Source organism: Canis lupus, chromosome 34, assembly GCF_048164855.1.
Source record: "Canis lupus baileyi chromosome 34, mCanLup2.hap1, whole genome shotgun sequence".
NCBI lineage: Eukaryota > Metazoa > Chordata > Mammalia > Carnivora > Canidae > Canis > Canis lupus.
In genome coordinates, this window is record NC_132871.1 from 19,856,340 (window position 1) to 19,978,220 (window position 121,881).

General features: G+C 38.6%; 1 protein-coding gene and 1 pseudogene across 4 annotated transcripts; one reads left to right on the plus strand and one right to left on the minus strand.

Moving 5' to 3' along the window:
- Positions 1-11,860: 11,860 nt before the first annotated feature.
- GALNT3 (polypeptide N-acetylgalactosaminyltransferase 3) lies at positions 11,861-105,820 on the plus strand. 4 transcript variants are annotated; one of them, XM_072811507.1, is made up of 11 exons: positions 11,861-11,880; positions 82,818-83,439; positions 87,647-87,819; positions 92,284-92,433; positions 94,130-94,364; positions 94,852-94,969; positions 96,645-96,845; positions 99,213-99,344; positions 99,544-99,645; positions 103,695-103,847; positions 104,724-105,820. In XM_072811507.1, the coding sequence occupies exons 2-11, from the start codon at positions 82,928-82,930 to the stop codon at positions 104,844-104,846; spliced, it is 1,899 nt and encodes a 632-aa protein (XP_072667608.1). In that variant the 5' UTR covers positions 11,861-11,880; positions 82,818-82,927; the 3' UTR covers positions 104,847-105,820. The 4 variants fall into 4 exon arrangements, with proteins under 4 accessions (XP_072667608.1, XP_072667607.1, XP_072667606.1 ...); XM_072811506.1 differs by lacking the exon at positions 11,861-11,880 and adding an exon at positions 62,487-62,586; XM_072811505.1 differs by lacking the exon at positions 11,861-11,880 and adding an exon at positions 62,894-62,967.
- On the minus strand, positions 14,637-14,714 carry LOC140624639 (U6 spliceosomal RNA; annotated as a pseudogene).
- Positions 105,821-121,881: the final 16,061 nt, after the last annotated feature.

The window sequence follows — 121,881 nt, forward strand, 5'->3', positions numbered from 1 at the left end:
TTCAAAAATATCCCCTAGATTAGCATGATTCTTGCCCGATTGCCTCTTTACCGTGATGGTTATAAAAGACTGTCTCGTCTATCATCAGCACTTCCTCCACATGTACCAACCAGCCAGCCCTCAGCATTTTACTGCAAGCAAGAGCCCCTCCCTTTCTTATTTATTATTATCTTTTACTTTATATGAATTAATCTATTATTTATGGACTATTATTTATGAATTCTTTTTTCCCCCCAATGACTCATAAGTCATTAATGTCCCTATTTTGGTGCTCAAATTGTTTCAGATTTTGCCAGCAGGAGCTGCTTTACGCTGGCTCCTGTGGCCTTTTGACATGTCCCTGTCTTTTTTTTTTTTTTTTTTTTTTTTTTAGTGCTTCCCTACTTTCTAGCATAACAAAATGTCCTAGGTTAAACTTCTAATTATCCTGCCCCAGGCCTGCAATCAGCAGTTTCTCTGAGGAGCCATGGTTCACTTTAGTGAAGGAATGGTATTAGAGATCAAGATCTTACTGCTAAGTGCTCACTGCTACTAGGGTAAATTGCTTCTAAACACTTGGAGCAGGGGCGCCTGGGCGGGGGGCACAGTTGGTTAAGCATCTGGCTCTTTGGGCTCAGGTCACAATCTCAGGGGTGTGAGATAGAGCCCCATGTTAGGCTCTGTTAGGCCGGGAGTCTGTTTGAGATTCTCTCCCTCTCCCTCTGCCCCTCTCCCTGCCCACTCTCTCTCTTTCTCCAGTAAACAGAACTTTTAAAAAGAAATTTAAGGGCACCTGATGGCTCAGTCAGCTAAGCATTTGCCTTCAGCTCAGGTCATGATCCTGGGATCCAGCCCCACGTCCAGGTCCCTGCTCCACAGGGAGTCTACTTCTCCCTCTGCACCTCCCCATGCTTGTGCTCTCTCTCTCCTCCTCCCCTCCCCTTGCTCATTCTCCCAAATAAAATCTTTAAAAAAATTTTTTTTAAATAAAAAGAAATTGGGCATTCCCGGTGGCTCACCAGTTTAGCGCCACCTTCAGCCCCGGGGTGTGATCCTGGAGACCCGGGATCGAGTCCCGCGTCAGGCTCCCTGCATGGAGCCTGCTTCTCCTTCTGCCTGTGTTCTGCCTCTCTCTCTGTGTCTCTCATGAATAAATAAATAAAATCTTTAAGAAAATAAAAAGAAATTTAAACACTGAACAAATAAAAAACATGCATGTATATGTACACGTACATATGTATATACATACACATAGGGTACACATGTGCACACCTGTACTCCCATATTTCAGAAATCACAAAATGACGTCCATTTGTCTGTTTCTGGTTTATTTTGGATTCTTTCTTGCTTTCCCCTAGTCTTCATTTGTACATCCCTCCTTCAACAGTGATACCCTGAGTCCCAACAACCTCAACATATTTGTTCATTTCTTCAATCCTATAATCCATCTAAAATAGTTTCAGAATTGGTTCACCCAAAACTCATGACAAAAAAAAAAAAAAACTACTGAAAGACCTGAAGATGGATTTGCAGTCCCCTGCCTTCCTGAGCACCACCAATTTTGATTGATTTTAATGTTGATAAATTTAACAACCTATCATAACGTGTCGCCATGAGCATTTTGCAGTGGTACGAGGTATTTTTAAAATCAAACTAAATAATTTATTGCTGACAAGAGTACGTTTTGCTCCATAAACCAGCTTTGCAATTTCCCTCCAAATATTCATCTACTTGCAAAATAAATGCCATCCCTTCTCCCACCAGCCAGTGTCACATTAATGATGGAGTGGCAGGAAAGAGAATGGGAGACTCTGGAGCTTAAAAACATCAGGTGCTGAGAACTGAGACTTGAGCTTTTCATGAAAAAAAGAGAAAAAAAAAAAATGTAGCAGGTCTCATTATCGTAAACTGGTTTCTCTTTTGTTTGCCCTTACGTTATTTAAACATAACATATTTGCAGACCCTTTGCTGTGATAGTTCCCGTGGCGGTTATCAACGTCTCCAAAAACACGGGGGAAGGGTTGCTTCCTAGATTATTCAAAATGCAAGTTTCTGGATTTACAGCCACTAACACCGTTTTCCCCCTCAACCTACTATTTTTTGCATACTGTTGCCATTTTTCATTAAGAGAATCCCGGTCTTGGCTAGAATAAGTTAGATGCACGGCCCGGAGTCTTTATTTCTGTGTTTACGTTTTGTAGCTATTTCCCGCGTGCAGGGCCGGGGCCGGGGCCGGGGCCGGGGCCGGGGCCGCGCTGCCCCCAGGTCAGCCGCGCGCATTCCCGGGCGCCCGGGGCCTGCGCGCCGTTGCCTAGCAACGCATCTCCCAGGCCGCCTCTGCGGATGCGGGAGGGGCGCGGTGCTTCTCTGCCCTCTCAAGCCGAGACGGTTTTATAAAGTGAAAAACCTTTCGCAGAGGCTCCGACACAACCCGTCCCTGCTTTTCTGCCCGCTTTGCACACTTCACACGCGACGAGAGAAATGCCCCCCCCTTTGATGCCTCGCATCCCCTAACAGAGCTGCACCCGCTCTGCTGCAACCGCGGAAGGGACCGGTATCCCTATGTTGAGCTGAGACACGTTAATTAAGCCGCTCGCCTTTCCCTTGCTCTCACATGAAAGCGTACTTTCCCCGCAAGTTCTAAAAGCCAGTCCTGTTCCAGGCCCGCGCCGGCCCGCTGAGCCTCGGTTGCCATAGCGACGCGGGCAGGCGCCGCTGCGGGCTCCTCCTCGGGCGCAGGAGGGCGGGCTGGCGTGTGCGGGCTAGAAATCAGGCGTCTGGGAGGAACCTGTCCCAGTCCCTTTTCCCCCACACTGACTTGAAAAAAAAAACAAAAAAAAAAACACCCAACCCCTCTGCTGTTTTGCCAAAGCTATTAGCTTTCCAGCGGTGAGCTTCGGTGGGTGGCAGGATTGCCCTAACTTCAGGCCTATGGGAGAAGGGGAGACAGTAACGTGTGCCAGTGGCACCCACAGGGACCCCGAGACACGTACACGGGAGCATTAGAGCAGATGCGCTGCCCCTAAACCCCCTAAAGGCATTCTGAAAATACAAAGTCAAAAACAACAGCTAGAAATGCATGTAGCTTCTTCGCACGGTGAAAATGTTTTTATGCACAATGTTTTGGACCATTTATTTACGATCCTCTCACTTTGTTTTCTAGGCACACAGTGCTCCTCGGGAGAACGTTGCAGCTCAGATCAATATTAGGTGATGGAGGGTCTTTACAACCGCTAGGTCAAATCCGGCAGAGGGCCAGAGGCCTGTGCCCTTCTCACTTGCCTCCAATTGTGGCTGAGAAGGGGGAGGCAGGAGAGCATGGGGGGCTCTGGAGTCAGGCAACCTGACACATCCTCTGCCACTTTCTAGCAGTGGGGTTCGGGACAAGTTGCTTAAGTTCTTGAAGTCCCTCTTTCCTAATGTTTGAAATGGGAGTTAAAAGAAGATTGTCAACAGTGTGAAGTAAGAAAATACATGCCAAGCACCTGACACTAATAAAAGTTCAAACACCCATGGCTGTCACTAGGAATTTGGCTTAGTTACCCAGTGCCTATTGACCACATGGTACAGGCCCAGCCCTGTGCTTTAATGTGAGAGGGATACCGAGGTCCCATCCAAAAGGAGGGCAGCCACGTGTGAGCGACTGCGCAGGTTATCCCCCCTCCAGACCTTCCAATCTGGCATCGCATTGTCACGGATGATTCCTTCTGTCTCAACGTGGCACTCCCCAGGGTCTGCCTCCAGGGCCGGTTCAGGGGGAACCTCACTGCTATTTTACAGCCAAATTTTGCCTTCTGCCCAAACTGGTGTTACCAACACCCTCAATCACCTTTTCATCAGACTGGAGGGCTGCCTCGGTGGAGGGAGTTAAAATAATGTGCGACCACCTCGGAATGCACTTCCAAAAGAGCCACCCGACTGTATTCAGCAATGACACAACACGGAAAATATAAGAATTTCCAAAGTGCCTGTCTTGGGCACTGTTTTCTGGCAACGTTATACCTTCTATACAAATCATTGGCATAATTCCTAGAAAGCATTACCTCTTAAAAATTCAAATCATTTAATCTAATCCCTTCATTTTACATATAAGGAAGAGAGCTCAGGGATGCTGATTTATCTGGTTCCTTTGGAGAGACATGTATGTACATGATACTGTACACACACCCACATGCACACGTGTACATTCATATAAATATACACATTTATAAAGAGGGAGAATAAGTCCTATAGATTTTTTTCATGTTCGTCACAAAGTAGACTCTAAACTCCATTATGAATGATTACAAGTTTCTTAAAGATTTTATTTATTAATGAAATGACACAGAGAGGCAGAGACACAGGCAGAGGGAGAAGCAGGCTCCCTGTGGGGAAGTCTCATGCGGGACTCGATCCCTGGACTCTGGGATCACGACCTGAGCCAAAGGCAGACGCTCAACCACTGAGCCACCCAGGTGTCCCTAGTGGTTACAATTTACAAGTAACAGAAACCAACACAGAATGGCCCAAGGTAGACGGGGGGTTCCTAGGGCCTCATGGAGGGCTACCAAGGTCAGCCCTGGAGCTGGAGGCAGGAAAAACCTGGAAGCAGGGCCTGGAATGTGGGCAGGACTCTGCCCTTTGCCTCTGCTGTGTTCTGCATGTCTGTATTCATTCATCCTTCTAGCCTCCATTTGCTAATTCATGTCATTCAACAATGTTCACTGGAGACATCTGTGCCAGACAAAAGAAGCAGCTCAAACAGGGAGGACATGCTCTTCTCCATTTCTCACAGACATTTCACTGCTTCCGTGTTAGGGGTTTAGCCACCTGCAGGGACGGATGTGCGGCCCGTTGGTCCCACCTCTCTCCCACTCTGGCCACGAGAGAGGCCGCCCAGTGAAACAGATAACCCATGCCTACCTCTTTGGAACAGAAAGTTCTGGGCAAGCAGCCCAGAGGCTCCACTATAAGCATGCCCTCTGACCTTTTTTGCACATCTTCCTCCACAGTATTCAATACAATATATATTTTTTCAAGGCACTCAAGCAGGGGCACCTGGGTGCCTCAGCGGTTGAGCATCTGCCTTCAGCTCAGGTCATAATCCTGAGGTCCTGGGATCGAGTCCCACATGGGGCTCCCTGCAGGGAGCCTGCTTCTCCCTCTGCCTGTGTCTCTGCCTCTCTCTGTGTGTCTCTCATGAACAAATAAATAAAATCGTTTTAAAAAGAAAAAGGAAAAGAAATAAAAATAAAAAAGGCACGCAGGCACTAGTATCACTGACCAACTACATGAAAAAGCACAAACTTCAGTTAAATAATGGGAAAAATTACTCAAGTTTCACTGATTCCATAATTTTTAACGTGGTAAATTATTTGTTCAAAGTCATAATTCTCCCATCTGTTTTCTTTCACCCAGATGTCTAAAAAACCCCAACTGGGACATACCGGGGTGCTGTACCACTTCAGTGCTAGCTGGGAGTTCAGAGGGGCCTGCCTTGCTGACAGTCTCCTGGCTTCACAACTATCTGGGCCTATCCTTTTCCAAATCTGGGGAAAGGCAGCCATAATGATCAGGGCTCCTCCATATTGATTAATAAGCTATTTTAAAGAAGATGTTGAGCTGTAACAAGACCTTTGACCTGTATACCCCCTCTGTGCAGGAGAGCCCTTATATTTACATGTTATTATCATGTACAAGGAGGCCATTAAACATTATCCCAGCTCAGGTGAAAGACAGATCCTGGGAGGGTAACCACGTTAGGCTGGTTGCGTTCAACTCCCAAGGATTGGTTGATGCCATCCCGTCAAGTTTCCAGGACTCCAACCCACTTTTCTTGGGCTCCCGTCGATGTCAGGAGATGCTTATTTATTTATTTATTTATTTGGCCTTTGGGGATGCTAGCAAAGTTTTCTTTCTTCTTGGAGTTCAATTTGCCAACATATAGCATAACACCCAGGGCTCATCCCGCCAAGTGCCCCCCTCAGTGCCCATCACCCAGTCACCCAACCCCCCGCCCACCTCCCTTTCCACCACCCCTTGTTCATTTCCCAGAGTTAGGAGTCTCATATGTTTTGTCACCCTCACTGATATTTTTTTTTAATTTTTATTTATTTATGATAGTCACAGAGAGAGAGAGAGAGGCAGAGGGAGAAGCAGGCTCCATGCACCGGGAGCCCGACGTGGGATTCGATCCGGGGTCTCCAGGATCACGCCCTGGGCCAAAGGCAGGCGCCAAACCGCTGCACCACCCAGAGATCCCCTCACTGATATTTTCACTCATCTTCTCTCCTTTCCCTTTATTCCCTTTCACTAATTTTTATATTCCCCCAAATGAATGAGACCATATAATGTTTGTCCTTTTCCGATTGACTTATTTCACTCAGCATCATACCCTCCAGGTCCCTCCACGTCGAAGCAAATAGTGGGTATTTGTCGTTTCTAATGGCTGAGGAATATTCCACTGTGTATACAGACCACATCTTCTTCTTTTTTTTTTTAATTTTTTTTTATTTAATTTATTTATTTATGATAGTCATCAGAGAGCGAGAGAGAGAGAGAGAGGCAGAGACACAGGCAGAGAGAAGCAGGCTCCATGCACCGGGAGCCCGACGTGGGATTCGATCCCGGGTCTCCAGGATCGCGCCCTGGGCCAAAGGCAGGCGCTAAACCGCTGCGCCACCCAGGGATCCCCAGACCACATCTTCTTTATCCACTCATCTGTTGATGGATGTTGAAGCTTCTTCCACAGTTTGCCTATTGTGGCCATTGCTGCTATAAATATTGGGGTGCAGGTGTCCCAGCGTTTCACTGCATCTGTATCTTTGGGGTAAATCCCCAGCAGTGCAATGGCTGGGTCATAGGGAAGGTCTGTTTTTAACTCTTTGAGGAACCCCCACACAGTTTTCCAAGTGGCTGCACCAGTTCACATTCCCACCAACAGTGCAGGAGGGTCCCCCTTTCTCCACATCCTCTCCAACATTTATTGTTTCCTGTCTTGTTAATTTTCCCCATTCTCACTGGTGTGATGCTTATTTAGATAAAAGCTAATACTTGCCAGTGAGGACTGCTCCTACGAGGCTGCTGGCGGCAGTTCCACATCGTGCTGGGACACACCTGAGGTGAGAACATCATGGCAAGCCTGCTCGAGGTCCCATCTACTCCGATATCACCACCTCCCCTGACCCCTTCTCCTCCCTGTCCCAGCCCTGGTTTACAGACACACAGTACTTTCCTCTCCCTTTTTCTTGTCCATTCCAATGACAGCACCCCTTTCTTCCCTGTAGTGAAGCCCTACTGTTTTCTGTTTCCATTTAAGATATGTTCTTGGGCCCCACCTTCTCTTGTTTTGGCTTCTAGCAGAAGTATTTTGTCCTCTTTCTTATATGGAGTTTTAACAAACAAACAAACAAACAAAAGCCTCCTTAATATATTCAGCTTTTTTATAATAAAACGGGTGGCACACCAGACCCAAAATCTAATCGACAGGAACAACAAAAAATGTCTATCTTCATGTAAGTACAAGAGAAGCTAAAACTCTAAACTCTTTAGTTGTAGCAAGAAGAGAGAGGAAAAACGGAGTAGTTGGTCCTATGATAAAATATTGGGAACATAACAATATTCACAGTTCAAAGAGAATTAGTGAAGAATCTGAAAAGCAAAAAAAGCGTGCTTCAAAGAGATCTTGGATCTTGCTGGCCTCCTCGTATTAATCATTTCTCTCCTCCTCCCATGTAGATGAGCCCGCCTGTCCTAGACTTCCATCTGTCATTAGGAGAACATGACCATCTGGAGCCAGAACAAGATCATCAATCCTTCCACATATCCATGTTCTTTAAAAAAAAAATTTTTTTTTTCATATAACACAACAGAGAAGTTACTGTTAAATTCCTCTGCTGGTTCTGTCGGATTTCTGTTAGGGATTCATTCCAACTCTGCGTGATGTGACCAGTGCCGTGATGTGGGGTCAAAGATGCTGCCTTTGGGATCGTTTTCCTTTTCTAGTGCTGCCGTAACAGGTTACCACAAACCGAGCGGCTTAAAACAGCACAAACTTATATTCTCAAACTTCTGGAGGTCAGAAGTCCAAATGGGTCTTATGGAGCTAAAATCAAGGTGGAAGGAGAACCTTGTTTCTTTTGGAGGCTCTAGGGGAGAATCGGTTCCTTGACTTTTCCAGATTCTAGAGGATGCCTGCATTCTTCTTTGGCTCATGGTCACACCCCTCTGTCCTCTGCTTCTATCATCACATCTCTTTCCCTAAAAAGGACCCTTATAATTATTATATTGGACCCACCTGGAAATGCAGTATAATCTGCCCATCTCAAGATCCTTGATGTAATCACATCTGAAAAATCCATTTTCCCAAGTCAATTAACATATACATTGGTTCTGGGGATTGGGATGTAGCTATCTTTGTTGGAGGGTGGGCCAGGTGGGGCGGGTATTATTCTATCCGCTGCAGGGTCTGACATAATCAGAGGATTGCTTTCACTGTTAGGTAAATGCATGGGGATTGTTGGTGTCTGGGCTTGACCTTTGGCTATTTGACAATAGTCCCAAATTCTGATCCTAGTCTATAGGATGTTACAAAGAGGAACACTGGCTTCCAGTTAGAGACATTTCTGGGTTCTCATCCCCACCTCTTAGGAACTGTGAGAACCTGGGCAAGTCCACAGCTTCTCTGAGTTTTGATTTTCACCTCTCTTCTATGGGGATGTTTTAGGAGAAACACACGCAGAGACAGACTCGCCTATAGGGGTGTTCTTTGGAATAACCCTGGGAAGGTAATGAGGGAAGAAAGATTGGACCTCAATGAAGTCACAAGAAAGGCTTCAGCCAGTCCTACAGGGACTCTGTCGATGGGATGGCCCTCCAACATTGTCCCTCTCTCTGTAGGGCAAATGAGCCAAGCAATGGTACCACCTGCCAGGACTGGGACTAGGGTGAGGTACAGGAGTCACTCTGCTCAAGGACAAAATTTAGAGGTGCCAAAAAACTCAGTAACCAAGATAAATATTTTAATGCACTATTTTTCAAAATCTAAATTAATACAATGTCCACAATGAACAAAATATCGAACATATTGAGGATGGGATCAGTAAGAGTGCTGTGTGGAGCCATATTGGAGCCTCAGGCAAAAGGAGAAATTGGTTATTACCCATGCTGTCTTTATTTAAAATTGTGATAGTTGATCATCGTGGATGCTTTGTATTTTTTATTTTTAAAAATAGTGCATTAAGATATTACTTGACTACTGAGTTTTGTGGCTCCCCCTTAAATTGAGCGCCAAGGCCAGTTGCTCACTTGCTCCACCCTCCTCTTGGCCCTGCATTGTGTGCAGGCTATCCCTCCCCCGACTCCAGTAAGAGATATATCTTAGGCCAAGGATAATTCCCAAAAAAAGGGCTTGGCTGTGAGCCAGCAGCAGCCAGGGTCCTGGCAGCTGGGGGAAGGAATGCTTTGATCCTAAAGAAGAAGATGCCTACTACAGGATCCACTGGTGGGATGCAATGCCTATCTATAAGGAGATTACTTTTTTGTACAGTTTTTCGATCATTGGGATAGAAAAATAGTCATTAAGCACTTAAAGACTTAAGTGGCTACCAAAGCTAGTTGTTTCAGGTGCTAGTGATGCTAAGGAATGTCGTCACAGCCAAGGCTCGCCTGACTGCTTCCTTCATCTTCCTAAGATCCAAACATCTGAATGAAAGGCCCAGATAATTTACTTAGAACGGAGGTTGTCATTAATATCACTGTAAACATATGACTTTGATCTGTGGTATATTAGCTTTGGTTAGAATTGCTGAACGGATAGGCCAAAGTGAAACTATATTCTATCCCATGGCCTGTCTATACCCTTAGTCCCAGACAACTTTCTTCTGCTGGTGATCACAACGAAGTGATGGATAGGTATAAGTCTTTCATTGCTATAAGAAAAAAAAAAAAAATATATATATATATCTCAAAGTTCAAGCCCTACCAAATGTGGGTTAGTGAAGGCCATTGGTGAATCCATGTTTTGGAAGCTTGTTAACCTGGCATGGAGAAAAAAAAAAAGTGAATTCTTTATCTTCAAAGATCAGCTATTCTTAAGAGGGAAAGGAGTTTATAACCTTTGAGAAGATTGGTGATTCTCAAAAGGGGAAAGGCTTACAACACCTGGGTGTCCTATCAGAAGCTCCTGAGCAACATGTTTAAAGCTGCAGCCCCTTCTCAATTTCCCACTAAAAAGTTCTAATGCTTAACATCAACTTCTCTGAAAGGATTCATGATTACTGTAGTGGTGCCTGTTACTGCTAGGAGAATAATACTTGCATCAGGTGTAATGGGACATAAAAGGACAAGAACCCCTGTTGCAGATTTTGACTCAGGTGTGCCTGAAACAAAACAGTGGCAAGATATTGCACAACTAACTGGGGAGCCTCATGTCCTTTGCCTCATGAAATGTGTAACTGCAGCTTTTTTGACTTTTTTTTTTTTTTTTTTTTTGTACTGAAGAATAGTTGAGACACAGTGTTGTATTAGCTTCAGATATAGGACATAGTGATTGGACAAGTCTAGACTATGTTCACCACAAGTGTAGCTACAATCTGTCACCACACAGGACTGGTCAATGCCGCGGACTATGTTCCCTGTGCTGTAACTTTCATCCTCGTGACTTTTTCATTGCAGAACTGGAAGCCTGTATCTTCTGCTCCCTTCGCCCGTTTTGCCCCTCCCCTCTGGCAAGGTTTTCATGAGCCAGATTTCAAAAATAGCTTTTTAAAAAAAAAAAAAAAAGATTTTATTTATTCATGAGAGACACAGAGAGGGAGAGGGGCAGAGACACAGGCAGAGGGAGAGGCAGGCTCCCTGCAGGGAGCCCAACGTGGGGACTCGATCCCCAGACCCTGGGTCACAACCTGAGGGAAGGCAGATGCTCAACCACTGAGCCACCCAGGTGTCCCTCAACAATGGCTATTGAATGGTATTTAAAATGTGCATCGTTTGCAGAAACAATCTCTTTCTGGAGACCTGGAGATTTTTAACTTTTATATCTTAGTTGAAGGAAAAAGAACACACTTCATTATATTTCAACAAGCGTTCGGAAATAAACATTGTTGACCCTCTCTTTTGCTTCTTGGCTTGATACTCCTTCTCTAGCTTTCTTTTCTTCCCTTCCTCCTCTCCTCTGCCCCCCTCCTCCCTCTCCTCCTCCTTCTCTTCCTTCTTATAAAATAACTTCACCATCCTTACTAATGCAAACCTCACATTGATTCTGATGAAAGAAGCAACAGAATTTCTGGACACTGTGTACTCTCTCAGATAATGCACCTCGACAATGAATCAGTTTCTTTTTCTAATTTTGCAGACCATTTAGCAGAGTGCACATGCTAAAATGGATTGTGTGAATGCTTTTTCATCTGTGAGCTTCTTAGATTTCCTTTGGAAAATTTTCTTTGTGATTTTAACATCCTCTGGGGTAGGGTGCTGATGTTTTATATTTATTTTTGTTTTTATTTTTCTCTGGTTGCCTTTTAAATCCAACAGTGACTTCCCTTTCCTCGTGATGATCATTTTCTTTTACAATCTGAAAGCACTTTGTTTTTCTTCACTGTAATCCTAGTTGATTGTACAATATCTTCATTGTTGCTCAGTGCATAAGTCTTGAGGTTTCAGCTGCAGTGTCCAAACCATGATGAGCCTCAGTCATGGCCACTGACGGAAGCTCTGGCTTTCAGAGCCTTAGGAACAACCTTATTTACTGCCTTTAATATAATGTTGGTGGACAGTCGTTCTAGATGATCTGATGGAGGTTCCACTTCAGAATCACTTCCTTGGAACGCCAAAGATTTATTTTCCTCTCATTCATTAAGGAGGGAAAAAGAAAGAAAATATAAAATGAAAGAATTGAAGAGTCTGCATGACAAATATCTTTTTGTGAGTATTTCCCACCACCATCCCCTCTCATTTTAAACTAAAATAGTGTGTAATTGGATGCCCACTCATGTTTCACATGTGGGATTTTTTTTTAAAGCAACTCCCCACCTCCAAAAAAGTAACTCCTCTATACAAGGGGAAGAAAATATCAATATTTTCAGAAACCTAGAAAGAACTTTGAATCACAGAAAGATAAGTTGCAGATATGTTAATTCTGCAAGTATTAAATTGAGGTAAATTACAAATAAATTATAATAACATGAATTAATTATTGACCTTCAAGGTGGAAAGTAAAAGAATATTCTTAAATTTAATCAACTGTAGATGTTTTAATTATTGTCATATGATGCTTTAAAAGTGGCTTTCCACTGAACATTCCTAAATCAAGTTTAAAAATTTCATACAACTTTTGATTGCCATGAGAGTTCTTGTACTTACATGCATATCAGAAGACAAGTATTAGATACACACACATTTATTTTTTGCATTTTCCATGATTGGGAAGTTATTAAAGTATCACAGAATACATCAGGTATGGATTATTTTATTTCTGCTACAAATGGTAAACTGATTCAATTGTTTTCTGTGGTTTTCTTCATTGGAAATGGTCACTTATCACTTGTTGGTAATCTTTATTTGAATGTTACTGCTCAGAAATATGCCTAAATGCTTTGTCATTTTTTTTAAGGAATGGAATTCTTTCTTTAGGGACTATGCATTGCATGTAAATTTGTGATATAATCGTATTTGTGACTTGAAAGTGTAATAAATGTTAGATTTACACAGAAACATTGTCTCAGTATGGCACCAGAGTTTACATTATTTTTTAATAATATTAAAGAACTAAGATAGGAATTGTTCCTTTGTTCCTTTCAGGAAAATAACACGTGAAGCCCTGAAAAGACCTTTCATTAATACTGATCGAAAACCTTATTGAATTGGAGTGTGACTGTGGGAGTCCAGCATATTGCAGTTTAGGCTTTTTAGACCTTTTAAGCGTTGCTCTCCTGTGTACACTCTGACTGTGCTTACAAACTCAGAATCACTCATGTGGGCATTCAGTTGTCCTCACGCTGTTCTGATGGCCATCTGGTTGACTTGGCAGCGCATGACATGGGGCACAGCCCAGACTTCCCAACACTTCCTCAACTCTAGCAGTTACAGTTCTGCAAAGAGGGATGGTGGCCAATACTTAAGGAAGCCTCTAAGTTGGAAGAATGCAGACCAGTTCAGAAATTGTTTTACCACTGAGCTGCTGTAACCAGCGTGGGTAGTCGGATGTACCTTCTTTCATTCTGACCAAGTTGGGCTGAGTGGTTATTGTTATTTTTAATTTCCATTCTGAAAAATGAGGTTGAAATGTTTACTGACTGAGGTTATTTTAAGGAGTAAAGAAAGGGAAGTGGAGCTCTACTATTTATAAAGTACCTACTATGAACAGGGCGTTGTATTTAGTGTTTGAAAGGTTTATGTTTGTGGGTCATAGTTTATGTAGGCCATGCTAAAAGATCAACTTTAGAGGGCCTCCAATGAAAAGTTGCTCACTGAAATTTTGTTACAGTTAAGCATGTAGATATAGAGAGAGAGCTTCATTCATGAGGCTTACTCTATGTCTCTGGAGAGTAGCATTCTAATGAGAAAAAAGCCTGGGAAGTTTTATTCATATCTCTTCAGCTATGCTAAGTTTTGCTGTTGCTATAGCTAGGACCTTATTAAGATTCAGATTTTATTAGCCTCTGGAAAATTTTGGAGTTAGCAGAAGAGAGCAAAGAAAATAAAACTTATTTGGAACTCACTAGTAACATGCAGGAGTAGCACGATAAAGTAGATACCGATAAAATTTTGTCTGGTGTCCTGGTTGATCACCTTGTAGAATGAAATGAACTATACAGTCCAAATGGAGCACATTTATCTATCAGCAGACAGGAAATCCTAATAAAAGTCATCACAGTTTGATTTAAAGTAATTTCAATCAGAAAGGATTTTCCAATCTGGATACCACTATGCTTTTAGAATTTCCCCTGGGTGTTTGAGGTGGATACACAGCAGGAAGTAAGAAGAAATAACTACTCTACATGGTTGTCACAAAGTCCATGGATTCTTTTCTTTTTTTTTTTTTAAGATTTTATTTATTTATTAGAGACACAGAGAGAGAGAGAGAGAGAGAGGCAAAGACACAGGCAGAGGGAGAAGTAGGCTCCATGCAGGGAGCCTGACTCGATCCCAGGTCTCCAGGATCACACCCTGGGCTGAAGGGGGCGCTACCGGCTGAGCCACCGGGGCTGCCCCATGGATTCTTTTCTGATGGGAGAGCATGTCAATGTGGTTAGCATGGGGATGGCCAAGAAAGGGTAGAACAGCTAAAACAATCATAGAGGAGGAAACGACAGAAGACTGAGAAGGGAGATACCAATAAAAGGCAAACGAACTTTGTAAACATGTGGAGTTTAATGGGATTTGTATGATGCTAAGCCTTTACTCCCCAAAGACCCTGACGGACATTACTATGTTACATCACAGTAAAATAGTTGATGGATACTTGGAGATCCTATGCTTAAAGGTATATCATTAATTTCTATTCACTGTACAAACTAGAAAGTTCTACAGAAAGTGTTTATATTAAAAAAAAAAGAGGTGAGTGAACTAAAAAGAAGTAGTCATCAGGTTAAGTGATGAATCTCTTATATAAAACATCTCATCATTCCCCAAAGATATAGAAAAATGGAGTAATTTCCTTTTTTTTTTTTTTTTTTTTTTGTAATATGGAATGCTTCATGAATTTGAGTGTCATCCTTGTGCAGGGTCCATGCTAGTGTTCTCTGTGTCACTAAATTCCTTATTCACCTTTTCTTTTTCCCCCATCTATCTACTACTTGTCAAATAGGCAAAAATTCTTTTCAGCCAAATGATAGCATTTATTATGGAACATAGTCCCTCAAATTCATAGCCAAGCGTGATAATTGTATTTATAGCAAAGACATGTACCTTGTATTTTCTATTTTGTTTTCCTTGCTTTTATTAGTTTATTTGTTCATCATTCATTCATTCGTTCGTTCATTTATAATTTGTCACTTCCTAAGTGAGTTCTAAAATACTAGATTGAAAGTGTATTCTGAACCACATGTCTAAACAATGTCAAATATGTGTAATGGTTTGGAAAAGGCAAACATCAACTATTCCTTGTAATTTCTTCCTTGTGAACTCAGACTGACTAGGATAAAAAAAAAAACAATCCATTGATGTGCCCTGCCTTGTTGAGCTGGAAATTCATATAGACGTATGATCCCACAGTTAGAGAGTATCTAAATTAGAGAGTATATAAGTGGGATGCACCATGACCAGGCTGAAAGTCTCTTCTGGCTGTTTATATAGAGAAAGAACATTTCTTTAAGACTGCTCTGCTCAGATATAATGATTCCATCAGATTCTCTTCCATTAAGATAAGACTAACGCACAAGTTCTAACACCTTGCCAAAACATTTGTCAGTGTGTTTTCTCCAAGTACAAATCTAAGAAATTACCCACTTTATTTTTTAGAAAAAAAAAATCTCTATTCCCCTCAGCATTTGAGAGTGCATTATCCTGATGTGATTCTTCTTCCCAGTAAAAAGTCGAGTACCCATATTTTTAATTTCAAATATCCCAAATCAGTATAAGGTCTTTAGCCAATAACAATAAAGCTTTATTCCACAGCATTTTTAGTTATCTTTTGAGGGATCTCAAATGCTGAGAGATGTGCTAATCAGACCCTTCAGTTCATAATTAACAATTATTAGTCTGGTCAATATCCTACCTTTATTTTCTTTCATATGTTTTTTCCTTTCAATTTATTCTCTCTTCCCCCCACCCACCTCCACCATCTTTCCCTCTCCTATAGCCAGCCATTTTTAATGAGTTCAATATAGATTACTGTAAATGTCTTTTAAAAATATATAAACTGGTTATATGTATGCATGTCTTAATATATATGTGGTACTGTAGATCTCTTGCATACTTTTTATTCATTCAGTGATGTATTTTTAAGATGATCCTGTGTACTAACTCATTGCTTCTAAACACCGCATTTTATTTCATAGGAGGCATCCAACACATTTTAATTAGCCATTCCTCCAACGACAGATCTAGGTTGACACCAGGTCCCAGCTTCTATAACCTAAGTAGCTGGGCCTAGTGTTAGGTCTCGGATATACACAGGGTGAATCTTTCCAAATACTTCAAATTTATCTCATCAGTTCTAGGTAGCCACTAGCCTTGCACAAGGGTTCCCAAGACTCACCAACACTTGGTATTATGGAAAGTTTTAATTTTTACCAACCCAATGAATATAAACGTTTCTCTGCCTGCTAGTGAGGGTGATCGTTTGCATACTTATGAGCCACTTGCAGTTCTCTTCTGTGAGTTGCCTTTTTCACATCAGCAGCAACGTTTGGCTTAAATATGGCATGAAAGTTGGAAATCAGATTGTTTGGGGAAATTTCCAGGTAGGGAAGACTGTTAATTACTTACCTGAATCACAGTTTCACAACTTCATTGCTGGTTGACTTGGAGCAAAGCACTATCTCTGTGTGTCTCTTTTTGCATGCAGGCTAAGCATGTGAGCACACATGTCTGTGCATAAAATGGGGGGAATAATACTCATGGCTTATTATGAGAGGCTTGTTATTTACTATAGGATTATTTATATAAAGTTCACAGTACATTACATGGACAATTACTTGCAAGTGCTCCATAAGAGTCAGTTGTTTCCTATTCTGTGTGACATTTATGAGGCACACACTAAATGGAAGCTCATGGTATTCATGTCATCTTCGTCACTGTATGTTTGGGAAGGTTTAGGGAGAACTTTGCCTGAACACAAACATAAATCCCCTGTCTTCTTAAGATCTTATTCTCAGAATTCATCCATAAAAATTTGCCTAAACCCCCCAGGTCGGATAAATATTTGATGTTTGCTATATTCTTAAAGTTTTTAAAAATAAGTTCTCTGGGTGTTTTCTATACTTGTTTTAAAAATGACCAAATAAATCTTTTTTTAAAAATCTAGAAACTTGGGATCCCTGGGTGGCGCAGCGGTTTGGCGCCTGCCTTTGGCCCAGGGCGCAATCCTGGAGACCCGGGATCGAATCCCACGTCGGGCTCCCGGTGCATGGAGCCTGCTTCTCCCTCTGCCTGTGTCTCTGCCTCTCTCTCTCTCTCTCTCTCTCTCTCTGTGACTATCATGAATAAATAAAATCTTTAAAAAAAAAATCTAGAAACTTTAACTCAAGTTATATGTCTTTCTCCCTTCCATCCTTCCTTTCTTCCTTCCAATGGGGGGCTAGTTATTTATGTAACATCTTTATAAACTAACACCTTATATTAGTCATCTCTTGCTGTGTGATGAATTACCACAAATTTCAGAGCTTAAAACACCACATATTTATTATTTCACAATTTCTGTGAGTCTGGAGTCTAGGCATGACCTTGTTGGGTCTTTTGCTTAAGGTCTTACAAAGCTGCAAGCAAGGTGTCAGCTGGGCTTTGTTCTTACCTGGAGGCTTAAATTGGGAAGAATCTTCTTCCGAGTTTATTCAGGTTGTCAGCAGAACTCATTTCCTTGTCGTTGTAGGACTGAAGATCCTGGCTTGTTGTGTGTCAGCTGGATGTTGCCCTGAGTTCCTAGCAGCCACCCCCATTTCCTAGAGGCCACCTGCAGCTCCTTGCCACATGGGCTTTCCTGTGGCTTCCGTCTCTAAGCCTCTAGAATAGTCTGTTGCCAGACAGTCTTCTATAAGGTAACATAATCTCAAGAGTGACACCTCATTCATTGGTTAGAAGAAGGTCAAAGATCCTAGCTACGGGCTAGGGGAGAGAGAGAAAGGTGTGAACCTCAAGAGGCAGGAAACATGGGGGCTCCCCTGGATGATGGCTGCCACACATCTCCAACACCCCCACATGTAAATAGACACATAAAGGCAAAGCCAGGGAACTCCAATAACGAGTTTTATGTTCTGTCCTACTTAGTTAGAAATCTCAGGACTTTGTAAATTAATTTTTGTAATTATGAATTGTAATGGTAAATTTTTATATACTTTGTAACTATTTAATTCTTTACATTTATTTGTACCGCTCTTAATCAGCTCTTTCATTTGATAGAGGTTACAGGTTATAGGGAATCAAAATCTAAATGACAGCTACAATATGGTGTCACAAATGTTATCAGAGAGAAAGTCAAGGTGTCTTGATTGGGTTATTTGTTCTTTGGGTGTTGACTTTGATAAGTTCTTCATGGATTTTGGCTACTAGCCTTTTATTTGATGAATCATTTGCAAATACTTTCTCCCATTCTGTCGATTGTCTTTTGGCTTTGTCAACTGTTTCTTTTGCTACGCTAAAGCTTTTTGTGCTTTTGTGCAAAAGTCCGAATAGTTCATTTCTGCCTTTATTTCCCTTGCCTTTGGAGACGTGTCTAGCAAGAAGTTGCTGCAGCTGAGATCACAGCCAGAGGTTGCTGTCTGTGTTATCCTCTAGGATTTTGCTGGATTCCTGTCTCACATTTAGATCTTTCATCCATTTTGAGTCTATTTTTGTGTATGGTGTAAGGAAATGGTCCAGTTTCATTCTTCTGCATGTGGTTGATCACAACATTTTATATTATTCTATTTTAAAGATTTTATTTATTTATTCATGAGAAACACACACACACACAGAGGCAGAGACACAGGCAGAGGGAGAGGGAGAAGCAGGCTCCATGCAGGGAGCCTGATGTGGGACTCAGTCCTGGGACTCCAGGATCATGCCCTGGGCCGAAGGCAGGCACTAAACCCCTGATCCATCCAGTGATCCCTGATCACAACATTTTAACTGAAAATCTTGAATAGTAGTAAAATAGCAGAATATGAAAGTCTGTACTAGGAACCAACATTTTTTATGACCTAAACAGTAAGCAGAATTGCCTTTATTTTCACCTGTCTACTTGAAATTACAGCTTAAACCTTAATAAATACACAGTAAAGTGTTAGTGATACATTAGTAAAAATGGGACTGTGAACAAACTCATAAAAGATTATATTATAATGTCATTAAATAAAATTATTAGCCATCTAAACTTGGGCAAAACTCTTCTCTATGGCTCAGTTATCTCATCTATAAAATTAGCTCAAATTGGCAATTTCTAAGATATTTGCCAAGTTCTAAATTCCATGATACCATGACTTTAAAGGCTTGAGAATGGCTTCATATAAACAAGTATGATGGTGGAGGCGGCAAGCACTTGTGCTGAGATCCAAACCTAGCTCTCTCAGCTAGTTGAGGACCTCCACCAGCCAAGACTTTCTGGGGTTTATCAAAAGGCTCCTGGTGGATCCATTATAGAAAGGCATCCCTTCTTTAAGACCCAGAGTTTTTCAAGAGCAGTGAGGGATGGATTTCAGGGCCTGGAATGCTACAAGAGTGAAAAAGTATGTGATGCAGCTGAAACAGTGTTATTTCTGATTCTGGTATGACCATTCAAGGCTCCAGCTTCACAAGAAATCAGAAATGTTCTGAAAAAAGATACTACCAACCTCAAATACATATAAATTCCTGAATACTCCAGTTTTAGAAAATGAGGTGCTCTTGGATTTATTTCTAATATTATTTACCTGAGCACCTAACATTTTTGAAGGCAGAATGTGTATTTGTACAAAGTAATCTGATTTCATTTTTTTCCTTTATTCAGTCTTTTGTTCAGGCTCTGGTATAATTATATTTAAGACATTTGGAGAGTGGCATAATTAACAGATTTACAAGGTGAAGGCTACCATCTATCAAGGTGGATATCTCATTTGCCCCTTCCGAGTGATCTAGCTTCTGCTACGGAGCCATCAATCCATATCAGCTAGTCCCCTTCCTGGAAGCTGACACCCCCAGCTGGTTCCTCCCTGGGACTTGCTATCCACTGCACCCTGTGACTCATCTCCCCAGAGCATGCTGTGTCACCAGTTGCCTGGTAGCTATTCAGGAGCCATTAGGCCCATTTAATCCCCACTGATCCTGAAGGTCCAACCCAGCAGGCGTCTCTCCTTTTGACAAGGGATCATTTAGGTTCCCAAATGCCCTAGAAGCTAAATGCCTTCTTTGCTGCCTCAGCAGCTGGCAGATGGGAAGTCTATATTTTTTTGTTCAGTTTTGGCACTCTGCTGGATAATCAAAGGCTGAGCAGATCCTGGAGAGAATCAGCTGGAGTCTGACAGTCCTCCAGAACATGACACCCACCTCCACCATACAACAGAGCCCAAGCAGGGTCTAAACTGAGAGTATGAGGAATATTAATATATATTAAGTAATGTTTTATAGATATAGGGGATAAGAAACCACTTCTTTGACAATAGCAACTTATTGAGGTGGAGCTCAGAGAAATGACCAACTTTAATTATTATTATTATCAATACCATAATGGTTTATATACTTAGTAATCATTTACTATGAGCAGACTTTTTGCTAAGCACTCTCCTGAATCATCTAATGAAACCCTCACAGGGCTTAGAGTTGCTGCCTACTATTATTTTATTTCAAGGGCAATCTCCTTTGTTTCAAATAACTTTACAATAACTAATAAGTAAAAAGTTTAAATGACTCACTAGAAGATGTTTCAAAATGAGCTAGACGGATATGTACTGACATGGGATGATGTTCAAGGGCTATTTTATTTTTTTATTTTTATTTTATTTTTATTTTTTTAAGATTTTTATTTATTTATTCACGAGAATACACAGAGAGGAGAGAGAGAGAGAGGCAGACACACAGACAGAGGGAGAAGCAGGCTCCATGCAGGAAGCCCGACGTGGGACTCAATCCCGGGTATCCAGGATCAGGCCCTGGGCTGAAGGCAGGTGCTAAACCGCTGAGCCACCCGGGCTGCCCTCAAGGGCTATTTTAAATTGGAAAACAAAATGAAAACAAAACCCAAAAGCTATTGGAAAAGTTTCTTTTCTGCAATTTTGAAGTTCCCGCAAAAATGATTACATTTATTTTGTAAAGAGAAAGTGTATATCTATGTCACATGACAAAAAAATATTTACTCACAAGGAATTCTGAATTAAACTGTTAATATAGTTCATTCTAAAGGAAGGAGATAGATTCCTCTTTTACTTTACTCAAGTTTTTGTAATTGTACTTGATTTTAACCACAAACACTACATTGAGTTTTGTAATGGAAAACTTTTTAAAGGTAAAAGTAAAGGAATAAAAGATGTCATAGTTTCATTGGAGTCTATATATTTCCTTTATATTACTCAAATGAGTATTTCATCAAAGTTTTAAAGCATTAATATAATGACAAGCCTCTAAACATTCACAATCGACTAAAACTAAGTAAACCTAACAAGTCTGTGTCTATTTTTTTATTGACCTAGATAGATTGATCCAAGTAGAGTGTGCTAGCAGTTAGCTAATTCCTTATAATGATTTAATAATGATGGTGACAATTATGACCAACATTTAGACAGTAACTTTAAGATTTAGAGATAAAAGAGCATATTCACTTGTATTTTTCATTTGACCCTTAGAGTGACTATAATGAAGCTATTTTATCCTAGTAATAATAGCAGTGATCAGATATTGACACTGACATTCCCCTATGCCAGGAACTTGCATACAAAGTGCTTGACATATACTATCCCATTTAATCTTTAAAATGGCCCAACGGATTAGGCACACATTAGGTTCAGCAGCAAGTAACAGAAAATAAATAACATCTCAAACAAAATAGAAATATGCATTTTTTTCTTCTCTAAAACCGTGGTCAAATGATCTAGGGTGTTTGTGGTGATGTCATAATCATAAGTGACCCAAGCTCCTGCTCTTGCTGTGCTATGCTCCCCACTCTGCTTGCTTCTCATTTTTCAAGATGACTGATTCAGCTCCACTTGCTGTGTCTGAATCCCAACCTGCAGAAAGGGAGTAAAGGGAAGCCAAAAGGCAATCTCCCTCTTTCTTTAGGGAAACTTCTGGAAGTTTCAGGCACCACCTCTATTTTCACCTCTTTGGGGAGAAATTAATCACATAAACACATCTAACTGCAAGGGAGACTGAAAATGTAGACTTCACTTTGGGCATCCTGGTGTCTAGCTAATGTTTGGGGAATTTTAGCTCATAAAGGAAGAATGGATATTGGGATAAAACTAATGGTCTCTGTCATGGTATGTTATCATTCTCATTCTACAAGTGAAGAAATTGAGATGAAGAGAAGTTAACAAATACTCCCAATGTCACACAGCTTGTGAGCAATAGAGCCAAGTGGCTTGACTGATGATCATGCTCTTTTCACTGTGATACAATGTCTCTTGGACACTCAGTTCATCTATTTCTCAAAATAGAATACAATTAATCAGATAAAAATACTTTTTAATCCAAAGGCCAACAAAGTTTGCTTTTGGTTTGAGTACCTGTTTGCTGCATTGGCTATTACCATGAGTAAACAGACACTTTGCACATACTTACTTTTGGTCAATATATAGTTTAAAAGAAGAGTGCCTAGGATGAATTATGATGTTTCCATCTAATGGCTGTAAAGCTAACATCCAGTCACTTTTAAAAATAAAGAATACATTTTCTCTGTACACACACACACACACACACACACACACATATGGCTTGTTCACTTAATATTAGAAACTATGACACACGGGGTGCTAACTGCCTCAGTCAGTTGAACATTTGGCTCTTGATCTCAGAGTCAACATGCATTCAAGCCTCATGGTGGACATGGAGCCTACTTAAAAATAAAGCAAAACCAAAAAAAAAAACCTATGACACACATAAGATGACATTAAATAAGATGAAAAGATGAAATGACATTAGTTTGATGATGATTGCAATAACATGGTAATGCAGTTACCTAATCGAATGTTATGCATCTATCTTAGGCTGTAACAAATAAAAATTTGATTTCAGCTACAGTTGTGCTGCTAGGCACTTGAAAAGTCCTAGCAGTCCAAATTGAGTGCTAGAAATGTAAAATAGCACAGATTTTCGAAGACAGTACAAAAAATAAGAATGTAAAATAACATTAAAAATTTTATGCTGAAGAAATAATTTTATATTGACGGCATGTTGAAGGGAATTTTAGATATAATGGATTTAAAAATATATCATTTAATCTCAGCAGCTTCTCTTTACTTTTTAAAATATGACTACTAGAAAACTTCCCTGCTCACATTTGAGGCTCATGTTATATTTCTTTTCAACCCTGATGATTTATATAAACAGCAAAAAAGAAGATGAAGACAGGGGGTCTCTACCATTGGTCCAAGAGGAAATAAAAGTCTTGCCCTGGAGTGCAAGAATTTCCCAGTCACTAGAGAGGTGCTCTCTGTTTCTGAATTTCTGAATAATTCGATGGCAATTCTAAAGACTGAGTTAACATCTTCCAGAAACTATCGCATAACTCTCCCATTCCCTTTTAAAAGACTCCACTCTCAGAAAGGAAAAAATGAGAAAGAGAAACAAAAAGAGAAAGGAAAAGGGAAAGGGAAAGGGGAATAGAAAGAGAAAGAGAGAGAAAGAGAAAAGGAGAGGAAGAAATAGAGAAACAGAGGTAGATATAGAGATGGGGGGTTCAGTGGGGGTAAAGGAGAACCATCTGATGACTAATCTGGCTCCCTAGGTCTTTCAACATAAAAAAGGGGTGTCTAGAATAGGAGATAAATGCATTTCTGGTTGTAAAAGGAATTTGCTTCAGGGAAGTAAATGCATTGATGTTGAACCAGTTATGTTTTTAACCACAAGTAATAGAAAAACTGATTTGAGCAATGAGGAAACACATTGTCTTAACACCAAGGCCAGAGACAAGGCCAACTCGGTAATAAGGCTACATCCTGTTCCATGTCTCTGCAGATTTCTCTGGCTCTGCCTTCTTGGCATAGTCACTTTATCTTCAAATTATGTCGAATCACAGAATAAATGAATGACTTCATTTCTTCTTACTATTCTGTTTCATTCTCGCCACATTCCGCATCATTACAATTCTAAAACTTTAACTACATAAATCTTTTCACAGGTTTTTGCTGGCATTTATTTATTTACTTGCTTACTTACTTATTTAGAACCTGCAGTATGCCAGGGAAGCACAATCCTTGCTCTTCTGGGGCTTTTGCTGTCTCTTTCATATTAGATAAAATAGATAAATGCAAACAAACAATACCCTCAATTTTGTCAACACGGTAGGGTTCATTAGTATGTTTAAAGCTACCCAGGACCTAAATACACCTCTAGAAGTTCACATCTTTGAAAACCGGTAGCCAAATTGAGTGGAAAAGCCAGATTGGTCAGTCCAAATTATTCTTGACAAGAAACTGGTATCAACAGGTTTTTCTGTTCTTCAGTGATGTGGATCTCTCCATGACTAATGCTTGTGGAATTACATGGTGGTTCCTGCCAAATGTCTTTATCAAAGGAGGAGAGTGAGGCTTTAATTCTCCATGAAGTTCCCTTTCTCTTTCTACCCAGGAAAAAACAAAAGGAAAAAGGCCAGGTTGGGCCACCTGATTTTACTGCCATGGCATCATTTCTCAAAACACACCGAGTAGAGGGGCCCCATGGAGGAACTAATCATCCCCCTCTTTGAACTGGTGAAGCATTTTGTCTGATGCTCTTATATGGCATTTTATTGCAATTTGAAGCAGACCATCCCGGTTCAAGTTCCTATTTTAGTGATTTTGGATGTGTTCTCTCACATTCGATGGTCAAGTTCCCCATGGAAGCTCTCTCTTTAATTCTTTGTGAAATAGGTTTGGTTTCATTTTGATGTCCATTTAAAACCTAGGGAGAAGGGCGCCTGAGTGGTTCAGTCAGTTAAGTGCCTGCCTTTGGCTCAGGTCATGATCCTGGAGTCCCAGCTTCCTGCTCAAAGGACAGCCTGCTTCTGCCCCTCCTTCTGTCCCACCCCCCCCCCATTTGTGCTCTCTCACTCTCGCTCAATCTCTCGCAAATAAATAAAATCTTTAAAACAAAACAAAACGCTGTGGGCGGGGGAACCCTAGGAAACTGAAGTCCAGAGAATGAATGTCTCCCTAACCTTCCAGATCATGCTTTGTACCAAGAGCACTTGGGAGCTACAGTGACCCAAGACCCTGAACGCCTGCCTCTTCTAGACATCCAAGAATTCAGGAATTCCCTGGTCATTGTGCAATAAACCTTATACCTTCATCAGGTAACCCAACTGGCAGGAGGGACAGGGGTTTAGGGGTTTCTAAAAACAGGAGGAAACAAAAACCAAGCCCCGCTTCCATTTCAATTTTCCGATTTTTCATTACCAGGCATTATTAGATTGTGAGGATTAGGCTGCCACTCATTTTTTGCTTTAACATTCAACGAGAAAACATAGAATGCTGTGCCACCTAGAAATCCTAGAAAGCCAGTAAATATTTGAAATAATAAATGAATGAATAAGCCCAGACTTTCTCACTCTGGAGATTGCTATGAAGTTCTGTCTTCAAAGATTAGTTTAATTTCAGGCCAGTCTCAGAAAGAAAAACCAGCCTCTGTGATACAAGGGTGCTAATAAGGTTTCAGATTTGGGTTTTTGTTTTTACCTAAAGCCCTTATTAAGTTTCATTACTATTTCTCCATAACAGATGACTTTATCCCAAGACAAGGAGAAAAGAACATGCCTTTAGTGCTCCTCAATTTTACTACTATCTTTGCTCAGCAAATGAGAAAACAAAAGGTAGTAAGGATGACTGGCTCACTCTCAACTGGCTCCCTTCAGGTCTGGAAGGAAGGTGTTTTCATGATTAGAACAGTTCTTTGGGCTTTATGCAGGTAAGTGAATTATGGGGCATTCTTCTTGGCATTCTAAATGGAATTGGCCATTGAAGCTGCTGAATCTTGAGTGGAATACTTAAAGGCTTTGACCACTCCATTGACTGTGGTTCTTTATAGGAAGTTGACTCAGCTTTGAACCCTTTGAACCCTTCATTGATCGTTGAAGTTCTCTCCTGGTAGGCCATGAGACCACCCCACTCCATTTCCTGGCAGTCCAGGCCCTTTGCCTTGACAGATCTTACCTAGTGATACAGATAACTGTCCTCATTGATGCTTAATGTTTTTAGTGATAAATATAACATACACACACACACACACACACACGATGTTTACAGCAGTGACTTTGACTTTATGACACACATACATATATGTTGATAAATACAGAAAGACTATGAGTAATAACTTTCTATTTTATCACTTATAACTATCCACAATCATTAATAATTTTTCCATAATACTCTTGATCCAGAGGTGGTCATTACAAATAAAGTGAGGGCCTTGCAGCAAAAGAGGATTTCTTTTCCTCTAAAATACTCTCTGCCACACACCCTACCATTCTGTCTCTATATTTTTTCCCCTGCTCTAAAAAGGAGAAATATACAAAAGCTTTTCTAGGGATACTTGTCAGTGATGAAAATTCCACTCCAGCATTTATTCCTTTGTACAATGTGTTCTCACTTGATGATGTGTAGATTACTCTAGAGAGAAGTTAAAGTTTGACCTTGTCATCTTGGCTTTTTATATGATTGTGAAGAAGGCAAAGACTATGAAGATGCTAAATAAATCTCCACAGTGCTCTCAGAGGTAGATTAGACTTTAACAGGCAACCTGGAGCATCAAGGAAAACCTTTGCCTCCTGAACATTATGGGCAGGGTTAGCACTAAGTAAGGCTGTATTTTTTTGCCTATTTCATATAGCTAGTGTGGAATATAAAAGTGTTATATAATGGTGGAAAGCTCTTAAAATAGCATCTGGCCCTATAAAACTTTGCTTAATTTTTTATTTGAAATTATATGAATAAAAATTTTATTGTTAAAATATCCATTGTCAGAATTATTTCACTGTAAGGTTTTGGGATCAGAAACACTAGGATTCTTACACTGCCTTTGCCACTTGTTAGCTGTGTAAATGTCAAGTCTCAGAGCCTTATTCTCAGGTAAAATAGATTTAAGTGTACCTATCTTACAGTGTTGCCTTTAAGTAAGACAATGTATGTTAGTGATCTAGCACACTGTAAATTCATTTAAATAATAAAGATAGTGGTGATGTTGACTATAATGATGATGATATTTTCTATTTGAGAGATACTCATCAAGATTTTACCCTTTTCAATGCCTCTATTTGTGTTAAAACCCTTTAGATCCCTCAGTAGAGACATCTATGATGTCATAATAATGTTTTTTGAACATTAATTTCTTTTGACTTAAATTCGATAAATCCAAATCTGCATCTATTCCCAAGGCCCAACCTTGATCCAGTATTACGACCTTCATGCATGCTTTGTGCTATTTTCAATATAAACTAGTCAAAGGTTACATGTTTTCTTATTTATTTCCTCAGCTCTCCATAAGCCCTTTGAGTTCCACCCCGAGGACTTGTCTAGTCTGTGCTTTCTTCTTTACATTGACCATTTCCAAAGACAGCTAAGAGGGTCTCTTTGCTCAGGAAAATTTGATAATACATGCACGTACCATTTACGGGTCCTCATTATGATTCTGAATGCTCTAGTTCAGTGGTTCTCAAAGTGTGCTCCCTGACCTGCTGGGAGCATCACCTGGGCCCTGGTTGAAATGTAAATTCTCAATCTCTTTAGATTTATTGAATCAAAAGCCATAGAAGCTATAGAAGCGTCTTACCCAGCCCTCCAGGTGATATTAACACATGTTCAAGTTAGAAACCACTGCTCTGTTCCATAGTTTACAACTGCTTAGACCACAACCCATAGCTCGCATCCACTTCAAAAGGAGATGAAAGTGGCTGAATTATTTTTGAGGCAGTGTAAGATTTTGCAAGGTATAAATCTGTTTTTCTTTGAATCTAAGTCACTTATGGGATAGATATTCATCCTCTGCATATTCTTACACATAGCACTTAACTGCTGAAGGTTAAGGTTCAACCAGGAAATGGTGATGATAGTTTCAGTAAATATCTTCCAGGAAGCTTACAGTAGCTCCCCATAGTTCACTATAATTGAATAAAATCAGAATAGGGGAAATTTCCCCTGCTAACCTAATATATTATTCACTTAAACTTGAGAGTTTTGAAACATTTCAAATAAACACCAAGTAAAATTTTCAGTAAGTGTGGCTCAATTTGACAGTTACATTCCGAATGGCTGATTTCATGGATTGCAACTGTTTAAGTGTCTCAATTTGGATGCTTAGTTACCTTCTCCCCTGTGAGATCTCCTTGACTACTCTCTGCTTTTACCCATCCTTGTAGCACTGACTTCTTTAGAGAAAGACTGATCTCATTCTCAGTGGTGGAAATAAAATAAACAGTGAAATGTAAGCAATGTCTATTGACTTGAAATAAATATGTTTTAGACACAAGGTCTCTCTCAAGATGTCCAAAGTCCAAAAATCCCTATCACCGGGTAATAACTGCACCAGAGCTCAAATAAATATACTCCTAGCAATTACGTTGCACATAATTTAATGCTGAATTTTCTGATTCTAAAAGTCAAGGCTTAATGTTTGTGGTCATCTCATTTCAAAGAATTGTTTTAGCTTCTGAGAAGCTTTCTCTGGCACTCTCACCTCATCTTCTTTTCCCTTAATTTGAAGTACTCTTTTGAGTTTGTACAGAAATCTCTTTCCTGAAATCCTGTTTCTGGCACAGGAATGAATTTAGATGAGTGAGAGAAGTGATGAGATGCAAAGAGAAAAAGAGTGTTATTGATCCAGATAAAAATGATACTGTGTTTGTTGTGGGTGGTTTATTATTATGTATTATCTTAATACTAAAGAACAAGTGATTACTATGCGTTAGAGGGGCTACTCTTCTTTTGCCTCCCAGCTGTGGTTCTATAACTGACTTTGAACTGAAGAGAGAGAGAAATGTTTTTAATGTCTGTGGAGAATCGAACAAGGATTTTCTCTAGTGGACTCTAGGAATAGAGATCAGAGGCAGCTTCTGGACAATTGAAACTTATAAGTCATGAGATCTGATGGTAGGTGGAGCCTGTGCTTATTCTGGAGCCCATTCTCCTCCTATGTATTATTTCTTTACGTTGCGTAACTTTGGTGGCATAAATCAACAGCATTTGTTTATTATTATTATTATTATTATTATTATTATTATTATGACTTCTCATGGCTTTGGGGGTTGACCGGATTTGGCAAGGTGGGTGGCTTGTAGCTGCAGATAGTGATTACAACAACTTACACTCCTCGAGCACCTCTCTGGACCATCATGTGGTCTCTCCAGCATGACAGTCTTGGGGAATTGGGTTTCCAACATGGTAACACAGGTCCAAACTGGGGTTAGTAACCTCAGTTTAACCCCAGTTTAGTAACTCCAGTTACTAAAGGTAACTCTTTAGTCCAAAGGCATACAGAGCTTCCAAACAGTTTTTTAATTATTTACCCTTAAATGCTAATACACAGCCAAGGATCATCAGGAATTGGAGGAAAGCATTTAACACAAAAGATGAAGACTAAATCAAACAAGACAGGAAAAAGGAACTCAGAGGAAATGGATACAATAACACGTTATATAGGCTTACTATTTTCTAGGGACTCTTCTAATTGCATAGTACCTATTAATGTAATTTCTACCTCCCAACAACCCTATCCCATGGGTACTCTTATTATCTATATTTTACTAAGAAAACTGATAAACAGATGTCAGACAACTTGCTTAAGGTTATTGGTCATAATCAATGGCAGTACTAGCATTTTAATCGGCTGCAGAGTCTAAGCTCCTGACCATTAAACTGTATGCTATAAGCTATTCCATGGAGCTGTAGAAGTGTCCATGTATATCTTTAGAGACAAGAGTAGAATTGTACCCATGAAACAAGAACAAAATACTATTTAAAAGGAACATTTAAAAAAGAGGGTTAAAAAAAAAAAGATTTAGTTTATTTATTCATGAGAGACACAGAGGGAGAGAGAGAGGCAGAGACACAGGCAGAGGGAGAAGCAGGCTCCCCGTGGGGAGCCTGATGTGGGACTCAGTCCGAGGATCCTGGGATCATAACCTGAGCCAAAGGCAGATGTTCAACCACTGAGCACCCAGGTGTTCCTAAAAAAAAGAGTCTTAAAACTAAAAAGAATGCAACAGTACAAATAAAAACAGAGGAATTGTTTTGAGGAACTTTTTCAGAAACTCAAATACAAAGCAAAGAGATGGAAAATAGGTTAGAAATGACAAGAAAGGGCAGCCTGGGTGGCTCAGTGGTTTAGCGCCACCTTTGGCCCAGGGTATGATCCTGGAGACCCAGGGTTGAGTCCCATGTCGGACTCCCTGCATGGAGCCTGCTTCTCCCTCTGCCTGTGTCTCTGCCTCTCTGTCTCTCTCTCTATTTCTCATGAATAAATAAATAAAATCTTTTTAAAAAATGACAAGATAATTGGAGGCTTCATAGCAATGAGTAAGAGTTCCATAACCAGAGAAGAGATAAAACAGAGGAGACATCATTATTGAAGAAGTGACAGATTAAAAAAAAAAATCAGAGTTGAAGGACACATTTTCAAATCAAGGGGCAAAGGGTCTAGCATAATAAAGGAAGAAAAGCCAATGCTAAGGCTCATCATCAAAAGCCAAGCATAAAGAAGACTTTAAAAGTTTTCCAGAGAGAAAAGTCACCTCTCATGACAAGGATGTAGAATCGGGATTAGATTCCATTGAACTTGTCAACAGCACCATAGGCCATGTTCCAGTTGGAGCACTACATTCAACATTCTGAGGGAACATGATTTCCAACCTTGAGTTCTGTGCAGTGCCAAACCACAATCAAACCTGAGGATGCCATAAAGATATTTTCTGATTTGTAGAACTTTAACATGTGTACCTCTAAAGTCTTCATTCTCAATAGGCCACTGAACCATGTGTTTCTTCAAAATGAGGGAGCAAATAAAAAAGAGGAGGGCATGAAATCCAAACTAAAATGGGTAGATGGCAAGTGAGAGGGGATGGGGATATTCAGGATAGGAGCAGAGGAAGTGTCCAGGACTGCATCAGCACAGCAGCCATGAGTGCAAAGAGACAAACAACCCCAGGAAGACTGTGTGCATGAAAAAAGGAGTAATGAGAGTTCACTAGTGTGTCTCATTTAATTAAGGGCTTAACAACAGTGTCAGGATAGTGAGGGTGTATGGATGATAGGCACCTTGAGAATGAAGGAAGCCAAACAGCGCAGGGTTGAAGTCCACATAAAGCAAAAATTAATCCAAGAAAAGAAATGTAAGTTACAACACATGACGTGATTCAGCTGTGAGTGGTATGCACAGTTATCTAATATAAATATTAAGCATGGACTTAACCACAAAATATGCTACAACTATAGAAGGAAGATGGAGAGAGGGACATGGATTTGTGGTGCATGATGGGAGGTGTGCATCAGACTACTTGGTCTTCATTTTTCATGCAGGGAAACCAAGAATGGTATCTCAAATTGAAAAGTCAATAGAGTAGGTAGTAGAAAAAAATTTGAGGGATCCATATTATGGACAAATCTAGAGCTGCCTTTGAGAAGGGGCAATGGGGCAGGGGCTAGCTATTTTTATTTTTAAAGATTTTATTTATTTATTCATGAAGACAGAGAGAGAGAGAGAGAGAGAGAGAGAGAGAGAATGAGACAGACAGAGACACAGACAGAGGGAGAAGCAGGCTCCATGCAGGGAGCCCGATGCGGGACTTGATCCCAGGACCCCAGGATCACTCCCCAGGCCGAAGGCAGGCGCCAAACCACTGAGCGACCCAGGGATCCCTAGCTATTTTTATTAAAAGCCATAAGTGCTCTTTTTCCTTGTTAAAAGTATGCATACATGTATTACTCTGGTAAAGTTAAAAAAATAAATAAAATTAAAGTTCTGTTGAATTGTCTGTCAGTATTTCTCCACCAGAATCTGTAATTGTGAATAGAAACCAAGAGCTGTTGTCTCACTTGGTGTGATTGTGGGTTTACCTGAATACATCCTTTTGGAAGAAGGCTGATTTCCCTTTATAGAAGGGATTTTTTTTCCCCCACTGAGGCATTGAAGGCCACTCTTTAATTGCCGTCGTTATCAGCAGTAGTAACACACTGAACTACCCTCCATCATTAATTTTTGAAGAAGTTCATCAGATGAGTAAGCACATTTTGAAGCGCTCCAATAAAACAAATTCAAAGACTAAAGCCCTCAGTGCGTGTAGAGAGTGAGGCCAGTAGGATCCTTGGGGCCCCACCTGAAAGTCCTATCTTGAGCTAGGGTGGAGGAGGAGAGCCCTGCAGGGACAGAGTGGAGGCAGCCGGAGAGGTTTGGCCCCTGAGAAAGGGTAAGAGGATTGACCAACAGTATCCAGAAGGATATATTTTTCTAATTCCCAGGTTTGCAAGACTAATGATGGTTTTAGCCATTTAAATAAACACACTTCAATTTAAGTATTTGTAGAAGTGCAAAAGGTGTCTTAATTCACTTTGGAAAAATTTCTAAATAACTTTCATTTTTAAATACATTTGCTCCTGTAGGACGCTCGTTCACTAGACCTCTAACCCAGCGGGTTCCTGTCCAAACTGAAGATGTATGAGGGAAAGAGAAGACAATGCATTTTTTAAGTATTGTAGGAGAAGGAGGGCTTGTTTTTACAGCCCATTGAAAAGTTGGAAGTATTATATTTGAAAATAGATTTAGGCAAGATGTCCTGCTATCTGGTACAATCTCTGGAACAAAACAGTAACATTCCAGCTCATTCAAGCTAAAACTTTTGGGCTTCTCTCCTCTAGGTAACTCATCTCACATGAGTGTTCTCTCAGCAATTGCTTTACATTGGTGCCTGACTTCACGGAACACCTGACCTTTTTCATTATAATTTTTTAAAAATCTCCAAACTACACTCTTTTTTTCCTACCTTCTTATAGGTGACTTTTAGTTTAACAAGTAGATCTAGCATCATCTCCATCTCTTAATCCTCCATCTCTCCTCATCATCTCCTTTAATCTGAAGGCTGTTTCCAAGTAACTTTCCCATGAAGCAGAAATGACCTGTTAACAACATTGAAACCATGCTATGTGTTTTAACATTTTTGGAGGGCACGTTGAGAATATATTTCAAACATTTTAAATATTCATAGTCAGTAACCTTTAGAAAGAAAATCTAAAGAGATAATCAAGGGGTGACTGAGTGACTTAGTCAGTTAAACATCTGCCTTGGATCCAAGTCATGATCCCGGAGTCCTGGAATCAGGCCCCATGTCAGGCTCCATGTTCAGCGAGGAGACTGCTTGAGATTCTCTCTCTCTCCTTCTGGCCCTCCCCCAACTTGTGCTTGCTCTTGTTCTCTCTCCAATAGATAAATATCTCTTAAAGAAAAAGGAACGTTTTTACAGGAGGGTGGGGTATGAAAGTTAATAGCAAAAGAAAAGGATTGCTTGAGACAAGGTCACCTCCCTTAGAGGTAAGGGGTCGGGGGAGTGTCTCATCATTGGCCTGCCTCATCTTCCTTTGGGAGATGGAGAGCGTCCCAGTGGCAGACTCAGTTGCATTGATCAGAAAATTCCTGGTTGGTTAAAATACATTTAGGTGAGAGAGATGAGGTAAGTTGAAACTGTAATTAGATTTTATATTAAGCCCTGTTTTGGAGACGTGGCCAAAGTGATGCCATTTTGGGTCTCTGGTTTTCTTTCCAACAATAATTTCATCCATTTTCTCTGGGGACTGTATTTAGGGGCAGCATTGGGAGTGTAATGAAAAGGCCAACCATGAGTCTTAAACAGGTTAGCATTACCCTTTCAACAGAGGCACTGACGACGACAACAAAAGCAGAGGCAGTAACTGCTTTTGTAAACTTAGAGATGATCAGTGATGAGAACATTTATTGCCTGTGCATAACAGAAGGTCAATATCTCACTGTCTCCTTAACAAACCGCCTACTTATCGGAAACCTTGTAAATACAACTGTGAGTTTTACAAATTTCTAGAGTAAAACAGAGATTTGTACCAAAGTTTTGAGGATACCACACAAATCCTTTGTGCTCCTCAGCCCCAGGCCGAATAACTTGATTAAGATCATTGACCACAGAGGAAGTGGAGCCTCTAGAACATAAAGAAACCTTCCACTGACAAGTAAACCTCAAACCCCGTGAAATGGAAGTGAAGCAGATCCTCTCAGAGCTTTCAGAGAAACCAGTGACAGGTTCCTCATTTTAGCCAAATTTCCTTTCCTGGCAATAAACATGTATTACCTTTGCAAAAAAAAATGTTTACTTCTATCCTTGAGTCCATCGTTACTGCTCTTATTACGCATACGGACAAGGAGCCTGGTTTAGGTCCAATTTAAGGTCTGTGAAAATTAGTTTGGTTCCTTTCCAGGCCAAGCCAATGAAAATAACTGGTTCCATTCATTTATTAGTCCAGATAAACAAAGCCAGTTTTATTCTGGGCATAATGCTTATCTGTGTGGCTGACCTGCCCTGAAGCCGAGGGAAGACAGAAACCATGAAAAGCAGAAACTGAAAAATTGGCTCCTTTCCCCAAGAGCTAACCACGTTCCAGAGCAAAGAGAAATATTACTCAAATGAGCTAAAGTTAAGAGTGATAGGCTCTCTGGTGTTTTTGACCTTTAAATGTAGGAAAACTAAAGCAATTTTGCTCTGGCATCCATAAGAACACTCTTAGTTTGAAGATGAGCAGGAATGCAAATGGATTGTTCCCTAGAACACTGCTCCCTTTTTGAAAACACCTCTCTTTCCTAAAGTGTTTCCCTTTAAAACTAAATTATCATTTATTTTTATTTTAAGATCTTTAAGATAATCCTATACATAGTTGAGCTATTTGAAAATGCCCTTGTAATAAAACAAGGGCTGGGAAATATTGGTTTATTAATATGGGGATTAATGTCAAGATTGTATAAACTCCTTAGTCTCCAACAAACCACTGTATAATTGACAAAAATGGCTACTGTCCATTACTTTTCCTTCTTCAATTAGATCATTTTTAATGAAAAATACATTAGCATGGTAAAAAATGCAGAATACAAAGGAGATACAATGAAAAGTATGCTTGTTGCCTCGTCCAGATTCCCATCCAGAAGTTCTTACTACTTGTACTTTCCTGCTTATCTTTTCAAAAGTTTTCTGTGCATACACAGCATTAATATGCAATAAATGAATATATAAAACATAGAGATAAATATTTATATGTCTTACAAATGGCAATTTTCTTCCTTATACCTATTCCGTAGTTTATTTTCCTATTTTTCATGGTTTTTAAAAATTTAAACATGTGTCCAAATAAGCCCATATAAATCTACATTATTTTTCCTAATGACTATGTAGTATTTAATTATATGAATTACCATAATTTACTTAATCAGTTCCCTATTAAAGTGAAGGGTAGATGGGTTGTTACCTGCTTCTTTCTTTTTCCTACAAATAATTCTTCAATAAATTATAAATGTTGAGCTATATGTCTTCCCATGTACACGTAAGTACATGTAAATAGGATAAATTCTAAAATTAGAATTGCCCAAAGTCTCCACCTCCTTTAAGAATCTACCTATTTAAAAAAAAAAAAAGAATCTACCTATTTAGTAGATTTGACAAAATTTGTTGTTTCAGTTGAATAGTTTCACAATGAAAATATGAAGAAGCAAAGAATTCACTGTATAAAACAGAAACAGTGGTGGGCACTGATTTGAGGTCAATAAAACACTTATTTTTGAACGTTTAATGCCTAAAAAAAAAAATCAGCATGTAGATGCTGTCAAACTAGAGAGGAAGGATCTCCACAAGCTTATGCTCCCATAAGAAACACCAGACTTACAGTTCCTGAAAGAATTTGCTACTAAGTTGTGAAGAGGATACCTTCTAGAGCATTTAAGACCTCAAAGCAATTCAATTCTGCAGTTATTTATTGCCTGTCTGCTCTTTACTAAGCCCCCGTGGACTGTAAAAAGAATTGTACACTGTCCAAGCCCTCCAGGGATATGGCAGTCAGAGAAGACATCTGCACAAACAAGGTATTTCATGAAAGAACCCTATTTGGGGTCACTGTAACTTGGAAAAATTTTTATTTGACAAAGTATGTCATAAGGAAAGGCACATTTCTCTACCACATTATAGCTATCAATAAATAAATTTTGAAGGAAAGGGGAATGGAGGAGGAATAGGAGGAAGGCAAGGAGAAAGAATATGAGAAACAAGAAACAATCTTCAGTATGTATCATCCAAAAAGACTTCTTACCATGTCTTATTTATCTTTGTGTCTCCATCAGTCAAGTGATGGCCCCAAGTTTATACCTCATGACCTATCTACCTTGAATGATTTACTTTTCTCTGCAACACTCAGAGCCTCCCCCACCCCCGCTGTGCTTCTCTGCCTTTGAACATACTTGGTTTTGCCAGGAATGTCTTCCTTACATCAGTTCATCCAGCAACAGCCTACTTACTCTACCACTGCAGACTCAAGGATCATTATTTCTCCTTCCACTCAGGAATACACGCCCACTCCTTCCTCTAGGCTCTCAATTATAGTTTTTCTTTCTTTTCCTGACCTCTTGTTCTTCTGTACAATCAATAGAACGTTATCGGTTCTTCCCTGCAACATTTATCATACACTGTCTTAATTGTGGTTATTGTGAATATTACTTACAACTAGGATATCGTTCCTTTCATCGTCTTCTCTAAAAATACATGCTTGTATCTCTAAAAATACACTGTTTAGCACAGTGCACTATATTTGATTTAAAAAAAAAACTTACTGGGCATCTGCTATCCAGACAGTATACAAATTTAATGGATTATATTACATCAAACACTTGGTAATAATAGCAAACGATTAGAGAGCTAACTATGTGTGGGCACTCTTTTAATTACCTTACATAATTAACATTTAATTCTCATGGCCGTGGGATGTAGGTGTGCTTTTATTATCACTTCCATTTTCAGATATGGAAACTGAATTACTGATAGGTTTAATAACTTGCCCAAGTTTAATAACTTGTGGTTATTAAGTTGTGTTGGCAACAACCATTGAGCTATCGTGTGAGACTGACCAGAGTAAGCTTAAGCATGTTTACATTAACACTTAGGGCGAGGCATTTCAGTAACAAGGCTCAGAGAGGCAAAATAACTTGTTAAAGGTCAGTTTGTTGTCAAAGTTAGGTCTGGAATTATGTGTAGCTCGCAAATCGTATTTTCCACTGCCTATGCTTCAACTCAAAGAAAAGTCCTTTGCCCTAAGGCATGACTCAAGTCTCAGTTTGCATTTTTCAGCAGTAGTTTCTGTCTGCCCACCACCCATTTCCCCTTTTTAAATAGCACTTAGTTATCTTTACAAGGACCTACCACCCCACCCAACGCTCTCAGCAACCCCCCCCCCCCACAAAACTCTCAGTCCATGGAGGTAACACATGTATTGTTATGCCATTAAGTTTACATGTCTTCTCTGTGAGAAGGTCTGAAGTTCCCTGAGAGCAGGGATAGTCTCTCCTCTTCCTCCCCATCTCTTTTTCTTATAGATGAATCTCTCACACATGATATACATAGTTGAAGTTGAAAATATTAAATGAATGTCTTGCACACTACTTGCTCACTCAATATTTGTGGGAGTCAGCTCTTTGTTGAATAAGATAGCAACTAAAATGGTCTTCATCAGACTCTTAGAATCTCAGGCAGCAGAGAAAGGTCAAGTGTACGCCCAGGTATAGTCTACTTCCTCATACTATTCAATGACAGAGTATTTGACTCACTGAAAATTTCTAAGGCAGTTTTCTTTCATGGGAGGGCCTGTATGGAATACCTGAGCATAATCCAACCTATTAGATATAAAGGAGCAACAATTCCACATCTTTTTTTGAGGAAAAACAAATCAGCATTTTCCAGATGGAGAAGTAAAGGGTTTATGATACCTGTCTCAACAGCAAAAGGCAAGCAATCTGTACACAGTATTAGTCTAAATTTAATTAAGACATTTAGAGTTTCTGTCAGTGAAATAATTATAATGTCTACCCATTTCCACCTTTCAAAAAAAGTATTGTTCCAAAAAACAAAACACCCAAATCAAGCCCACAGACTCTAAATAAAAAATAAACATAACAAAGTCCTCTAAAATTCCATTCCCCCCACCCCCACTGATGAGCACTTTTAGGCTTTTAAAAAAGGATCAAATATCACATTTCTTCCAAAGAAATATTTGGAGGAGTCCGCTCTGCTCTGCTCCACACATATCTTTGGTTTCTCTTTGGGATAGTGGTGTGCTGTGTCTAAGAAGAAAGGCAGCAATGACGCAAGTGCTGGCCCAGCCATGAGAAGAGAATTCTGCTTCCATCTCCTCTGATTCTGCACAGTGACCCCCACTTGAGACCTACTGATCTAGATGGTCTCTCTTTCTTATTCAGTAGTTTGACATTCATTTGCCTTGTGCAAAACCCATTTGTTTCCCATTATCCATGGAACCATTGCCCTGAGTATTTTCTGAAGAAAACAGCCCTAAATAGATGCAATTGGAAAGAATGCATTGAGGTCACCCATGTAGGGGGCACTCTATTTCATACTTTAGGGATACCATGCTATCACCCTGTCTATTATCATTTAAAGATCCTATTGGGAAAAGAAGATGAACATAGCGATAATGTTGTTCCAAACCCCTGGTGCTCAGATACCACAATTACTATGGAACAAAGGAAAAGTGAAGAAGGTTCATATAAATGCAGAAGTTAGACAAGATGCAAATAATTGGTACCACACTTTAGTCCCTACTTTTGATTAAGGACCCTACTATTTCAGCTAGTTCTTCTCCAGACTGTTGAGTCTAAGAGCACTAAAACTGTTACTGTACATAGAAATAAAGCTGTGGGAATTCAGGGAGGGGGGTGGTATGAAAGAGGAAGTGTTTGCTAAGAGACAAATTAGCATAGATCACCATTACATCCTTGTGCAGCCATTCATACTTCTCTTTTTGCTAATTTTGGTCTAGATTTACTATTTTTTTTTTTAAATCTCTGCTGAAAGACAGCACTGAGAAGAGCTGGGCCTGAAGATGAAGTAGCCCAGAGGATAGTTTTAATAATGGCTAATATTTCCTAAGTGCTTACAACCTGCTGACCCTGAGACCCAGGCTGTCTCATTAAATTCAGTGCCTCATGATGTAGGTACTGCTAACCTAAATTGACAAATGAGGAAATAGCTTAGAAAGCTTAAAAAAAAAATCCAAAGTCACACAGCAGTGTTTTAATCACTATTCTAAATGACAGATGAGCAACATAAGCATCATAAACTGAGGTGAAGCAACAGCTGAGTGAAAAGGATCTGCTCTAGGAATAAAACCCATCAGACTAAAGTTCTGCTGTCTCAAACTTTCTGAGCTTCAGTGCTTCAACTGCTGAGATTATGCAGTTAGTATGAAAATTCACTAAGATAATGTTTATTTTAAGGACTCTAACTGCACACAAACCATACAAACAATGAATTCCTGTATTACATATAAAAGTGAAGAGTTGTGAGTTAGAGGGATCCCTGGGTGGCGCAGCGGTTTGGTGCCTGCCTTTGGCCCAGGGCGCGATCCTGGAGACCCGGGATCGAATCCCACATCAGGCTCCCGGTGCATGGAGCCTGCTTCTCCCTCTGCCTGTGTCTCTGCCTCTCTCTCTCTCTCTGTGACTATCATAAATAAATTTAAAAAATTAAAAAAAAAAGAAAAAAGAGTTGTGAGTTAGAAAGCTTCCATTAAAGGACCGAAATTGAGGGAAACCAGGTTGGATATTAGGGGAAGGATGGCTATGTGGAAAGTATTCTGGTGTTTGGAAGTTGGGGCAGAGGAAGACACACCCGATATGCTTTCTGGGAGAGCAAAAGAGGAAGTGCCAAATGGAATATGGGTAGCTGCTGACTGGCAGAGGAATATTAGACCAAGAAGAAAAAAGAAGGAAAGGAAGAGAGAAAGGGAAGAAGGAAGGAAGGAAGGAAGGAAGGAAGGAAGGAAGGAAGGAAGGAAGATCAGTTAGTAAAAGACAAATACCATATGATTTCACTCATATGTGGAATTTAAGAAACAAAACAAATGATCATGGGGGGAAAAAGACAGAGAGGCAAACCAAGAAATGAACTCTTAACTGTAGAGAACACCCTGATGGATACGAGGTGGGGGTGTGGGGGTTGGGTGAAATAAGTGATAGGGATTAAGGAAGGTAACTTGTCATGTTGAGCACTGGGAGTTGTATGGAAGTGTTGAGTCACTATATTGTACACCCGAAACTAATATTACACTGTGTTAACTAACTGGAATTTAAATAACAACTTAAAAAAAATAAAGCAAGGCCTTTAAAATACTATAACCCCAAGGGAAACCAAGCAAAACCAAAGAAAGTAGATTATAAATGAAAAAGATGGGCAAAAGTGAATAACTACAGAAGCTTAGTGATGGGTATGTGAAGGTTCATTGTACTTGTCTCTTTGTGTGCACATTTGAGAAAATTCTGTAATAAAAATGAAAACAAAAAAAGAAAGGAATTAAAGAAAGAAGGAGAAGGAAAAGGAGGAAAAGACAAAGAAAGAAAGAAAGAAAAAGAAAGAAAGAAAGAAAGAAAGAAAGAAAGAAAGAAAGAAAGAAAGAAAGAAAGAAAGAAAGAAACAGAAGAGACAGTTAAGGCTCAAGGTGAAGCTACCTACAGACTAGCATGAGAGAAATAAGGACATGGATTCTTCTCTGGCTACTGGATTATTTACTTTTGCTCTTGTGACCTGCTGGAACAAAAGCTAACCTATTCTGAAAAAGAGAAAACTGTACCCTTGCTCTTCTGCATATTTGTTTTGGGGACTCATATGAGATATGTAGGTTTTTTTCTGTAGCTTGTTTCGTTTTTTTTTTTTTTTTTCCTTTTTTTCCCCTTGAGAGGAAACTCATGAAGTTGAATTTGACATTTTTGCCAAATCTCTTACATCAGCAGTTCTAAAATTTAGTAGGCATCAAAATCCCTGGGATAGGTTTGCCAGATTTAGCAATTAAAAATGCAGGATGCAATGTGTCAACTATATTTCAATAAAAAAATAACTAAATACACAATGCACAGTTAAATTTAAAATTCAAGAAAAACAAAAAAAATATTTTTTAGTAAAAGTATGTCCCAAATATTTCATGGTACATATTTTAAAAATATGTTTTACACGAAATTCAAAGTTTACTGGAAGTCCTGTATTTTATCTGGCAACCCTACCTGGAGGGCTTGGTTATAAGGCAGACTAACCAGGTCCATACTCAGTAAATTTGAAATAGGGCCAAGTGATCCACCAGGTGATTTCAATGTGGCATGTTCTTTTTTTTTTTTTTTTTTTTTAAGATTGATTGATTTTAGGGAGAAAGAGAGGGACAGAGAGAGTGTGGGCATTTGTGCAGCGGGGGAGCGGCAGAGGGAAAGAGAATCTCAAGCAGACTCCCAGCTGAGTGAAGAAACAGACGTGGGGCTCAATCTCACAACCCTGAGATTACGACCTGAGCAGAAATCCAGAGTTGGATGCTTAGCAGATGGAGCCACCCAAGTGCCCCTCCGCATAGCTTCTTCTTTGACAACACTTTGAGAGATACTGGTTGAGCTTGGATAAAAAACAAAAATTCAGCTGAGTAAATTTAAAGATCTAATTGGCTATATTAAGCAGTTCATGAGTCAGGCAGTGTCCCATCTAACAAAGGGATGGGATCTAACAGAAGGGAGCTCTGAGAAATTGTAGAAAATGGAAGGGTTTTATAGGAATAAGGGTGGGGCAAGGAAGTTAAGAGCAGAAGAGAAGAAAGGATTCTTTCAGGCAAGGTCATCTTCTCCTAGGGAGAAGGGCAGGGGGTCTCATTAGGTGGATCACCTCATCTTCATTTGGGGGATGGAGAGGCTGATGTGATAGATTACCTTATTGGTGCTGACCAGAAAACTCCAGATTGATAGGGTTAAAATTCCACTCTTGGAGAGGTTGAAAATGCAATTAAATCTTGGTTTACTGTCTTGGGAGTAAGTGATTCTACCTTGGCCTTATAGTTTTACTTTTAACATTGGGAATGAAGGATTTCGTAAGGCCAGAAGGGTATCTTGGGGAGAAAAGGTGTGCATAGCTATGGAGAGGCTTGGGGGTGTGAGAGGACCCGTTCCTTAAGTGACAGCAGAGATAGGTTTGAGTGTTAGGATCCCAGGATGGTAACAAGAGAATACATTCATTGAGCTCCACTGTTGTGTCATCTAGTCCTCTCAAAAACCACATGAAGAAAATAACTATTATTATCCCAATCTCATTAGATGAGGAGATAAAAGCTCAGGGTTAAGTAACTTGCCCAAGGTCACAAAGGTAGTATTTAGTGGAGTCAGGTTTGATCTAAGTCCAATTGTTTGCAAAGTCCACACTATACAACAACCGGAGGCTTGGGCAATTTTGCCAGTACAACTACTTTTTCCCATTCAGAGCCCTTTCCAAATAGCTAAATTAACTAAAGTGTGGTCAAGGATATGACATCTGCCCTCAGAAGTACTCACAAGATTTCCATGTTCTGATGTATAATAAGCCAAAGGACCTTGGAAGTTTGTGAAAAGTTTAAGCATCTGAGCTGATGAAAAACACAGAGAGCTATAAAAGAAGGTATTTCCAAAGGAAAGCTTTTTTTTCTTTCTTTCTTTTTTTTTTTTTTTTTAATGGTCTTGTACATTCAGCATCAGCCAAAACCCATCATCCCAAGTCGGGAAGTCGGGGCATGTCAGGAGATGCCCTCCTTTGGAGAATAAACCAACAATTTTCTCACCAGGGGACCTAAGATGGTGAACTGGCTCTAAAAGAGGATGTTAGGTGAGAGCACTAAATATAGGGAACAGGTTGATGGAAGAATTGGAGCTGAGTAGACTAGAAAGGAGACAACTCAAAGAGAACATGACTGCAGTTTCCTAACTCGGAATTGGTAGAAAGAAAAGATTATGAGCAAGAACACGTGGGATGTTTTGGAAAAGGATTTTGACTCAATAAGTACGTGGTAGGTTGTATTATTCAAAATATTTGCTGTCTTTCTCTGGGATGTTTCTCCCCTTTCCTTGTTCCATCCTGGGTTGGGGTTTCATGTGACTTTTGCTGGCTAATGAAATGGAGACACTTCAAGTACAGCCTGGGATTTGCCCTGAACTCTTTTACTCTTTTCCTCCTTTCCCAGAGGGGAGTCAAAGTGGGGCAGGGCCAGGGTGACCTGGTGTAGGCACATCGTGTCAGCTGGAAAGAAGCTTCTGTGGTTAAAAAGTCACTGACATTTTAGGGCCTTTGTTATTGTGCAATATCTCCGTTATCCTGACTGGCAAATAAAAAAAGCTGTCTCGGAGAGTTGTCCAAAGATGGAAAAGACTAGCTGCAGGAGTGGTGAACCCCCTGGATAGGAAGCATTCAGATATAGCTAAAAGACCACTTTGGAGGATGTTAAAGAGGGATGGGAAGATCACAGTGCTGGCTGAGTGGTGGAGACCTTAAGCTCCTTTCCATATATGAGATCCTGTGCTACATTAATAGTGGAGTAAAAGGAGTGGCAAGTTGGGCAAGGCTTTCCGCACATCATTCTTTAAACTCACTCGAAGAGGAGGAACACAGTGACATTAGGGCAGATTAATCTCAGCTTGTGGTTACTGAAATTTAGAGCATTGACTTATGCTTGTTTGAGAACAGGCTTCTGGAATGTAACTAAAAGGAGAGTTAAATATGTATGTGGTTTCAGATTAACCATAAAAGACCTTCAAGGGAGAACTGGAACCCAAGAATAGCTAGGGAAAGTGTAATTCAGTCACTACCACGAGCCTCTCCCAGAATCCTGCTGGTAGAGGTACAATGCCAAGCCACATGCATGGCCAGAGATCAGAGAGCAGGGCCACGGGGTGGGATATTGCTATTCTGCTGACCCACAGCCGGGAGAAATACCCTGTCGGAATTCAATCCTTTTTCTCCCCTTTCCTCTTTGCTCCCTTCAGAATCCCAAGAGTTTTCTCTTGGCTCCTCTTCCACCCTTTCGATCACCTCTCACTCTGAGCATTGTCTCTCTTCACAATCTCACCGCTCATCATTTTTATCACCTCCATAATCTGATCTGGTTTCCATTTGCCCTCTTACCTAAGGCCCCCGTGAAAAAGCTAGGAATGAAAAAGGGTAAAACAAAGCAACGTTATGAGGGAAGCTTCTATTTACACAATGAAGTAAGCAGCCTGTGGTGGTGTGTGTGCTATGCACAAGCATGGCTCTGGGGAAAAGAGAGCTATTCCAAACTTCAGATCCATTGCTTATGACTTGGATGACCTGGAACGAGTTGCTCAGCCTCTCAGTATTCTGTTTCCTAATCTCCACCCTTTTTAAAAGCTTTTAAAAAATTTACTTAAGCAATCTGTATACCCAACATGGGGCTCAAACTCATGACCCCAAGACCAAGAGTCACATGGTCTTTCAACTCCACCAGCCAGGTGTCCCTCAGTTTCCTAATCCTTAAGATGAGGTCAACGTCTTCCTAGCAGCATTGTTAGAAAATTCTAATAAAATAAAAATACGTTATATTACTAATATGCAATAGCCATCAAGTAAAAAGGCTGATATTTTTATATAGATTACATAACATTTCAGTTCAGCTTGGATTTGTATTTATAGCTTTTAAGTCTTCGCTTTAATGTCTTAAAAGCTGGAACTCTTTTCTATTAGCATTTTTCAGTGTCTATAATTTTTTTGGGTCATGGGAATACAAAATAAGTATTCAGAAATTTGAAATCAAAATCTGCATATATGTTACTATACACATTTATATATGTAATCTTCTATTTTACATTTATATATATTATGGGTTGAATATTTTGGTCCCTCCCAAAATTCCTATGTTGAGTTCTAACTCCTAATGCGATGGTAATTGGAAGTAGGGCCCTTAAGAGGTAATTATGTTTAGCTGAGGTCATGAAATGGGCCCCTCATGTTGAGATTAGTGTCTTTTTTAGGAAGAGTGCTGTCTTTCCATCATATGAGGACACAGCAAGAAGGTGGTAGGCCATCTGTAAACCAGGATATGTGCTTCCACCTGAATCTGGTGGCATCCTAAGAAACTGAATCTGGAGGCATCCTAAGCTTGGACATCCCACCATCAGAACTGTGAGAAATAAATGTCTTCTATTTAAGCCACTCAGTGCATGGCATTTTATTGGAGAAGTCCCAGCTAAGTTTTGTATAGTACCCCTCCTATTAGTACAACTGAGTGAAATTTAGTGATACTGCCTTAATATACAGAATACAGTCCGGGGCACTTGGGTGGCTCAGTTGGTTGAGTGGCCAACTCTTGGTTTCAACTCAGGCCATGATCTCAGGGCTGTGAGATAGAGCCCCAGGTTGGGCTCCACACTCAGCACAGAGTCTGCTTGTCCCTCTCCTTCTGCTCCTACACTCTCTCTCTCTCTCTCTTTCAAAAAGACAAAATCTTTTTTTTTTTTTTAAGAACATAGTCCGTATATCTATATCTGTATCTGATACAGGATTTATACTGTCAACAATTTTTTGATATGAACTCAGTCCTACATGTAAGGAAAGGACTAGACACAATTGCAGTCTACAAGAATTTTCTATTTCAAATGATAAGGGCATTTAAGCAGATTCTTTCTTGCTGCCTACCAAATACCTGTTTCCCTACCTTCTTTGCTGAGAATTTATAGTTTTGTGTGATGACAACGTACCCATCTCTGGGCAGTGTCTCAAAATAATCTTATTCTTGAGAATCTTGTTTCCTGCTTTTGCAGCCTCCTTTGAAACTCTTGGTGGCCTTAGGATATAAGAAGCTCCTAAGAGGGCTTCTGGGAAAGCTTTTGCCTTTCTGACAAAAAGAGACAGCAGTAGCTGGGAGAAGTAACTCCATGCAGTCTTAGCTTGAGCACACATGTGCTGCTGGCCAGTGGCAGTCATTTTGTGACCCTGAGATGGTAACTAGGGGGGAGGAAAACCAACACGTTAATGAGAGTGAGGCAGAAAAATAAATGTTATTGATTATATTACTAACTAAACCAAAGGCAGCAACCACCTACTGCCAGACTAGCTATGTGAGAAAATAAACCTCTATTTTTTTTCCTTCCAAATCTTTATTTAAATTCTAGTTAGTTAACACAAATGCAATATTGATTTCAGGAGCAGAATTTAGTGATTCAAAATTTACATACGACACCCAGTGCTCATCATAACAAGTGCTCTCCTTAATACTCATCATCCTCTAGCCCATCCCTCACCCACCTCCCTACATCAGCCATCAGTTTGTTCTCTATCAGTAAGAGTCTCTTATGGTTTGCTTCCCTCAACCATTTTCCCCCTTCCCATATGTTCATCTGTTTTGTTTCCTAAATTCCACATATACGTGAGATAATATGGTATTTATCTTTCTCTGACTTATATTGCTTAGCATAATATATTCTAGCTTCATTCACATGATTGCATATGGCAAGGTTTCATTCTTTTTGATGGCTGAGTAATATTCTATTATGTTATATACCATATATACCATATCTTCTTTATCTATTCATCAGTCGATAGACACTTGGGCTCTTTCCACATCTTGGCTATTGTTCATAACGCTGCTATAAACATTTTGGTGCATGTACCCCTTTGAATCAGAAGGCAGTAGGCCATCTGTATCCTTTAGGTAAATACCTAGTACTGTGATTGCTGAGTCATAAGGTAGTTCTATTTTTAACTTTTGGAGGAACCTCCATACTGTTTTCCAGAGTGTCTGTACTAGTTTTTATTCTTCTTTCTCCCCATCCTCGCCAACAGCTGCTGTTTCCTGTGTTATTAATTTTAGCCATTCTCACAGGTGTGAGATGGTATCTCATCATGGTTTTGATTAGTATTTCCCTGATGATCAGTGATGGTGAACGTCTTTTCATGTGTCTGTTAGCCTTCTGCGTGTCTTCTTTGGAAAAATGTCTACTCATGTCTTCTGCCCATTTCTTAACTAGATTGTTGGTTTTTTAGGTGTTGAATTTAATAAGTTCTTTATAGGTTTTGCCTACTAACCCCTTATCAGCTGTGTCATTTGCAAATACCTTCTCCCATTCCATAGGCTGCCTTTTAGTTTTGTTGATTGTTTTCTTTGCTGTGCAGAAGCTTTTTATCTTGATTAAGTCCAATAGTTAATTTTTGCTTTTGTTTTCCTCTCCTCTGGCTATGTGTCTAGAAAGAAATTGCTGTGGCCAAGGTCAAAGAGATTGCTGCCTGTGTTCTCCTCTAGACTTTGGTGGTTTCCTATCTCACACCTAGGTCTTTCATCCTTTTTGAAGTTATTTTTGTGTATGGTGCAAGAAAGTGGTCCAGTTTAATTCTTCTGCATGTTGCTGTCCAGTATTCCAGAAAATAAACCTCTATTTGTTAAATCACCATTAGTCAGATTTTTTTCTCATAAATTGCAGTTAAACATATTCTTAATAGATACTAGATAAAGCTAAAATATATAGTGGAATTTCTGTTGCTGTGAAATTTCAGAACAAGTAAGCATTGGAGTGAAGTATCACTGGTATGGAAACAATGAGAAGCTCTTTCTGTCATAACAATACAGTTTATTTGAGTAAATATAATCTTCAATATTTAGAATATTCTTACAGTAGATATAGTAGGGAACATAAAACTTTACATTTTAATCCTGAAAGTAGAAAGAAAAAAATAATATAGATTTCAAAGCATAAACAAGGAATGCTAAATGTATACAGATATCTGATGATGAAAGAAAATTATTTGGAAGAAGTATTTTAGAGTAATTAATAGGTATGTGATGTTGGTAATTAACACATACCATTTTACCAGCTGTATCCACATTTGTCAACATCAGGTATTGAGCTGTTTCAAGGAAACTCACACTAATGTATTTAAATTCTTTTTAAAGTTTGGCTGCAATCTGGTTTCTTATTCCTTCACCGCCCTACCATCTATCAGTTTGAGTCTCCATGTGGATTAGATTTTAGAGCGCTTACCTTACTGTGATTTTCTATGGAGACATTATCATCTTAGAATAAATCCAGTAATCTTCTTTAGTTCTGCATTTTCAAAAATCTCTGAGTTTTATGTTTCCAAGCCTATGAAAACTTTTAATACAAGCAAGTCTTACCACATAATTTTTTTCCATAAAGGTAATTGACTATAGTCAGGCAATTAGTTAATATACATTTCCTGTGGACCTCTTTTTAAACTGGCTTTCCCATATTTGCGATACTTACTTGGTCACTACAGAATTTTCCACTCAAATAGAACCTTGTGATTTACTACATTTAGAGGAATCAGAGTCAAGAAGTTCCAAAGACACCCCCTCAACGTGGATATCTATTTAGTCACAGGAGCAGTTTGGATTGTGCTAGGAACTAATCTGTAAAATGTAGCCTTTGTCTTTTTGACATTTGTCCCACAGAGTTCTGACATGGAATGATATGCCTTGAATGATCAAATAGCAGTTTTAATAGAGATTGAGATGAATTTTGTAAATCACCTGTACTAGAAACTACATATCTGTAGATGTTTGCATATCTGTAAACATAATCAGTGAAGTTCAGATTTATTATGTACTTTTTTAAAATAGAAAAGACCATTATTTAATACTATCTTAAAATAACTTTTAATGGAGCCTCAAATTATTCTAAAACAAAAAGTTTATTTAAAAAAAAAAAAAGGCAATCAGAGAAAATAAACCAGAGCATTAAAGTTCTTTTCTACTCAGAGTCTTTGTCCCTGTTCTGTGGACAACCATCACTTTGTCACTGGTGATGAAAATTGGCCTGTTTCTCTGCCATCAGCCCTTAAGAGTTATGAGGGCAGGGAATGGACTGGCCCTGTTCCCCCGAGCATCTATCTAGTACAGTGCCTGGCACACACTAACACTGTAAATATTTGTTGAATGAATAGTGTCAATCCCTACTTCAAAACCTTCATTAGCTCCCCTTTGTCTAATAATTTAAGACAATTTCTTTATCCCTGGTATCTAGGTCTTCTTTATACATAATCTGTCCTAGCTCAACCGAGTTGAAATAGAACAAGTCATGCCCAATATGCCTTGAGCTTTTGGATGCAGGGAATGCTTTGTGCAAAATCCTGACTTTCCCTTTTACCCTCTCAAAAGATTCATGTCACCTGCTTTCAAAGGCCCTTCATGTCCCTCTAGCCAAAAGGATTTCTTTCCTTTGTGCATCACCATAGTATGTTTCATATGAGACTTGTCATATTTTGCTTTTAATTATATGCGTTTGTGTTGTATCCCCTCCTGTCCCTCACTGACACTGTAAGCTTCTTGGGGGAAGGGACTATGAATGAGTCCTTGTATTACTCCCCACAGCACAATGTACACAGTAGTCATTTCATTCACACATACGCGTATGTACCTTGTTTTTGGACCACCAGAGTTCTTAGATGTGAGAAAGAAGCTACCTCTAGAAAACTCACACTATTATTTAGAATTGCACAATGTGATTAAAGACACAAGCTTCTGTATCAGCCTACACCAGCTGAATCCTCACTTTGCTGCTCAATAGCTTTCTAGTCTGGAGTAATTTACACAATTTTCTAAATCTCCCTTTCCCCATCTGTAACATGGTAATACTGTTACTGGCCTCATAGGGCTTTTGTGCAAATTAAATGAAATAAGGTTTGTAAGATGCTTCGTACACATAATAAGCATTTGCTAATATTCACTCTTTTCTTTAAAAAAAGATTTGTGTATTTATTTGGGAGACAGAGAGAGCATGTGCATGCATGGTGGGGAGGAGCAGAGGGAGAGGGAGAGAGAGAATCTCAAGCAGATTCCTAGCAGAGCGCAGAGGCCACCCGGGGGCTCAATCTCAGGACCCTGAGATCACAATCAGAGCTGAAACCAAGAGCCAGACCCTTAAGCGACTATACCACCCAGGGCACCCCTCATTAATATTCACTTTTAATATCATTATTATGTGAGCTTAAGATACTTGATTTTTTAGTGGCCGATATGTTTGCTTTGCAATATTGGACTGTAGATTAGAAAGCATCTCTGCACTGAGTAGCCCTCCATCAACAAAGCAATAACAATGACCAAATAATCTAGGGCCCATATATATTTTTCTTGGAAATCTTAGAAAATTTCTGCAATTCTCCATTTAACTTTTAGTAGAGACCTGCGATATGTTTCTTATAGTGTTCAATGTCCAATAAGTCCTCATTAGGTTAATAACAGTAATTTCTTATAAATAACTCATTTAGTATTTATAAAACATTATCAGTGAATACACTACCCCACTGGAATGAACACATCATGAAATATCTAAGCCACTGTGCCACTAATCGCAATACAGGGTTATACAGCTTTCTGGTCCTAGTGCAAGAGATCATCAGGGTGCACACATTAAGCAGTTGAACACATGAGCTGGGACGATACCATTCAAGGAATTTTTCAAGATAATATCATTTGTTTGATTCTAATTTAAACACTTTGGAATTCTTAAAGCATTAGGAAGCTTTGAAAAGTAGGATGTTTACACAAAAGGAGTTTTTTTTTAAAAAAAAAAAAAAAAAAAACCTCTTTCTTGACATTTTACAAAATGTTTCTTCTAAAGAACAACACATTTTTATAGGCCTGCACTGATTAAAGAAATCTTATTAGATATAAATGAGAAGCATGTGCTTCTGGTGGTATTGTACCCGGAGGATTTTAGTTAAGTAAAGTCTAAACTTTTAGAATATTTGAAATATACCCAGTTGAGCAGTTAATGAACCCTCTTCAACTTAAAGTAGAAGATTGTTACAAGAGAAAATAAAAAAAAAAAGTACAAAAAAATTATGGAGGAGACAAAAAGACATTGGAATCTTTTCCAGTACTCCCATTCTGACAATTTTTAGGAGTTATAGCTAAAGAAGAGCAGCTTTCCCTCCATCCCTGAAATTGGTTTCTTGCATAACACATTACTTTGAATGTCAGAAATCAGTCCTTGGACTTCTTTAGAAGTCCAAAGACCAAGATTGAGAATGGAGCAAATGCCTATTTTAGTCCTAGAAATGAAGACATCAGTAGTGTAATGGGAAGGCAAGTGAAAGATAAATACATTTGTTTTTCCATCTGTTAAGACATGACTGAAACATTCTTTTCATTTTTTCCTTAATATTTTGTTTCCTGGCAACAAATAACAAAAATTCCCAATCAACCACATCTTTCACAATTCTTGGTTCTTTAAAAAAGCAGCACTAATCCTATTACTTATATTTCTAGTATATAAAATTATTTTCAGAAAATATTTTTAAAATAGGAATATATTTAACTATATGTCTGTACATATATGTGTGTATATGTGTGTGTATATATATGTGTATATATACACATATACAATATAGTTCAGTAAAGGAGTATGACATCAAAACCATAAGGATGTGTTATATAAGCATTCTGGAAAATAACCAGGCATTATCAGGTAAATTTGCTAGAACCTAGCAATTTCACTCCTAGGTGTTTATCCCAGAGAAGTTCTTTCACATGTACCAGAAGGCAAGTAGAAGAATGTTCTTACCAATATTGTTTGTAATCTCTTTCTCTCTCACACATGTACCTGGAGATTTTTCAAATGTTGATCAAGAGTACAATGGATAAAATCAGTACAGTGTGAAATTAAACAGTAACAGCAACTTGAGAAACACATGTAGAAATCTCATCTAAATAGTGAACAAAACAATCAAGTAGCAGAATATTATACATACATTTCTATAACATATAAGATGTAAAAATGTGCAGGGGCACCTGGGTGGCTCAGTCAGATAAACTTCTGACTCTTGATTTCCGCTCCAGTTATGATGGTCATGGGATCAAACATTCAGCCGGGAGTCTGCTTCAGATTCTTTCCCTCTCCCTCTACCCCTTCCCTACTCATACATGCTCTCTCTCTAAAATAAATAATTAAAAAATGTAAAAAAAAAATATGAAAGGAGGTGGAAGGTAAGATGGATGAAATAGATAAAGAGGCTTAAGAATACACTTATTGTGATGAGTGCAATGTATACAATTATTGAATTTTTGGGGTGCCTGGGTGGCTCAGTTGGTTGAGGGTCTACATTTGGCTTAGGTCATGATCCCAGGACTCTGGGATCGAGCCTGCATTGGGCTTCCTGCTCAGGGAGGAGTCCACTTCTCTCTCCTTCTTCCTCTGTGCCTCCTCCTGCTGCAGTGCAGTCTCTCTCTCTCTCTCTCAAATAAACAAAATATTTTTAAAAATTGTTGAATTATTATATTGTACACCTGAAACTAATTATTATTAGAGTATATATTAAGGGTAATTATTCTTCAACTAAAAAAAAAAAAAAAAAGGAACTGACCCTAAGGAAAAGGTGTACAAAATTAACCGGTATTTTGTTTAGGTATACAAACATCTGTGGCAAATTCTAAAGAAAAGCAAAGGAATGATTAACACAAAATTCAAAGTTAGGAAAGGGTAGGATCCAAAATGGTCCCACAGAAGGTATCAGAATAATATTCTTTCTTTTTAAGTAAGTGGTAGGTACACGGTTGCTTGTTGCCTCATCATTCTGTATATATTATATGTATTTAATAAACACTCTTTTGACACTGCTCACTAGTTGGTAAAAACAATAAAAAGCAAAAACCGCAACACAACCATTGCCATTATTATATTTAAGAAAAATATTTTGAAAATATAATTTTCAGTCCTTTATAACTCATCTACTTGTATGTGGTCTGGGACATTATTTCCTGATTTTTGTAAGATTTAATTGCTGCTTAAAAAAACAACAACAACAACAACAAAAAAAAAACGGCAAAACTAGTTAGTCCAGTTCATTATGGCCTGTGATACTACCAAAGGTCAAATTCCATAAAACTAATTGATGGTCTCTCTTAGGTCTTTCATGTTTGACAATATTTAGAAATAAGAGTTATTTTGAAAGCTATTTCATTGAGATGTTGTAAAACATATTTATGCATGATGATTCTTATTTTAGTCTACTTTGTCACTGAATAGCTTTATATTATATGCCTCTAGAATGATTTCAGCGCACATGCTGCAATTCCACACATTATTGTGTTTGTATGGGCTCTAATACAATTAAATTACAAAACTCACAATTCCATTTTTTACATTAGCGAATTTTATTGTATCTTCTCAATTCACATTTTTGCTTCTGTCAAGAGATTGGATTTAATTAAGAATTATTGGTCCAAAACTCTTCACAAGCGTTTCACTTTCAACTGAAGCTGTAGATTACTTAAAAGTAGGAGAGACTCATATTTTTACGTCAAAATACCAGTTTGGAAATATTTTATTTACAGTTTTCTAGTTATAACTAGATGGCCAAAATTTTACTATTAAATAGTACAAAGTATTACTTTGGGGGATTTTGTTTTTAAATATAACATTACCAGTTATTATAATTATACCAGAATTTTAACTTTGGGGGGAATTTTTATTATACTTAAAGTGCCCAAATGAATAACTCTTGTATTTATTGCTAAAATGGAAGACTGTAGTAAGATAGCTTTGGGCCCTCTTTTATCCTCCTGTGTGATCTAGAGATGCCTGGGATCCTCGATGTTTTGATTACAGAAATCACTGTGTTTGCTTTTTTGGTATGACATTGTTTTGCAGCATCTTATATTTAAAAGAATCTCTATATGAAACAAAATTAACCACTTTGGATTTAATATATTTGAAGATATTGTAAGATTTACATGTGGAAAAAACATATATTGCTTAACTCTTCCATATGTTATTTACAAATAAAATAGAAACTGTGAAAATAGAAATTATCAATGAATGCCTTAAAGACAAGCTGATGATACAAATCATTCATCCTTGGAATCAGGGAAAATAATCTTATAGCTTTTATGACATGATGTGCTTGTCAGAGCATGGATTTTGGGTCTGATAGACCTGTTTTCACAGCCCAACTCTATTAACTCTGTGTCTTCGATTAAGCTCCTCTTGAGGTCTCTTGCCCTGAGAGATTGTACAGGGGTTTTGTGGAGACTAAATGAGATAATGTAGGAAGAATTGCTGGGCCAAAGTGAGTACTTAGTAAATGTTCTCCCTGCCTCACATCCCAGCTCAAAGCAGGAAGCAAATTTTCTCAGTACAAGAACATAAAGTCATCTCAACAGATTATAAGCAACTTCCTTTTCATCCAAAGCTCTTACCAGTGTTCTTTGTTACATAAACCACAGACCTCAAGACCCTTACCCCGCCGTCTCCTCCCACTCACTTCATATGTTTCCCAACCACCATTCTCTTTCACTTTGGAGGTTTGGAACAAGAGAATGGTTGTTGCAAGGAATTAAAACCACCACCACCACCACCACCCACCAAAACAAACAAAAACACCCAAAACAAAAAATTCACAATGGAGGGAAGAATGGAACTAAAAAGGAATGTGCATCATCATTATCAGAGAAAGCTTAGATAAGACATAAGTTGTGACTACATACTTCCTACACAAAAAGGCAATGATGCAATCATGCAGTTTTGTAAGGTAAGCGACCAAGGAAATCCCCCTGAGGCTGACCATTTGACATAGATTTCTTTTGCACCAATCCTGTGCTCACTACTACGGAAGGCCTTTGGAGTGGGTGCTAGTTTCCGAAGATAGAATCAGATATATAAGATACTCAATGTAGAATTATTTTTTGATGTCTATATTCAAGTTTAATTTCTCCTTCAAATCCCTAGAACACCCCATGGTAATGACCTATTAGTAACGCTGAGATTTATCCTGTTTCATGAGGAACACAACTGCATTCCATAGGTCCTTCCTAGGATGTCCCAAGGTATGGAATGGGAGTCAGGAAATGTATTTGTGTGAGACAACTGGCATTAGGCCATCACAGGTATCCAGGCTGTCATCTGTTGATGCTACATCTTGGTCCCAATGCACCTTTTAGTTATGGCTAACGTTTCATTTTTATTATGGGTTATTGTACAAAATTTAGGTTTTCCTAGCTCTCTGTGCTTCATCTGAAGCAAGGATTGGCAATTTTTTTTTTCCATAAAGGGCCAGGCAGTAAATAACTTGGGCTTTACAGACCATGCAGTTTCTGCCACAACCACTCGACTATGCCTTGGTAGCATCAAAGTAGCCACAGACAATAGGTAAAGGAATGGGTACGCCTGTCTTCCAATATAATTTAATTTACAAAGACATCCAGATCTAGATCATTCTATCCTACATTGGTAAACATTTCCGGGGCTCTCTGAATCTTCCTGGGGTACAAGAGCCTTGGAGCTGTCCAGTACCCCATTTAGAAATGTTTTCTGTTTTTATCATTCTTCAACTTTGGGCAAGACATAACCCTGAGGTCTTACTATCCTCCAGAGTAGCTTCTTTTTTGCTCTCAGAGTCCCCTCACAGCCTGCATTTTAGGGTCAAGTTTGCATTCCTGCACATCTTCTTCTGTGAATGGTGGCCCGAGTAGTTATGCAATATGGCATTCCTGAATGGTGAGGTTCCAGGGCTTCTGCTCAGGCATGCAGCCAACGCCCCTTATCTCCAACCCCCCTAAATCTCTTCTCTTTCCCCATTCTGCACAAATTTTATCAAGGTTTGGGGTGGAGACAGAAAGCTGCTTCAGACTGAGCACATACTTTTTAAAATATATGGTTTATAGCACATATTTTGTGTTTATTCAAGGCTTAAGCTTTCAAAATTCTAGTAAATCCAAACTTTTGCATCTCAAAACCATCCTCTGGAGAGTACAGAGGGTGCACAAATGTAAAAGGTGCTTATGTTTTTGTTCTTGTTGAGACACCAAGTTTAGATGAAATAGTTAAATTTTTAAAAATTCCCCTTAACTTAGTGGCTTAAAACAACAACGAATTATTTCTCATGGCTTTGTGGGTTGACTGGGTGGTCCTTCTGCTGTATTTGCCTGGGATCAGTCACAAAGTTGCATTTAGCTGGGGGTTGCCTGGGGTCTGAACTCAGCTGAACATCTGGGACAGCTGGGCCTCTCTCTCTACAAGGTCTTTCACTACAGGCTTCTTTATAGTATCGCAACATTCCAGGAGAACAGAAGCAGAGGGTAAAAAATCACTTAAAGCATAGCACTGGAAGTGACATAACATCACTTCTACTGTATTCTATTGGTCAATGCAAGTGGAACAGACACTTCAGATACAAAGGGTGAGGAAATGGATTCCACTTGATTGGACACCGGATTTTATATGCGTAAAAGCATCCCACCAAAGGGCAAGTAGGGTTGAAATGCAGCCTGGGTTCCTTCCGTTCAGCCCATTGGATGCCCTGGAGTAGATTTGCATCTACTTTGAGGGAGGGGGTCATCCACTTGCCAAGCCATGGACCCTCTCTGCTCATGGATGGCATTTTCTTTTTTTTTTTTTTTCCCCTCCCCTCCCCTCTGGATGGCATTTTCTAATTCACACAGAATACTCTGTAGGCTAGAAGAGGTCCTGCTGGATATCATCTCACTGTGAATCAAACGTACACTGTATGTTGATGAAGGCTAACATCTTTACTACAGAGTTTAACTAATTATTCCAAAGATGTACAATTTGCAGTGGGGGGGAAAGGGGAGAGGGAAAGAAACTGGATGTTATTCCTGATCTACCTCCTCTCCCTCCCTATTCACTCTCAGGAGTGAAGCCACATTACCGGGCCCTAGGGGGGTGTGTCCCCAAAGATTCTCCTTAAGCCTTGAGAGGATGTCCCACATGGGTGATTCCTCTCTCCTCTACTCTTCTCCTTCCCTGTCATTTCTAAGCCATTTAACCTCTTTCTATAATATCTCCATTCTCACTCCCTTTTTTCTGTTATTCACCAACTGCTTCAATTGAAATAAACAAACTTCCTTCCCTAGTAGTGATTTTTATCTCCCAGCAGTGATTTTTTTTGTGTGAAGCCCCAAATGTCAGTTGCACGTCAGAAACCCCCATTCCTGAAGCTTTGCAGAAGTGAGGAGTACACTGTGGTCTTAGAGTCTGCTGAAAATCCTGGAAGTGGAGAACAAGTACATTTTGATTTTGTGATTAGATGTAGAGGAGGGAGGCACCTGAATCGCTCAACTGGTTAAGCAATGGACTCTTTTTTTTTTAAAGATTTTATTTATTTATTCATGATAGTCACACAGAGAGAGACAGAGAGGCAGAGACACAGGCAGAGGGAGAAGCAGGCTCCATGCACCGGGAGCCCGACGTGGGATTCGATCCTGGGTCTCCAGGATCGTGCCCCGGGCCAAAGGCAGGCGCCAAACCGCTGCGCCACCCAGGGATCCCAGCAATGGACTCTTGACTTCGGCTCAGGTCATGATCTCAAGGGGTAGGATCAAGCCCCAGGTCTGGCTCCACAGTCAGAGGGGAATCTGCTGGAGATTCTCTCCCTCTCTCTCTGCCCCTCCCCTCACTCACTCACAGAGCATGTGCATGCTCTCTCTTTCTCTCTCAAATTTTTAAAGATGTAGAGAAGCAGGTATGGTGATAAGATATTATCTTGGGCAGCAAATTACTTTTCTGTTAATAAATTAAAAATCAAAGACACAAAGGGGTGCCTGGATGGCTTAGTTGGTTGAGCATCCAGCTCTTGATTTCAGCTCAGGGCATGATCACAGGGTTGTGAAATCAAGCCTGGCATCAGGCTCCAAACTCAGCGGGGGGTCTGCTTGAGATTCTCTCCCTCTCCCTCTGCCCCTTCCCCTGCTCTCTCTCTCTCTCACTAAAATAAATAAATACATCTTAAAAAAATCAAAGACACTGAAAAAATATAATTTCTTTCAAAATTCCCTTTGTAATATGCATTAAAAATCAATACTTCTCTCTTTCAGTCACAACAATGCTCTCTCTTTTGGTCTGATACCTTAGAGCTATTATGCTAAAAGAATAATGTGACTTAAATTATTTAACAAATTATCATAACTTGTTTGGCAACAAATGATATCATGCTCAGGTAGTGTCTCTTCACAATTCCCCCTTCCTGATATTGGATTAAGGAGAAGGCAAGGACCAAGGGAAGAGGAAAGTTTACTTTATGCCACGGCACTGGAATGAAGAAACACCAAGGTGATTTGGGCTGACCTAGGAGTTCCATAAGAGACTAGGGCCTTCAACTGGGCAGGAGGGAATTAGGAGAAGTTAAGAGAGACACACAGATTTTTCAGAGATGGGAAGCTGAGTATGCTATCATCAGGAGAAGGTAAGGGAGCTGACTTTTCCATGTTAAGGGCACACTCTACTTCCCCATTTCTAAAATGATGACGTTTTTTTTTAAATATTTATTTAAGTAATCTCAATGTCCTACGTGGAGCTCAAAGTCACCACCCAAGATCAAGAGTCTCATGCTCTTATGACTAAACCAGTCAGGTGTCCTTCCAATAAGTTTTTAATTACAATAAGCATGCTTTACATAAAGTTTTGGTAACTAGGATTAATATTTTTACAAATAGGAAGTGCTAAATCATTAATATATTTTGATGATTTGCCTTTCTGCTGTGATTCCCCTAATATCATCATTGTTTAGGATCTTGGGTGGCTGATACAAAGTGGCTTAATAAAGTCAGAAGAAAAGTATTATAAATCTTTCAAGAGATGAAGATAGTGAGCACTAAAGAATGTGAGCACCACCGCACTGTTTTCCAACAGCAAAATTTGAAAACAATCTTCATTGTCCATTAAGTAACTGGTTAAATTCATTCATACAAAAAAGAAACCACGCAATAATTAAAAACAATGCTGTAAACAACGAATTCATTGACATGGGAAGATTGGTTAGGTAGAAAACTCTGGCTACAAACAAGATCCCAATATGACCTAGTTTTTATTTTAAAAACATGTTTCTGTCTCCCTCGGTATCTTCCATTCCACTCTCCCTAGTTTTTCAAAAGTATCTGGAGAGATAAACAGTAGAAACGGGTCTGGTAGTTAGCACTGATTCATCTACATGGGAGGAATTTGGGGTGTTTCCAACTGATTCCTTTTATTTGTCTTGATTTTTCTAAAATAAATATGAATTGACTTACGATTTAAAAAGTCATTTTACAGAAAAATATCCATTTAGGAAAGAGTGAGTCAGGGACACCTGGAGTATATATCTGGGGTCAACGTCATGCAGGACGATCACTATCTTTTCCCAGAAAAAATCCTTTGATGCCACAGTAAGAATTTAGAGCTAGCTGGATTGAATATTAGCCTGACTCAGCATGGTATTTCTTTTTGCTCTTATGCTAATGCTTAAAAGCTTGAAACTCTGCGCTCAATCCATTCCATCAAATATTTATTGAGCACCTACTATGCGCCAAGCATTAAAGATACAAGATTAACAAGACATTGTTCTGTTGCATTTTGTCAGTAAGCGCCCTCATAGAAATCTGTACCTCTTTGAAAGTACCAGATGGTTGTTCCGTTGATATTCTTAGGAGGGGGAAACCCTCATAAGCAATCTTCACACAAGACACTGTCTAAAAAAGTTCATACTAAAAATAATCTATTCATGTTTTCACTGGTTTAACTCATAATATTTTAAACACAATGTAGAATTATGCTGAATCGTTATAAAAAAATACCCACATATTTGTGGCTCTTCACTATGATACCAGCACTACTCTCCTTTTAAATCAATAGCCTTTCAATTCTTTTAGTAGAAATCATTTCAATCTGTTTAGTCTTGGAGCCAAGACTCTCAAATTGACTTTGAGATCTGACTGGAGACTCCAGTTTCCACATAAGAATTGTTTTTAAAGGCTAAACCAGGCAGGCAGTAGGTTTCAAGCTAAAGTTGCTAAGCCCTGGGTCATCAACAATTTAAACAATTAACAAACAAAAGACATTTAAAATTAAACTTAGTGAATCTGAATAATTTTACTAGTTATATAATTTTATGAACTAAAATTTCTACCTCTGTTAAGTAATTCCCATTCCTTCGTCTTTGTTTTCCATTAGTTGTTATTCCTATATCCAGAGGATTTTTTTTTTTTTTTGCATGACCATTATCTTATCGTGGAATTCATATGAGTCAGTGTGTAAAGGAACTTGGTGATCACCTTGTACCAGTATTTTATTTTGAGGAAGAGGAAATTTAAGCCCAAAAGTAAAGTAACTTGGTGCTTCGCATAGTACATTTTGAAACATCAGTACCTGATAACTGATAGTGATTGTTATTAGACGCTTGTCTTTCAAATTCTATTACTCTTACTTGCTTTAGATCCTTTCTCCGTACTGCTTGGTTAAACCATTCTTTGGATTTGTATTTGGCATAAGACATTATGCATAATGGTTTTTTCATGATATTTAATTAATCAATTTATTACCTTAACAAATATTTACTCAGTACCTACTAAGGGTTCGATGCTGGTCTTGGCATTAATTAAAATGCTAACAAAACTTATTAAGCAGTGAATATTATTTTAAATCTACATAAATAAGCATTTTATGGCTACTTCCCTCTCCCCCTCTCTCTCTTTCTTTCTCCATGTGTAGATAGATATGTTTCTTCTTTCCTGTGTGAAATCTTAATTTTCTATTTTAACTGCCATTACATGTCAAACATGCAGTATTAAAAATAAGCTTGTTTCTGAGAAGCATGTCTACACTAAGTCTCCTGGGTTTTATTTTATAAACAAATACTAACTTCTCCTTTATAACGCAAATGCTTTATTTTATAATCTTGAATAAGATGATACTTTATCTCATTGGATTTAGAGCATTAAACATTGCAACATAACACTTTTCTTCTGGGCCTGCGGCATTTTAATTTTATTATTAAGTAAAAAAACTTTCATTAATTTTAAGACTTTGCTTTCAAAATGACATGAAATAGTACATGTAATGCTGGTAGGTATGCCAAACCCAAAAATACTGCTTTCCTTGTTTAAATTATCTGTTTCTATTGTAAAACTGGCAGTCAATTTTTAGTAACTTCTGATTTTTATATTTGCTCTGTTCTTTTTTTCACCTCTCATGCAGCATTTTGGTCCCATTTTCTTGCTCTCTCTTTTTGTAGGTCTGCCCTAGCTTCTTTCTCTAGTTATTATTTGACTTTACTTGTCTTGATGTCAATGAATCTCAGTCCTTGGATTTCAAATTGCTATTCTATATCCATTTGTTCGGTCGGCTCTTGTCAGAGAAAATTGTTGTTCTTTGTCTGGTGGTACCTCAAAACTCTGACAGTCTTTGGTTCCTGCTTCATTCAGTGATGGGTGATGCAAGACAAGGGATAGTCTCTGAGGTTATACATTTAGGATTTCTCTCCAATTTCCCAAAGACTGAGACTCTAATCTTCATCTAGAGGCAAACAACAAAGGAAGTTGCAGAACCTCAAAAAGAACGGGTGGGGGTGGATTTTGGTAGGTGATATTTTCAGCTCTGGACCTAAGGACAAAGATTATCAAGTCAGTATGGTCGTACATATAAGTAGCTCCTGAACTTTTTTTGTGGAGGGAGAGGGAAAGGTTAAAAATTGCTTGTAGGTAATGATATTAAAATGTCTCAAACACAAAAAGTTTCCTTGATGCTTGGAAAACAATTATGATGCAAACAACTAACCAAAGTTTTAAATAGGTGTGGTATGAAATAGACCTGTGAATGGGGCACACCTGGGTGGCTCAGTAAGTTAAGTGGTTGACTTTGGCTCAGGTCATGATCTCAGGGTCCCAGATAGAGCACTGCATCAGGATCCCTGCTCAGCACAAGTCTGTCTGTCTGTCTCTCTCTCTGCCCCTCCCCTCCACTTGTGCTCTCTCTCGCTCTCTCAAATAAATGAATAAAATCTTTAAAAAAGAAAAAAAGTACTGTAGAGGCTAAAACCAATTTCAGACTAGCCAAGTCCTAAAGTTACACCTATTGACATCATACTAACCAGTATTTCTAGATTTTAATTTTAGGTCACACATAACACTAACACACCAATAAGAGGAAAACCCTAAGTGTATGTGTCAAAATGCAGGAGGAAGACCACAGCTACACTTTACAGAAAAACCTGCCACCGTGTCATACTACTGAAACGTTCTCGGCTGCTTTTCTATTTATATTCCTGTGTACACTGAAGATCCGGCCAAAATAGTGAACGAGTTTATAGGAAGGGCATTTTTCTTAGGTCCTGCTTTTGGGGGTGTCCGTGCGTCTCCCAACAGCCGCAGGAAGGCTCAAACAGAGTTGCAACCATCATGGGGTGGGGGGGGGGGGGAGAGAAATGCTGTTTTTAAAAACAAGTTCGGTGTTGAGGCACAGTGGCAGGCCCCCGTGTGTCGCCCCGGGCTCTGCAGCCCCTCCCCGCAGACGCCGGCGGTGCGGCCCCCCCGCAGCAGGGGAACCGCTCTGGACGCGAGCGCGCGCGCCAGCGAGGACAGCGGCCCCGCACCCATCGCCTCCCCCGCGTGGCGCTCGGGCCGGTTCCAGGGCTCCGCGCGGCGCCTCCTTCGGACGTGAGGCGCCCCCGGCAGAGCGGGCGCTCGCACCGGCGGAAACCACCGAGTCAAGTGATGAAATCTGGGCCGGGCCCGGGGAGGAAGCGCGGCCAACGGCGCGGGGCCTGACCCGCGGGCGAGCCCCCCCCCGCCCCCCCGAGGGAGCGCGCGGCCCCGACATGAGCGGCTCCTCGGGGGCCCCGGGCGCCCCGGGCTCCGGGCGGCGCAGCCCCGCCCTCGCGCGGACCGCACGGGCGGGCCGGGGAGCGTGAGCCCGAGCTCGCCTCGGCCGCCGGCGCCCAGGTGCCCCCGCCCGGGGAGGCCGGCGAGGCGTGCGCCCGGCAGGCGGCGGTGGCGGCCGCGCTCCGCCCGGACGGCTTCCGCGCCGCGCGCCGGGCGGCCTCACCTGGGCGCTCAGGTAGGGCAGCGGCGGGGCGGGGCGGGGCGGGGCGGGGCGGGCGGCTGGCGCGCAGGCGCGGGACGGGGCCCTCGGCCCTGCCGACGTCGCCGCGGGGAGCTCACCTGGGAGACCCGCCGAGGAAGCGCAGCCTCGCCTCGGCCTCTCCCGGCAGCGCGGGCGGCCCAGCGGGAAGGCGGCGGCGGCGGCGGCGGAGCGGGCGAGCGGCGACCGTAGGACGGCAACCCGCCGGGGGCGCGGCCGCCCACCTGCACCTGGCGCCCGCCCGCCCCGCCCCGCCCCGCGCCCCGCCCCGCCCCGCCCCGCGCCCCGCCCCGCCCCGCGCCCCGCGCCCCGCGCCCCGCCGGCCGCTGCCTCCCGCCGGCCGAGCGCTGCCGCCAGGTGAGCGGGCGGGTCCCGGCGGGCCCGGGGCGGCGGCGGGGCGGCGGCGGGGCGGGCGCCGAGGCCGGTTGGAGGGGGTCTCGAGAGCGGGGTTTCGGTTGCCCCTCCGCCGAGCCGGGGCAGGTGGCGCTCCGGGGGGGCGGGGGGGAGCCCTGGCTCCCGGGAGGGGCCGGGGTCCAAGCCCTGGTGGCCCGCAGCTGGCCCCTGGGAGAGTGGGGGCTGGGGGGGGCTGAGGGGCTGGGAGGGCGGGGAGGCTGGGGGGCGTGGGGGGCTGGGGACTGGGGAGGCTGGAGGGCTGGGGGCTGGGCAGCTGGAGGTTGGGGGGCTGGGCGACTGGGGGCGTGGGGGACTGGGGGGCTGGAGGACAGGGGGCGCTGGGCGACTGGGGGATCTGGGGGACTGGGGGGCGTCGGGGGCTGGAGGGGCTCGGGGGTGTGGGGGACCGGGGGGACTGGGGGGTGCCGGGGGGCTGGGCCAGGCGCCGGACGGCCGCGTTTCCACGGGGGCCAGCAGGTGGCCGGGCTGCTCCCGCCCCGGTGCCGGGTGGTGGTGGAGTGGGGTGCGGGCGGGGGGACAGGCCCGCGACGGGAAAGGGCAGGGCTTTGCCAGGCAGCTTTCCCAGCCGGACCCCAGACAGTCCTGGGCTGGAAGCCGCCCGCCGCCGAGCCCTTTAAATGGTTTCCGAGTGGTTTGGAAAGCGCCCTGCGGTCGGGACGCGGACCTCCCTCCCTCCCTCCCTCCCTCCCTCCCCCCCCCCCCCCCCCCGGGCCTCACTTTTCCGGGTGCGCTCCCTAAGCCAGGGCAGCCCCGCGGGCCTGATGGAGGCTGCAGCTGCCGCTCACCCGCCGCGCCGCCTCCGTGAGGACCTGTTGACTTAGGGACCGGGTGTCGCGGGCTGCGTTGCCGGCGCATAGGACGCAAAGGTCCAGAGAAACTTTGTTTCGGGATCCTGCCACCACTGAACCTGGGTGTGCCAGGCCCAAATTCCTTTCCCGGCCTAATTAGGCTTTTCTGAAGCTTAAGACTTGAGGGTGAAAACGGTGCTTACCTTCCTCTTTTATTTCCTTCTCCCGTGACTCCTCAGAGACACTTGGCTTCAAACTCATCAGAGAGCTGTTGCTGTTTTTAGAACCCCATGGAGTTAACGATTCTTCTGATTTTTAGAAAGTGTTATTAAGCCAGCATAATGTGCTATGAAAGTTATACAATGAAGACAATTAGATTCAAAAATCCATTGTTAAAAAATAAGAAAGTTGCTGCATTTTCTGGTTGTGAGGAACGCTGTTGCCCCTTTTGCTGTATACATTTTCTTTGAGTCTGTGGCTAAAAGACATGAGGCTTAAGTCATACCCTACAATTAGAATTCTTTAAATTTAACTTTTACTTTTAATATCTGAAGTCTATCATACATGTTGAGCATTCTGAACAGTTTATTTGTACCAAGCATCTTTCTTTTTATATCGCTTTAACTATAGCATTTTTACAGAGGTTTCTAATAATAAATGGCAATTCCAGTGTCTGCATTTGCTTACTTCTATCTTTGCTGGTTTTTAAAAATATATTTTAAATTGCACTCTTAACAAAATGCCTTGGCAATTCCTATAGTTCATTGTTGTTGTTTTTATTAAATTTTAAATTTAAATTCAATTTATTTAACATATGTTGTATTATTTAGTTTCAGAGATAGAGTTCAGTGATTCATCAGTTGTGTATACCATCCAGTGCTTATTCCATCAAGTGTTCTCCTTAATGCCCATCACACGTTACCCCATCCCCCCCACCCACTAGCAATCCTCAATTTATTTCCCATAGTTAGGAGTCTCTTATGGTTTGCCTCTCTCTCTCTCGTATTTTATTTTATTTTTTTAAAAGATTTTATTTATTCATGAGAGACACAGAGAGAAAGAGAGAGGCAGAGACACAGGCAGAGGGAGAAGCAGGCTCCATACAAGGAGCCCAATGTGGGACCTGATCCCAGATCCCAGGATCACACCCTGAGCCAAAGGCAGACGCTCAAACGCTAAGCGCCCAGACGTCCCTCTCTCTCTTTTAGTTAGTTTTTTTAACGTGCAGTTAAAGGTAAAGTCAACCACACAAACAGGATATAATTATGATATTTTCAAGCAGTGGCTTCTGCTTTTGTCCAAAGGCCCTGGCTGGCCCTCCTAATCTTCTCTCCATACAGAGAAAGAACATATGTTAAATACTATTTTAAAAATTAGATGTAGATGTTGCACCTCAAATCTAGAGTATTAAACTTCCATTGATTATTGAGCCAGATATTAGACTACCTTTACTCTTAAAGGAGAAATGTAACATGTTTGCATTAGCTAGTGTAACAGTGTGCCTCAGTTAAACTATTTGTAAAATGAAAAAAAAAACAAAAAACTTTCCTAGATTAAGGTAATGAGGCCTTAAATCAAGAATCTTCTCTTACCCTAGCATCATCAGGATTTCTTTCTCACTTTGGATATTCAGTCAGTCCATACAGTTTGTGATTAAACCAAAGCTGAGAGAGGTATTCTAACTTCAGTTCACCCAGCAAGTTAGTGGTAGACATGGCATTATTATTTCCAGAGACTTAAGGCTCATGTTATCTCACCACCCTTAATCCCACTTATCATAAGATGTTTATCTTTTTGTCTTTCATAGAGTGTGTAAGGCCTTTGTGAGTACAAAATAGTCTGTTGTTCTTTGTCCAGCTCTGATTTGCCCTAATTTCTATTTGTCCAGATGATGCCTGACTCCAGGGAGAATGAGTGAGAATGTCATTCTTCTCTTATTGTAGATCACATGTGTATTGAAGATGCCATGTGGATTGAGATGTTTAATCCATTCTTGGTATTTCAGAGCCACAGTTAGTTTTTTGAGTCAACACGGACAATATAATTTAGTCTTCTGATCTTTTATTGTATTGGCCTAAAATATATTTTATGAGGCAGCAGCCCAGGGTCATTCCTCCATTGGCAACACTCAAGATTTTTGGCTGGAGAGCACAGTTCTTCAACATTAGTATTTTTAAAACTTCTCTTTGGACTGTAGTCTTCAATAAGAAATATATTCTAACCTTCAATGCAGTACACTCTATGTGTGTGTGTGTGTGTGTGTATATATATATATATATATATATATATATATATGAAACAAGGCTCACAAAACAATATTTAACCTCACAATGTGGATTTTCTCTATTATTTAAAAAATACTGGTCTCGTCACACTGGATTGATTTTTCTATGACCACAAATGGGCTGGAACCTATAATGCAAATAATGGCATCCTATTGAATGTGCATTTTGAAGGCTGATTTTTCTCTTGGTGTGCTGTGTCATACACACACACACACATACTTGAAAGAAAGAAAAGCAAGCTGTACATTTTTAAAAATATATAATTATATTGTAATCCTCATTAAACGTTTCTTGGGGGGCTTGAGACTCTAGGAGTTGGTGTTAGACTAAATTTATCAAACATAGGAATGTACAGTGAAACCTCACTGTACATTATTGTATTTTAAATGTATACTGAAAATATACTGTAGTATGTTTTGGGGACAGGAAAAACTGGAAGGGTTTTCCTGAAGGGATATTGATGGTAACAATTGTCAAGTTTGTAAGAGAAAAATAATTATCTTCAGCTCTATTCTAAATTCTAAATTTTATGGCATATTAATAGTGCTAGATGGAGTGTTAAAAAAAACTGTTAGAGTAAACATCCAGTTTATTCTTGGTTTGTAGTCTGTTAATTTTTGTTTGTTTGTTTACTACGAAACAGTTATAAGAGACAAACTCTAGGAATCAGACCTCTAACCCCTAAAATGACTAGATTGGGAGATTGAGAGATTGGATTAGGTTCCTAAGTGACCTGTAGGGATACAGGCTTGGAAATTCTGATAGGATGACTAAACTTTCCATAGAAGCTTTTAATTTTAACTCCTGATAGAAGGAATTTTCCTCCAAAAGAAAAGTAGTATATTTAATATTTTGGAAATGATCTAGGCCGAAATCATCTTCAGAACATATTCAGTTCTCTGGTTCATAAAGTGTCGAAAAAATGTATTTGTTATGACAGATCTTTTATGGTTAGAAAATCTGATTGAGAAGGACATATTTTCAGTCACTCAATTATGCATCTAGTTAATATCAGAATAATTCATTTTATATAATTCGGGTGATTTTAACACAATTAATGTACTGCTAATAGCAACATTGAATTCAAATCAATGCCAGTAATGGCAAAAGACCGAAATGCATTAATTTATGTGGTAAAGCAGAGACAAGTGGGACTCTAAATTCTAGGTCATTAGTGGCTATTGACAGATGAAGTTTCCTTGAGTCATTCTCTGAGTTGGGCTCATATTTTTGGCACTAAGTGGAGAATACTTCCCTGAGTATACATTTTCCCTGTAATTGTTTTAGTTTCAAACTGTCCCAACTAGTTCGTTCATCTATACCATTGCCCGCCGGACATTTTTAAGAGGTCATAATTATCTGAGATTATACACGAGTAAATAAGAACCTTCACCCTGTCAAAGACAAAAACAACCTGTTTTACTTCCTATATTTTATTTATAGGTATTACTACATTTAACATTTCTTATCCACAATCCCCAACCACCCCCCCTCCAAAATCTCTGAAAACCAAAATGTTTTTGGGAACTCATTTGTCAGTAAAACTTGAACTCAACTTTCTACAAAACCTAAATGCATTGTCAGCTATTTATCATCTATTCCACTTGGTGGGATGTGTCTTGCTGCAGATATACTATGATATTTGATTACATGGTACTGTTCCAGGCACTGCTGGGGGCATACTCTTTTATTGGGTATGCAAACCATATCTCCTTCCTAATATCCAAAAATACTCTGAATTTTGCTTTATTCTATTTTTCAAAATATTCTGAATTTTAAGACATTTTGGTTCCAGGTATTTTGGAGAATGGGTTATGGATCTGCACCACTATCCAGGGGTCATGGCAGAAATCCAGAGGTGATTTTTTACTCTCTTAACCTCCACAACTTTTAGATGACTGAATCTGTTAATATCTTCTGCCCTTTCCCCCCCTCTCAAATTCTCCTACTTCTGTTCTAGTTCAGGATCTCATGAACTCCTAACTGGGGTGCCATAGCCACCTGCTACCTGATATCTCACCAGATGGTGTTAAGCTCAAATCCATCCTCAGCAGAACCCCTCAGCTAAAAATATAAACTTGTATTTCTCTCTACTATGCTTAAGTCTTTTAATAACTTCACGTAGTTCAGGATAGAACCCATGGTCCTTAAAATGGTACCACAGAAACTGGCCCTTGCTTAATTATGGTTTTACTCTGTAAACCAAAATTTTATGTTCCAACAACGGATTTCATTGTTTCCTCCTATGTGCTTTTGTTACTTTCCACTGCTGAGATACCTTACTTTTTATCTGTATCTCTAGAACTCTTCTGGTTCTTAAGACTCAGTTGAGATCTTACGTCACTTAGGAAACTGCATACCTCCCCCCACCCCAACCCACACACACCTCCACATACACCTGAGCTGGGGGGCGACGTCCTATGCATACTTCTATCATGAACTTTACATATATGATTTAATATAGTCTGCTTTTGTGCTTGTGTATACACACATCACTTTTAGATATTTACAAAACATGGAATATTTCTCTTTCCTCTAAGCCTATTGTGGAGTAAAAATATTGGGGTGAAAATAGCACGGGGAGACACTGGGCAGTCAGTATAGTCTTTTTTTTTTATGGGCAGCAACCACAGAAATTGAGGAATTAGGAAACTTGTTTCATGTACTTAATTAGTCTATTTAATTTAGATTGCTGTTATCTCCATCTTATTCTTTTGAATTCTGTTATTTTTGTGCCTTCTGGTTTTGTTCCAAGATCTGAGTTTTACCATTTATTACTGGAGTTAACTTTGTGATTGAAATCTTAGTTTCTGTTTATAAATGTTTTACAACTGAGTATATTGCTATTGGTGAGAAGTTAAGGGGGACAGCTTTTACTTAAATAATATAATCAGACTAGACCAAAAAAAAAAAAAAAAGGCATCTGTCAGTTTTACCTCTTAACATAAATATTTTTCAAATCCATCTACTTTTCTCCATTCCTGTCACTACCATCATCTCTTGCCTGGATTTTTGCGAATGCCTCCCTCCTGATTATCTGAATACTTCTTGGTTAGTTCCCTATGCTGTACCCAGAGGGATTTTTTTTTCAAAACATTCAAAACTACTTAAAGCCCTTTATTGCCTTAGGATAAGGCAAGCTGCTTGACTCAGCCTAAAGGCCTGGCACCACCATTTAGCTCCTGTGTAGTGCACACACTGCATATCATGTTCCTCCTGCCTCTGTCTTTTCAAGTGTCATCATCCCTGCCTGGAACGCTCTTCCCTCCTCCTTTGGCCTATCTAGCCAAAGCTCACCCTTCAGATTCCAGTTTGAGCTCCCCCTTTCCAGCACTAAGTAGAATATTTCACCAGTCTTCCCCTGCACCCCCACTCCCCACCCCAACTATGGATTACAGTGAAGACTGTAGTCTCAAGAAATTAAGTCCCACTTAGTACCTGGGAGTATCAACTTTGTGAGATTTCTCACAGAAGGAGCATATTTTAATATGTGGCTTATATTTTAAAAATTAGATCTTAGTGATTAATACCTTTATATTTTTATCAAGGAACAGAAGTTAATATTTGTTGTCCTAGTAAGTATTAGCCCTTATTTATGATTTTACTATTGAGCACTTATGTGCCAGGCATATTTTAAGCAATTTATATGAATTACACATTTAATCTTCAAAGTCACTCAATGAGGTACATGCTATTTTTCTCCCTATTATAGAGACAGGAAAATTGAGAAATTAAGTAATTTACCACCATCTATGAGGCCAGTGCAATGTCAGAGCCAGTCTTCAAATCCAAGCTGTCTGATTCCAAATCCTGTACTCCTATCCTGCTTATATGTAAATAAAATTAGAATTATTAAAAGGCTCACAATGGCAACAGCAACTAAATCCAGTCACCTCTCATCTCCCCCAGTCCTGCTGCCTCCAGAAACAACTTTAACCTTTTTTAGGAGTTTCTTCCAGTATTTGCCCTTTGCAATAATGTGTATCGTTGAGTCTGAGTAAAATTGTTTTAATCATGGAGTTAATAATTCATTTAAGAAAAAATTGCTTGCTTTTTCCACATATCCATTTCTATTTCTGTATACTCCCACATCTTCTCAGTATGATTTTCCCACATAATCACACCGATTTACTGGTTTCTTCTGAAGCTCTCTGTCCTCTTGTTCCAGTTTGGGCTATTGTTTCTAGACCTGTTCCATAGCAATTGTTTGGGATTTTTCTTTGCTGACATTTCTGTTGGAGTCCCTATTTCCTAAATATGATGATTTTGTTGTTTATTTACTTTCTCATGAGGATCAAATACATTCCCCAGTAGCTTCTTGAGAAATAATGAATGAAATTAAGAAATTTGAGATATCTGTCAGAAAATCTTTATTCCACTTTCAATTTTTTCCAGCGTATTTTTTAGATAGTTACTCTATCCACATGCTCCAAAATCTTAAAAAAGTAAGGAGCTGTATATGATACGTCTTCCTTTTGCTGTTGCCCTCTGACACCTGGTTTTCTTCCCTGTGAGAAAACAGTGCTTACATTTTATGAATATATATATATATATATTCATATTCATATATGCAGGATTCATCTGCATTCTTATGTATGTAATTTATGTATAATGTAATGTATATAAATACATACATAAGAATGCAGATGAATCCTTTTTTAAAATTTAACTTATTGTGGAAAAAACCTCATATCAGCATATAAAGTACCTTATTTGTTTTTAATTTGGCATAATATTCCATCATATGACTCTATCATAATTTATCTATTATAACTTATTTTCCTATTGGTAGAGTTGGCGGTTGTTCCAGCATTTTGATGTTAAATGATGCTTTACTGTGTAGACTTACAGGTTATCATTCTACTAGCATAATAGCATATCTGTGAGATAAATTTCTAGAAGTTATCCTCACACCGATTGATACATTGATGGAGGCAAGTAGTGTGATATCTTGTGAGTTTGATAATTCTGAGTCAGATGGATAGGGGTAAGGATGAAAGAACACCTGGTACTAAATACCTGATGGCAAAGCGGGTCCTTTTGGGGGACAGTTAATAGTTCAGATTTCTGAACTGAAAGGTTTCTGATGCAAATTATTATTTTCTTTCTTTTTTTAATAATAAATTTATTTTTTATTGGTGTTCAATTTGCCAACATACCGAATAACACCCAGTGCTCATCCCGTCAAGTGCCCCCCTCAGTGCCCGCCACCCAGTTGCTGGTGGACCTCCTCCCCTTCCACCACCCCTAGTTCGTTTCTCACCCACCCCCGCCCTCCTCCCCTTCCACCACCCCTAGTTCATTTCCCAGAGTTAGGAGTCTCTATGTTCTGTCTCCCTTTCTGATATTTCCTACCCATTTCTTCTCCCTTCCCTTCTATTCCCTTTCACTATTATTTATATTCCCCAAATGAATGAGAACATATAATGTTTGTCTTTCTCCAATTGACTCATTTCACTCAGCATAATACCCTCCAGTTCCATCCACGTTGAAGCAAATAGTGGGTATTTGTCATTTCTAATGGCTGAGGAATATTCCATTAAAATTATTATTTTCTTTGTGTTACTTGAGCTTTTTGACCATGACCTTTGTTTTTTCAGATTTGACCCATCTTTCTGAACTGGTTAAGACTTGCTGCTTTTCAAGGCTCATCAATCTCCTTATACCCTTTGCCTTCTATCATTACCTCTTTTAGCATTCATGGCCTCATAACCTGCTTTTTAGCTCTAGGTCCTCCTCTGCAGATAATCTAGAACAGAGCACTCATTAGCTGGTCTTTTTCAACAAGTCAAGAACTCATCTTTGCACACTTAACAATTTAACAAAGTTCCCAGCCTCCTCATCGATTCATTTGCTGAATTCAGCTAACGCTAACTCCCAGATCTCTTCCCAAGTCTCCACACCCCTTCTACTCAATCTCTCACCTGGATTACTTTAATAGTCTTTTAATCCCCTTCAGTCTTCTTTTTGACTGCCTACCCCCACCCCACCCCACCAACTGCCCCCAAATCCATATTCAGCACAGCTTCAAGAATAACCATTTTAAATTTCAGATGTGAGATTAGGTCATCACCTTAAGATCTCTCAGGGCCTCTCCCCTTTGCCTAAAGTAAGTACAAATACCACAGAATTAGGTACCCCTCCCTTCCTTCCCTGTATGGAGCTTTGCATTCAGCATTCTCATGGGTCTCAGTGTGTGGTAATTGTCTATGAATGGTCTTGACGTTGGCTTTTGAGAAGAATTAAAGTTTAGTCTGACCCTGGTTTATTTCCAACTGAAATGTGTTAATAAGACTTTTTCATGCTTTACCCATGAGGGGTGTGTAATGCAGGAATTTCAGGTGGTGACTAGATAAGTGGAGGGATAGTCTGTAATTTCGAAATAGGTGTAAATATAGTCTAATCTTAAGACAGACATTGCTTTTATGCCTAATTTTTTTTTTTAATAATGTGGATTTGTGGACTATTTGATTCTTTTACATCTGGGAAGTGGAAGCTAATGGAGACTGGGTAAGTACAGGGAAATAATGTAAATGCTCAGCCTGAAGCTTTTTTGGATTTCTAGACCAAGGCTTGGCAAACAACAGCCCTTGGCCCAAATTCTATCCCTGACCTGTTTTTGTAAACAAAATTTTATTGGAATTAGCTTTGCCCATTTGTTTGTGTATTGTGTATGATTGCTTTTGCACAACAAAAAGAGAATTGAGTAGTTGCACAACTACTCATACGGCCCACAAAATAAAACTTATTTACTATTTAGCGACTTATAGAAAGTTTGCTGACACTTTTAAAGATAGGAATGGAAGCTGAGATGTGGAGAATGATTACCTCGTAAATTGTAGATAAGCCTGTAGAAATGCAAAGTGATAGCAATGGAGCAGCAAGCAGTCTTACTCATTTGTTTCCACATTCCCCTATCCCTAATAGTCTGAGGCTTCAAGAGAGAGAATGAGTGGATAGAAATTGTTTATTACTTGTGAGTTTTGGGACTCCTTCATGAAAGGAATGTTCACTGAACTTACTGTGTGCAACCTATATGCCCATCCTCCAGTTATGTTCCACGACACAGCCCCAGTACACTCCCTTTACTAAGATTTTGAGAAAAAAGCCTCACTAATGTGAGGCTTCCCTGGTTTCAGTGGAGATGATGGGATGCTACAGTAGCAGACAAGGGGCAACATTTAACCACCAAAGACAAAGTAGGGATATATACAATAATGGAAATCAGGGGCATAGATGTAATCAGAAGGCATTGTTTTTCAAACGGGATGAATGAAATAGATGAGCACTACCACAGTATCACTTTGTGTATGTACCAGAAAAAAACCCACTAAGCCTGGTGGCAAAAACGTTGGCTTTAGTTACCACAGTTGAGCATCATTACCTCTTACCCAGTTTCCAAATGTAAGTCAATTCACAGGCCCAGAGACCTTTGATTGAAGTTGAGGCCTAGTCTTGAGAAGGCTGCACAAATCTTCCTCAGAAGCCTTCCCCAGAAGGACATGTAGCCATTTATTAGAGAGGCTATGCTTTGGGGAAAATACTCAGACCTTTCCTACTAATTCCTAGGGAGCCAGAATACACTTTGTGGCCCTCTAGTCATAATGGGAAATTATAGTAATTAGATAATAGATGGAATCTTAGCTCAAGTCTGACTCACAGGGGGCCCACATGTCAGCAGGTCTACGCTGTGCTTATTTCCCCATTTCCTTAATGTATGATTGGAGTCAACATTCTGGATGACTAGCAGAATCCCTATATTGGTTTTCTAAGTCATAGATTCAGGACCATCGTGATAGGAAAGCTAAGTAGAAGAACTTAGAACTTTTCCTCCTTCTAAGAGAGTAAATTAGAAATAATGCTGTATCCCCAAGGGAGTTGTTGAGATCAGTGCCACCATCACAGATTTGAAATAAGACTTGAGGTACCTATTACATCTCATTTAACTCACTTATTTGGCCTGTGCAGAAGTTGGATGAATCTTAGAGAATGAATGGACTATTACGAACTTAATCATTGGATGATTCCAAATGTGCTTACCGACCCAGATGTGGTATCTTTACTTGATATAATCAACACAGCCTCTGGCATTTAGTATGTAGCTATTGACTTGGTTAATTGCTTTTTCTCCATACCAATTTACAAGGAGCACCAAAGGCAATTTGCTTTTATCTAGCATGGCCAAGAGCCAGGTCAGTTCTCCTGTCCTAGAAATCTTAATTATCCCAACATCCACAAAATATCACATTGGTTTACTATGTTGATAATATTATGTTGACTGTATCTGATGAGCAGAAAGTAGCAAGTGCTTTAGATGTTTTAGTGAAGCATTTGCGAACCAGAGGGTAATGAGAATCACAAAAATTCGGGAGGGCTTCAGTAACATATCTGGGCATTCAGTTGTCACTCTACTTAATATACTTTTTTTTTTTTTGAGGCAATATTTTCTTTCTTTTTTAAAAAAAAATATTACATTGAAGTTGTTAGATATGAAGTTTACTAGTCTTTAAGTAACAGAATATTAGGTGGGATTGTGACAGAATTTGATAAGTAATTCACATTGTCACAGTAATGGATACAATGGCTGTTGGTACTCTGCATCTAATTTTGAGGTTTCCTCTTTACTTGTAAGTAGGATGCTTGCATCTTGTTAGGTGGAATATGGAGTTGTTGCTATTGTACAGGAGTTCAAATGTGTGAGAAAGTGTGCAGATGGAAACTGAGTAGCTGAAAAGGTAGACAGTGCTGCTTATCAATTTATTGTCTCTCAGTTCCAAATTTATTCTCTTCTGCTCTGTAATAATGGAGGGACACTGGAAGGACACTGAAAGCAGAAGGTGCTTCCTTTCCTGGTTCCAGGGTGGCTTTCTGGTTAGGCTCTTTCTGGGCATAGTTGTCTTCTACTTTTCAGCCTCTACATAGTTTTCCCTAGTGTCAGGTAACTGCACAGCACATCTTTTTCTAGAGCTGCCACCACCCTGTACTTTCTTCAGAGCTTGACTTGAGCAGTAGTGTTGACCTGGAGTCATAGACATCATGGACCAGTTCCCTAGCCTTGGTCACCGCTCCCTGCACTCTGTTTAGCTTCATACATGTGCTGCACACTGGGGACCCCCAAAACTGGGTTTCTAGGTAACTTGCCCAAATTTTAACACAGGCACCAGTCTGCCACCATATCAACCCAGGCTATACATAAAAGTGCACTAGACTCCTGCAGAGGACAAGCTTCTTAGCTCCAGGTGCCATCAGCAGCCAGTAGCCAGCAGTTATCTTCAGCACCTAGCAAGTTCCAGTGTTTGACATTTATCTCTGAGTGGCTTCTTCTGGGACTCCAGAGGGCAGATTTTTTGGCAGGTCTCACTAGTGATACACTTGTGTCACTTTTGCACCATCAGGGGTCTGACACTGTGCTCTCTCCGTAGAGATCTCTGGATCTCAGCACTGACGAGGGGAGGGTTCTTCCTTGGGCCCCCATCTCAGCCTTGTGGGTAGTGGTCACCCCTTATATCTACTACTATGTTATTTAGAATTCTCTTTTACCCTCACTAACAAATTCCTTGTTACTCCAATCCTCTCTTAATAATAGATTAAACTTTCCTTTTTCAAATCACTATGTAGTTTCTGTCTCTTTACTAATCCAAGAGCCATCAACTATGTTTACAAGGTAAACAGACAGACAAATCTTTTAAAATTTGGTACTTCTGCCCAGGGGAAGTACTAGTTAAGTGGGTAATCTGTGGTACTACTCAAATTACTCCTCAAAATTCCTCTACTGTCTATATGCCATAAATAATCATATAGACTTTCACAGCTGCAGATTTATTCACAGTAGCAGGAGACGTATGTGAGCTCCCCTTCTCCACCATCCTACACTCCCCACAAAGGATAGTGTAGTTCCATAATTACTTGTTTGCTCCAAACTGTAAAGATAGAATTGGCTGGTCCACAAATCAAGATCCTGTCTATAACCTTTCACCTTCAAAGATAATATTGTTAATGGAGATGCTTATTTGACCAAGTTTAGCTGAGAATTTGGATGCTTGACCACACACCCTTTTCTGTATTAAAACCTGTGCCTCTGAGTTGTTGGAGGTCAACTCTGGCTTTTTGTCATATAACCAAGAGACACACTTTTGTTCAGAAAGTAATCCTGCTCTATGACAGTTGCATGCAGTTAGTTGTCTGCTGGTGGCATTTTCCAGCCAGCCAGCACAACAATACTTTGTCTTTAGCTGAGATCTTTGGAATATGTCTGCCTTCTCCTGTGAGGCAGCATGTAGCCATCTCCATGCGGTTTGCTTTGCATCAATGTTTGTCACCTGTCATATATCCACAAGTTACTTCCTGCTCAGAGGAATTGCTGGCGAGGATGTAGACACGGACTTAAGCATAATCAAAACTAACAAACCGCAATAGCAAGTCACCATGACATTTGATTTTACCAAAGAATACAAGCAAAAATGACTTCCTGCCACTCCTCCCTTCCCTAACCAGCAGATGAGGGCATTTAATAGAATTTCTGCCCAAGCACATAAAGTTTATTATTAGGGCAAGTTTTTTTTTTTTTATTCTTGTTTTGTTTTAAAAATTTGATTAGGAAATCTAGATGATAATGTGTGGCAATGATCCAATATACATTAATTTTGCAATATTGTCCTTTTCTTAATTTGCAATATATGCTACATTTTTGCTAATCTTTAGATTTTTGTGATTACCCTTAACTCTTTATAGCATGTTTTAATTCATGCTATAGCAAGCAAGTTTCATATACCAATTAGGTTTTGTGCCAGTTAAAGTCACCTGGAACTAGACCCTGAATCCCTGAGGATGTAAAATTTTATTGTCACAAATATAGGAATAAGAAATGGAAAGAACTACTTTCCTCTTTTTTATTAAATGTTATTTTCACGTGCAGTTATGAAATGTTCTGCTTTTCACTACTTTTCTACTTTGGAGGATTGCTTCAGTTGGAATTTTTAAGTTAAACTAATAACTAATGTTTTTGCAGTGTGTCTTTTTTACCTGGAAGGAACAAACAGACACTAAAAATGGATCTTATCTTGATCTTTTCCCATTTGAATCTACATTTAAACAACATCCTCAGGTGATTCATTGTCACACTAGAGTTTGAGAAACCATAGTCCACATAAGTGGAAGCCACAGCTTTGTGGTTAGGTTATTTTAATTTGTGGTATTTTACTTCTTTCTGTTCCTATAGAAATATGTTTTTGCCCCAATAATCATCCATCGATTTTAACCCAGTCTCAGATTGCTAGACTCATGCATATGGTTTTAGCCTTTTAAAATATCATTTTGTGGATATTTTTATTTATTATTAGTACACTTTTGTAATATCTACATGTAAAGTACCATATACATTGATATTTTTTAAGATCAGAGGGCTTCTGAATTTTAATTTTTTTCTAATTTTAGAAATTTAGAATTTAGAAGGTCTTTGAATTTAAATTATTTTTTTCTAGTTTTAAAAAAGATTTCATGGTATTCCTATCTCCTATGAATCTGATGTTCTATAATTAGCAAGTGACCATTTTAGATAGGTATATTTAAAGCTTTAGAAAGAGTTCAGTAAGAACAAGACCGTCATCTGCTAATCATTTTATATCTTGAATTTGCTGTTGGGCTGATTTATTGTTTTTTCATCTCTGAAACTTCTGAGTTTAATTGGAAGTTGTTGATTCTAGAAGAAATTTGTTTTGTTTCATTGGCTGTTTTCACATAGGTCTTCAAATTTGGTAAGTAGTGAGGTCTAGGAACATGATGTTATTCCCAGCAATGGGAATTAAGAATCCTGGTTTTCTTTAATCCATTCATTTATTGTGTTGGATTATGTATTTTATTGTTCAGAGTTTGTGTTTTTCCATCTTTTTGATGGGAATAAAATATGTAAAAAATTATTTTACAACACTAATTTGCAGTAGAACCAGTGTCTCATTTATATCAGCAGTAATCTCTAAGCCTTTTCAAGAAACTTTGGGTCATTCTTGCTTTGGATTTAATCTCTTCATGTCAAAATAACTTTTTCTCATTTTCTATCAAGAATCTATTTTGAAAAACCTGTCTTTGGAATATTAGAAATTAATAGTGGGATTGCCTTTGGATAAATGTAGTCCTTTCCTTATGAGGTGCTAGTATTGATTTGCCCAAAGTCTTATGACCTACACCAGTGTAATTCTTAGTACTTGCTACCCTTTAGAATTATCTGGAGAGCCTAAAATAATGACAAAAACAGGACCAAGGCCCTGACCCTCAAACAGTTAAATCAAACTCTCTAGAGGGGAAGGAAGCCTAAGGCACTCTTTTAAAAGAGCTTTCTGCTAATGTGTATCCAGAGTTGAAGACCACTCATAGAGACGCTTAATGTTGAGTGTAATTTCCATTAATGGAAGCCTGATATTGCATATTAGCAGCAAAGGACAAAAAAGTCATATAAAAAAGTCACATAAAAGTCCCTGGGAGATTTATGTTGGAATCTTCAAGTGATCAGCAATTAATAAAAGACGACTGTTCCCTTTTGAAATAATATGAAGAGAGGAAAGCATCATGTTCCTACTTTAGTAGACTCTGTCACTAAAAGATCTCAATCTTTTGATACTCTATTGTTAAAATCTACAATCTCATCTTCAATCTTTATTGCTAAAAATATGCTCTGAAAAGAGTTGTGTTCTTTTTTTCTTTTCTTTTCTTTTTTTTTTTTTAACTCATTTGTCCAGAAAACCTTACCTGATATGAAGCTATTTGTAGTTCTTTCCTTAGGTTTTTCCCTTATCTCTTTACATTTAGAGTGTTAGTTTTTTTTTTTTTTTAAGGTCTACTTATTTATTTTAGAGAGAGCTGAGTGGGGTTAAGGACAGAGGGAGAGAGAGGCAGAGAGAGAGAGAATCCTCAAGCAGACTCGCTTCTGAGTGTGGAGCCTGATGTGGGACTCAACCGCAGGACCTGAGATTACAACCTGAGCTGAAATCATGTCAACTGTCAACCTGCCAAGCCACCCAGACACCCCTTAGAGTCTCAATTCTTGACTATTAAAGATCTTATTTCAGATAACTTCAGTTAAAAGCTTAGTAATTTAGATCAGACCTGAGTTTGAACACAGTTGGGAGAATGGTACCCTTCCACTTAAATGAATGGCATTGGCCAAGCCCCTTAATCTATTTGACTCTCATTGTTTGTCAGGAAAATAGGAATGACTTCACAAGATTGTTGGAAGACTAAATGAGAATCTGTGTGATGTTAAAGTATCAGGGACCTAGTCAACATTTAACAAAAGCGAATTATTGTTTATTATTTCTAATAATAAGCGAAATCCTGATCATTCTTTCCTTTTCCAGTCAACAAACATTTTTTGGGTGTTCACTGTGTCACCAACATTCTGGTAAGTGCCAGAAAAACAACCATGAATAGGGAGACACTGTATGCCCTTCATGAGTTTTCCTTTACTCCTTCATTGGAGATATCCTAAACTAAAACCTACTAATTGAGTGGCTTCCTTAGATAGACAAACACACAATGATAGATTATTGCCTTATTGATGAAGAACTTCTCTAGTTTATAATTTATTCCAAAACAAAAGACTTTCTTCCAACTGCCTCATTAGTTCTATCCTTCTTTCTCATTTACCACCCTACCCACAAATATGATTTCTGGCATATAATGTTTTGGGAAAACCATCACTGTTAGAGAAGTAACTGGTCCTGTCATCTCCCTTTATACTTTCCTTGGATCCTTTCTTGCTTTATGTGTTGTTAAAACGTCCAAAGGAGACCAGCTCATTCCTTCTCAAATTCCTGATCTAGCTTACGTTTGGCGGCTCAGGATATCCAGTATCACTAGAAGCACTGGAGAAGGGGATTTTTGGTGATCAACTCAGGGATAGGAAGGAGGATGAACATAGGTTGATTTTATATCTATTTATCAAGCTGTAGTTAAAGAAAGGTGATCAGATAGTATTTCATAGGTGACCATTATCCTATGAAGCCTCAACTATTGCCTGTTCTTATCTCCCTAGAACCTCTTAGATTAGATTGTTGCCCTATTCGTCTGAATGTGCCCTAAATCCTAAACCTAGATCTTCGAGGCATGACTGTAACTAGTCTAGTGGATTCTCTGCCAGGGTTCATTCCTGGTTTTGCACTAAAGCCCATTGGACCAGCTCTAGTGCAGTTTACTTTTAAAGATGAACCAACTGTGAAATAAATAACATCTTTCAAGGATAAACTGCAAGCTGTAAAATCTATATTCACTTGACATGGATGCTTTATCTATTAACCTGTTTTCCCTTGATTGCCTCGATTTTGTTTTCATATTCCCTGATCTTTCTTTCCAGTTTATCCTTTTTCCTGTCACCCCTTAAATGTAGCTATTTCTCTGGTCTCCATTATATACTGCAGGTGAACTCTTCTGTACCCCAAGACTGACTCCCTAGAGTCATCTCTGGCACAGAGCTTTTCCGTGATTTTCAGTCCTATATATCTTTTTACTCATGAGAACTCACCTTGAGAGTCCTAGCAGCACCTCAAATTTGTTTCCCAAAGTGAACAAATTATCTCTTTAATTCCTACTCCAAGTCTACTCTTCTTCCTATATTCCCTGCCTTTGTTAATGTCATCACTGTAGCCACCCATTTCCCATTCTTTCCTTTCTCTCACCAAGTGCTGTTTGATTCTACTTCCTGGACTCCTGAATTAGTCCTCTCTATCCTTCCTACTTTCTTCATTTCTTTGGTCACCTTTACTGGTACTGAGGAGCCTGTGATTTATCTAAAGCATAAATATGATTATGATTCTTCCTCAAAATTATCCAGTTCCGGGCAGGCCAGGTGGTTCAGCGGTTTAGCGCCACCTTCAGCCCAGGGCCTGATCCTGGAGACCCGGGATCGAGTCCCACATCAGGCTCCCTGCATGGAGCCTGCTTCTCCCTCTGCCTGTGTCTCTGCCTCTGTCTGTGTGTCTCTCATGAATAAATAAATAAAATCTTTTAAAAATTAAAAAAAATCTTTAAAAAAAATTATCCAGTTCCTCCCACTCAGAACAAAATTGGCAGATTCCAAACTCACTTTGTGTGCTGGTCTTTGACTTCCTGGCTTCCCCTCCTGCTGTGTCCTATCTTCCACTTCTGCTGTACTCAAGGACTGCCCATGTCTTGTCTTGCTTTTATGTCTTTGTATCCATCATTCATTCTCTTCTCTGCTTTCTTGTCCACCTGTCTAAAAATTGCTTATCTTTCAATTTTGCTCACAGATGTTATCTTTGGGAAAATTTCCCCGGGATTTTTCCTTAGTTTCCATATTGCTTTCATAGTCTTACATCTCAGCACATGTCACACTGTTTTGTGGTTGCATGTCGACATGCCATATTTCATACTAGTCTCTGGTCCTTGAAAGCAAGAGCTATCTTTAATTTGGTAGCCAGAGCCTAGGACAACGTTTGGTAAACAAGAAATTACACGGCAGCAATTGGGTGGTTCTGAAACTATATATTATGGCTTTAAATAATGTAAAAAGCTTACCATGTCATTTTAATTCTTATATGAGGCTCTTAAGGTAACCAAAACTCAGAAATATTGGAATCTCATTTTTATGAGCAACATACATTGTAATTGAGTTATTCTTTGAAGTCAAAATGCTTATTCCATACATATATATATATATGTATCTTTCCAATTAGGAATAGTATATAGAACTATTAAAGTTCTGCCTGTTTTATTTAGCTTAAAATGTCTTACTAAAGGCCAGAGAATCCATCTTAGAACTTGGCTTTTTAATTTTAAATTTAGCAATACGAGAGAAACTGAATAAAGTGTCAAACGTAATTTTCACTTCTATAAATTAAATTTGCCTTAAAATATATTTAGAATTTAAGGAAAAGGGCATGTTCCTTCCCCTCTGCCTCTGCAAATTTGAGTATAATGGTGCATGGTATAAATTATATGCTGAAACCCCTTCATATTACAATTTTGAAAACATCATGAAGAAATTCAGCCTTCACTGTGACTCAGGCTATCATCAATGTTCTCTTTTTTCTTTTCCTTTCTTTCTCTTCTGGTGGCCCAAATTGGAGTTTAATCAACATGTTACTCTGTTCTTAGGGTCAACTGCAAGCAGTATTTTATTAAACTAAGTACTGCTTTTGTAACTCAGTGATTTCTGTTGCCTCTTTAGTGTCACATCAAGTAAAGTTTAGTGCTGTCTTCTTTTTGCTATTAGATTTTGTATTTGTGTGGCCTATTGCAAATAGCTGTGGTATAAGAACGCGATAGATGCTCTTAATTTTCTAGTCTTTATTGGTTCTGTCAGGATTCACAAGTGTAATCAGGTGAACAAATTTGAAGCATGCCAGTTTACTTGTTGGTGAAGCTGCTTTATAATCTTAACTGGTTTAGTTGGAGTAAAGGTTTATAAATTGTTTATAAAAACAATTACATGCCTATCATGTAGTAGATATTAGCCACAATTTACAAGGTATTTTTTCCTGGAGATAAATCTCTAATAATTTATAGCCTCAATAGATTATAGCTAATAACAGCAAATATGTTCTTTCTTCTAAAAGTGTAATTTTCTTGAGGGCAAAATATCTTTGTATTTTTGTTAACCATAAGAGTACATTGTTTATAGCTTATGTTTAGTTGTTGGTTGAGTGAATGAGTTGAGCCATGCCTATAGGAATGAATAGCTATTAATGCCATTTATCATTTCTGTTTATAGGTATTGCCATTTAATGAAATCTTCTTGCCAGCAAATCTATGATAAAAAAATATAAGTAACAGAGGAAACTATAACTGTTATTTGTCAAGTGGCAAGCTTTTAATGCCAGAATGACTCACATAAAGCGACTAGTAAAATTACATCTTAAAAGACATTATCATAAAAAGTTCTGGAAGCTTGGTACAGTAATTTTTTTCTTTATAATATTTTTGATTTTAATGCAAAGAGAAGTAAGTATTCAATATTCCAAAGAGGAATCAAAGATGGAAAGAAATATAAACAAAAACAAGATGTTTGATTTCATGCTAGAAGCTGTAAACAATATTAAAGATGCAATGCCAAAAATGCAAATAGGAGCACCTGTCAGGCAAAACATTGATGCTGGTGAGAGACCCTGTTTGCAAGGATACTATACAGCAGCAGAATTGAAACCGGTTCTTGACCGCCCACCTCAGGATTCTAATGCACCTGGTGCTTCTGGTAAAGCATTCAAGACAACCAATTTAAGTGTTGAAGAGCAGAAGGAAAAAGAACGTGGAGAAACAAAACACTGTTTTAATGCTTTTGCAAGTGACAGGATTTCTTTACACCGAGATCTTGGACCAGACACTCGACCTCCTGAGTATGTTCAAGAATATTCATTGTTTACTGTTTAACATTAGGGTTTCAGGGGAGGGGCATCAATAAGGAGTTTGCTTGTTCTTCAGCCATTCTGAGGCAAAATAACAACAACTGCTGTTTAATTATGTTTTGCTTATTATTGAGGCTATCCATATCTATTCTTGGTGAGGCATTGCAAATGTGAAAAGTTGTTACCTTACAAATTAGAAAACTAAATTTTAAATCTGACTTTTGTGGAACCACAAAAAAAACCCTTTATCTTAAATGCTTTAGTTTTCTAATCTATTAAGAAGGGTATATGGGACCGGTTTTACAGGGAATGTGGGAGGCAGAGGAGCTATTTCTATTCCTCTGTATATTGCTATAGAATAAATAGAGATGTTTAAAAAGTGCCAAGACTTTGGAGCTGTATTTCAGAATGCCCTGTAGCCTTTTGTAACCTTTCTTTTAAGGAACAGTGTTGTTAAATTGCTAATTCAATGATGATTTTTTTTTCTCTATAGATTTTTGTGTGGTATCATATGTATAGAATTGTCTCCCTTTACCTTCTGAGAGCCCAGCATTGCTTTTTATGTCACTCTATTTACATGTCATCTCAAGTACACAGTATCTTTACTGCAGTTTCCCTCCAGATCCTACTGTACTGTCCAAAATGTTAACCATTTCGTTATCTTTGAGGTAGTGTTCAAATGCTCTATTTGATTCAAATAGCTAATTGATTCAAACCACCTGTTGATTTGTTGAAAGTGTAAGACTGTAAGCAAGCGAAGCTTACACATTTGCTTTCTGATCATGATAGAATTATATTTGGAAGTGAACCTGACTTAACAGACGTAAGTCTATGGCCTCACTCATATTTTTCTAGATTTATGATCATGAATACTTGTTCCAACTATTAATCTCTCAGTTCTGAAGTTGTATGGATTAGAATTCTGTCTCTCTATCCTAATCTGTGTGATTCAAGGTTAAGATGCTCATCATTTTCAAATGAATGTGTGAAGAAACAAGTGAATGTCCATAAAATATTCTACCTTTATAATAAGGCACAGAATAGTTCCGTTCTTATGTTAATAGTTTAAAATGCAGGATTGCATTTGACTGATTTGGGAAGAGGTCTTGACTGAAAAGCAATCCACATCACTAGTCAAGAAGCATAATTTTTATTCTTTGACATGACAGTCCCTGTCAGTTCAAGATATGTTTTTTTTTCCCAATATAATATCAAGGAGCTACAATAATACTCAGTAATGAAATCATTGTAAGTGAAAAACAACTAAGCACTTAAAGAACCTTTTTTGGATAGGAATTAGATACCTAGAACTGTGAAGAATTGATGAAGATTTAACACTTTCTTACTTTAAATTTAACTTATATCAGCAAGGAACACATTTTCGGAAGAATTGCTGATCTTTTCCATGCTCATTAAAAATTTAGATCCAAGGGCTCCCTGGGTGGCTCAGCGGTTTAGCACCTTCGGCCCAGGGCGTGGTCCTGGAGACTAGGTATGGAGTCCCACATCAAGTTCCCTGCATGGAAACTGCTTCCTCTCTGCCTGTGTCTCTGCCTCTCTCTCTCTGTGTCTCTCATGAATAAATAAATAAAATCTTTACAATATATATATAGATCCAGAGTCTCCTAAACTCAGATGGTCATACAATTGATAATTTAAAGCACATATCTATATGCTAAATTTTACAAATGGTTTGACTGGGAATATGCAGTCAATTTGGCAAGTTATTTAATTTCACTACTTTAAATGACATGTGGAACAATTTCTAAAGCATAAGTTTAACATGCTTTTTTTGTTTCAGAATAATTGGAGTTTATGAAATCATACTGTGCAATTTTATTATCACTTGCATTGATGATACAACATGACACGTTTACTTGGTATTAGTAGTTATCAGTTAAGCAGATAACTCCTAGCCTAAACTGAAGGAAAGCCTTGCAAGATTAAAGTGATCACATTTTATTTATGTGAATTTTTGTGAATTTTTATATTTAAAATTTCAAAACTTTTTGTAATTCTTGATTAATATATTAATTAGTCACACAAATAAATATTGAGGAAAATTTTTTAATCCCAAAACTCCCTTCTGAAAATGCTTATAAGACAATAAATCATAAGGGTTTTTTTTTTCTAAAGGAAAATAGCATGGAATTTTTTATAATTTTAACTTTTAGTTTATGTTGATTTGTAGACCTTTATGTCTTAAAAATACAAGCTTATCTATAGTTGTTTCCTTCTGTGTAATTGTGAGTCAAGAATAATTATGAGCAAGTTTGTGTTTGGACTTTATTTCTAATTGGTAATTTATCCAAAATTCAATTTAAAATAAATAATTTGCTTTCATTTGTCAGTGAGGATGAATGTGATTATTTGCTTCTGACTATGTATGTATATTTGAAATCATGAAGGCATGAGAGAGCAAAATCACTTTCGCTCGTAGCCTTCCTCTCCTTTTCTTACTTAGCAGTGTTGACACACACTGTTAATACTTTATCGTCAATCTAATTCCTTTTTTATCACTACAAACATCCCACCCTAAAGACCTCTCCTCAGAAGAGGATCTGACACACATTCAAACTGAAGTATGGCTATGAAAGTGACTACGGAGAGTTTGTAGGATATCTTTCTTAGGGTGGCTTTCCCAGGCCTCTGGTACCATACTGGGGGCTCTGGTTTCACCATTGACCCTCACAGAGCATTTGAAGTGTGCAAGGCTCTTATCTCTGTAAGTGAATTATTTACTTCCTTATCTTTGGGTTTGAATAGCACTGTTTGATTGTTCACACACTATATTTGAGGTGCCTTTTGACTGTGTGGAAGGATTTTATACTGTCATCTAAAATTGTACAACCATTTATGATTGTACTTAAAGAACTTAAAGATAGTTATTTTATTTATTTATCTTTACCATAGACCACACATATTTTATGTCCCAGGGTTACTCTGGTTTGACAGTGTTGTGAAGCCCTCTACTATATGTTGTATCTTTTGATCTTCACCTCAACTCGGTAGGCAAGGGACTGTGGTCAGCTTCATTCTCAAAGGCTGGAGACTGTACAGATCCACCCACACCCAAAGGCTTCATGTGAAGATTATTTTCATTGAGGAAGAAATTGTAAAAATGAATTCAAGATCAATTTGTAACTAATGTGGTTAACAAATGTGTAGTACCATTAATCAGTCAAAAACTACTTACAGTCTCTATTCTTAGGCCCATCAGTGTTTCGTAGGGCAACAGGATCACAAGACTTTTAACACAGATTTAGGATTTTTTTTAAAGATTGTATTTATTTATTCATGACAGACACAGAAAGAGAGACAGAGACATAGGCAGAGAGAAAAGCAGGTTCCCTATGGGGAACCTGATGCAGGACTTGATCCTATGACCCCAGGATCACAACCCGAGCCAAAGGCAGACGCTCAAACACGGAGCCACTCAAGCACCCGGATTTAGCATTTTTATTTAAAATTCCTAAGTTTAGTATTTTGAAATGCTAGGTCTTATTTAAGTAAACTATAGATTAGATTATTGGAGCAAAATTTTTAAAACAGCATGGCATATGGCATATGGTAGCAACTTAGTAAGTCTTGCTGAATCATGAACATCATAAAAATTAGATTATGTGGTAAGCCATTTTTTCCCTTTTGGTTCCAGTATAGATTAAATAAATTGATTTTTAAAACTTGAAAAATATTACATACTTGAGAAAATAAGAATCTCTGCAAAGGTAAATAGTCATTTAATAAAGTTGCACTGTTTATAAAATTGCAAGTAATAAGAAAAATGGAGGATTTTTACAGGGAAGGAGAAAAACTTCGTTTTTATTTGAGCAATTACAAGTATTTGCCATTTTTACAGGTTGTCTCACCCATAGGTTATTTTCCTTTTTTAAAAATGCTATTTTAGAATTATACTGTTGAGAAAACTTACAATAGCATATTTTGATTCTTGACATGTAATCTACATCAGTGGACATGAACTCTGTGTAAAAAATTTTGTTTTGATCTATTTACATTTGTATAGCATTAAGATCAGCTTACATGGAAAAAAAAAAGTTATCCACTATTGTTCCTAAGATGATAAAGTTTGAATGATAGAACGATAGAATCATTCCTAGAATGATAATTTTAGTAATGACACAGCTGTGAAATAAAGTAATAAAATTCATAATTGTTCTTCTACTTCTTTGACTTCTAGATGTATTGAACAAAAATTTAAGCGCTGTCCTCCCCTGCCTACCACCAGTGTCATAATAGTTTTTCACAATGAAGCCTGGTCCACGCTGCTCAGAACTGTCCACAGTGTGCTTTATTCTTCTCCTGCCATACTGCTGAAGGAAATCATTTTGGTGGATGATGCTAGTGTAGATGGTAAGAAAGCACATGCAAATGAGATGGTGTCCCAAGTAAATCCATGGGATTTTGTCCAAAGTCTGTTTTATTATATTGTACTCTCTGTACATCACCTCAGAACTTAAATATAACACCTTGAATGGTAGGTATGATGGATGAAAGTAGAATCTAAGGGGGTCCATATTTAAATATTTCAGAGTTCAGAAATGTTCGAAGTACCATAATTCATAACCCAATGTAAGACTTTTATCGTAAGGTGTAGTGGTTAAGAATACAAACTTGAGCCTTGAGTCAGGCTGCATTGGTTTGAAACCCAGTTCTGCTCTTGACCAGGTATGTAACTTGGGTAAATTACATAATCCCTCTATGCCTCAGTTTCTTTATCTGTAAAATGTGGGAAATGCCATATTTCTTCAAATTTATTATATAATACATCATTAATTTATTTACCACTTGAATAAAAAAACCCTCACAGCCAATTAAACTAAGATGCCATTGATTATAAGAAATGTCTAACCATGTAGCATAGAATTGAAGAGATACGTAAGTAATACATAACTCTTAGGTTTGTTTTGAGAATTAGATGGGTTAATATAGATAATACATTAATTAATAATACAAATGGGTAGTTAAAATTATTATAGAGTTATACATTCTGTTTTGGCTGCTAAGTATTTTAATATTGTTTACAAAGTAAGCTAAATTGTTTAATGTATTTCTGCTTAAAATAACAAGTCACTTGTCAGTTACTAAATTATAAATTTTAAATTGGAATCACAAGGTTAATTAGACAAATACCCTAAGTTGCTAAATTTTCAAACATCATGAGTATTTTAAATACCAACCAGATAAAGATTATTTCAACAATCACAAAATTTATTCTTGAACGAGTGGAGTTTGGATCCAAATTCTTTAAGATCATCTTGATGAAGTCCCAATAGTTCATTTTCTTACTCCAATACTAACTAGCTGTTTCTTCATCTATAGAATGGGAATAGTAATACTCTCTCATCAAATCCAAAGCAATATCTATTTTAAGATAAACCATTATTTTATGTACTATGAAGAAAGGAAAAAAAAAGATACTGCTTATTAAGTGACATATCATCAATAACAAGATGTATACAGACTTAGGGAATTATAATAAGTGAATAAAGCATAAAATTATTAACCTGACTTATTTAATGATTTCTACATACACTCCAAAACATTTCTATAATTTCAAAATATCATGAGTGGACTGAGATTCTGTTCTCACGTTAAATTAACACCTAGGTGGAGTAAGGTTGCTTACCATCAGAGATTTTTGGCCTGGATGTGAAACATATTCACCAAATGGGTGAATATGTTTTATTCATTTTATAATTCCAGTCCCCTACTTATAGGTACACACTACATACAGATCTCTGATTTGAATTCCCAGTCCTCTTACCCAGGTTACATCACCATTCAATTGTGATTAACTAATTTATTTACTGCTTGAAATGTTCTGAATTTTTTCTGATTCTTTCTACTTGGTCTGCAACCCATAGAGTTTAAAGTGACATCTGATTAAGTTCTGCATGCCTCTCATGTTTTGTCTTAAAAAAGGAAGGAAGGAAGGAAGGAAGAAAGGAAGGAAGGAAGGAAGGAAGGAAGAAAAGGAAAAGAAGGAAAGGAAGGAAGGAGAAAGAAAGAGAAAGAAAGAAAGAAAAGAAAGAAAGAAAGAAAGAAAAGAAAAGAAAGAAAAGGAAAAGAAAAGAAAAGAAAAAAGAAAAAAGAAAAGAAAAGAAAAGAAAAAAGAAAAGATATTTTCCCTCTTTGGTTTTTTGAGCTTTCTTCTCAGATGATTTTTATTTTGTTTTATTTTTCAAGCAGTTAGAGATTAGGGACAGTAAGGCTATTTGTAGTAAGCCTTCAGTTGAAGGTAATTTCTATTATTTAATTGTACAAATAAAATTAATAGAATTAAAGGAAATCAGAAAAGTGATATCCAATCATGATCTTCCTATTTCATTTTCATTTTTCTTTCTTTCTCTTAATCACTGTCTAGATAAACACATAATGTTTATCTAATTATATCCATGTCAGAAATACAAATTTGAAATGTGGCATTTTCATATAATAATATTATTAGTCCATTTCTTTCACCTTCAGAACTTTATTTTTGCTGACGATGATGGACCAGATGCATTTTACTTAACCATTCACCTTCATTCACTCCGAGTGTTAGTATACCTTACACTGTAGTGAATATCCTTGTGCTTATGTCAGCTTCCTCTGTTTGAATTGTATCTTTGGTTAAGTTAGGCTGCTGGCCAAAGGGTCTGGATATTTTTATAATTCTTTATAGCAATTAACAATACATTTGCAACAGTTTCCTTGGTGGGGGATATCTTTGCATACCAATGTAACTCATTTGTCTTATTGAATCAAAGATCTATCTGTGGAAAATGTGTCCCTAGTCACTGTAAAGGAGTTTGTGAGGTAGAAACAAACTATAGCCCCTGATTTCAGTTGGTTTAGGGAAAAGCAGCAAAAATATGTGGAAAATCAAGTGACAAAGAGATAAGTAAGTCCCAATGGTAGTAAAACAAAAGATAATCCATCATTTTCAGAGAGTAGGCCATGTGGTAAGCCCTGCCTTTAAATGCTTTATTTGTATAGCAATCTTTCAGTTTAGCCTCCCAGCAATCCCTTGTGAGGGTGTTATTATCCTCATCTTAGAGATAAACTGAGGTGCGGGTAAAATAAAATAACTTACCTAAAGTCACACAGCTAAAAGTAATGGTGTTATAAATAGATAAACCCAGGAGATCTGATTGCACAGCTTTGTGCTCTTAACCTCACAAAAAGATGGGTATGGGCGGGTGCTGAATTTAGGCAGATTAAAATATACAGGAAGTTCAGAAGTTGTAGGTAAATTAAAAATTCCTTAACACATCAAACAGTGGAACAGTTTACTGAAGGAATCTGTAGTGACTCCATTAAAAAAAAAAAATCAGTCCCATTAAGGCCTTTGAAATGTTTTCTGTTTTTTTTTTTTTTTTTTTTAATTTTATTTATTTATTCATGAGAGACAGAGAGGCAGAGACACAGGCAGAGGGAGAAGCAGGCTCCATGCAGGGAGCCCCATGTGGGACTGGATCCCTAGACTCTGGGATCACGCCCTGGGGCCAAAGGCAGAGGCTAAGCCACCCAGACGTCCCCTTTGAAATGTTTTTATGTAAGTTTCTATTTTACAAGTCAAGCCTATGATTAAGAGAAGAATATCCATGATTTATATTTTAAGACAAATTACAGCCCTGCTTGTCTTTCAGAGAATTAATTCTGAATACTTAGGTGTTAAAAAGTTAAGTCTGTTACTCTATGTTAACAACGTTTAGATTTAGTTTCCACAGAAGTTGTTTATGACTCTCACCTCCTTTATGAATGTTTAAGGTTTGAATAAGCAACTCATTTATCTGTACCACTGGAGAATAGAAAAAAACCCCGATATAATCACAGATAAAGTCATCTTCACTGGCTTCTGAAATCCGGCAGAAGCAAACATCTACCCCAGGACATTTGTTGATGTTCTCATCATTCCCTGATCTTTTTGAGGCTGTACTACTATAGGCCTGAGAAGGCCACCTGAGGAACTATATTATATACTCAACAAAGAATCAAGAATTTAGTGGTGAAAAAGCAGACTTAAAAGTTGTTTCAAGATATGAGCAACACTTGACTGACGTGATCAATGTATTTTACCTACTGTTTTAACTCTTGCTTATCATGTCTCTCATCCAAATTGGAATGTTGAAAATCTCAAATTATGTACCCATTCATAAGAGCCTGTTTTTAGCTTCATTCCTGACTTACATGCTCCTTTCTCCTGTCATATTTTTGCTAGGAAAAAAAATTGTGTGTCAGAGGATTCCAAAGCTTTCAAAAATTTATGCTGACTCTGAGAAAATATTCCCAAACTGCTCTATAGCCTTGGGCTTTCCTATTTGCCATTTTACCTGAACATTTTGGTTTTAATTTATTTTGATCACTGCCTAAATATCAGAGAATCCTCTTGATACTTGGCATTTTTCTTTAAATTTCCAGTTTTAAATCTCAATTTTAAGAAGTGTCAAATATATTTTTAGTCAAATTCAATTTCCTTCCCTCTCTTAGCTAATGTTCTTAGATTCCCAAATGAGTCTTCTTAAGTCCTGGGGTCTACTGCATTAGAAGTCTCTCCTTTCCCCCAAATATATTTATTGATATTGCATGTACATGATAAGTTTTATTATAAACGTGTGTTATAGTAATTCAGAAGTTAAGATTTGCATATGTAGCTATTTCTTTCATTAAAGAATTAGAGTTATAATTTTCATCTTAATGGAAGAATGTGTGCAACTGTTAAGATGACGAATGTGGAGATGTCATTGCCCTGTGGTTTCTTTATTACTTTTCATATGTTATATGTGAATATAAACTTAGGAAGAATTAATCCTGATACTTTTTTTTTTACAGAGTACTTACATGATAAATTAGAAGAATATATAAAACAATTTTCTATAGTAAAAATAGTCAGACAAAAAGAGAGAAAAGGTCTGATCACTGCAAGGCTGCTAGGAGCAACAGTTGCAACAGCTGAAACACTCACATTTTTAGATGCTCACTGTAAGTATATATGTACATAGTTGTAACATTTTCTCTCTGCTTCCCTCTATTTTAAAAAGCGAAGAAGCCTTTCTTTAAATGATTAATTGTATTTTCTTTAACGTCATTTTCAACCGGTGATTATAGCAATGACAGCGGAAGCAGATTACAGCTCTGGATAGGAACCTCCTTGCACTTACATGGAGTTCTTACCTCCTCCTCCAGAGGAGGCTCCTTTAGGCTCCTTAACTCCAATATCCTTCAGTGATCAACCTGCACAGCAAGTTATTCTTGCCTGAGCTTTTTTTTCAGATCCTCATTCTGTTAAAAAAAAAAAGTGTTTTTCCTTGTTATTGCTGATTCTTACAGTTTAAAAAGAATGAAAGTTTTAAACGCATTCAATTGTCTTTAAACTTTGTCCTAAAAAAAAAAAACCAAAAACAAAACCTTTGTTCTAGTCCTAATACTTTCAATTTCCCTATTTTAATTCTTTTTTCAAAGATTTGCACATCCTCCTGAGCTAAGTTAGGGGTATCCCCTTCCAACTTCTGGGGTATCTTTTCTATGAATATTATCAAGTTTTGTTTGTTCTACTGCTACTGTTTTTTATTTTGTTTTTAATGGTTTTGTTCTCCAGTGTCAATGATTTTAAATGAGGTATATGGCAAGTATTTTTAGAGTCTGTATTTAAAGTTCCCATTAGGGATTACTAAAATGTCACTTAGTCCTTCAGCTATAAATTTAGTGGGTTATCCTTTTTATATTAGTATTTAGTTTTGAACTGAATTGGCTAGCCCTTAGATTATGTTTGACCTGGCAAATGGTTTTGGTTATACGCTAATTGTTAGAGAGTGCTTTTGGATTTGCTTGGGTCTCTTTAGAGCCAACAGACCCAGTACTCTCCTAATACCTGGCTCTTAAATGAAGAGAGGTCTGAAGGTATTCCAAAAGAGGTGTTTTAAAAAGGAAATGATTCATTCTCCAATATTTCCTCTCCTGCTCCAAAATTACAATTATGTCAGACTGGATAGTCTTCCTCTCAGGCAAATGTATCTGATGACGATCTTGATGCCAAGTGGTCCTCCTAGTAACTGCCCAACGCTGCCCTCTGCCTGATGGGAAGACCTGGGTAGCACTGAATCTCTGGAATTCTGTGTGTGAAAACAGGAGTCATGTCCGTAATACTAGGGCCCACTTTCCGATAGGCCTGGGGCAGGTTTGAATGGTCCTTCTCCAACTGCTGAAATCAGAATATTCTGACTCCTTAACTTATTTTCTCCTAAGACTCAGAAATTAGGATTTTGATTACTACACCTTAGGGAGACCAGTTTAAATCAGAGCACTTCTGGGGTTAGGTGGCATGGATCAGCAAAAAGTTGCCTTTGACTCGTGGCCCATTTCAGAGGGAAACACACCATCTGAAACTTAAATACTCCAGTGTTATTTTACTTCCTCACTAAGGTAAAAAAACAAAACAAAACAAAACAAAAAAATCCCTTGTGTAATAAATTTTCCCAACTTTGCTGATTCTTCCTTTACCCTTTTCACTCTACCTTCAATCTCATCATAAGAAACCTTTAAGAAATCTCCTCGGTGTTAAATGTTCAAAACACAATTGACTATTCTTCTCATCTCTCTAAACCGTCTTAAAAAAAAAAAACAAAAGAGAAAACCCTCAGTGTTTTCATTGGACTGATTAGAATTGTGTCCCTTCCAGGTGAGTGTTTCTACGGCTGGTTGGAACCTTTGTTGGCCAGAATAGCCGAGAACTACACGGCTGTAGTGAGTCCGGATATTGCATCCATAGATCTAAACACATTTGAATTCAACAAACCTTCTCCTTATGGAAGTAATCACAACCGTGGAAACTTTGACTGGAGTCTTTCATTTGGCTGGGAATCGCTTCCTGATCATGAGAGGCAAAGAAGGAAAGATGAAACCTACCCAATTAAGTAAGAGGATTGCTCTCAAAGTCTTACAAGTCAGTTCAGTTATTTGAATATGTATGCCCTCTTAGCTTTCTACACTTTTTGCCTCCAAGGTAATTCTCACTAACGAAATAAAGAACACACACATTCTATGTAGGGAATAGAAAAGCCACTTATGTATATATTTACTTACACATGATATTACCGAGTCGGAAGTAGAAGTAAATGAGGCCTTTCATCTTCCTCATAATCATCACTTCAGAATCTTTGGGCTTGGTCAGAAGATACGTCATAATTTTGTTCTGCTGGGAGAAGATACTTAAAGTGCTTCCCTTCCCCCACAAATCTTGAAACTGAAGATAGCATTTTTAGTCTTTATTGTAAGACTATAAAAAACCTTGGAAATTGTGATCTCTCTTTAATTTCTTTGTGAATTTGATTCAGTTGCTCTTTAAGCTCTTTTTTCTTATTTAATTTTTATAACAAAGTTTGACAATGGATTATTTTTCAGAACACCCACTTTTGCAGGCGGCCTTTTTTCCATATCAAAAGAATATTTTGAATATATTGGAACTTATGATGAAGAAATGGAAATCTGGGGAGGTGAAAATATAGAAATGTCTTTCAGAGTAAGTTCATAAATATAGTACATTATAGTACAATATAGTACACATTCTGTTCTAATTAGCTGATACAGATCATAGATGTGTGCAGCCTTTACTTTTATGTGCTTTCTAAAATTTAATTGCTAGAAATTTTAGAATAAGGGTATTTCTTTTAAAATGTAACTTAATATATTTACTCGTTGCTGCCAGTGTAACAAGAGGATTCAGTTAAACGCCTGTGTCCAGCCAATAACACCAATTAATGCACTTGTAGCTACTGAATTCTAGCCAAGATAAATATAATTCAATCTAGTGCTTCAGGAAATGAGTTGATTATCAAGGGAGTCAGAATGGAAAAACATTTATGTATAATTTTTAAAAGACATTAACTCTTGGGATTAAATGAGCTTTTTTTCCCTATGCATATTAAAAGTTAATATGAGAAACAAAACAAACTCTGGATGGCCTCCACATATACTTATTTGACTTCATGAGTTTATTTTCTGCAAGGACTCTCTCATTCATCTTTCATCCTTCGGTCTGGAACGTAGTGGGAAAATAACTAGGAGTTAGAAGATTTAAGTTTTAGCTCTGGTTCCATCACATAATGGCAGTGATGATCGTAGCCAAATTTGAACTGCTCAAAGGAGGAGTCTTTTTTTTATCCATTTAAGTATTCCCAACCCCTAACACATGTTAGATTTCAGGCACAATTTGTTGAGTTAAAAATACCACTGGGTTGTCTCATTTGCCCTAATACTAGCACAGATTATTAAACATATATTCATTTTAGATTTTTTGCTTAGTGACTATTTATGGCAGAACTGATTGCTAAGATATTTAAGTCAGTAGATATTAATTTAATAATTTTCCATTTTATTTAGAGTTAATGCAAATAAGTGTTTTTGACCCTCTGTTTCTAAATAGGTGTGAATTTTTTTATAATGACTGAGTACTGTACAAGCTTAAAAGATTGTACTTGGTTATTATCTGGACTTCTTTCTCTCTCTCTTTTTTTTTAAGATTTTATTTATTTACTCATGAGAGAGAGACAGAGAGAGAGAGAGGCAGAGGGAGAAGCAGGCTCCATGCAGGGAGCCCCATGTGGGACTCGATCCTGGGTCTCCAGGATCACACCCTGGGCCCAGGGTCTCCAGGGTTTCCAGGATCACGCCCAGCACTAAACTGCTGAACCACCAGGGCTGCCCCAGGACTTGTTTCTTAATTACAAAATTGAATATGCAAGGGGGAAATAAGAGTCTGGTTCTGCCTACTCTAAGACTGCTAATTCCTGCCATAGATGAGAGAATCTTTGGTTCAAGTGAGGTGCTCATGTGCCTTGTATAAGAAGATAGAAGTCAAAAACAGAAGAATCTTTGGTCTTTGGTATGAGAGAGCTTGCATAATTGTTTGCAAAAAAAGAAGTGTGGGGCTTGATTTTTATGAAAGTTCTGAAATCACTATTTTGTTAAATTACTTTCTGAAAATATGCCTTTGTGGTCTTTAGTTTTTGTACCATTTCATAAAATTGTTTTTTATATTTAAGAATTTAAGTTGAACTGGCAAGGGACAGAGACTATTTGTGGACACTATATATAAATTTTTATATTTTGTTTTTATTAATATCTTAATGAACTTAAAAGCAACACTTTGATTTTTTAAAAATACTGTAAATTAAACAAATATCATTAATTATCAGGTATGGCAATGTGGTGGGCAGTTGGAGATTATGCCTTGCTCTGTTGTTGGACATGTTTTTCGCAGCAAAAGCCCTCATACCTTTCCAAAAGGCACTCAGGTGATTGCTCGCAACCAAGTTCGCCTTGCAGAAGTCTGGATGGATGAATACAAGGAAATATTTTATAGGAGAAACACAGATGCAGCAAAAATTGTTAAACAAGTAAGTTAGAGCTAAATAATTAAGTTACAATAAAAGTCCACACCAAGTTCACATATTCTTTTTCTTATTTGAGTCAGTTTAAATATAAAACTTTTTTTTAAAGATTTTATTTATTTGAGAGAGAGAGAGATGGAGAATAGCAAGAGAGAACATGAACGGGGGGGAGAGGAAGAAGCAGGCTCTCCGCTGAGCAGAGACCCATGATCGTGGGCAGACACTTGACTGACTGAGCCACCCAGGTGCCCCCAAGTAAAAAACTTTTTTAAAATTTATTTTTTAAGTCGGTTTTTTAAATGCAACATATAATAACTTATTGATGCCAGTTTTTTCTTTTTTTTAAGGAAAAATCAAATAAACTGCTTTTTAAAAAAAATTCAGGCATTCCCCTTGTTCTTTAAAATGGAAGATATTGGGGCACCTGGGTTGGCTCAGCGGTTGAGCCTCCGCCTTTGGCTCAGGGTGTGATCCTGGAGTCCCGGGATCGAATCCCAGAATGGAGTCCCACATCGGGCTCCCTGCATGGAGCCTGCTTCTCCCTCTGCCTGTGTCTCTGCCTCTCTCTCTGTGTCTCTCATGAATAAATAAATAAAAAAATCTTAAAAAAATAAAATGGAAGATATTTAGTTTTTGTAACTGCCTTGGTTCAGTATTTTCCTCAAACTAAGATTAAGTGGAACCACTTTTAACTGGTTTTGGGAGATGTGATTGACACCTAAATAAAGGTGCTAAGTTGGTTTTTGAACTGGGTATGGAAACAGTGTCAGAATGTGGCAGGAGAATAAACCCAGGAATATCAAGGCTTTTTTTCTTTCAAGTTCTGGTTCCACTGCTTGCTAGGTTACCTTGGCAGAGCCCCCTTTGCAACTGTTAAATGGGATGACACTCTATAGGGTGGTCGAGAGATTGGCTCAACACGGGGTGCATGCTCAGCCAACCTTTTCTCTGCTTCCCCGTCTTGAGAGGCGAAATACTTGCCTGTCTCCCAGAGAAATTATGGCACTCTTGTTACTGATCTCACATGGATCAAAGCTCTGCAGAATTATGATGCCTAATACATTGGAACTGAGCTCCAACAGGTTCAGTACTGGTTGTAGTTAATGAACTAGACTTTTAGAAATGTGCTTCAGTGAACGGCACCCAACCCTCTGTAAGAAACAGTGCTGATTTTAAGAGGGTATATATTGAAATTAAAGGGCATCAACATTTTGACTGTTACAACAAAAGGTCTGATTACCTCTTTCCAGCTTTTCTCTCCAGTATCTCCCTGTAACATGTCAGTAAGATGCAAAGTCAGAGCATGCCTGGGTCAGATAGCCATCTTTTTATTTAAGGCCACCAGGCCAAATTGGGCAGACTGTGTACTGCACGCGGGTCCTTGGCCAAGCAGATAAGCATGTGCTAACTGCAGCTTACACTCCCTTATCACTCACAAGGGGGGAAGTGAACCATTAAACCCCTATTTTTACCACAGGGCAAACAGATCTTGTGATAAAATGCATAACCTAGCCGGAAGTCCTTTAGAGTTTTATACATTTTGCAAAAACTTAGACGTTGGCAGAGAAAATATTTACCTTAATTGAAATGGTAAGCTTGGGCATTTAAACTTTTTGCATATTTAGGTAACAAATATAATTTTTCCTTAAAACTTTGCCTATAGACCAAATATATTTTCAGTTTAATAGTGTTCTTTGAAAATTGTTTTCTTGGGGCATCTGGGTGGCTCAGTGGTTGAACATCTGCCTTCACCTCAGATCATGATCCCAGGGTTCCGGGATTGAGTTCCGCATCAGGCTTCCTGCATGGAGCCTGCTTCCCCCTCTGCCTGTGTCTCTGCCTCTCTGTGTCTCTGTGTCTCTCATGAATAAATAAAATCTTAAAAAAATATATTTTAGAATGGTTCAATTAGTGCAGAGCCCGAGGTGGAGCTCATTCTACAACCTGAGCTAAAATCAAGGGCCACACTTATCTGAGCCACACAGGTGCCCCAGCAACTATTTCTTTATACCTGCTTCCTCACACCTCACTTTACAGATCATTTTTGGACATAAAATTAGGATCAATTTTGAATTCTCCCACTACCATTTCTCTAGAGATCTTTGCCTCATGAGGGAGGTTGAGTAGCACAAAGAAAGAATAAAATAGCATTATGTGAGCACCTACCGTGGTAACTTAATTCTTTTTCAAGGCAGAAGCAAGCAGGGAGGCATCTTTATTGCCTGAATAAATGGTGAATGCAGTTAAATTACATCTTATATTTTGGCCTAGAATTTTTTTAAGACACAAATATAAATGCAAAGCATAGCATTTGAACTTCTTTATCAGTACTGTTTTGATTAAGCATTCTTTTTACTTCTCATCTTTCTCTAGAAATCATTTGGTGATCTTTCAAAAAGATTTGAAATAAAGCACCGCCTTCAATGTAAAAATTTTACATGGTATCTGAATACTATTTATCCAGAAGCATATGTGCCAGACCTTAATCCTGTTATATCTGGATATGTGAGTATTTTCCTGATCCTTTTTACTTGGTATATGCCTCACCACAGATATTTACATGGTTCAGGGAAAATTGCTGAAATACTTTTTGGTTTATGGCTTTTAAGATTTCACATTACTATTTATTAATACTATTTCCTGAAATTATTTGAAAAAAATATCAACCACATAGATTAAAACGCTTTTTTTTTTTTCCCTTTAGATAAAAAGCATTGGTCAGCCTCTGTGTCTGGATGTTGGAGAAAATAATCAAGGAGGCAAACCATTAATTTTGTACACGTGTCATGGACTCGGGGGAAACCAGGTGAGCCCTGCACTACTCAAAGTCCTCCCTTCTCACTGGCACTTACAAACACGAGTAGGTTGTCAGAAGTCCCAAATCAGCTTTGTATTCAGTTAAATGAGTGTTTAAAATGTTTTAGGTTAAGTTTGGCAATTAATATTAAAGTTGCTGAGTACTTGATTCTGACTTCATTCTGATTCTGAAAACAATTTGAAATGGCTTACCCATTCTGTAAAAAGGCAGATGAGAAAATAATAGAACAAAGCCATTTGAAATTTAAAAATGGGATCTTCTGTATGGATCTTTGATGTTGGGGCACTACTGGCAAGGTGATTTTGCAAAATTATGCATAAAGGCTGTATTTATTTAACTGCACTCAATAGCAAGTTCTAGGGCAGCCCTGGTGGCGCAGCGGTTTAGTGCTGCCTGCAGCCCAGGGTGTGACCCCAGAGACCTGGGATCAAGTCCCACGTCCGGCTCCCTGCATGGAGCCTGCTTCTCCCTCTGCCTGTGTCTCTGCCTCTCTCTCTCTCTCTCTCATGAATAAATAAAGAAAATCCTTAAAAAAAAAATAGCAAGTTCTATTCAGTGTTAATACCAAAAGAACAGTATTATAAGTTCTTTGCAAGTCGTGGTATTATTTCAATATGTTGTTAGGTAAAGGCATGTTCTTGATTATCCTCCACTGATGATATATCTGCTTGTTACCACTCTTTGTTTAAACAGTCAAGACTCAAATGTCACATGTCACTACTTGGCCTACTCTGGGCACAGAACTTATTAAAATATCATTTCTAGTATTTAGCTTCTTGCCTTGCCTTTTACAAGTTAACTCCTGGAAAGATTGGACTCTTTCATTTGTTCATTCAACAAATTCACTGAGTGACCCCTGCTTGCAGGATATTCTACTGGGTTCAAGCAATTTAGATTCTAACTCCTGCAGGAAATCTACACTTCAAAGACAGTGGTTACAGTCAGCATGATAAGGTCTGGGATAAAGCATTCAGACTGCTTTATGGAGGAGGGCATCTGAATGGATTAGGCTGGATGCCCAGACATTTTCCTTGGAAAGAGGACATTTGAAAACATTTTTTGGAAGGTGCCTAGGAGTTAGTGAGAACCTGGTGGGAATGAGAACTTGTATTCTTGAAGGAGAAGAAAAACATATGTAATTTTGGGCATAAAGAAAAATAAAACAGGGTAGGTGGATAATGTGAACATGCGGGAGGGGGAGAGGTGTTTGTTTTTGGAGGTTCAGGAAGACTTCTTTGAAAAGGAAACATTGGAGTAGAGGCTTAAAGGATCTGGGGAGGAACCGTGTTCCAGCAGAGGGGGTGCATGGTGAGAGGCCAGTGGCAGGTAAATGGAGCCGTCAGAAAGTCAGTGTGGCCGCAGCAGAGTGGTCCAGGAGGACAGGGTGGGAAACAAGGTCAGAAATGTTGATAAGCGGCTTGATCATAGAAAGCTTTGCAGGCCTCCCCTAGTAAACTTTTTAAGAAAATGGGGACTCCTGGTGGCTCAGTGGTTGAGCGTCTCCCTTTGGCTCAGGGCATGATCCTGGGGTCCTGGGATCAAGTTCTGTATCCGGCTCTCCATAGGGAGCCTGCTTCTCCCTCTGCCTATGGTTCTGCCTCTCTCCCTATGTCTCTCATGAATAAATAAATTCTTAAAAAAAAAAAAAAAAAGGAAGGAAATGACTCTGATTTCTAGCACTATAATATAGCCATTGGTTTTATTTTGGTTTATTCCCTTTAAATTTTTTTTTTTTAAGTTAAGCACTGCATTTGAACTCCTTTGCAAATTTACTTGAGCACTAAGTGTTTTAGAGCTATCATCCAACTTGATCATTTCTTTCTGCTCCCTTTTACTGTTTTGACCAGATAATATTTTTGTAACATAAAGCTCCACTGTAACAGCACTTGTACATGCCAAGTAAAAATAAGTGTTTTGGAGACGCCTGGGTGGCTCAGCAGATGTCTGCCTTCGGCCCAGGGCATGATCCTGGAGGCCCGGGATCGAGTCCCACATCGGGCTCCCTGCATGGAGCCTGCTTCTCCCTCTGCTGTGTCTCTGCCTCTCTCTCTGTGTCTCTCATGAATAAATAAAAATAAAAAATAAATTAAAAAAGTATTTTGGTAATGTGGCTCTGTTGACCAATATACTGGTGCAATGCAGTGTAAGTCATTATGGTTTTGTAGCACTTAATGCTTTGCTTCTCTGGCTTTCTATTCCAGGGTATTCATCCTCATTCTAGGCTATGTCTCTCCAGTGTTCCCAGGTGGCTATTTACATATTCTTTTTGGTTGCCCAAGTATCTTCAGCTACTTCCTGTTCCTTATAAATTGCCTTTCAAGGATTAAAAAAAATATAATGTGGGTGAAGTAAAATACTGACTTTTGTACCATCTTTGAAATCCTAAGATTTATCTTTCTTAAAGAAGTATAACCAAAGTGCTGTTTTCATGATCTCCTCTCATTTTCATTCAGTGTCTCCATCTGAAGAACTATCGGTTATAAAAATGATGGATATATTTGTGGAAGGAGCTAAATTAAGCATGAGGCCAAGACCAGGGGAATTCAAGATTAATTCAGCTAATGTTTGTGGAGTGCACATAAAGGGGTTAGAACAGCCCCTGCTTAGCCCATAATAAGGGCTCAATAAATATTATTGCTAAGACTAATTATTTCATTATTGAAAATCCATTATGTTCACTTATTTTATCTTTGGAATGTCAACATTATGACATATTTGCTTTGTAGTGGATGTTATTACAAGATACGCTGCCTGACTTTGGTCCATGGTAAAGCCAGCTAGCTACTAGCACGCACAATTCCAATAGAGTGCTACCAAAGTTATTTCTGGTGTACCGTAGGAACCCTGGAAAAGGCTGTAATCTCGTTCAGTACGACAAGCTCAGGGAAACTAAAGAAGCAAAGTAACATTTGAATTGACTTTCGAAGGATTAAAAAGGAATTTGCTGGGCAGAGGAGGATCCAGAAGGATATTTCAGGCAAAACACAGTAAAGCAGCCTTAGAGTTATGGGTGCATGTGTTCTGCATTGGTAAAATTGTGTGAAAAGAGCATGCTGTACAGTGCAGGCTCTAGTGGTTGATAGAAGCTTGAAAACGGAAGAATTCATGTACTAGTTGAGGAGTGTGGACTTCCTCTAAGCAACAGTAGTGACGGAAGAATTCATGTACTAGTTAAGGAGTGTGGACTTCCTCTAAGCAACAGTAGTGACTCACTCAAGTAAGGGAGGTAGGGCATCAGGTAGGTGTTATGAAAGACTAACTGGCAGCAGAGTGAAATTGCAGAAATTGCAGGTAGCTTGACCTATTACGGTAGAGATTCTGAGTGCCGGAATAAGAGAAGTGGGGTACAGAGCAAAGTGGGATGGTGACATCTGTGAGGGAAATTCAGTAGAACTAAGGAACTAATTAGTTCATTAGACATAATGGAGAGAAAGAAACATTAATCCTGGTAATAATAGCTAAGATGAATTAAAAGTTTACCATGTACCAGTTATTGTTCTGAGTGTTTTTACATATATTAACCCTTTATCCTCATAACCCTGTGAGGTAGGAACCCATTTTCACAGGCAAGGAAACTGAGACATGGAGAGTACCTCATTTACTTATTCCTAGTGTTAATAGAAACTCCATTAATTGAGATGAATAAGAGAGAAGGAACACTTATGGAGAGAAAGAGGCAGTTAATGTGCTTGCTAGACGTTTCCGGGTCCTTTCCTGTGGTGTACCTGTCCTAGCTAACCTCCATCCCACCTGCTTACTTCCCATTTCTGACATGGGAGGAAGATAGTCTCTTACATAACTACCTGCTGGTGATAGGCTGGAAAAGGGTTATAGCATCTTCTGTCATTAAAAGCTCAGCTTATGTTTCTAATACCTATTTTTTTTTTTTAGTATTATTTTGTTGAGTACACAAAATAATGACTTCATTATTCAGAGGGTTGCTCATTTTTTAAAAATCAATATTATTGGACCATTATCTTGCAGCTGAGGATATATGATGAGGATACAGGTCAGTAATAGCATTGTTCTTTTCACAGTATTTTGAATACTCGGCTCAACATGAAATTCGGCATAACATCCAGAAGGAATTGTGTCTTCATGCTGCTCAAGGTCTTGTTCAGCTGAGAGCATGTACCTACAAAGGTCACAGGACAGTGGCCAGTGGAGAGCAGATATGGGAGATCCAGAAGGTACCTCAGAGCAATTAATTCATCCCTTTATGTAATTATTTTGATTAGCTCTAATTGCTTATCTGGGAAAATGCATTAAACATAGCATATTAATGTTATCCATCAGAATTTCTCTTTGTTAACTTTGTTATTGTGTAAGTCTACCAATGTGATAAGAGAGAATGACTCTATGCTTAGTGAAAACATGATTTATGCAGATCAACACTTTTGTGCATTATTAATAATAGTTGCTCATATTTGTCTTTTTTTTTTTTTTTTTTTTTTTCATATTTGTCTTTTTAGAGTTTTTACAGGGCTTCTGGCAACAGTCACATTTTAAAAATCGTGGCAGAGAGAAAAAAAAATCATTATCTTTCTCTCACCTAAAGTGATCCTTTTCTCCTCTTGTAGTACTTTTTTAAAATATGAATTTAGAATTGAGAGAATACGCAAAAGATCTTTTCTGTTTTTAAATCTATGTGTTAAGGCTTAGCTGGGATATAGCAGTTCTTACCTAAAAATTGTTTTGTGCCCTACTAGAACACTAAAAGACTTATTTTTATAACTTATAATTTTTAAAGAATTTGTCACTTATGGATATACTGATGGGATGGTTCTTACTTGAAAATTTGATTCAGACCTTACTCTCTGTACGTATATTTATGTACTACCTTCTGTGAATTGAACAAGTAGTGTCATAAATGGTATTGTTTACAACAGAAACCAACAAGATCTTATCAGACAAGGCTGACCTGAGAAAGATTAAAAATTGAGAATAGTGTACATTTGGTAGGTCAGTCTCCTTTAGCTTAGATAAGATCATAATGTAGTTTTCATGTTTATCAGTTAACTGTGAATCTTGAAATTTAATGCCTGTTGTGTTTCTTTTTTTTCTAGGATCAACTTCTATATAATCCATTCTTAAAAATGTGCCTTTCAGCAAATGGAGAGCATCCGAGCTTAGTGTCATGCAATCCATCAGATCCACTCCAAAAATGGATTTTTAGCCAAAATGATTAAGTGTTCCTTAAAATTAAGGAGTTGAAAAAGGAGATATTCTTTCTCATAAAACTGTGACTAGGCATACACTGTAGTTTTTGAAAATTATGCAAAAGCAGCTAATTGTAACTTATTCCAAGTGCATTTTTCTTATTTATATCTTAAAATATCTATGTAGCACTGCTACAGAAATCTTTTTAAGTTTCCGTTTCAAAGCACAATGACTAATAATACCAAAGACTATTTTGAAATGTCCAGATGTAGGGAAAGAGATGTTTACAGTATGATGAAAATAATTTTCTAAGTAAAGTGATATGTGTGTGTTTTGTACCTTAAAGATACGCATAGCTACATTCGCACACTCACAATTTAAAATATTTCTTCTAGCTTTTTGGGGGGAGGGAGAAAGATTTGATATTGTATTTTTTTAACTACATAGAAGTGGATCAATGAAGGTCAAGCATTGGCCTTTGTGTACAAACCAGGAAACTTTTATAGATCTAGAATTTATTATATAAAAAAATGCAGGTAAACTTATTTGCCTTTTGTTTACTTATCTGTCATAGGTTTCCTTAAACATAAAATTAAATGAATAAGGAGAATATTTTTAACACTTCAATATCTTGGCAAATTTTAAAATATTTTTTAGTCTGAAGCCCACTTGACTTGAAGCACTTAAATCTTGCTTAAAAGACATTTCTTAAATAACTATACTGTGTGTTTTCCCAAAGCAATTAAAAAAAAAAAACAAACTATAAATTACTATCTGTTGAAAAAGTGTCTTTTCTTTCTGCTGGCCTTTATTTCTTACCAAAATTCACTAATCTTGAATGTTTGTGAAATTGAATTTCAAATGCAGAATACTTGACTCATTTAAGACCTAAAATTTTATTTTTTACTGATTCAATCTAGATTGTCTTTGTAAAGAATTTTTTTCATCAAAAAAGCCTTCTATGTGGAAAACACAATAAAATGAATCCTTATCACTGTTGTAATTATTTGCTTTAAATTTCTTTCCTCTTTTGGATAAAATATATAATTCATGTTAGATGAGGGGAGCATGAATTTTGTATACTTAATTTCTGACTAATTTCTGAGTACCTGTCCTAGAGTCCTCAGATATTTCTTAAGGAGTACTCAAGTATTTCGTGATAATGGCATAAGGAATAGGGAATGGACGGGATCCCTGGGTGGCGCAGCGGTTTGGCGCCTGCCTTTGGCCCAGGGCGCGATCCTGGAGACCCGGGATCGAATCCCACGTCGGGCTCCCGGTGCATGGAGCCTGCTTCTCCCTCTGCCTGTGTCTCTGCCTCTCTCTCTCTCTGTGACTATCATAAATAAAAAAAAAAAAAAAAAAAAAAAGGAATAGGGAATGGACAAGATTCTATGCTAGATATTTTGAAGTTTTATATGAAATTCTGATATTCCTTGAACATCTGATAGAGTAATTTTTGAAAGATGTGATACCAAAAAAAAAAAAAAAAAAAGATGTGGTACCTGCATAGATTTAACACTCTTTTCTTTTTGGTCCATTTTATATAGAGATCTCTTATATTCTTATTCAAGAAGTAAAGTATGATTAGCTTCATATTTTAAATATTGCTGACACTCAGTTGTACTAAAGAAAATATTTTTAAATTATTGGTACCATCGTCTCACTATTTGTAACTTTGAACTTGCATTAAAAGACCTGCATTCTTGGGGTCTGGGGGTGCCTGGGTGGCTTAGCAGTCAGTGAGCAACCAGCTTTTGGTTTCTGCTCGGCTCATGATCTCGGGGTCATGATCTCCAATTGTGAGGCTGAGCCCAGCGTTGAGCTCCAGCATCAGCCTTCACGCTCTGTGCAGAGTCTGCTGAAGATTCTTTGCCCTCCCTTTCTTTTCCTCTCTGCTCTTCCCCAACTCACAGGCACTACCCCCTTCTCTCAAATAAATAAATGAGATCTTAAAAAAAAAGACCTGAATTCTTTATTACAATGCCAACATTTATTTCAATACAACTAACATTTATTATATGTCTGGCTTATGCCAAAGTTATGATAGGCAGGATAAGTCTTATATTGCCTCTGGGCTTAGATCTTATGGAACAGAAAGACAAATAATTTTGAAATAGCGTAGAAACATCTGGGTGGTTCAGTCAATTAAGCAGCTGCCGTAGGCTCAGATCATGATCTCAGGGTCCTGGGATCGAGTCCTGCATTGGGCTTCCTGTTCAGTGGGGAATCTGCTACTTCCTTTCCCTCTGTCTGTCCCCCCATCATGGGGTCTCTCTCTCTCAAATAAAATCTAAAAGTTTTCTTTTGAAATAGCATAGTGAATGACATTATGATTTATATTTCACAATATGACAGCCTATTCATATTTGATATTTCTTTACTAAGATTTTTATTACTATAACTAAATATTAATATGTATTGTGAAATATGCACTGATGCCCACTTACATGCACAATTTCTGTTTCTCAAGTTGTTACTCTAAACATCCAGGAGCAAATGCTGCTCTTAGAATTCACTAGATCTAATAAAACAAATCCTCAAAGATATTTGGTAATGAAAATGTATAAAAGCATATTTTAAAAAAATTCTGAGTGCCTCTGTGTATTAGTCATGTGTTGCCATGTCAAGACTCAACCCAAACCTGTTTAGATTAGTTGGTTTTATTATGGCCGTATTAAATGCATCAAAGGTAGAGGCCTTCTTACCTGATTTGGGAGCCTCAGGCTTGTTCAAGTGTCACATAACTGACTTCATTAGGGACTTACCCTTCAGGGTAGAGGTAGTATCTTTAGAAAGTCTGAGTTTTGAAACAATGCTCACAGGAATCTATTTATGAAGTCTGGTTGCCACCTACCTGAGAGATTTGAATACACGTAAGTGTGAAATTGTGGAGCTCTTGCTCAATTTCAAGCGACCATGGCAAATAGTCTAATTGCTTCACAAGACCCGGCATGTTGCCTTCATTCCAGAGGACTGAGTCCCCAGAGCTCTAGATTAGATTAGTAAGCTAGCTACACTGCCAAACCTGCTAGGGTTAACCTGATGGGTGGGTTTACTTAAAGCCACATGTGACTAGTCACTAGAGAATATAAGCAATATACTAAAATTGGTTATTACTATAACCAATGATGATAAACTTTGAAGTCCATATATTGCCAGATAATTGGCTTTACTGTTGTTAGACAATGGTTGTTTATTTTTTATTATTTTTTATTTTTTTATTTATTCATGAGAGACAGAGAGGGGCAGAGACACAGGCAGAGGGAGAAGCAGGCTCCACGCAGGGAGCCCGACATGGGACTTGATCCTGGGTCTGGATATATTATCCGCCCTTTCTAGCTGTCGTCACTATAAATCATTTCTCGACTCATTCTTTTCATTCATTCAATATTTTAGAACTTTTTTGACTTTCTTCTTTCTTTCTTTCTCTTTCTTTCTTTCTCTCTTTCTTTCTTTCTTTCCTTCCTTCCTTCCTTCCTTCCTTCCTTCCTTCCTTCCTTCCTTCCTTCCTTCCTTCCTTCCTTCCTTTCTTTCTTTCTTTCTTTCTTTCTTTCTTTCTTTCTTTCTTTCTTTCTTTCTTTCTTTCTTTCTTTCTTTCTTTCTTTTTTTTTCTTCTCTCTTTACCATGCTCAACTCAGGCATCCCTCAATTCACATGTTCTTTTCTCCATCTTCTTACTTGAAAAACTCCAAACCCTGGATAAATCCAAGTATTTACAAAATATTTGCATCCTTTACCCTTGTATCCTAGCAGTTGGCATCCTGGGATAACACCCTTATTACCATCAATCTGGGAACACTCCTCTCTTTTTCTCTTGTGTGGATTTTATGCCTTCCTCCTTTTTGGTTTGCTTCCTCATTTGGGAGTACACCATTTGGTAATTTTTTGTGGAAGGGTTCAGGATGCATACTTTCTTTGAGAGCTTTATACCTGAAAATACCTTCATTCTACCCTTAGATTTAATATATTCCCTGAATATAGATTTCTTGGTTAAAAATAATTTCTTTAATTGATATTTTGAATTTTCTTCTAAATTCCCATATTGAAAAATCCAATGCATATTTTATTTTTTGATCCTTTGTTAGTGATCTTATTTTTTTTTTCTCTCTGAAAATTTATGGGTCGTCTTTTTACCCTAATGTTCTGAAACTTCATAATGAATGTTACATTGCTTTACATTTTTCTGTGCTCCTTAAATACTCACGCCTTTAAATTCTGAGAAATTTTCTAAATATTTCTTAATTTTATCTTTTATATTCCTAGTTTCTTTCTGGAAATCTTATTACATCAGACATCTAATATATTGACCTTCTAATATATTTGGAAGGGATCTTTGCTTGCTTTATCCCATGTCTTTACGTATGCTATTTTCTAGGAGATATTCTGAATGTATTATTCTAAGCCTTCTATTGAGTTTTTAAATTTCTATCGCAATTCCCATGAGCACATTCTTGTTCTCTGAATGCTTTTTGTATAAGATTTTGTTGTATTATGTGAATGCAATTTTTTCCCCTTATCTTGTAGGACTATTCAGGGTAGTTTTTTTGTTTTGTTTTGTTTTGTTTTGTTTTTTTAAGTTTTCATCTATTTGCATGGACTGTTTCCTCTGACCCGCAGTATTTTTCCCATTTTTTTTTTTTTTTTTTTTACTCTCTTCATTTCATAATAAATAGTTTCCTCAAACGTCTGGTGATACTTGCCTGTTTAACAGAGGAGTATTGAATGCTTATTAGAAATCTTTGTAGTGTGGGGAGGACTTGTTGACTGTTGTCTATCTTGTAGGGTGACTTGATGGTGCCCTATACTGGAAAACAAAGTGACTAGTTAGATCCACAGAGAAGAATCTTCCAATCACTTTTCTGGAGAATGTAAACCTAACTGCCATCGGAAGAAGAAGGCTTTAGTATGAGAGTCCTGTCCTAAACTGTGCTAGATGTTCCCTGTTCTAGAGACACTTTGGTTTTACACTTTCCAGTGGATGTCTCTCACTTTCCAGTGGATGACTCTCTAGGTTTCTTCTTGGTATCAGAGAGGATCTTGGGATCAGACTGGTAGAGTTGTAGCTAGTCTTCCTCTCCCAACTCCATTTTCTCCTCACTTCCAGAGTCACCTGGTACCACCAGCTCTTGAAACTTTTAGTGGTCTTGCAATGCAAAATGGATTGATTACTGCCCTGCTTCCTCCACTACTAGCTTTGGATGAATCTTTCTTCATTCTGTTGACATTCACTACTAATTGATTTGTTTTTCAAACTCAGAAATTTGTCCTTGAAACTCCCTTGCTCTTTCTCCCTATGGATTTGTGATTTTTCATTTTATCTTTATTGTCATTTTCATGGAATTTTGGAAGGGACCAGAAGAAAATAAGTGTTGAATCTGGCATTCTGAATAAAACAAAAAACAAACAAACAAACAAAAACCTTCCATTCATTCTTCAATGACCTCCAATCTATCTTCTGTCACTAACAACTTCCAAGTTGCCAAATCCAATGTTTCTTTTCCTGTCCTCAAATATCTAAGCTCTGCAGCATTTGAAATGATTGACTACAGTTTCACTTTTGAAGTTTTTGAAACTCTCTCCTCTCTGGGCTTCTATGGCACCACAAGCTTCTATCTCCAGTCCTACTGCTCTTCTCCAAACCCTCATATCTCACATGGACCAGGATGATCTCTTAACTAATTCCCCTGCTTTTTTCTCATTCCATTAGCTGATTTTTTTTTCACAGCAACTAAAGTTTGTGTTCTTTAAATTAAAAAACACATTGCTCCCTTGCCACTGTAATCTTCCAAGGGTTTCCAGCTGTTCTTAGAATGAAAACCATGCTCCTTGCTTCAGCCTGCAAGACCCTAGATCACCCAGTCCTTGCCTATTTCTCCTGCTTCATCTATGAGCACTTCTTCTCTGGCTCATTGTGCTCCAGACACGGCAATTGTCTCTTCTATTTGTCTCATAGTTAAAGTTTTTTCTTCTGTAGAGCCTATGTTTTCTTTGACTAGATGCTCTTCATAACAGTATTTTTATGTTTCAGGTCTTAGCTCAATGATATTCTTAGAAGAAACCACCCTTCATAGGGTAACTCAATCACTACTCCACTACCCTGTGTATTTCCTTTGTTAAATTTGCCACAACCTGAAATTATTGTCTTAATTTATGTGTAAATTTGTCTTTTATCTCCACTAAAATGGGCTTCATGAGGGCAACGTAAGGAGCAATGAAATTCATGTCACATTACAATTTAGGTAATTCAGTATACTTATATATGAAACAACTCTATTTTTCAAGGATAGTTATATTAAACACATTATGTGTACCAATGAGGAAAGGCTGTAAACAAAGGAATGGAAGATGAAGAGGAAAAATGGATAAAAAAAGGGGGGATAGGATTTTGCTTGGACTGATAAAGATAGATCCAAGTTTTTAAAAATCTTAATGGAAAAACTTCTCTGAATTTATATATTATTTCTTCAAAACATGTTTTACAGAGTCATAGATTTATTTATAAAATCCTATAGTATAAGAATAATGGAGCCAAAAAAATAAAAGTACTAATTCACATAGGAAAGAGTAAGTCCATGAAATCCTTTACCTAAAGAGTTTATGTAGGTGGAAAGTTTGAGTAGATATAAAGTAGACTCAGCAAATTGATGGCTAATAAATTCACAATTGATAAGGACAGGTAGGATGCTTAGCATGTCCCAAAGCTCTTAGAGTGACACAAAAGACAACAACATCTTCCCAAACATATCTCCTGAGCACTACAGCACATATTCTATCCCTGGAATATTAGCTGTGTATGTGTTTCTATTTAGCAATTTTTTTTTTAATTTTAAGATTTTCCTTTAGAATCCCAGTCATCCACTGTGTAAATTATTATGGGAGAAGTTTAATTTTTTGCCAGTGGATATTTTGAAAATGTCTTCTTTTTAAAAACATCACGTTAATTGTGAAAGATACTTTGAGAGCATGAACTGAAATGACTGATTCCGGTGAAAAAAGGAATTTTTTGAAAGGGTATTGAGTAGTTATAGAATCATTTGGAACACTGGAGAAAAGGCTAGAAAAATGGGCAGGATAAAGCAGAGCACACAGCTTTGAAGTGAACATTAAGCTGTAGAACTCATCTGGTGAGTGAGGATACAGCTCCCACTGTCACCAAACACCAGATGAATGGTTTGCTCCTCATTTCCCTTGGCATTGGCATTGCCCACTGCAGACGCTGGCTGCTGGATGACCCCCTGCTCTGTAGCTGTGACTGTATCCTCGAGGCTACTGCCCCTGCTGCTGCTAGAGTGAATTTCCACAGTCAGCTTCTTTTCTCAACAGCTCCCAAATTCATATCCAGGGGAATGCAGACTGAGCTTGTTCATGTGCCCTCTCCTCAAAAGCATGGAGCCTCTGAAAGCCAGTATCTGCTTTGGGGCTTCTGCAGCAGAGGGCAGACATTTCTCAAACTTAGGAAAGGAATTCAGATGCCAGGAAGCTTAAAAAAAAATGCAAATGACTTTAGTACAAATCCTAGGATTTGTAAACTATTACATGATTTGCATTCCTTCCTTCCTATCTTTCCCTTTAAAATGTAAAGCAAACACATTTAAATGGCTATGCCTGTAGTATAAGTGAACATGCTTCTGTTAAGCCATCATATTGTGATCATTCTCACTGTTTTTTGCCTTTCAATTAGGTCAAAATATTTTTAATTTCTGTACTGTACCAAGTTGGCTATCATATTCATGTTTTCCTGTAGCAACCAAGTTTTGGTTTGTTTTAGAAAATTACCTTTTTATCAAGATGCAATTTTATATACAACAAATTATGCAAATCTTAAGGGTTTATTTTGATGAGTTTTGACTTATACATGTCCTTGTAACCACCACCCAAAATTGGATATAGAATATTCCCATCACAACAGAAAGTGCTCTTGTGTCTCCTTCTACTCAAACTTTCAACCCAGGAAACAACCAATTTCTGATCTCTATCTGCATGAATTAATTTTGATTTTTTCCCATTTTATATAAATGGGATCATACATTATATATCCTTTTGTGTCTGTTTTTTGTTGTTCATCATGATGTTTTTGAGCTCCGTCCATAAAGTTTTGTGTGTCTTTTAATCACTGAGTAATATTCCATATGTGGATACAGCACAATTTTTTAATTCATCTTTCACTGATGTATTTTTGAGTTCCAAGTTTTGGGCTACTTTGAACAAGAGTGCTATAAACAGTCAATGTGAGTCTTTCTGTAAAGATGTGGTTTTAGTGTTCTTAAATAGACACCTAGGAATGGGTTCTTAGAATTGATGAGTGTTGGAAAGATACTGCCCAATGTGGTTTTTCTTTCTTTCTTTTTTTTTAATCATTTTGATATTTTGTATTTCCACCAGCAGCACATGAGAGTTCCCAGTGGCTCTGCAACCTCACCATTTGGTATTTTCAGTCTATGATTTTAGGCATTCTAGTGAGTGTGGAATGGCATCTTGTGATTTTTATTCTTATTTCTCTGATGAGTAATGAACATCTTTTCATGTTCATATTGGACAGGCAATTTTTCTTCCAATCTGAAGTTTATTTTTTTTAATGATGTCTTTTAATGTATAGAACTCCTTATTTTTGATGAAATGTAATTTATTACATTTTATTTTATGTTTAATGCTTTTTACATATTGAGAAATCTTTGCCTGCTCCAAGGATGTGAAGCTATATTTCTATATTTTTTCTTAACTTTACTGTTCTTGATTTTCTTTTAGGTGAACCTTGAAATAATTCGTACCTTGAAATGATTTTGGAGTGACATGGAGATTGAGATTTATTTAATTTTCCATAAAGATATCTAGTTCTTCCAATATAATTTGTGAACTTTCCCAAAAGACTTGCACTGGTGTCCTCATTGAAAATTAATGGACTCTGTGTATGTGTCTATTTCTAGACTCTATTTTATTGGTCGGCACATCTTTTTTGGCAATACAATGCTGTCTGGATTATTATAGTTCTATAGCAGGTTTTGAAATCCTGTGGAATAAATTGCTCAACTTAATTATTCTTTTTCAAGATTGTTTTGACTATTCTAGATTCTTTGCATTTTGATCTTGTACCCTGTATTTGCATTTACATTGTATCCTGCACACTTGCTGGATTTTTTTCTTTGTTTTCTTTGAAAGATTTAACCGGCCAATATTTTGTTAGGGATTTTGTATCTGTGTTCAGGAAAGCTATTGGTTTGGAATTTTCTTGTAATGACTTTGTTAGATTTTGTTATCTGGACTATGCTGGTCTCATGAAACTGGGAAGTTGTTTTCCTTTATTTTCTGAAAGACATATTAAGGACCCATTGCATTTATCTCTCATATTTCTTTAGTCTCCTTTAGACTGGAGCAGGTCCATAGTCTTTCCCTGACTGCCATGTAGTTCACAGTTTTAGAGTATTAAGAATGTCAGTCAACCTGAAACCTTCTGGTATTTCCAAATGGCCAGACTCAAGCTATTCCTTCTTATCAGGAATAGCACAAAGATGGTATGACCCTTACAGGATTTCATCAAGAGTCCTTCAATAGTGATCCTTCCTACCACTGGAAACGTTAACCTTGATAACCCATTCAAGTTGGTAACTGCCAGATTCCTAAACCATAAGGCCATCATTTCCCCCTTCGCGGGTGGTCTTTGTTGAGACATTCCAAGACTATGCAAACCTATAATTCTTCATGAAGCTACTACCCACTGGCTTTAGCATCTACTGATGACTCCACTGTGACAAATGTCATCATCCCTTCTCCATTAATTTGTTGGCATTGTACTGAAAGAAAAAGCTTTCCTTTCTTATTCATTCCTTTATTCTGGCCTGATAGATTTATGCTTCATTCAATGAGTTATAAACTGATTACTGTCATTATTTATTTTGATGCTCTGATTGTCCCAGATTTGGCCATTGAAGCCTCTTCAAGCTAACTACTGTGATTTTTTTCAGCATGTTCCCATCATTCTTTGAGCACTTCTGTGCTTTCTGACTCATTTTGTACTTTTTGTCCCACCCTTGGAATTGACCATTTCTCCATGGAACTTGATTCCTTTTGGTGAATGCTCATTACTGGTACGGTATTATGACTTCTTGCCCTCTTGGCAGACAGAGGTATGTTTATATATCTATGTTATTTAATTAACTATCTGTACACACATCTTTATCTCTTACCATGTATCTCTCTCTCAGTTGCAGTCCAATACCTTAGCCTTCTCTAGTTCCATTTTTGTAAATTCTATGACCATAAGAAACCTGGCTCCCATTATCTTCAGTGTATTTACTTATTAGCTCAGTCTCCCTGAAAGTAAGCAGCCTCCTGACTATGCCATCACCCTTCTCAGCTGCCACTCCCACCATCATCTCCTCAGCCCTAGCAATGCCATTTCCTCCTTTCAACCTCCTCAGCCCCCAGCCACCTCCATGAGAAGGGAAAGGAACAAGGGAGGAGGGAAACAAGAGGAAACAATCTCTTCTTTCTCAAAATAGAAAAAATATATATATATTTGAAGCCAAACTAGACCATTTGTGGGTTGTTGTTGTTGGTGGTGTTTTTTTTTTTTAAGATTTTATTTATTTATTCGTGAGAGACACACAGAGAGAGGCAGAGACACAGGCAAGGGAGAAGCAGGCTTCCTTCAGGGAGCCCGATGCGGGACTTGATCCTGGGACCCCAGGACGACGAGCTGAACCAAAGACAGACAGTCAACCACTGAGCCACCAGATGCCCCTACTAGTGTTTTTGATCAAATTTTGTCTGTTGCACTGTAGTGGAGAATAGGAAAAATACAGTGAATGCATTTTAAAAAGCACAGTTTGATAGCTTTGTAGATTCTGTGTACAAAAAATTGGAAAAACATTTGCAACATGTGTAGCTGTTTCCTGTTGCTGCTATAACAAATTACCACACATTTGGTGGTTTAAAACAACACAGACTTATTACCTTACAGTTCAAGAAATCAGAAATCTGAAATGGGTCTCACTAGGCAAAAATCAAACTGTTGGCTGGGCTGTGTTCCTTCTGGAAGCTCTGGGAAAACAATCTATTTCCTTGCCTTCTCCAGCCTCTAGAGGCCACCCACATTCTTTGGTTCGTGGCTCTATCCCTTCATCATCAAAGGCAGCAGTGTGGCATCTTCAGTCTAACTCTGACTCTGATCCCGCCTTTGTCTCTCTCTTCCACTTTTACGATGCCTTATGATTACATTATGAGTCCACTGGATAATCCAGGATAGTCTCCCTGTTTTAAGGGCAGTTGATTAGCAAACTTAGTTCTACCCATAACCTTAATTCCTTTTTTGACACAACATATTCAGAGGTTCTAGGATACCAGGAGGTGAACATTTTGGGGAGGCTATTATTCTGTCAACCACAATATAAGATGGACAAAATGTTGACATTTTTATATAAGTAACTTTTAGAAATCAATTAGAATAAGAATGTTCTACCAGAAAAAATCAGCAAAAAATATTCACAAGTAATTAATAAAGGAAAAAGTAGAAATGACTCCAAACTTATCAAATGCTTACACCAGTCATTAAAGAAATGCAAATTAAAAAAAAATTTAGAAGACAAATTTTCACTCATCAAATTGGCAGAGATTTTGTTTTTTGTTTTTTGTTTTCATAATTATGGTGAGTATCAGTGAGGACAGAGAGAGAAAGACATTCACACACTGCTGGTGAGGATTCAAACTGGCAAAACCTTCCTGGATGGCAGTTCAGCAATATATATTAATGGCCTTGAGATTTTGCAAACCATTTGACTCAGCAATTTTATTTCAAGGAATGTGTCCTAAGATAACTATAAAGGTATTTGTCATATGCTTTAGCATAAGGATATTCATCAGTTTTGTTTAGTGAAAGATTGGAGAAGTGCAAATGCTTACTGGAAGGAGGTTGCTCGAATGAATTTTGATGCATCTAATTATAAAATAGTCTATTTGTGTATGTTTAGAAATAATATATATGGTATAAAAATAATGAAAAATATTCATGTCTTTAAAATCATGGTTAGTATCTTCTCCAATCCAATAGTCTTTCAATAAACATACCTACTTTTCTGAATTTTGTGCTTATTTTCCCTTGTCTTTTATTATCATTTTACTATACATGTACAGATTCATATACAGACATTAAACATTATTGCTTTAGAAGTGCATTTAGTGTGATGAGAAGAAACCCAGGGTATATTGAACAAAAAAGACCAGGTTAAAAAACAGCATATTCAGGATGATCTAAGCTTTTTGTGAAAAAAAGATACTAAATCTGGAAGGATATATAGCAATGTAACATGGTTAATTCTAGGTCATAGGAAATACCTGATAATTTGGATATATTCATTTCTACTAACTTTTTATAGCTTAGTTAATATTGTAAGGTGCTTATCATCATAGAAAACTATAGTTAGAAAAGATTATTTAAAAGGTAGTAGCATTCTTAATATTTTGATCACCCACTGTTCGCCACTTAATTATGGAGGTAAAACACCTTTTAGCTGTGCTATAAAAAGTAGAAGGAAATGAAAACTCCTATTTTAACTTATTTAGTATTCAATAGACATGTGTTTGGTTTTAGGGGTAAATGAAGGTGAAAATGTTTTTTACCATCTTTATTTCACATGCATCACTGTGGAAAGGTCTCCTTACCTGTGCTAATGATGCAGTAACTGAAGTATCTGCCTAGAATGTGACATGCTGGAAGTCAGGAGGAGTCAAGGAGAATTCACGGTGGGGATGTCAAGGAAGCTTTACTGGAAGGCATGACCGTGAGCTGTGCTTGGAAGGACAACTTCGGGGACACCTGGATGGCTCAGTGGTTGAGCGTCTGCCTTCGGCTCAGGTCGGTCATGATCCTGGAGTCCCGGGATCAAGTCTTGCATCGGGCTCCCTGTGAGGAGCCTGCTTCTCCCTCTGCCTGTGTCTCTGCCTCTCTCTCTGTCTCTCATGAATAAATAAATAAAAATCTTAAAAAAAAAAAAAAAGAAAAAAGGAGGACAACTTAGACATAAACAGGTTGACTGCCCTTTAGCTTCCCACCAGTAATCTGGAGTTTATTCTTTGGATGGGGTAAAAGAGGGTTATCTTTCATCTACTCTTGAGAGCAGGAAGTGGGATGGTAAACTTAGAAGCAGAGAAAGCAGAGCTGGCCACTGTCCTGTCCTATCACTGCCAGACCTCCAACACCAGACTCACACTCCAGATGCCCTAAGTTTGGCAGGCCCACTTTCCCGTCTATTTGCCTCTGCTTCCCTATTAATGACTTTGTAAACTCCCAGTTACCAAACCTCAGTTTTGTAAACTAAAGCCATGCTATGATGGAAAGGTCTTGGTCAGCTTATTTTCTTCCAGGAAAGGTCTTCTCTCAGTGGTAATATTGATTTTTTTTTTTTCTTACACATATGGGCTTGTGATTGCTACTAAGTTTTTTTTTTTTTTAAGATTTTATTTATTTATTCATGAGAGACACACAGAGAGAGAGGCAGAGATATAAGTATAGGAGAAACAGGTTCCCCAGGTGGGGCCTGATGTGGGGCTAGGTCCCAGGACCCCGAGATCAGGACCTGAGCCAAAGGCAGATGCTCAACCACTGAGCCACTCAGGCATCCCTGCTACTGAATTTTTGAAATCTAAATGATGTATTGTTAGAGAGAAAGAAGAGCAGAAGTCTGGGTTAATGCAGAAGTCAGTGATTAACAGGAAAGTTGGGATTGTGGTTACTTCGGAATGTGGAAGAACAAGGGTGTGGTTGGGAAGGGGCACACAAGGAATGTCTACACACATTCTGTTTCTTAAGGGGGTGCATGGGGGGTTATTTTATTATTATTCTTGAAAATGAAGATTCATGTTTTATATGGCCTTATGTGTATATAAAACGTTTCATAATTAATAGAAAAAAGTTTAGGTGAAATAAGCAGGAGCTTAAAGATGGTGAGGAGGTAGGGGGTGTGGAAGGAGACATACCCATCACTTACAAGGGTGGTTGGCTTTGCTGACCAGTAGTTTATTCTCATTTTCTCTAAAATGGCCTTGTCTCTAATTTATCGTCAAGCATTCATTAAAAATATTTGTTTATCTGTATAAGAGATTTCACTAAGTAAAATGCTCTAAGAATTAGATGTGGAGGGCAGCCTGGGTGGCTCAGTGGTTTAGTGCCTACCTGCAGCCCAGGGCATGACCCTGGAGACCCGGGATTGTGTCCCACATCGGGCTCCCTGCATGGAGCCTGCTTCTCCTTCTGCCCATGACTCTGCCTCTCTCTCTCTCTCTCTCTCTGTGTGTCTCTCATGAATAAATAAAATAAAATATTTTAAAAAAAAGAATTAGATGTGGAACTTCCAATGCTGTAGAAGAGCCTGCCGACTATGACGGCTGAAAAGCCAAAGCAATGGGCGCTGAACAAATGCAGCATAAAAGCATCTGCATCATGTTGCAACCAGAGGGCAAGTGCATTTAATGGAGCTGTGAGGGAACCATGGGAATTGGGTGTTTATACAGAGTTCAAAGGGAGTTTTCACCGTTTCAGTTAGGGAAGGCTTTGTGGAGGGGGCAGGATTGCGGGAGCCATTTGATAGAAGCAGGAGAGGTTGAACAGGAGGGAAGAAAATGTTTCAGGCTTTGAATTATTTGTGGTCCTGTTGCTATTTTGACTCCTCTGGAGCAGGCGCTGCCTGCATGGTGATCACCCCGGGCCCACAGCGGATTGTCCAGGAATGCTCCATGCGGCCTCCACCTCCTCTCTGGCGCTCCTCTTCCCCAACCACAAAACCCAAATGAATGTGTTTTTCTTCTAAATGGGCATGGCTTTGAATATGAAACCAAAATTTCTGGTTTGAGAAGAGTCAACATTTTGATGGCATTTAGATTTCTGGTCTTTATTTTTCAAGCATAGCAGCAAAGATGAACTCTCTCCCTCCATCTGTGCTTGCGGCTTTTTATAGTTAACTGAAAAGTGGGCACCACGGTGCTTATCATGTTTGTCACCCATCCGTGTCCGTTTGTTCCTTATTTTTAGATCTGTGTCCCTCAACAATGGAAGTGTGCCTGCCCCCTTGGCATTTGAGTTCACTTTGTGACGGGAGAAGAGAAAACATTAGGGAAGGCCTTGGGAGTCGAGGTCCGGAAAACAACGATTCCAGCGTCCTCTCCCCAGCTCTGTTTTCTGCTCTTCCCTCTTTTCATTGTCCTTCATCCCCCCCAACCTCCCCCCTTGTCCCAAGTTCCTCTTGTCCTTCCACTCTCACCCTGGCCAAGGTTCCACATTTGGAAAGACTCTGCTAAGGTCCTCACTTATTACGCACCAGTTTTGCCTGCATCATCCACAGGATGAAGGACACAGTTATAAAGAGAAGTTTAAGCCATTGCTTAACATTGACTGCAATAAAGGAGCCAACTTATTTATTTTATTTATTTTTGATAGAAATTTTATCCAATCATGGTAGAGGTAAGAGGGAATTATTATTTTTTAAAAGATATTTATTTGTTTGTTTGTTTATTTATTTATGAGAGGGAGAGAGGGGACGTGGCAGGGGAGCAGAGGGGGAGGGAGAGAGAGGGGGAAAGAACCTCAAGCCGACCTCCCCACAACTGAGCACAGAGCCAGAGTCACGGGGCTCCACCTCACAACCCCCAAGACCATGACCTGAGCTAAAACCAAGAGCCAGTCACTTGACCGACTGAGCCACTCGGGCGCCCCAAGAGGTAATTATTTTTATATTCTCCATGGAGAAAATGACATTACAAAATCATATGAACAGAGCATGTAGCCGAAAATTGCAAGAGAAGTATTATAAGGGCGTGTTAATCAACACACTTAGTAGGTTATTTTTATTGATTTTGTGATATTTATGATATTCGTCAGCCCCTCAAAATTTGCTTATTTGTTGACATTTAAATTCTCTTTATAGATATACTTAAGTCGGGACTCTATGTTCATAACTTTATGTTTTAGTTTCATAACGAGAAACCCCTAAATTGTAAAAGTGTCAGCATCCACAACATTTAGATCTGCCCTTGGTGCTCCAGAAAATGAGCAATTGCACATCTGAAAGACAAATGATAAATGAAGGAAGATTATTTTCGCATCAACGCAGGAAGAGACGTAGCTTCTCCTATGCTGCACTTCTGCTGTTTCTGGTTCTGCTTTTTAACCTAGCTCTTTCCATTTCCTGCCTTTGTGCAGAACCATTTTTCCAAATAGTCAAGTGCATGTTACACTTACTCTTCTCAGAGCGTCAGCCACTCTCCTAATTCAGAACTGTGCTTTTTGATTTACTGGAAACCTGCCCAGTGGGCATTGCCTCTGTGTACCCATTTGATATAGTGCTTCCACGAACTGATGTTTAGTAAATATTTAATAGGGTGTGTTCAGCAGAATTAGGTCAGCAGCTAAGGTGGGAGGGGAACAGTATTTTTTTTTTAAATACTGGAGCAGCTCTGGATGTCGAAAAGCATTAGAAAGCAGAGGCCCTGAGAGGAAAGACAATAGTTACTGCTCTTTTTTTTTTTTTTTTTTTTTTTCATGAGACTCCAGAAGCTGCTCCAAATTTCTGAGGAGATGTTCCAGTCAATAGAAGCTTGGGTCTAATATTGATCGGAAAGCCTTGGGAGAGAGGCATTATCACCCCCCAGCCTGTGTGCCTCGGAGGGTCCACCCAGCAAGTAGAGTGGATCCAAATCACTGTAAAATGTTGAAGGATTTAGTGATACATCATTTCTGCAACTTAAACTCAGATTTTTGGGGGCCGTGGGATGGGGAATATTTGAGAGATACAGCAAAGACTGTAAAATTTAACATTTGGGGGATCTGCGCAAAGGGAATATGGAAATTTTTTGTAGCACTCTTGAAACTTTTCTATACATGTAAAATTATGGACAAATTAAAACTACTACAATGTTCTAAAAAGAGAACGAAATGAAAAAATAACAGTGAATCTCTATTTTGATTCTACTTTTCTTCTTAGCATGATGAAAACACTGACACAAACAATTAAAGTAAAAGATTATCTCTGCATCTCTTTGCCTGGTGTATTATGAAAAGCTGGGTGGGGTGCCTGG

Excerpts from the sequence above, each read along its gene's own strand:
- GALNT3 (XM_072811507.1), top strand. The coding sequence starts at position 82,928 with ATGACTCACATAAAGCGACTAGTAAAATTACATCTTAAAAGACATTAT. Across the intron at positions 87,820-92,283 it reads GGATGATGCTAGTGTAGATG|AGTACTTACATGATAAATTA; the intron begins GTAAGAAAGCAC and ends TTTTTTTTACAG. Across the intron at positions 99,646-103,694 it reads ATGGACTCGGGGGAAACCAG|TATTTTGAATACTCGGCTCA; the intron begins GTGAGCCCTGCA and ends TTCTTTTCACAG.